Below are 128,926 nucleotides of genomic sequence, written 5' to 3'. Positions count from 1 at the left end.
GTGCATTGGAGTAACACGTGTGTCATTTTAAGATACAGGACAAGGAACCCCATACTACCAAAGGTTTATGCCTTCACTAAGCAGCAACTATGAATTCTGCTGGATTTTTGGGCCCTGAGGAATCAACTGAACTATGTGCCTGTCTTTTTGCATCACTGTTCCATCAACTCTTTGTTCAGTATCACACTCTATATGCCTAGGGTATATACTGTATAAGACATGGAATCAGAGTAGCAACACATGGAACCCTTCTACCTAGTTGCATAATCAGATCAAATTCATTATATAAAAGACCTTATAATAAATACATTGAGAATTTTTCTTTTCTAACAATACAACACAGGGAAAACATGTGAAATTGCAATCTCATCATTTTATGTTTTTGCTTTGGCAGAAGCAATATAAGAGTAAAAATACATCACAGTGGACAAGTTGCAGCTCCTAGTTTCTTATTAATATATATACAAAGTAACCCATCTTTACTTATTACAACTTTTTTTATTTGCTTATTATCTATTCTATTATTCATTGTTATAGGAATAGTAACCATATTGCCATATGTCCTATTAATAACCATTGCTTATATCAATTAATTAAAGCTCTTTAGGTTAAAAAACTTGAAAAGCTTGATTTATAGTTGAACACTAACTAACATCTAAAACTGTCCTCCAACAGCTATCACACAAACCACCAATCCCAAAGAGCAACTACACAACATCAAACAACATAATTCCTCTCAATATTAGTAACTAGCAGCTCAGTCTACATACAACCATTACCCTTATGGATGGATATATAGAACTGTCATCATCTAAAAAAAACTCACCTGGTATTACTAAAGGAACCAATTAGATTTTTCCTTTCATACCAACATACAGTAAAGGAAATTAAAAATAAAGAATCTAGATGTCATGTTTAGGAAAGAATAGTGAAGGGTGAGAAGCTGTTGATTTAGACAAAAAGAGACAAGTTTGCAACGTGTAACTAAACCAGTTAGGTAACTCATTTCCATGTGTTTAGCCTACATGGTCAGAGAATTTGTATTAAAGGTTGAAACCTTATGTGAAACAGAAATAGCTAAAAATGCCTTTGGTGATGAAGAAAAATCAGACTTAGAACAGAAAAAAATACTGTGGTTATTTTCTGTAAATCTTGTCTTTTTTTAATAACACTTTCACAATATCCCAGTCATATTCAAATCTAATTAATGCCATAGTGAATAGAAGGGTCAAGAAGATCAATTTTATTGTTAGAGCCCATGAACCATGATTTAAGATCTCAGGATGATAAATTAATCATGTTTTACAGTATCTCAAATATATACTTACCGAAGATGAATATTTAATTGGTAATGGCTTCAAAGGCATTTAAGGACTGCTGAAAGGATAATTATGAAAACCTCACATTATCTGAAAATATATGGATTTCTGATAAAAAGCCTTTTAGTTGCTATGGTGAACAAAGGCTTCATTTTCTTAACCTCTGAATGATGACATGTTGTTGACACATTTGCTGATTGGAGCTCAATGGGTTCTCTTTCTTCCCTGCCTTCTAAGATCAAACCAACAATTCTGTATTTAAAATACATCAAATATATAATAAAAATATAATATATCTATTTTCCATATGATTCTCTCGTCATGCAAAAAATGTGTGCTGCAGAAGGAACAGTCAGCTATCCCAGATCACTAATATTGTTGGTGTAAATAAAAAGCAGAAGAATCATTAGATACATTGGTTTCTTTATTATATGAAGGGTTTGGACAGAAAGAAAAGAAACAAGCATTTAACTTTACATAAATGGTTACAAGATATATATGTAAATGTTTCTGAATAACGATAATAGCTCAAGTTTTTGCATGTAAATATTTCCTGTAATAAAGATAAACTATAAACTATAAACCTGTAGATTGCAGGCTAAATGTTTATATCAAACCTTATTGATTGGAAATAGTCAACCAGTTAACATGTAGTTTATTACAAGATCAACTCATTAATTTTGTAACTTAACTTTGTTCATGTCTATAATTACACCTTGCTGTCTCTCAACATAAAAAATAGAGAGATACTCTTACTGCATGATTGAGGACAGCTTTATTTCCCTTCTTCTTACCCTCTTTGGTATGACATCACACACCAAAACAAAATTTCAAATCATTGCCGTTAAATGAAAGAATAAAATCGTTACTGTAAATGACCACATGATTTTTTAAGGACTGGCTGGTATAATTGTATTGTAGTATTTTCTGGATAATGTGATATCATTGGTCAGTGACAGTTCAGTATAGTAATACTTCTTAGTTTATACAACCATTTTAGGAAAAAATATCCATTATATTTACAAGCTGAAGAAAACCTTAATGGTAGTTTTCTTGTATTGTTAGGACTTGGCAGCACTTGCAGTTAGATGACAGCTAAGGTTTGTCTAAAGGTTATCATCAGCATGTCAACTGGGCAATATGAGATGTCAAATGCACATCTTGGCATTGCAGAAATGTCAAACAACCCCTCTCCAAATATTATATGACAAAATTATACTTTCTTCTGTATCTATATTGCCCAAAATGTATGGTTACCACCATAATAAATTGAAAAGTTAATCAGGACTCAATAATGAACAAATAAACTGTTGGTACAGGGGTCCAATATATGTATTACATTCCACAGAGAGCTTTAGATTTTTCTGCTGTGCACTACTGGTTTTGTAGCAGATTATATGTTACAAAGCAGTAGGGTTGAAGGCAGAAGATACATTTTTGGAAAGATGAAGGCTCATTAGGAGTTTTCATCATGGTAGAGTTAGGCTGGACCAGATTCCAGGTATGTATGGAGATTATATTAAAAATTTAATGATGAATCTGAGAATAATGAAAAATTATGTAGGTTCCTGGGGTTTTTATCAGCGAAAGTTAACTTTGTTCAAAATAAATTTCACATTACATTATACACACAGCCTCACGACAGAACAATGGTAACATCAAATAACCTTTTTATATTGGTACGTACATTTTATTGCTTTATGTGTTTGGCAAGTGTGCTGTACACAGTATGGATGTTTTTTTCTACCAAAACTAGCCAGAAGGCTCCTGGGATCCATGATGTAAGCATCTCGGAAGGTTCTGTACTCTCATTCTGTCTTGATAAAGGGAGAGGCTTTACCCTTTTTTTTAAACCCCCTCCCCAAGAAATTACGGATACGTTTTACCCTATATTTTTATAAGGTTGTCTACCCTTTTATGTAAGGTAAAAAAATTAAGATTAGGTCCACTTTAATTTCTTTTCTTTGAAGATGCTTTCTCTGTAATAGATTATATCAACTACATGTCATAAGCAAAATTGTAACAATAGCATATTAAATCTAAAATTAGTAATATACACATTGATGTGTGACCTGAAAAACTGTAGAAACATCATTCACTGATCTGCTTAAATATGTTAAGGCTAAGTTATGTTAACTACAGGTGACTGGGTGAATTATAAATATATCAATGACTTGTCCAACTCAGTGTGGGTCTTATAAAACAAGTGGAAGAAAAACATAATCAAATCAAAATTCATCTATATATTGATTTAAGCACAACCCAAAAGAGTTGGTGGCCATCAAAATGTTTCACTCATGTCTGTATTAAAGACAAAATGTAAAAATCCTAAATCATTTTTGAATTGTCACTTTTACACCAATGGAGCTTGAACCCACTAAATGCAAGTCAAAGGGTAACACACATGTATAATTAGTTTTATCTAGACAGGCATCAGACGGTTAATCTAGCGGAAAAGTCTATTAAATATACGTAAGGCATGCTATAAAATAACATGTAAAATGCTTTAGTTAGACAGGCACTAATGCACTGTGAGAGATGAATACATTGTAAAATATTACATATAATGGATCTACTCAGACAAAAGTCAGGCTGCTAATGTGCTTTAACCTTACATAGCGCATGGAATTCACGATGAAAAGTCTTGCAGGTAAACATGCCCAAGTGAGACAAGAACTTGAAAAGGACAGCTAGGGCAATCCAAATATGAATACTGAGAGGACTAATTTTCTCACTGTAGACTTTGTAAGAAAATTACTGCTGCTTCAATCTTATAATTTAAAGATACAAATTATATTCCATTTATTATTGCATACATTTCATATAATAAAAAGCAAATCTTCCTGCCATGCCTTACTGATAATTTAGCAATCCAAATAATAAAATACAGATAACTTACAACAACCCTTTAGTAAAGTTTGTTTTTTTCTATTATTTTTTATTTAACAAATGTGGCTCACTTTTTTTTAGTTTGGGGTTATATTGATAACATCTGTATTTTCAAAGTGAAATAAATTGAGTAATGATTTTTTTTTTAATGCTGCATATTAATAATGATAATGAACAACATTATTTTTCTTTTGTTTTGTTATTAAAAAACTATTTAAAAAACTTCAGCAAGTTGTTAACATTCTGTGATCATGTTGCTATATGTGCAACTACAAATACCAAAATTCTATGTCTTTAAAATGGATTGCTAAAAATATACTTTTTTAGGAAGGAAGAGAAAAAAAAGAATAAAAGGATATTATAATTGCAAAAAAAACCTTTAAATATTGTTGTTGTTGTTGTAAAATATTGTTTTAAATTATATTGTTGTTCAAAATAGTTACGTTTATATTTATGTTAGGTTTATATATTGGTTGTCTTTACTTTGCATATCGGACATACAGAATGATAATACAACCAATGACAAAATTAGTTTTAATTTAACTTTTTCATTATTACCAATAACAAAATAAATTGTACTATTAATTTTATTATCATCAATATTATTAATCAATATGTATTCACTACCCTGTAAAAAGTTTCTTATAAAATCACTGCACTATTCAACATTTCCCCCACCACCCCAGGGGCACATTATCAGATATATTACAAGATATGCTACTGTCAGCTTGCCTCCTGCTGTCACAACTGCCTACTCCAACCTGAAAAAATACTACAAAATCTGTATCCTTGTACTCTTTCCCTTATATTTCTTGCAGAAATAAGACATGTAGTTGTTTATGGGGGACATTTTAACCCAACAAGCAAAGTTTATCACCAGCAGGACTAGGTGCATTTACATTACCTATACCTGATACTAACAGATGCTTGTACTTGTAGCCTGAGGGCCACAGATATACAAGTGAAGCATATGACAGGTTTTTATGCATCATGTGTAATGTATGCATTTTACTGTTTACTACACAAAAATTATTATCAATTTGAATCTAGCAGAATATGTTTAGAATTATGCTAATGGTAATTATATCATGAAACCATGACCCTATTAAATAGGCAACAGCTAAATCAGTAAATGCAAAATTGACATAAATATGTCAAGGCTAAAGGCTTAAGTCACTTATAGTTGAATTCAATTTTGTTAAATTAAAAATCCATTGAATAGGCAACACTAAAAACAAAAAAAAAAAAATGCAAATAAATTGGTCCTTTGTAGAATGACATCTATGCCAGTGGAAGGCATTCTTCTTGTCATCCTCATGGGCTGCCATGGACGCCCCATTTGGAATACATCATTAGGCGTACCCGTTATCTATAGACATTAGTAAGGACTGTCCAACTACCATACCACCACTGGAGGATATGAGAAAGGGTCTCTAATATCACCAAAATGGTCAGAAGACTGCTAGATTAAAGATATGCATTTTTTGTGGAGGAAGGGGGCTTGCTTGCAGACCAAGAGATGTGAAATGAGGTGAAGAACAAGTTATTTATGTTCACGCCAATCATAAAACATAACATGAAAAAAACATTTCTTAAAATTCCTTTTCACATTGGTGCATCGATTGGATGTTTGTATTCACTTCAATTCACGAGCTTACTGCACTTCACCTGAATTTTAACTTTAGCAAATCTGGTTCCTAAAATATCTAAATAAAAAAAAATTAGACGGTTCAGGAAGTAAGTAGTAAATGCTGCTACCAATTTGGCTGCTTCACATTTTCCCCCTTTTTCTCTGTGCTTGCAGGAGGTTTTCATTTCAACATATAGAAGCTGCCTTTTGATTTAAGGTAATTAATCAACAAAATTACAGGTAATTTTGACCTTTGTGAGCCTTTGTGAGTTAGCAAGAACAGTGTTGTCATCTCAGTTCTTTCAAGTGACAAGGGGTTAATTTGATTGGCTCATAGTTGTGCATACTACATGCACTGTAAGCTGTCAAAGTATTAAGATAATTGTCAGCTGCAATCTAGCAATTAGAACTCAATTATCTGAGTTATTACTGCAGCATTATAGCTAATTTTTGTTAAACAGTGTGAACTAAATTTTACTTATTGAAAGTACCCATATTGAAAGCTTACAGTGATAAAATAATCATAAGTGTGTACCATAAGTAATTTAATATATCTTTTTTTTCTAAAGATGTAGGTTTTCAAGTATTTCTGTCACTATTAACAGGTGCAATTATGACAATTCAATATAAATTACTCTGTTAAAGGTAAGTGTGAGAGGGGGCAGGTATGACATATTACTGTATGCTAATGGAGAGCAAAATATCATTAATATGATGCCCAAAGCTAGTAAAACAGTAACGCCTTTAGACAGTACAGGATCATATGTTTTTTTAGACTGGTTGTAATTTGTGTGTGTGTATATATACCTATAATTTGTTCTCAAATCTGTCTGGCCCAGATCTAAACTGATGCCAGTGGACCAGCATTTGTGCTGCTATACAATATGGGTCAATAATGTGTCAAAGTACTATAAAAGGTAGTAGTATGATATACATAATTGTATAATAAAGGTTGAGAGGCTGTATAGGTTAAAGAGACTTTGCCATGAATTACATGTCTGTGATAGAAGTAGGATTACATTTTTGTTGGCAGATTTTATGGCAAGTCATAGGGTATACAGTAAATTACATGGTCTACTTGGGAAATGAATGTGACTTGTGCATGGAAAAGCTACTGTTGACAGAAGTAAGATGGTGGAATGGGATTGGGGGTGATACATGAGAACTTTCAATATCTCTTATGAAAGATATATATTTTCTACAAATGGGCTGTTCCTGCCACAAGTCAAAGACAGACACTAGCCATAGGAAGAGAAGTGTTGACATCAGACACATTGGATTGTGAGCCCCATTTGAGGGACAGTTAGTGATATGACAACGGATTTTTTGTCAGCACTATATAAATCCTGGCTAATAATAATAATATTAATAATAATAATAATAATGAGATGTTGTTCTCGTTTTAATGGACACCAATGAATTTACCTGTGCTGTCTCCCTGGATGGAAGTCTGGCAATGTTAGGAGTGAGATTGAAGGACAGCAGCAAAAAAACATAAAAATACTACTATGAATTACCTCTAATGAAACCTTATTACCTCTAGAAGCTTGACGAATTATGGTTCCAAATGGAATATTGCCCTTGTCCTGGTTTTGATAATGTTTTCCACCACTGTCTTCTTTTATTTACTAGTTCCCAATGGGAAAAAATCATATATATAAATATATATGTATAAAAACAATCAATGGCTAATTAGACATTTTTAATTTCATTCACCAGTTGGCAATTTGGAAGAAACCTTGAAAGAAGGGTATGCATAACCATAGGGGAGAGAAGAACTGACTGGCTAGAATATAGTTGTATAGTTTCATCAACAACTCAAACAAACAACTACTTGAACGCTACCTAGAAACATCATCTAAATGAAATGGCCGAACTGTTTTCTGTCCCGTAGAAGAGAAACTGGATTGAAGCTTTCACTGTTAGATTAATAAGAGATTTCTGTTTCTTTTTTCTTCTGGTTGACAAATGCTTGGTTCTGCTGTTCATGCTGAATTTTTTTTTCACTAAAGCATTTGTACATCTAAGGTATTCTGACATTTTATTATTACGTTGCTGCCTTCACTCCTCAGAGATATCTTGATCTCCACCAAATTACTGTCAGTGATTGTAACACCATGAACCCCTGCAGTTTGGTGGATTGGAATCAAGAGCCTGGACTGAAGTCAATTGACTCACAGTAACTACATCACACTGGAGATAATCCTGTTTAGAAGTAATAACACAACATCACAAAAAAATATTCTGTAAGGATGCTGCAAACCTATGAAGAAATCGATCTGTTTTTTAAATTTTTATTTATTTATCTATAGGCGTTTGCATGTTTTCCATCGGTAGGCAATATAAGGAAACAGAACATTCTTAAAACATATGCAGGAAAGTTTCATTAGAATGCTTTTAAACCTGAGGTCAACAAAGTCAGGCACGCATTACATTGCACCTGTCTTAAACTGTTCTGAGGTCAGAAAGAGTCAACATATAATGAGCTAAGGATCTGTTGAGCTTAGATGGAGCCTCATCAGGATTCTTTTTAACATATAAATATGGTACGTGGTATACGGAGTGATTGTACAACAAGATTGCTAACTTTAACTACGCATCTAGTCAGCAAATGAAAGAAAAATCAATTTAGCAAAGCAATTCATAGAAGCAAAGATGTATAAAATGTTGCAATCTATAGAAACGCATAAAGTATCATTTTGGCTTGATTAATAGGTATGGGTTTATGAATCTTTTTGTTATTTTAAAGTTTACCTGAACATTGGGGGATATATAGTAAACTAATGAGAATTCTTAACCATTTACACCAGAAAATGTCATGGTATAAAGGAACTATGAATATGATTGTGCTTCTGTTGTATGGCACACAAATTCTAACTTTAGGTCAGTATATGCATATTCTTTAAGTTAAATTGTAATGGCTTTCAAATTTCAATTGTTTGCTAAAAGCTCAGTTATTTTTTTAACTGAAGTTAAAACTTTTTAACTGATCTGCATTTATTACTTATGCATGTAATTTTTATTTTAAAAACAAATATTTATTAAATAAAAACAGTTCCCTATGTGCTAAGGGTATCTAAAGAAAGTGCAATGGTACTTGTAACATTATAGACTTTCTAGGGCTAAATAATTTCCTTCACTCTGAGTTAAGCTTGAGATACTGAGCTCCGTAAACAGGACTGTTCACAACAAAGGCTCAAAGAATGTATTGAAATGCAAATGAAAGGAAGCCTAAAGGTAACCTGTTGGAATAGAATAATACATAGGAATAATGAGCAATATATTTATTTTAAAATAAACATAACAAGTATGACATATAATAAATAAATTACCATAATTAAAATAGTAAAAAGTATATATCAGCCATTAGATGATCTCTATAATTATCCCTCTTCTATTCCCTATGTAATAATATTTGGGCCTGATACATATTACTAAGTGCTATATTATAGTCCTAAGTGCTGTAATAGAGGTTTTAAGGAATATTAGAGTTAAACTTGGGAAACCCATGGTGCTGACTATTGGTACATATATAGTATATCTTTGCCTAGATTTCTAGTTTGCTTAGGCTTTTGAAACAAAAAAAAATATTTTATGAAAAGCTGTGCCTTAGGAAAACAAGATAAAGCAAACCCTTCAGGTTGCAAAAATTAACCCTTTAATTTAATTTTACATTTAATTTTTATCCCAATGAGGTTTTAACTGCATAGGGACCCCTTAAGGAAGGTTTGTTAACAGTGACAAAGGGGTCCCAACACTTCCCAACGCTTTGTTGGATTGATACTGTTAAATACAATGAAGGCTTCCTGGAGTGCTGGCTTCATTGTCATTTACATGGATCTGCGATGCCTTCTCTGATATGCACCCATCTGCATTGTCTCTGGTCCCAGGGCTATTGGGGTGAGGTTGTTTTTTTTTATCAGGAAAACACAGAAACCATTGTGTATGTCTCCTAATAGATAGTTAGCATTATGCTTTTTTTTTTTTATTGCGATTTTATTCAAAAAACTAAGTAAATTTTTTTTTGCCGATGGAGGACCGAAATAATTTATAAAAGCGTCCTTATAATATCATTTTTTTTTATTTTACCAAATTGATTCTAATAGTGCCAGGACAACATGATTTGATTATCCTGAATGATATTTAATTATTTTAAATACAACCCTCATGCCCTAATGATTCAAGACATTCAGCAAATAAATTATTTTATGTACGTTAATTTATATCTTCCAGCACTCCTCCATTGAGACTTCCAATTGTTATAGGAGAGTACGGATCATATTTTTACACTGACCATCATAAATTTAGAAATAATCATTCTAGTATGACTATTTTAGCCCTTTCTGCTTATTATTACATATTTATTAGTCATAATAATAAAACTCATTCAGATCTAACATTCTCTGTACACATACTCCTTTAGCAGTAACATGAGTATGCTCTGCCCTCTGCTGGCAGAAAGGTTGTATACTACAAGCACTGCACAGCTACTCTGGGAATGAGAAATGGGAAATATAAAAGAGCAGACTGTCATTTTGATGAAATGCTTTTGAATGGATATCATTACTGCACTAAAAGATAGTAGATATAAATAATGATTTATGCTGGTTACTGCAAGTGGGCCATAGACAGAGGATTACAGAAGCTGACAGGCTTCAAATCAGCAAGGTGGAAAGAATTACAAGATAACACATCAAACATTTATAGAAAGACTAACAAGTGGCTTTTAAGGTCGTAGAGGGTAATATATAGATAGTATAAATATACATTTCAATAAGGATAGAATTTTTTTTAACACAATATTTGATTTTATGTGTAATATACTCTTACTAAAATCTAATATATAGATTTGAGTAAGAATCAGAAGTTTAAAAAGAATGAGACAGAAGTTTTAAAATGTACATATGTGTACATAGTTCTGTCAAGTTTGTGACATGTTTGTGCTGAGTATTTCAATATATAGGAAAATGTTATGGCAAAATAAGGTGGTAATACATACACTGATGCAGGTGACAATAAAGTTCAAATGATCAAGCCAGGAGATGCTTTGTCAAGGAAAGCTATTGCAAGCACTGCATCTAGAGAATTTGTAATTTGCAGTATTTTTCTCTTGATCTTAGAAACAATTTATGTTGGGTTGTATTTAGTGTGGTGGTAGAGGGACCAGAGCAAGCTGATGACATCATTTTGGATAAATACATATTCATTAGCAATAAATGTTTGCATTGAATAATTTCTTAATACTCTTATTGCAATCTATATTTAGGAAAATTCCACCTACATGGGAATCAACTTGAAATCGATTAACTTAAAAAAAAATTGCATATCCCCGTAATATGTTGACATGTTTTGCAGTAGCTTCACATAGAGAGTAAGGGCAATGGAATTTAGAACAACAAGTAAAAATGAGTAAAAAAAGTATACATGTTACCACAAAACAAATTAAACAGAGAACATGAAAACATCATACAATGAAAAACAATTATGTAAGGTCATAGTGTAAAGTCAAACACTTTGGTTCCTGGAATTCGTTGGTATTGGGGGGAATCAGTTTAAATAAATATTTGTATTTTATCTGCTTTTAATATGTTTGCAATAAACACTTTGCATTTTACCCACATTGTTTATGTATACCTTAATAGTCCCACTTGTTTTTGTTGACTTGTTGTTGTTTATATATAACCAGGGCATGGTACTAGTATTTCCTGAAGGAAACCAAATAACACCTGTTACAACTTTGGGCAAAAATGAGGCAATTATTATTAAGTGATGTGTTTTAGCTATAATTTTCTCATTTGGTGGTTTTTGATATTCTTGCCTACATTTTTAAAATCATATTTTGATGGTCGAAGCCCTCACCCTTTTAAAGTGCAAGAGCCAAAAACACAATGGTGACTCGGGGTGTAACAGGGGAGATACAATCTGCCACTTTTTGACACCTACTATACAGGTCTTTGGTTATGCACTTATCTTTTTCAGTCCCCCTCTTCTCAAGTATCGAAGAGCTTTAATAAAATATGGTAATGATGTTACTGAATGTTACTGGCCCAATATTTTACTGATAAGCAAAAAAAAAAAAGGAGAAGTGGGCTAAAAAAAGAAAACAAGTGCAGATACCACTATAAGCACTGGTAAGCTGCACTATATTACATTTTTGTTTAATAGTTTAAATACAGGTAAAGTGGAACTAAGCGGAAAACAAAAAAAATTACACTTACTTTTTATCTTGCAGGTCCCTCGATTGCGCTGGTCCTTCCAACGATCCGGTCCCATGTTGTCCGTGAATTCCTTTTTATACTGGTGCCGCCATCTTCTGCCTTCTCTTATGGTCTTCTTTCTTCATCATCTGATCCCGAAACTGTGCAGGTGTGAGATCAGGTGACATAGTCGCCATGAAGTGGAATAAAAGAAAGCCAATCGCACTGCGCATGTGTGATATCAGCATCTCTTTTCCTTAAGAGGAAAATCCCCTTCTGCACATGCCTGAGATCAGGGCATGCCCAGAAGGAGCAGCCAGAGCATTCCGGGATGCGCTCCCGCTAAGTCCTAATCGATGACTGTTGCACCTAAAAAAAAAAAAAGAGGAAACCACCAACATTTTTACTTTATATAGAAGGGTAGTCTACCCTTCTATGTAGAGTAAAAATGTTGAGTTTAGGTCCGCTTTAAATGCAGATATTACATCTGAATAAGGCAAACAAAATAGTTGTGGGTGTATGCAAGATGCGGACATGAGGACAGGGCATGTGCCAGCCCGAGGTATACACAGTACACTTGTCCATAGGGCACTTATTATAGCAGTGACACAATGGCATTGTAGACCGAATGCAGGACTGGTTGTGCAAAAAAATAAAAAGTATTGTTTTCAAATGGACAAAGCACTTATTTTTTATTGGCAGGATCTGCAGCTGATAGGGTCATCCTTTATTATATAATTATCCTTTATACATTTGTAAACAAGCAGACTGCCCACATATCAAAATTGTGTTTCTCTAAAGTACATTTTGTATTTTTCTTTTTTTAACATTTTCTATCACATTTCTTCATCAATAAAATGTATTTTACAAACACATTTTCCCTACACACATCAATGATGTTTCCACTTCACTTGCTACAATCTTCTCCACTTGTACTTAAATCAATACAAACTGCCCTATTGAAAATTATGTTAACTTATTTTCTAAGGAAAACTACAAATTGTTTCAAACACAAAGATAAGTTCCACACATACATAGTACATAGTGCTTGTCAAGAGAGAGCAATAATCAATGGTCATATGTGATGATAATAATAATAATAGTGTACAATGCATAGACAGGCTACTTATTCCTTCCTGTGATTACGTTTCTCTGGTAATGACACATGAACGGCACAACTATATATGTATTTTAGGATATATTTAAAATGTAGTCGCTGTATTGTGTGAAGCATTGCTTTGAATTTAACTCTATGGCATTTCTTTAGGTGCATTGTTTTTCAAGCTCTGTTTAGTTTTCTCTCATTATGAAAAACCACCTTTATATATTCAGATCTATCAAAAAGAAAAAACATAAACAGATAACTCAAATACAAACAGATAATTCATCTTTAATCATGACACTTGCCACGTTTGGGCCCACCGGTACTATTCACAATTGTTACATATTCTCCAGTGCTGACTTCCAGCTAGGGCAATTAAATTAATTTACTAAGTAGAATGGTAAATCAGAGCCATGAAGATGCATTTGCATGCAATGAGTAGGAAAATTTGGAAAAACTAATATTTTACCTTGGGTATTTTTGGATGATTTATATGTGCACAATATTTCACCGAACAAAGTGAATTTCCACCGTCTTGGTAACATTAGTGGTTCATGTTCTGCAGCTTTAGAGAATCAGATTAATCGACTTTTTGGCACAATCACCAGTTTTGGCAACTTGAAGCCATTGCTAGGTTATTCCTATAAAGCCCAGCTCTGCTGCAAGATGTCTTCGGTCTTCCAGGTTAAATATTGCCCAGATTTATTAAACCTGGAGGACAGAGAATATGGTTTCACTACAAACAACCTGGAATTATCCTCTAAGGCACAGCACATAAAGATGCAAAGATTGGCATTGTTTTTATTAAGGTAGTATAGCTGCCAGCATCAGTCATATACACTCATCCCTGGTGAAAATCAAGAAGGAAGAGGACTTTGCTGGTTATGTCCTTCAGTGTCCTCACTTACAATGCAGGGCTACTGACTCTGTATTTTGATGATGATTTAAGTGCCAACTAATGTGGCCCTGAGTGGCCTACAGAGGGAGCAAGGGAACGGGCACACAGAAGATGAAACCTGCTTAGCAAGGATTAAATTGCTATATATGTTATCACTAGACCTAAATGAGCTTTCAACCCTTGCAGTGCTTTAAATAGCCCCATTACAAGGCTTTTTTATAAGGTTGGCAAAGTAGAAGGGGGTGAAAACCATGGTAAGTTTTTATTGGGTTGGGTCTAAGGAGTTTTCCTAAAACAAGGTTTTTCTTGTTTTTTTCTGATCAAAATTTAAGAACTGTCATAAGAACAATTATTAAGTGACTTTACCTAACAGGGACATAAACAGCAATAAGAACCTTTGTATCCATTCTAAAATGTTACCTTTCTTTATATTATGAGCCTCAGAAGATACATTTTTTTTAAGTAGAAGTAGTAGGAGGAGCCCATCAATGATCCAAACATTTTGAAAAGAGAAAATAGAACAAAACGTTTTGTATAAAACAGGTGCAAACTTTGTGGATAATTTTTTTTAACCATTTCTGGCAGTATGGCTATTTAAGTATTTTTAAGTGTCAAAGAGGAACATTTGACACTTAAAAATACTTGTTTTGTTAAATTTCCCACTGGTTCCGCCCCCCAGCCGCCCACACGTACACATGTTGCATGCCTGCCTGGCATCTGCATCTGATTTTTATGGCCTTGCATCCCCAATGTTCACACGGTGGGGATGTGAGGCCAGGGGACACAGATGCCAGGCATTGTCAAGGGGACAGATGCCGGGGAGGATACTGCGGGCTCGTGAGACGAGGTTACCGCTTTTTGTAATGTAATTTATTCCTGAGCCACGCTCAGAATTACCGCTAGGGAGGTTAATGCTGTTAAAAAACACAGCATATCTACATATCCACCTTCCTATGTTGGTCACTTTTAGTGGATCAACATTTAGTTCTGGCAACTGCATTCTAGCCCAAGCTGCTGCTATCATTAGGACACCTTTAATACCTTTTCAGAGTCTATCTTCCCCATGCCCCTAACCTAAAATAACCTAGATTTTTCCCATCCAGCCTCTTACTTGTTTAACTGTTTTTGGATGAAATAATCTTCAGCACTGGCCGGGCTCGTGCAATGAGCTGCCCATAGACTTAAATGTAACTTTAAATTTCATCATGTTGTCTAAAGCTACAATACAATAAAGATCATTTTAATAGTTTTTTTTATAGTAAAACTGCACACAGTGAAAAAGAAAAAAAACTTTGGTTAATGGCTTCTCCTCTGTAGCAAGTAATGAGTTGGTTGCCATAGTTTTTTTATTTGCCTTGTGGCAATGTCATTTTTTACAGCCCTGCAGCCACACTTTCCCCCCTAATCTTTTTACTTTCACCCCTATTCTTGTAAAATCCAACAAGCACCATTATTATTCCCCACTAGTTTACCTGTTGACAATACCTAATGTTTACAGTGTGTGAATAAAACTTGCCACACTTCCTCTAAAAGATACACCAGAAACAGCAAGGACAGCTGTTGGAGGCTTCTATGACTTTTGCTGTTTTTCATTGTTCCCCAAGCAAGTGGGGACACAGCATTTATAATTCTCACTATATATATAAGCTCTTTAGATACAGGCTGATCATAGAGGACATAATATAGGCATCATTTAACATTGAAGACAGAGGACAGAAATATTAATATGAGGATAGGGGTCTCGCAGGCCACTACAATGAAATCTCTTGAAGGAAGTTGTTTTTTAAAGTGTAAAGGTAAAACTGTCTTTTCCTTTCTTTTCTATGATGTTACACAAAAATGCAATATTAGATTGGATGAAGGTTTATTATACTTTTGCATCTGTTTTACTGTATATTTAATGCAAAATGCAGACATAGGGATAAGCAAAACCACCTGCTCACAATTAGTTATCTAGGTTCCTTACAATATATCCAGGTGGAGCTTTAACTTGGGTGGATATATTTATTTACTTTTATTTACTTTCCAAGACCTAAGCATTGCAATTCTAGGTAATCACTGTACCAGTTCAGAAATAATTTTAAAACATACCAATGTCCATCTATCTGTCCAAAACAGTGTCTTATTACACCACTACAATATGACTTTTTAAAATAATTTTATTTAACTTTTTAAACAAGACAGCTGGCATTCAGGTGCCCTTTGACTATTACAAATCCCTGGGTGTTTGGTAATTGTGCCAGACTTGCAATCTATTCCTGCCGATTGCTTAATTCTGAACACATGCAGTGAAATATTGCTGCTGTTAACAAGATACATGCTGTATTCTTCTTTTCCAAGTAGGATGTTGGCACTCCCGTTACAGACCTTAACATGTTTGACGGAGCATGTGGCTGGATAAATTCTGAGCTCTGTCACGTCTCGGGAATGAACTGGACAGCTTTCAGAAAAAAAAAAATACTAATTTAAATGGTGATACGTTACTTGTATTTATTATAAACCTGATCTGATTTGCTACTCAACTGACTTTCTTTCTTTAATTTTTGTTAAGCTGTTGTAGCCAAAATATAGTAATTTGGTTTGATATAAATATTATATAAGTTATATAGTATATATTATTATATAAAAAGGTATGTACTACACCCCTGATATATTGTATATTGTCCCCCAAAAGAGTGTATGAATCTCTTTGGGTTCTTTCTTCTATAGGGGTAAAAAAAAAAAAAACACTCAGACTTAGAAAGACAGGAGAAAGGATTGAGGTGCAGGATTTCTGGATAGACATCTTACAACATAAAAATTCACACATCCAAATGTAGTCAAAATTCACCCCCATTTTTCCTTTTTAATTGACTGAATCCTCGGATAACCAGACTCAAATTTTCCTGCTTAGATAGGACAGCCCATTCTCTGACAGTCCTGAATATTAGGGCACTTGCAAGATCCTGTCTTCTTAATCCAAACAACTAATCAAACTCTTTTTTTTTTCTGGACAGTCAGCTACACTAGTCTTCAAGCAATTGGTCCCATAGTTGGCTAGGCTTAAATCTTGGCTGGGCTAAGCCCTAAACCCGGGCTTAGGCATCACTGGTTTCATAATGAAAGTAGTGAGGCTATACCAACAATTATGACATTTCCAGGTTGATCCTTTTTAAATAATATGCAGCATTCTCCTTGCAAGGTAAAATACCTGAGCTGCCTATGATATACTGAGCATACCAATTATTTGCTGTTGACTGGTCCTTGACCAGGTCTGGGCAACCTAGATAATTTGGATTTTGGTACATCAAGCCTTTGACATATTGTAGGTACAATATGATTGGTTCTGTGCTGGGTCTCTGGTATTTTTATTCATTGAGAAAGTCTTGATCTCTGTTGTGTCCCTGCACCTCTAAGGAGGAATGGACTACCTATAGACCCTCAATGTATCATTGTCCCAAGCAGAAAGGCCATTGGTCAAGCAATGTGACTTTACATATATTTGCAAACATATGCAACAAAAAATTGCATTGCTAAAACAATTTAGACATTTTTTATGTTTTTAGATTTTTTTGCTGACAAGCTAGTAAGTGTGTTAAGGAATAAATTATATTGTACTGTTCTGAAAACTGCCCTTCTCAGTTGCCTCATTATTTATCTTGTTATTTTAATTCTCATAGTTTTTCTATAAATCTACTTGCAAACCCATAATGCAATTTTAGATTAGATCTGTTAAATAAACAATAAACATGAGCACCTACCTGACTGCAAATACTTTGAATGGATTGCTTATGTAACCTTGTACTGTAGTGTTTGAAAATCTTACATACCGGTATATTGTGCAATCATTTTGCATACATGGGCATTTGCAATTTATCAGTTTTCTTAACTCAGCTTGTGTGGGAGGCATGGTAGCATTCCCTCCATTGAAGCACTAGGTCACAGGTTCAAATCTTGTCCAGGATTGAAAGGGTGAAGGCTGATTTCAATTTACTTTTAAATTAAAAAAAATGCACACTACGACTTATATATATATATTATACTAATTATCATATATTTAGCATAACATTTTTTTATGTTTTCTGTGTTCACTATTGTTTTTACTGTCAGTGTATTTTTTAAACCATATTCTAAAGGACTTCTTTACATTGCATGTTCACTAGATTGAGAAGTACAGGTGGTCAGTTTAGGTAAATTGACCGTAGATTCCCTACTCTAAGGATTTACACTTAGATTTACTTCTGGGCACACCATGGAAGCCCCCACATGTATTTTATTTGTTCTTGCAGATGTTTTTGGTTCAGATACATAAAGTACGTTTTTTTTTCTCTTTCCTCCTCCTCTGAGCGGGATGGCTCCTAATGATACAAAAATAGATTTCCACATTTAATGGTGATTGCTTTTGACAATTTTGGTATAGTTGTCTGTGTCTTCTATCCCATTTCTTGTATGACACAGGTACAAGGTCCTCTAAGTAGAGTCACAGATAAAAAACAATACCTGACCGAAAAGTATAACAGATACCTATTCTACCTGCAATAAAAACAAAAGCAAATATAATTCATTTTTATGAATTATAATATATTATAAACACTATGTGCATTTTATTTGCAATAAATACAATTATTACATTTATGTGACTTTCTAAAAAAGGTGTCCCCAACTACAGGGTCACAGACAAGTCCAGGGTGTTGGTCTGTGTTGAATCAGGGGTGGTAGCAGTCGTGTTAACTGTCACGTCAACAAATCCTGTCCACTTATCCTGTCCACTTATCACGTAACCCGGCTTCTGTGATTTGCTGAATGAAATGACAGGAGGGAGGAGCCGGCTTACATGATTGGCTGAGTGAAATGAGTGGGCACAGATCTTTCCAATCACAGTGAAGACTGCAGCCAACAAGGATAGACACTCCATGTATTATATGTTATAAAATGTGTTTAAATCCCTCCCAGTGGTCTGTGGAAAACTTGTGTTGCATGAAGCCCAGTCCATGGTGCAAAAGAGGTTGGGAAACACTGATCTTTAAGAGCCCCTTTATCTGCATCAGAATGATTACCACTTAAGGTCATTTACTGTCTGTAAAACGGTTGGTGGGCCATCCAATATAATGCACAATTTGTCTAGTTGCTTTAAACTTCAGAGAATCTAATATGTATATGGCATGCATCTGTCTTATGTGAAGTACAGTACATTTACAAAACTGCTTTTAATATATAAATCTACAGATTCTGGCTATTTTTATCAGTCGTCCCTTCCAAAGAAAAATCTTAAGACCCATTAACTTCATCTTCTTTTTTTGTGTAAATGTAATGCTTTTTTTAATGTGCACAATTTATTAGATAAGCTACCCATTAGAAGCTTAAACTTCTACGTTATTGACTTAATGTAGCACCTTCATTCCCTTAATGGGATTCTGAAACTACTATAGATGGAAAAGTCACACTTAAAGAGAGTAGTCACATATTTTACACAGGAAGTTTTCATCTGAAATTTCTGCTGTCTTGAAAGTGGTTTTCTATATTTAATGCAATAAGATTGCCTTCATGAACATGTGTTTTCTTTCAGATTATGTATAAAGTAAATTTAAGAAATTCATTATGTTTACAGTCATGCCAAAAGAAAATAGCTGGTTTGGTGGTTATTTCTAAATAGTATTTTAAATAATTTTAAGGGCACCTACATGTAAATTAGACCAGTTATTAAAACGCTCAAATTGATAGTTACAGAAAAGGCTTAACAAATCATAGTATTTTAAGGATTTTTCCCCTTTTGTATAGAAAACTGAAAATGATATATATACCAAACAAATATACAAAAACAAATATAGAGAAGGGTGCTATATTTTGTCACCTTCCTATGGTAATCCAAATTCCATAGGACATTTTATGGATAGGGTGGGGGGAGGAAGCTCACTGCCCCCATATCCTTTCCAAGAAGGTTCCTTTCTTATGAAGGTCTAAAGGCAGCAGGGTTAACTTTTGACTAGGAATATTGTTAATATTTGCTTATTGTTATGCAGGTTGTCTGCATAAACTTTACAATGAACCTGGTAATATGATCTTTCAGTCAGATGACAAGTTACCTCCTTCTTTTACTATTTTCCCTATGCATATTAATGATTAAGGCTTCACTTCCCCCCCCCACAATTATGAAACATGGCCATTCAATAGGCTCAGTACCTTCCTGGATTAGAAATGGGGCAGCAAACAGGTGTGCCCTCTCTCCTACCCATAAGAGGACCTCTGGTACCTGGTTTTCCCAAAAAGTCTTTAGTTACTGTTACCTTCCTTTTTGAAAAAACTAGAACCTGCCTGCCACAATTGGTGGCAAGGGCTATTGTTGGGAGAGAGGGCCTCATTCACACAACATGAGCCTTTTGTTGATGGGGTCTGCAGGCGGGGGGCTTAATTGGAATCATGGTAGTGCCCAGATATCCCAGTTCAAGATGACATAAACTCTATCATCATTGTTTGTACTTGTTAAGCCAATCAGGAAAGATGGCACATGAACACAAATATTCCTGGACAAAAGAATATGACAGGAGAGAGCTCCGGGCAGAAAGACTGCAGCAGATTGGGGGCATGCAGCTTTGTTGGAAAAGTCAGAACAGCTCATCACTGAATAGAAACATCGTCATAGAAGATTTTTCATTGGACATCAGACAACAATCTTAGGATAAATTGATCAGTGTGGAACATGACATGACTATGGATAGATTAACCAACAACAATAGGTTGTAAAAAGTAAGTATTAGTAAAAAAAAAAGAACAGTGTGGTGTCCCTATTTAAAGGTAATATTTAAATCCTTGTACCATTTAGTCATTCCTCAGGATGAGGGGGTGGATAGCTGGGGTCCCCTTAAAAAGACAAAGGGACAATTGAAGGGTCTAGTTTTAATATTGTAGAGCGGAGCTAATCTTTTTTTTAATGAAAGAAAACCTTTAAGACTAAATTATTATGCTCATCAGACAATGACAGCTGTCACAGCGTGTTGAGTTAGCTGAGCTGTGCTATACTGTCAATGAAAGGTATAACATATGGCTCTATACAGAATCTAACCACTAAACATCAGAAATGTTCAGATTTGTTTGTTCCAGGTCAAATGACTGTGAACCTGAAGATCAATACTACTCTTTAGGTTTGCAGGACAATGGAAGCTAGGCTTGAGATACCATGGACTCCTTTTTCTGATAGTTTTAGAGGAAAGTTTACACTTCTAAAAGAGGAACCAGAAGTCAATTCTTCTACAGGCATTTAAATTTTCTTTTTAAAGCAAGTTAATTTATAGTAACTAATCACACATATGTGAGAGAATCAGAGTAAAATAGCATACCAAATATGCACGTGAATATATCAGCAATATGTTTAGAATATATACACATCATTGGTTCAAAAGACATTTTCAGGGTCTTGAAATCCCTAGTGGAATACATTTATATATTTATAGGATGGTCGCTATTAAGATCTAAATGTGTTCAGTTGTAAGGTGAATTATAAAGCGGGTGTAAACATACTGGAAACAATTTCTCCTCCTTCTTTCTGCCAATCTAATGAAAACATACTGAAAAGATATATTTTATGGCTGCTTGAAGGAAGTATTTAAAGGTTTCAGTGGTATGAAAAACCAATTACCTGAAAGCAAAAAGAATGATGATATGTAATATTCAAAAACCTTATAGGAAATAGCAGAAAACCCATTTGAGCTACTTGTGCAAAGTCAATAAGCTATTACATTTCAAATGGTATTTGTAAATAGCAGATGCAACAAGATATGATAATCAGAAAGCTCCAGAGCTTGGGGTAAGTGAATGTGGATAATGAAAATAAAGGCTAGGTTACAACTATAGTTGATTGATACAGGTTTGTACTTCGAAATAGATCTGATTTCTTACCAAATCAAACATTTACATCATGTATATACAGCCATGTATAGGGTGGTTGCTTATCCATTTACTGATGATCCTACTACCCAATGATCTCCCTTCCATCTAACATGGGTATTCAATTTAAACATCCCAGAAGCTACAAATACCTTACTGAGAGCTAGGTGGGCAGGGCTTTGCTTCGTTTAAATTTGTTTATTGTTTTTATTTGCTGAAACATTTATTTAAAATAAGGGGGTAGTATAGGAAGTCGACTGTATTATAAAGCAAGGGGTGCTTGGTAGGCCTCCGAATGGGCAACATAAAAAGTCAGGCAAATTATAGATGAAACCTTAAAACAGTTGCTCTGGTGGTGGCAAGAATAAAACTGATGATAGACAAGGCTGGGTACAGCAAAATGAAGAATGTTTTAAAGGAAGGAAAGGGTATGTTTAAAACAACTAATGGGGCTAATTACCATGGTACCGACACAACTGTCTTGAATTTTATAGTAAAAAAATAGCACAGCCCTTTATGTCAGGGTGCCTATGGATTCCAGTGTTTTCAGCTTACTGTTTTCTTGGTTTTCTTGCTGTTGAACATCTGTGTTTTTTTAAGTGTATTGACACTTTTTAATTACACAGATAAAAGCTCAGCTAAATCTGCTGGCAAAAAGTGTGTCCCCTTCCCCCCACAATTTTAAAACATGGCACTTCAATAGGCTCAGTACCTTTCTAGTTAGGAAATAGGGCAACAAGCATGTGTGTCCCGTTTCTTGTCCTTAAGCCCCCTTCCCTTTTGAAAAAAAAAAAAAACAGAAACCTTCTGCAAGCAACAGTGCCAATGGCCATTGTTGGGAGAAGGAGCCTCTTTCCCACAACATGAGCTTTTTGTTGTTGGAGTCTGCAAATAGGGACTTAGGATTTTGGAAGTGCTCGGATATCCCATAAACTTCATTTTTATTGCTTATGTTTGGTAAGCCCATCATGAAAAATGGCACCTGATGACAAATATTTCTTCTTCACCAAGGAATTTTACAGGTGGGAGCTGACTCGAGCAGATTGGGTGGATGCATCTTTAATGGACAAGTCAGATCAACTAATCGCTGGATAGAAGCGTTTTCCTGGGACATCTGAACATTACTGGATGGAAGATTTTTCGTTCGTTTGACATCAGGCAGCCATCTTGGGATAAATAGATCAGTGTGGAACATGGCAGGTCGCTATGGATGGATGAATCCTCCATCAGGATCGTAGGACACTACACATTGCAGCGATGGATCCTGCAATGGATGCATTTCAATGACTCAATGAGACAGTGGGCCTGATTTATAAAAGCTCTCCAAGGCTGGAGAGGATACACTTTCCACAGTGAAGCTGGGTGCTCCAGCAAACCAGGAATGGATTTCTTAAAAGTCATTTGCTATTTGTTAGTAAATGTGTTCAATCATGGACCAGATTCATTCCAGGTTTGCTGAAACACCCAACTTCACTGTTTAAAGTCTTTCCTCTCCAGTCTTGGAGAGCATTGATGAATCAGGCCCATTGTGCAGGGTAGGACATAGGAAAGTTTGGCTTCAGGGAGACCACAGAAAATACTGTGAATGGTCTTTTCTTCTTGTTAAGTTTGACTTGTTGTCACACAAGATGGCAAACACTTGTCAAGGTCAGAATTGCCTAAAAAATGCCATTGTTGGCACAAACACCAGCCTGAAATGGCCCGTAGCTGTAATTTGTAATACAAACTTTGTATCTTGTTCTTTGATCATGTAATAACATATGTAATGCAATAATACATATACAAACAAAGACAAACTTAAAAAGATACAATGTTTAGTAAAAAAAAAAACAACAAAAAATAATGAAATTTAGGTAGCTCTGGCTTTTAACATTGTTACAAATGATCAGTGAGGAACAAAAGTTGCTGAACTGCATGTAATGTTCCTCATTTTGGCATTATTTTCTTCAGTAATACAAACACAAAACTGATTAAGTGAGTTCTCTACATCCCCTCTTCTATTTTCTTGTCATGTTGACTCATTTCCTTTTTCTTATTATTCTGAACAAGTCAGAACTCAATTTGACATAGCATTTTTCTTTTCACTGTGTGCCAAGGAAGAATAAGCACTGAAGGCCAATCCTGATATATTTCGCTGCCGGACTGGTAAGGCAATGACAAAAACAGAACATTCTTTAGATCCTTATATATTAATTCCAATATAAGATTGTTTATCTTACAACATTCATCAAAGTAAGGTATTTCAATGAACATGTTCTGGTTCCTATTCTTTCACTTTCACATGAGCCATAAATGACAGTTGTGGTTAGTAAACAGCCTGAGCGAGGATGTCTCTATTTATTTCTGGGCCCTGAATGGACTGCTATTTGATATCTTTGTAAAAAAAAAGATAACTTAATAATTACCCTGCAATTAGATTTAGGGTTGTGTCTGTTAGCACTGGCTATTTTTTTTAAACACATATAAAGCTTTTATTTGGTAAACTGTTTTAAACATGATTTTTAGGGTGTTGTTAGGAACCCAACAAACTTCAGGGAACAAAATTTTAATGGCATTTGCAGCATACTGTGACAAAAAATGATGTCTTTTACAACTTAAAATTCCCTTATGTGGCTGGAGTTGTCTTTTCATGTTAGTATTATGGTGCCACACTATCCTCTAAGCAAACTTTAAAACCATTGACACTCCCTCTACCAATAGTCTGGTTATAGCCCTGCTAGAAGGTCATGCCATTACCTATTACAGGTACAACCTACCGTACCGTACTAAAGCTTTATTCCAGCCGGCTAAAAAATCCACTTTTTATTCTCATCAACAGGTAGTGAAATTCTAATGCTTCTATAATCAAGTGGTGTAAGATTCAGTAAGATTCACTTACCTTGTTTCTTGTTCCAGCAGTTCTCTCTCCCCCCTACACAACAAAGCAACATCCCTTTACTAGTGGTGTGGCTGCCCCCTTTGCCATGTCATCATGCACATTGCAGGACGCGTGGTCTTGCATTGTACATGAGAAGGTTGAGGGCCCAACACCTGGGTTTGGTGCAGGATTAGAGAAGATAACTGGCTACTGGTCCAGAAAGTAATAGGATAGACTTTCCCTTTTAATCTCCCTAAAAAATATAAAGGCCAGGGAAAGGAAGTGATTTGAGTTGACTTTGTATGCTAAGTTTTTCTTTAAATGTTTTGTTTTAAAACAAAAACTGTAGGGGGTGTGGCTAGCCAAAGGCATCGTGAGCAATGCTTTCTAGGAGCTCCGATGCTGCCCTGCCTAATTTTTTCAGTCATCCAACCCCATCGCTGCCTTGCACCCCATGCCTAAACAAAAGAAGTCCAAGGGAGCGAGTAAGACACCCAGCAAATTGGGTTTGCTTAAGTTCTTCCCAACCGATTGCAACGAGACCACGGGACAGGCCTCAAGATGGTGCCCACATGTGCTTCAACCTCGCAGACAGACACTGCTGATCTTGCACTGGAAGACACTTCTTGCTCCTACCTAGGCTCTGGGGGACACTCACCTGCTTCATCATTTCCGGCCTCGCCTTGGTTACTGTCTGCAGCTAGATTTCCTGCGGGCTCTTCTTCCTTGCACCAGGCTCAGCACAACATCCGGAATCTTCTCCTCTTCATGCCGACTAAAGCAGACATGCAGGCCCTGGCTACTTGCATAGAAGACACCAAGAGGAGGGAGATGGAAACCCTCCAGCAACATATTACTGAGACTGACCGCAAAGTGTCGACTCTGGAGACGTCCTCCACACTGGCTGCTTTTCGCATTGACGCCTTAGAGGCCTCACAAATACAAGTAAGATCTTTACTTACCTTCAAAGCCCTGGGGGTGGATGACCAAGAGAACAGGGGATACCTTAATAACGTCAGAATTAGAGGCATACTAGAGGCCTCAACAAACCTAGATCTCAGGGCCACAACACAGCAATCTTAAATCTGGCACTGGATAGACCAGTTAGTGATCATATAGAGTTAGATTGTGTACATAGAGTTAGTCCAAGAAGGAGAAACACTAGTGACCATCCACAGGATGTCCTGTGTCAAGTTCACTACTACGAAGTAAAGGAACAAATCCTGTGCAAAGCTTGGCAGAAAGACCATATTGATTTTGATGAAGCACAGGCTCAGCTATTCCCAAATGTGTCAACCCAGAGCCTGCGTATGAGAAGGGTGCTGCGGCCTCTGCTGGATCTCATCCCTGCCCATGCAGCCAGTTGTCAATAGGATCACCCATTCCACTTGATCGTATCAGCATGCAATACTACCTTTGCTTTCTATAACCCGGATCAGTTGCCAGCCCTTTGTGAATTCCTTGGAGCCAATCCCATTCTGATACCGAATTGGCTGGAATGTTTGGGTGATCCAATGAATATTCCTTTTCGACCTGGAGTGTCCAGCGCTGTTAGGAGTCAAATGAGACCTGCCTCCTTACCAGCTGTCAGAGCTTCCAACTCCATGGCCTCAAATGTTATGAGCTCCTTGATTGAAAACCGGTAGCTTCTTCATTTTTCTCATTTTTTGCATCTTTTTCCTTTTGGATGCTGATCTTGCCATCTTGCAAATTTTTACGAACTGTTTGAACCACCTACAAAAAGTTTTACACATTTTACTCTGCCCTCCATCTGGTACCAAGCCCAACACTGGGCCTTACTGGCTGCAAGATCCGGCTAACCCCCAGAGATGGTGATATATAATTATACATCTCTTGTTTTTATCTTGCTGAGTTATACGAGGTGCACTTTTCTATAAATAAGTATTGACATTTACCGGATAGGTCACTGTTACTATGTATGTGCTATGTATGTGCCACTGTTAGATGTTACTCAGTTTTTTGAGATGTTTTACCTTTTTCTATCCCTAGATGACATCTGACAGGCACATTTTGTGACACAATGGCTTAGTTTATATTATGGCTTAGTTTTATGAGGTACGATTTCTCCTTTAGCTTATTAATACTCTAAGACCAAGCTGGTATTTTGTTATTTTGCATGTGTTCAATCCCCCATATAACCAGACTACATATTGCTCAGTTTCATAAGGGAATTTTATCTGCTCTCTATATGTGCCAAATTTTTGTTGGGCTTATATTTAACTGTATTAGGTATTTTGTTTACACTACTTCCATGGCTGGTATTGTTCAGTTTTATTAAGTACAGTTTTATGAATGGTCAAAAATGATCAAAATTTGTTTGTATACATGCGAGATCAGTACACTGCTCAATTTTCTCAGTTCTATGAGATGTGCTTCTTTACCTTTTCTACTGTCATCATTATGTTAGGCCGCCACTCATCTGTTTGTATAAACACTATGGTCACGACACTATGGTCACTACGGTATAGTATTTCTAATGCTATACCGTCCTAAATGATGTGTTAACATTTCTGAGAAGGGTATTACTCTAATAGGTATGCCCTGTCAATTGATACACAGGTTTATGTTCAGTTACAGGAGGTACGCTTATTTGCCCCTATTTTTGGCACCCTTGGGACTGGGCAGCTCTCAAATGCATTTACATGTGATATCTTCTTATCCATAACACTTTAAATATTACTCAGTTTTATGAGGTGCGATCCCTTACCGTGGCTACCGATAATTTTATGTTCGGCCAATACTAAATTATATTTATGAATACTACAGTTATACTTTGTTTATTACGGCTCAGTTATATGATGTGCCTCTTTTCTTGTCCCACTTTTTAATTTATTCCCATTGGGTCGTTAATCTCCATATCTTTTATTATATTGTTATGGCCATGCTCCTAAGGGATGTCACATGTGCCCTTGCTGCATTTTGCAATCCCCTTGTCTTCAGGCCCTCCCTTGTTCCTACTAGTTTCTAGGATGCCTGGGTGGCCCCGGTTAGGCCTCTTGTTAGGTAAGAAATTACAAATTTTTTTACAAGAGCACTAGTTGGTTGACGTCTGGCCCATCCAGCCTCTAACGCCCATGACTACTCTTTCTACTCCCCGAGTGCATAAAACATACTCAAGAATTGATTCTTTCTAATTTCACACAGTGCCATCCCTCTAGTGCAAAAGTCAGACTTGACATGGAGTGATTTCCTTTTCAGCTCACGTCCCTGTCTCACTGTAGGTCACCTCCACTAAGACAGTGAACTGGAGGTTAAATGAATTGTTGCTGGATGTTCTGGGTGTTTCCACTATGATTGAACAGGAGCTCCAGGAATTTTTTATACAAAACACCACTTCAACTGTTAACCCTTTCTCTATGTGGGAGGCCCATAAATGCTATATTGGGGGCCTTTTTATCCAACAGAGTAGTAGGCTTAGGAAAGACCAGGCGTGAGCAACTTGTAAGCTTATTGCTGAACTACATCTCCTGGAAACTGGACACAAACAACAGCAATTGCTAGATATTGAAACATACTAAACATCTAGAGAAATATAAGCAAATCAATGCATTGAGCCGTGATAAGGCCAAATCACAGTTACTTAAATGTAGGCGATATTACTATAAACGCCAACCACTGTGGCAAGGCATTAGCATGCACCTTCAATGCCAAGCAAGCTTCAATGTAGATACTGAGTATAAAGAACGATGGAGGCATTGCGGTACACACTAACTCTCATATAGCAAGATCTTATCATAAGTTTTATAGCCACCTTTATATTATTTCTCTCTGACTCCAACGTCATGAGCTTAGATTCCAAGAAGACCAAAATTGTAGAATATTTCCACGAAGCTGGTCTTCCCAGCATCTCACCTGAAGTATTTGCACTGCTAGATAAATACATTACTTTGGAAGAACTGCAATTGGCAGTCTCAAGGGCAGTGTCTGGTAAAGCCCCCTGGCCCTGATGGGCTCACTTTAGCGTATTAAAAAAAATACTTGGGTATTCTTGGACCTCACATAGTAGATATCCTTAATGAAATTAAATTGTGCAGGGCCATCAATCCTCCCCGGATACCCTTTCAGAACACATTTCTGTAATTCTGAAATTAAAGACCCGCAATCATGTTCCAGTTATCAGCAATTTTCGCTCCTTAATTGTGATTTGAAATTATTTGCTGGCATTTTGGCTCACAGACTAGCTCTCATCCTGAATAGCATTATTCATCCAGATCAAAGTGGATTTCTCCCTACTCTTGAGGCAATACCATACGTACCATCTTGATAATACCATACGTACACTAAACTTATTAGACTATGCTCAGTCTCATAACATCAAACGGATGCTCCTTTCCACGGATGTGAAGAAGGCATTTGACAGGTTCGACTGGTCATTTTTGCACCTGACGGTATAGCATCTTGGTCTTCCACTGCATCATTTGTGGTGGATCCAGGCATTGTACTCTACCCCAACGGCACAAGTCAGGGTTAATGGAGAGCTATCACAGCCCTTTCAGATAATGAATGGAACGAGACAGGAATGTCCTATTTCTCGCTTACTTTTTCTTCTCACAATTGAGCCCCTTTTGCAGCACATACGTGCAAATGTAAATATTCAGAGTGTTTGCACAGGAGAGACCGAACACAAAATTGCTGCCTATGCTGACAACCTGCTCTTCTATGTCTCCTCTCCTACGACAACACTCCCAAACCTTTTAGAGGAACTCCAAACATACAAAAACCTGTCTAATTATAAAATTAATCTGCAGAAATCAGAGGCTTTAAATGTTACACTTCCTCGTATGGTGCAGAACTCAGTGTCACCAAGTCTTTCTTTTAAGTAGGCCACCTCCTCGATTAAATATTAGGGCACTCAAATTCCAGCACAACTCTCTCGAGTGATGGAATATAATTTTCTTCCCCTACTCAATATTATTCGGAAAGATCTCCAGAAATGGAGACAGAAAACAATTACTTGGTTTGGGAGATGTAACATTTTAAAGATGAACATTATACCAAGAATGTTCTATCTCTTGCAGGCCTTACCTGACCAGATCCCGTCCAACATTTTGTCCACTTTCCAGTCAGAATTTACAAAATTTATCTGGCACCCAGGTAACCCACAGCTGAGTGTCAGAGTGTTGAGACTTCCCAAGGCTTCTGGTGGGATAGCGTTTCCAGACCAAGTGCTTTACCATCAAGCGGTACATATTAGCAGGCTTATTGATTGGTGCACTAATCGCAACTCAAAGCTATGGGTGAACTTAGAGGATGACATGGTAGATTTCCCTATTGATACCTTATTTTGGGCACCTAATACTGCCAAGTCAAATGCATTTAAACATTCCCTGATTGGCCCCACTCTCACTGAACTTATAAAATGATTCAAGTCTAGTGGGGTTTAACCTTATCCCTCCCCGCTCTTTCAGATCATAGGTCACCCTGACTTTGCTACTAGTGTTAGTGACCCTGTTTTTAAGACCTGGCTTCAGAATGGTATTTCTTGTGGTAGAAATTTTATTAAGGATGGGTCTTGGATCTCCCTGCTAGTCTTGCAAGCTGATAATGGTCTACCAGTTTTAATTGCCTGTTGTCACATACAGCTCTTATATTTTCTTCTTTTGCCTCTTTTGGAATTGTTGTGTGCTTTTCAGTCGGCTACACGGTGTATGCTATCATTCACATATCTATGTCTACTTTCAGAGCAAGCCTCTGCTGCACCCGTCCCTTTGTACCCAAGTGGGAAGCAGATCAAGAGTTTCAGTTCACTGAGGCTCAACGTCATTAGATGTTGTTTTTCGGCCACAAAGCTTCCATCAGCAATAAATACCAAGAGATTAACCACAAGGTAATTTTGAGATGGTATAGAACTCTTAACAAAGTTAGCCAAAATGTTACCTCACACTGACGATTGGTGCTGGAGGTGTAAAGCAAAAATGGGTTCTCTACTGCATATATTCTGGGAGTGCCCGAAACTGTCTTCCTTTTGGCCACCTTTACCTACCCACTCACCTCATAAGATATCAAGGGTAGGTTGGAGTTGGTGTTGCTTCATGTCTCGGGCAATATAAATGATCCCTCCTTCGGCATATTTTGAATGCCACAAAGGCCTGCATAGCGTCCTGTTGGAAGGATCACAACCCTCCCACAGCAGCCCAATGGTTGAATAGAGTAGCTGATATCTACAAAATGGAAGATTTGATATCTGCTGGCTCTGATAATCTTGAAAAGTTTACTCAGACCTGGTTTTACTGGATCCAGTTCAGTACTACCCTGGAATACATAACTTTGACAAGCTGCCATGTAAATAGCCAGAATGGCTAACTTGTATGCCTCGTGTTTCTTGCAGCTCTTCCCTTTGTCTCCCAAACATTTGACTGGAGTGTAGCGTCTGTGGACTTACCCCCCCACCTTTTCCATTCCCATTACTTCTTTCTCCCCCCCTTTCTTCCTAGATCAGGGTGGGTTTTGTATTTGTTTTATTGTTCTTATGTTCTCCCTCAATGCTAAATATTTTGAAAATGTTTGAGGTACCGCTGGCTTTCATTGTTTTAACCAGTTTACGCTGTTTGACACTGTTGTGTAAGGAACTCAGCTTTCTAGTGAGCCCGCGGCATCCATGGGGATCACAGCAGCAGAGGGAGACGCTCGCAGCGTGTCCCTACCTGCAGGCGGAGGAATCCGTTTTAGGCGAACTACTGTTCGGTCAGGCGGCATCCCCAGGATCCCTATGGATGTAAACAGAGAAATTCTTGTTCTCAGCACTCCTGTGGATGTGCAAAGTAGGGCACGTCCCAGGGGTGCTGTGGGAAGAGGTGCGCGCGCTACCATGTGCACTCGGGTGGCTCGCCGCCGGGCGGGACATAGTTAGTTTGAATTTCCTGTGGCCAGTCAGCCGCAGGGGATACAGTTATCCTCCAATCAAATGGCGCCAGGTGGCGCAGGGTCATTGGGCACTCTGGCCATTTAAGGAGAACCTGTCCTGAACTCCATTGCCCGCTATAAGCCTCTGTGAGTACAGTGGGCCTGGGTGCGTTCTCTGTGTTGGTTCATATTAACCTGTTGTGTCGTTACCAATAACAAGCCAGTCTGATACCTGATTCTGCCTGAACTCCTTCTGCCCTGACTTTGGATTGTTTGTGACTACTCTCACCAGCTGCCTGCCCTGACGTCGGATTTTTCCTGACCTGCCTTTGCCTTACCCTTCTGTACCACGCCTATAGGACTGATCATCTGTGATTAACCCTTGCCTTGTTTTATGAGTACAAATAAAGCTTGACAAAAGGATTCTTGGAGTTGGCTGTGGTTTGTGTGCCCAGGCGCATTACAGTTGTATTTATGTTCTTTTAACCTTGACTTGATGTATTTTTGTATTATTTGTATGATGCTGGTTGCGTCTCAATAAAAAATGTAATTTGAAAAAACAAAAACTGTATAGATCTACAAAAAGATATATATATATATATATGTATTCAACCAAATAAATCAATTATGTGCAACCAATTAACTTAAAGTATAGACAGATATCTGAAATGCCCTTGACCCTTACAATTCACAGTTCTTTTAATTGAGGCAGACATTGAACTTGCAGTGCTAATTCAATGAATACTGCTGAGTATTTACCAGTAATTGAATTGACTGAAGTGGAAGGTGCCAGATTTATGGATGTGATTTGCTTCACAGACAATCATTTAAATGTTTATCTCTGCTTTAACTAGAAAATAAATTTGAAAGACAATTTTAAAGAAAAGCATTGCATGAACTTATATTTCATGGGAGATTATATTAGCTGTCAGGAAAAATTCAGAAAAATATTTGTACTATGATTTGGCTGTATGTCAGTTCTGGAATGTATTTATTCTTTTTTAAGTTTTGTATATAGAAACATTCAATGACCTAAACATACAGAAATATGATGGCAATTAAAGTTGCCAACAATGTTTTTTCCATGCCAAACTGTAAAAATGAAATTGAAAAAAATCTAAGATTAAGGTGAAAAGCAGGAAATGACTACTATCTTTAGGGTTATATATTTTAGACATAAATTCTAATTTAAGCAATGTCTATGGCAACAGGTAGATGCTTTTAGCTAAAAATTTTTGGGGGGGGGGGGGGTGATGGTGGCAAAAAATAATTAGCTAAGAAGAAAATTCCTATTATTCTCCAAGAAATGCAGTGCCAACAGCACATGCCTGCTCTGTTTTTATCTCCTTTCTTTCCAGAATTTAGGGTGACCCTGATAAACTGAACCATAAAGGATTTACACCTAGGATAGAATGTGAATAGTTTCCTTGTTTGCTGTGCCACTTCTTGGGAAAGAAATCAACAGCTTTACATTTTTCAGAAACCAAAACTACTTTCAGAAGTGTTGAATTCCTATTTCTTCACATAACTCTGAATACCAAACCCAGCCAGTTTACCACTATGTTTCTCCAAGCAACCCGATACTAGGACATATTCAATTTATTGGTAGGTAGAGATGGGAAGCTAAATCCCTAAGAATGACAGTGAGATTTCTATACAACTTTAAATAAGGAACATTGGTAAGTGAATAGCATAATCTCCTTCAGTAATTCAACCTCAATCTGTCAGCCTCATCTCTGAATCCAGTCTCATTACCTTGTTTCTATATCATCCACACATAGAAATATTGGAGGACTTTGGAGTATTAGTTATTATTTAGATATTTCATAATGCAGGGACTAAAAGCACTTTTCTGTATCTTGTGATTCCCAACAAGGTACCAGTGAACACCTCTGTAACATGTTCTATAAACTTGCACAGTTTGTTGGAAATAGTGAAAATGGTGGACAACTTCCAAAGGAATCAACATTCCTTTTGTCCTTGAAGGCAGATATAATTTTGTTACCTTTACTTTACAGTGATTTAAAGTATAGGCATCTAGAGACAAAAGTAATCAGACTGCTAAATATAAAAACATACTAAGATGTAACTGAATGAAACAGGAATATTATGGTAATGCTAATTGGAGTAAATAACAGTGATCACATTTATAGTGGCATAATCCCTCAATTATTTTGACTTTCAAAATTTAGATCAAATTACCTCATTAAAATTATTTTGTCCCATTAGCCTATTTAATATCTAAAATCTTGGAAGATTGCCAGTGCTTAAACCTTAAATTATCTGACCAGATTAGCATAAGCAAACGATGTAATTGACCTTTCTGTAGAGAAAATAGTTGTTTACATCTTAAGGAATAGAAACAGATTCAGAAAAAAATTGCAGTTTGCTACCTCCTGTATACTTATGTAAGGCAAACTGTGCATTGTGAAACTATAGTTTCAAACCTAAAAATTACAAACAGGTAGAATTTTTATTGAAGAAGGTACAAGAGATGTTGCTTCTGCAATAAAACATATTTACCTACTTATTTGCAATCTTGTGGCCGGCTCAGTTTAGGATCCCAGAGCATGACAAGTATCCCAGGAACCATGGGGTCAGGAGAAGGACCCCACTGGGGAGGGGGGGGGGGTTCACGGGCCAGAGCTGCGGACCATGTCTCCTGTATGGAATTGCAGGCTCATGACAGTGGATGGGTTGTCACTCTGAACACAATACGCCCACTCCTATCACAGGCTCAGACCTGCGATGGGAGAGTGGGCAGGTTCTGGTATCATTAGGTCACTCTGGGGGTAGTTTCTTCCCCTTTGAGTGACACATAGACAAGGGGGATAGTGGGGCAGGCACGTACCATGCCCCCGCTTATTTTTTTGCGACTACACCCCGGACGTTTAATATATGTACCATTTTACAAGTTTACAATTTTCAACAATTATGCAACAATTTACAAAAAATCTAATGTCCCAAAAGGGATTATGTTCATTTGAGTAATGTAATTCTTTTTACTGTCTTATATTAAGCAATTCTCCAATTATCCAGTTTAATTACTTTCTAATTGATATGTTGAATTTTGATAGAATTAGTGCCTAAAGTGTATTTAAACCAAAAACAAAGGGAAATACTAAGAGTCTGATTTATTAAAGCTCTTCAAGGCTGGTGAAGATAGACTGGGAGAACCTGGGTGCTCCAGCAAACATGGAATGGATCTGGTCCAGGATTGAAAACATTAACCAACTAATGGAAAATTATTTCTAAGCAATCTATTTAAGGTTTGTTGGATTGCCCAGGTTCTCTCATGATAGTCTATATTCACCAGTCTTGGAAAACTTTAATAAATCAGGCCCCAATGCTCAAACAACTTCTAATGTACTGAATTTTCATTTCCCCCAAAAATTGTTATTTATCATCATTGCCAAAAATCTATAATGTCCCTCAATGTTCTTACAATTGATAGCAGCACTGAAGATTTCTACTGTTTTTGTGATCTTCTTTTTATACTCTAGAACACACTGAGAAGGATACACTTTTAGCAGTGAAGCTGGGAGATCCAGCAAACCCTAAACAGATTTGGTCCAGGATTGAAAACATTTGCTCACAAAAAGCAAATCCATTCCAGGTTTGCTGGATCATCCAGCTTTACTGATGAAAGTGTATTCTCTCCAGCCTTGGGTCAGGGCCTAAGTAGGTAGCTTTAACGACTTGTAAGCTGCAAAATGGTAATTTTTTTGTTCTTGGGTTTGGTTATAAAGCAAACCTGAGTTCACTTAGGATTTACTTGCTGCCATATCTTATCACTTGCTGGAAATACCAAGAGGAAAGTGTCTCTCTACCCTATATCTCATGATGCAGTGCTAGATGCCTAAGCGGTCACTTAGGCTCATGTGTTGCCACTAGGGACATGAAGACCCAGCCATAGACCCAAACTAATTTGGGATTAAACACAAGGCCTTTTCTGAAAAAACAAAAAAAACAAGATGCTATGGGGATTTACTTTGAAAGCTCTATGAATACTGATTATCAACTTGTCCAGATCTAAAAAATGTGGTGGTAAGAAGTTATTTGAAAAGGACAGTTGTATTCAACATAACAATTTAATAAATTATATTATGTTATAATATACTGACAGTGTATTGCTCTTTATTTAAGATATTTGTGGTTATAAGTGTGACAGTCATAGATATTCTGCTTTGCCTTTCAAATGATCCAGCTCTTCAGATTCATCTTTTGTAAGTAAAATGAAATAGCCATGTGTCTCATTTCATTATACAGTCTGTATTCACAGTATTCCCAATTCTAGATGCAAATTGTCCAGCATTTATCTCTAATGAAATACCCAGTGAAGGAAATTATTGAGACTTTCCGATCCCGTAAGAGGTTATATCACTTTTCTCTGACTCTACTGATCCACTCCATCAGTTCTAACCTAATTCATACAAAGGACATTTAGAGAACAGTAAAGATGTTTTTTTTTGTGCTAGAAATGTTCTTCAGACATCGATGCAATTTGAAACCTGTGACACTGCGCTGATGTATAAAAATAGTTTTATAAAAGGATGTTCATATCACTGTAAAACAGAGCTAATTGACCTTTCTGCGGAAATGTTGCTCCACTGAACAAATGAATAATTATACTTTGCATTAGCTGATGTTTTGAGTGACATTTGGAAGGTTGTTTTTAATTCATTAATTTGAGGGCCATGTTGATTGAATGTTTTAATAATGCATTGTGGGCATCTTTTGATCTATATGTGAGCAATTAGGGAAAAAGCAGAGAATAAATGTTTTATTTCATTTTGAAGATGATGCTGTGTAAATAAGAGGAGGAAATTAGCGGACCTGTTAATAAAACCTGGGCCCTTCGGTGATGCCAGGACCTATCATCTCTGTATTCTTGCACAGCACCATCTTTGCCGCCAGATCCATGGTGGACGCCCATTAGAATGGTGATCCTCTTCTGTCATTGGATTGCCACTGATGATGTAACTACATGATACATGAAGGAGTTTTTCTACACTTGTACGTATTTTTTACAATGTCCAATATGCCAGCCCTAGATAAGATGGAAGAAACAAAAGATGGCCTTTCTTGGCATACCAATACGATTTACTTAAAACAAAAGTTTGCTAGTAAAAAGGTATCAAAACTAAACTAAGCAATACAAAAGAAATGTGATTTAGGCCAACATGCTACAAATGTGCTTGTAGGACCATGCTTTTCTTCTGCAGTGAAACTACTGCTTTGTCACTTTTCTTCTGCAGAAGCTGCTTAGATTTTGTCATGATGTATAGCATTATCAGTGAAAAGCTTCATCTTTATGTCTTTAGATGCACAATTTATTAATTGATATATAAAACTTCTCCAAGGCTGGAGAGGATAAACTTTCATCAATGAAGTTGGGTGGTCCAGCAAACCTGGAATAGATTTATTCAAAGTAATTTGCTATTTGCTAGCAAATGTTTTGAATCCTGGACCAGATCCATTCCAGGTTTGCTGGATCACCCAGCTTTACTAATGAAAGTGTATCCTCTCCAGCTTTGGAAAGCTTTAATAAATCAGGCCTATTGCTTGATTATTTAAAAGCCCCCATTTATCCATGCCATTATATATCTGGTAGCAGTCAGTCACATTTGACTGGACTTATTCTTGTAATGTTGAAGACATTCCACAAGTTTGCAAAAGCTCCAAAATGTCTTCGGCATTACAAGAATACGTCCAGACAAATGGGACTAACTACTACTAGATATATACTGAACCATTTAGCCAAGTGAATGAAAAATCAAAGCTTTCCAAGTGTATTTTCCTACTTAACAACTATATAAAATACATGTATTTTTAGACATTTAACCCACAAGTATTCCAAATAAACTATAGGTTTTAAATGGTCTGTTTTTAGAGGAGTTACTAAATTATATCCATGGAGACCATAGCCTAATGAACAGACCAAATACCAAATAAGCAAAATGTTGAAAAGTTTGGCTCAGAGTGGCTGCTATAGTATTGGCATTAGGGTAAAGAATAGAGGGATGATGACATGTTGCATCAGAGTGGCACATGTGCTAGAAGGAAAGTTTGTGCCTACACTTTGCCAACATCTGGTCAATTCTTTCTTTCTTTTATATAGCATAAATACAATGTGTGTACACGTAAAGAAATGCACCATCTACATTACAGCAGATCAATATTTTCTATATTATAAGTGCAATGCAGCACACAATGCATACATTGCTGTGGTGTCTTGGGGTACTATGTAAAATAATTGGCAATGCTACCACCACAGTAAATGTGTTGCCAATGCAATGAAAATGCATAGGTGTAAAAAAAGAGCTAACCATGCAACATTTTAGGTTACTCAATCTAAACAATCATGCAGCTAGAAAGTCAGATATTTTATTTATTTTTAAGATGAGTTTTTCAGAAAGTATTAAATCATTTGAAGCAGAGATTAGCAATGGTAGTTTAATCTCCTTTCCTAAATGAACCATAGTCAAGACTCAAATTTCAGTGTGTTGAGCAAAATTCTATGCATTCCCAAAAGTAGCCACCAGGCGGCTATCATCCTTACACCTGCAGCATTTACATCCTGGCACCATCAAGTGATTCTAATGTGTCTTCATGCAGATTAATTTAGCAAATCATGTGCTCATTTTCTCCATTCAGAAGACACTTGCACATAATGCAACACTGATCTTGCCATTTCAATCAATGCCACATTTTGTGTTAATGTCTTTCAAAGATACACAAGAACTTATTTCCTGTAGTAATTAGCATAGTCTTCGAAAAGACTGTAGCTCGCTAGGAGCCTTTATGGCCTTGGAAAATAATGCCTCTGTTTGTGCAAAGCATAACATGTGAATGCATTTTGGTATGCATTTAATTAGATTGTGTTATTTTATGCTGATGATACAACAAATGATACAACAAATATATGACACTTATAAAAATGTTAAAATTTTCTTTGAGTAAAAAGCAATAAAAATCTCAATTCAGTTCAATTTGATGGTTGTAGCTGTGTGATGATTCTATAAGTAGGTGGCACAGTTTTGTTGTAGTTATTGACATTATCTTAAGTAACCCCTTATCTTTGCCAGAATCCTCACCCAAACAATGATTTAATCAAATATTTATTACATAATAGGTAAATAAATACTTTACTGAGATCAAATAATTTCCCCATCAGGTGTTCTTTACCTCGTGAAAAATAGATAAGCAAACTAATTCCTGTGGCAGTCATTTGTCTCTGTTCTCGCCATTTAGTCAGCAGACAGGGGCAGAGATGGGGGCAATAGTTTTGAAGTTGACTTTTGAGTAAAAGTTAAAACTTCAATTAGAATTAAGGCAGTACAGGTTGCATGTTCTGGGGGAAAGACAACCTACTACATACCTTAATGTTAACATGCTTGCGAATGGGAAAGGATCACTGGTCACTTTTGGGCTTATGCAGAATCTTGGATATTCATATATAACTATGTGCAATTACTTATGAAAGATTAATGCTTGCATGCTACTTTGATTTAGACACTGCAGTTCAACCAACAATCTAATGTTAGGCATTGAGCGAGTGGCTGTCCATGCCCCCCTTCCTCCCATAGTAGTAAAAAATGTGTAAAATTAATGGTGGGTTAGAAATGGGAGTGTCCAGATCCACCATTAATTTTACATCATGTTGCAACCAAGCAATTATACAGGGAAACCTACTAATGCAATCAAACTCATGGTACCGACAAAAGATGAAGGACTTTCAAGAATTTTATTTCTTCATTTATTCATCAGATCACTAGTCTTCCAATAACCAGGCACTGAGCACCAACTCTGATGTGAGAACGTAAATCCCTATTCTTTTACCAAGTTGGCAACTGACACAGAGCGTGCCAATGCTTCAGAATGAACAAAAAGAACAAAAACATTCTAAAAAGGACACGTAACATACTTAGCAGTGCAGTACCCTGTAGTATGTATGTTGAGGTGCCATTTGGAATCAATGTATTTTCTAGTATTTTTAGTCCTAGTGTAATCAGGACCAATAGAATCAAACTTTTTTGGAAAATTTTGGTATATCTAGACCAGTCTTACCTAGTTTGTTTACTACATTTGAACCTTTAAAATACCCAAGAGGTTACTGGGAACCCAAGCTAAATTCAATTTATTGGGAGTAAAAGTGAAATAACATCTTAAATTGGAGGTGATTGCTAAGAATTACTGTGGCGATCAAAATTCCATCCCTGAAAACTTCATTAGTGTCATGCAGTTTGCTCTGCAACTATGCAGGCACCATCAAATGGGAGGTTAATTATCCACAACTTGAAGAACCCTTAACCTCTAGGGGAACCCTAGAATGTGTTCTCTCTAAAGAGATTCACCCTCTATGTTAGTGCTAGCACTTATTTTCAACAGGACAGGGAGAAATTCAGAAAATTTAGATTTTGACAGCTGTCACTGGAATAAAAATATTTAGAAAATATTCTAGTAGGAATATCTGTTTTAATGAAACGGTCCACTATCTACGAAGAATTGCAATCAAAGAAAAAAATGCATCAACTAAGTTTCTGCATAGACAAAAATAAAACAGACTGGGTTCTAACTTCCCCCTACCCCATCCTAAACAACACAACGTTTGACTGTAAATACTTTACCATGTCAATGAGGCATTTTTAATATTACAATCCCAAATATGCAATCATGTAGACACCTGTGAGAATTCCTATGGTAAATGGGGTACCGAGGCATCATGAAGGATAAACAAATTAGGTCTTTAGTCATTTGACAAACTCTTTCCAAATAAATCAACTCTGTTGTAGTAAATAATACGATTTCATGCTAACCCTTTGATTGCGGCTTACATTTACTACCAAATCACACGCTGTGAGAATTACTTCCAAAGTAACTTTCAAACTTTTAAACACAACACTGCTTCATTCTGCTCTCATAAATTATATGTAATGACTGGAGACAAATTAAACTTCATTATTCAAATTACTGAAATGGAGAGCACTAATGATACTGATACATCTTGGGAAGAATGATGCCTTAGTCATATTTATGGTATGTTATATTGATGTACTGTATCTGCAATCTAATTATGCTCCGGATATATTGTACGTTAAATGACAGTACTTATTTTTGGACATCTGGACCTGATGTAAAAATACACATTTGCAAAGTTTACTTTGCATAAAGAAGAGCACGTATGTTGAAGTTTTATCAAGCCAATTAACATCATTTAGGAAGTGCATAGTGAAATGAATACTAATTACAAGCACAAAAAGTGTACAGGCAAATTAGTAGTACAGCATTCTAAGACATGTGCAATGCACTTACAAGTATGCATTTATCATTTCTCCAAGGAGTTTAATATGCTAATGACATTCTACTAGAAAATGCAAAGAAATTATCATGTAAACATAAACTTTTGTAAAACATAATTTACATTTTCTTTACTACTTTCTTATACAGCAAGTTAGAATACTGTTTAGAGCGAAATAGGAAAAATCTACTCCAAAGATTTTAGAAAGCAGTGAGTGGAATAGTACTTATCTTAAAAACATTTCTTTTTACACTTTTGCTCACCTATTGACTGAATTACACTGAGGTTTGATACTGCTACCAATATATTTATGTATGCATGTAGACTGGTTACTTCTACATTACTTCAATATATATATATATATATCACTTCTATATAGAAACCAGTATTAGGCATGAAAACAGATTAAAAGTCACAAAGTATAAGGTACATTTGAAAAGAAAGAAGCTGTGTTTATGGAAATGGTTGGACTGCTACTATGCAAATAAATCAATGGTCGCCAACCGAAAATTTTGGTGGTCTGTGGCTCTTGACGGTGCACCACCGAGTGGGGTCAGGCGCACTGGCCAGAGCCATAGACCACGTCGCCAGTACAGTTCCCAGGCTCGGGGAAGTGGGCGGGCTGTGTCACTGGACACAAACCGACCACTCTCCCATTGCAGGCTCAGATCTGCGATGTTAGAGTGGGATGGGTTATGTCATAATGATGTCACGCTGGTGGAGGTTCCCCCCTTTAAATGACACCCAGGTCCCCGTGTATGCACGGTCGGGAGCTGGTGATTTTAGGTTTTTGCTGCTGCAAGTGTCATTGCTGGCGCCCAGCATAGGATTGTCGGCTCGATAAGCATTTCCTTAAACACTACATAAATGTTACTCTGATGATCAAAACTTCATTAGTATCATGCAGTTGGCTCTGCAACTTTGCAGACATCATCAAAAGGGAGGTCAGTCATCCACAGAATGGCTCGAGGAACCCATAACCACTGGGGGAACCCCATAACATGTTTGGACATGAGGAATTGACTTTTTCTGTTTGTGCTAGTAACTATTTTCATCAGTACAGGGAGAGATGCAGAAAATCCAGAATTTAATAGTTGTTACTGGAACAGAAATATTCAGGAAATTGTCTAGTAGAGACATACATTCCAATGACACTATTTACTATCGATGAAGAGTTTCCAAGAGATTTTCCTATACTTCCAGTACCTCTAAAACAGGAAGTAAGGCCAATGTTACCAATGGGACACAGATAAACAAAATTGGGTTCTACTTCTAACCATCCCTACACTCATCACAAAAACAAAACACAAAACTGATAAATTTTACAATGAAAGAGTCTATAGGCTATACTTTGTAAGGGTATTGTTAAAGATCCCACTAGTCAGTTAGCTTGTGTTAACAAAATGATCATATCAAGTCACATAGTAACTCACATAAACAATCTAATATGTAACTTGCATGCATGGTTATGTTACATGGTAACGTAACACATATGACAAAATAAATGTAATAAAATTTAGAAATTATTTACACTGGCATATCAGACAATGACTGAAAATAGGACCATTTACTGTTATTATGGGTTACAAACATACATACATTTTACTCCATACTCATTTCTTTTAAAAACCAGATCTCAGAGCACATTATATGTCCCTATATAAACTCTATAACTCTTAGAAGAAGTGTCAAGATTCTCTGTCATATCTGTTGTGGGAATTTTGTAATTGGATGTCAAAAATAATACCGCACATACTCAGTTGTTGACTATAATGCTACCCCCTGGAGTTCCCTTTCACAGCTTGGGCAAAAGGATCACATATCACTTTCAACCATTATCTGTGACATTTATGACAAAGGAAAAGGTTACACTGATAGATTATTTCTGCACAGGATTATCTAAAGGCATCAAAGCTATTTACTCTACGATCAGGCTGAGCAATGCTACTTTCTCTTTTACTGTGAAAGCATTTTCAGGTAAATAGATATTCTGAAGTTATGTGTATTTGCAGAAGAATAAAACAAGGTCTGAATTGGATTGACAATTGTAGTTTAACTGGTCGCAAACTTTGCAAGTTCACATAAAAGGGTAAAGGAAACCAGAATCAAAGAGTAGATGCAAAGTAACATAGTATAATAGAAGACAAACATTGCGCTAAAAATATATCTCAACAGCATGTCTCTTAAAGGATGGTCCAAAACCAGCATGAAAAAAGTTTCTGTATATTGTATTATATACTATTATGGTTTCAAAGCTATACAGAAGGCAGCGTGCCAGCATATTTATAAAAGTGGTGGTATTGGGGATTTTGCAGGTTATGAAAAGATTTCAGGTGGTAATGGTTCTGAACTGATCCGTGCATTTATCTGTTGATTACGTACTTTTTTGAGACAGCAGTAATTTTTTTGCTCATCTCAAGGGAATATCCAGCTGCCTATTGTTTTACAGATATATCTAGCTAGATTGACTGTGTTTAACTGTATACCTGTTCCATAAATGTGCATTCGAAGGATTTTGGCAGTTGGACAAGTGAGAAATCTGTTTTATGCATCGCTTATATGGAAATAGGTGTGTAGGAAATCTTGAGGGTCACAGTGGAATCTAGAGATTAGAAGCTGGGTTCAAATGTATTTCTAGACAAGTTGAACGCATGTGTAAGTCCAACACCACTTTACAAATTTTTTTAAAGCTTTACCTTACTGTTGGGAGAAATAAAATTGTACCGTATTACTCACTCTCACTATGCTCTGCCATTCACATCCTCCTCCACCACTGTTAACCAATCCTCTTCTTGCCTTAATGACACGATTCAATACATTTTATGTGAATCTAAGATGTTGATGAACCTACTTGGGGAATCTATTATCATGCAACCTGGACTCATGGTATAATATAGTTATGTACATCTCTCGAACTTCACAACGTCAATGACTTTTCTTGAAGCATTAAGCACCATGAACGCCTGGTAAAAAGGAGAAGCTAAATGAAGAGAACTCGCAAGAGTTCTCTTCAAATGAAGGAATACTTTAATGCGCGGAAAGGGAACATTGGAAAGGGTGATAGGCTTTGGGTAGCTAAAAAGCCACAAATGGCCTTTAGGAATGTGGTTACTTGATAACACAACTGTTTCAGCTTTTACAGAATTTATTTAATAGGATTCATAATAGCACATTTTTTAGCTGTTTTAATAATCTTGAAACAAAATGTAACTAGGTGATACAAGGCATTTGACCATATTTGGTGCATATAACATACTAATATACTGTATTATATGGAAACCTGCCTAGAACCAACTTTAGGAACCTCTTAAAATGACAAACCTGTTTACTGTCCATTATATTTTTGTAACCACTTTGCCATAATGCTGTCTTCACCTACTGTGTATCATCTTGTACGGGATAACTCATGTTGTAAAGATCAATACATATGATCATTATGACATGGCATATGATTATTTGGGATGTGATCTCTTTTAACACAAATGAAAACTGCAAGGAGCTCCGGAATAGCAGGGTAATAAACAATTAATAAAAACTATCAGCAACTTTTGCTTATTAAGTAAAACTATTCTGATTTCTCAGTATGGGCTTGTGAACTTTGCCGTTGATGTGGTAAATCATTGTTTCATTGTTGTCTACTTAATGTAATGTAGAGAAAATAAAATTGTAAAGAATAAGAATACCCAACACTCCCACACTTTCCTCTTCCTCACTAAAGCACAGGCTCCTCTCTCCTGCACATGTGGGCCTTTCTAACCCTGGGCGTACCTGCTCTTCAAAGTTTTAACAGTTTTGCCCATGCCACCCCCCAATCAGGAAATAGCCTCTTAATCATCCATGGCTAGTTAGCTAGCTCAGACACAGCACTCAGAGTCTGTGCAATGTGTCCCACTAGTGCCGAGCCTTTAGATTTGCTGAGCTAGTTCCCGTACACCTGTTAATTAATTCAGTGTTTCCTCTGTCCAGCTCCTGTGTTGTTTCCCAGCCATTTACCTTGTGCTGTTCCAGTGTTCCCCTCTGTCTGTGGATATTACTGCGTCACCTGTGCCTCCTGATGCTTCCAATGTCTCCTGTGTTCCCTGTGTCTGCAGTGGCCCCTGGTGTCTATTTCCTGGATCCCTGGTATTTGACCCCTGGTTCGTGACCTAACCTCTTTTGCTTACTGCATGCCTTCACCCCAGACTTCCTTGGCAATTCTTCTGCTTTGTGATTTGGTACCATGTATCCTCCTGCCCACCCTGGTGTGCCCATGGACCGCAACCTTGAGGTAACCAGCAGTGCAACATCCTCACTACTAGAGGCTCTGGAGAAGACTTGGTTACTGCTTAGACTGTACGCCTTGGCCCTTCTCAGGGCTCACACCAATTTTGTGCAAGCCGTAGCACCACTACTGAAATTTTTGGGAAAAAACATACAGGTCCTTAATACTGTGTTCTCTGAAATATTAGTATTCATGCAAATAAAGCATTGTAATATCCCATGTTAAGAATGCCGTTGCAGGGTCAATGAGATCCAATGTATGAAGGACTTGACTTCCTCCATCTGGGGGACAAATAGGAAATTCTTTAAAACATGGTTTTACTAGTCTCAATTCACTGAGTATGGCTGCTGTACGGACTAGATATGTCCTGTTACTTTTGATACTCAGACATGTGGCTATACTTTTAATATGGTATTAAGCACTGCCCTGAGCCAGAAACCATGCACACTCCCTGTCCTACCCCCAACTAGTAGCCAAGCCCTCCTTGACTTAACACCAAACTCACATCATTCATAATCTCATAGATCTATGATGCAATCCATTAGGATCGCAGTTCTGTAATTACACAGCTCCATGGTATTAGCGGGGTCACTTTTACCTAATGTTCCCACATTTTATACAAGGATTGTAATTGTTTTTATGCTGATGTTGTTCATGGTTATAATATGTTATTTACTGGTTGTAACTTGTAAACATATGTGTACCTAACCGGATGACCCCTGATGTTTGTAACCCTTATTCCCTCTTTCCTCTTTGGTTTATGTATAACAGGAAAACTTCATTGTACCCTCCCCGCCCAGACTCTTTCTCTCTTATACCCCTTTCCCTGTTAATGAAATCTATAAATAAAAAATTGAAAAAGAATGTCTTTACATTTTGCATGTGCAATATTTATTTCTCCACTTAATGGTGCCTGTCCGATGGAAGACATCATATTGGTATTGAAGGTTTTCCCCTGACCTTTTTTACAATTTAAAGCTGTGATCATAAACAGTTCAGTAGAAGTAAGTCAGTGGAATGTAAATCTGCTCAGGAGCATAGCTAAACTACTAGTAATGTCAACTGTGACAACCGGTGCCACTGCTCTGGATTCCCAACCCAAGGACAGGAAGCAAAGGAGCTCTAAGCATAGCAAGTACATTTGAAGTAATGCTATGAATAGACGTTCAATGGGAAGATTACTAGTCTTTTTCAACAATAAACTGAAGTATGGAAAGTGAATGGGAGCTGTGGCTATTGATGTATCTCAAGACTTCTCCTGTGTTGGTGGCATCAACCGTTTATGACTGGTACCTTCATGGGGATCATGGGGAGTCGGCATTAAATAAAACCTTCCAAACCGTTTATAACACAATAGTATACAATAGTGAGTTTGTGTTATTTTTACATGCACACAGGTTTATCTGTTTTGCCTCAACAGTTTTTCCACCGGGACACTCCTCCCCATGTCTTTTATATGCCACTGGATTTGCCTTATTGGCTCAAATTCCAAATTCTTTTGCAATGTATTGAATAATAAATTTTCACTTCCATGGGAGGTATAGAATTTCATACATATTTGCAGACAAGGCAACGGGTAAAAAAGCCCTGTAGAAGGTGCTCCTCCAGCACTAGTGCCCTTGGCCATCTGCTTGCCATGCTTAGTGATAAATGAAGCCCTCATCTGTAAAAGATGTACCCTTCTGGAAAAGTCTATTAATCTGATGCAGGTTGGCTAGGATCTGTAGTCTTGATATTAGAGGTAATAAAACTTGTTGATCTTTAATTTAAAAAAAAAAAAAAAAAGCAGTCAGAATTATTTAGTTGACTTTAGTCATTGGTCTTCCTTTTAGTAGTATTGTTTTAGGGCTTTGTGTAATATTTTAATGTACAAATGTGCATATGTTTATTATAATATATCTCTGCTTTAATATTAAACACTGATATTTCAAAAGCAAAATAGACTTCCTAAAAATATCCAGTATGTTATATAAAAAGATATAATCAAAACTTCATTACTTTTATATCTGAGCAATGAAGAAACCACTAATACAATCCGGAAGCTACAGAGAACATCAAGATGGATGAGTGGGCAGAAAAGGTTTAATTAGATGTTAAATTATGTTAAGTAAAGGCTTAATAGCACAGTCAGTGATTAAAAATAGCTGCAAAGGGATAGATCTTCTAAAAGGCATTATAGCTTAGTCTGTAGAAATGCCTGTTTTTAACATGTTCAAAGTCTGTGGGTGGATAGGAAGAGATCTATCAAAAAAATTTTGCTTAATTGTTTTCAACCAAGTTACATAGAATTCGTACAATTATAAATATTTTACCACTATGCATTGAATGAATTACATAAATAATTTTTATGAATTAGGATCTATAAATGGGCTTTTACATCCTTCATAAATGAAGCTGAATGATAACTACCAGTACTTAGGACCAGAGAGAACACCAACCTCATCCAACAAATGCCTAGTCTATTGACAGCCGGCCCACTGGTACGCAGTGGGCAAAAATAGCTCTAGCAAGATTATCTGCACAAACGTCTTCTACAAGGTAAGTTTAGTGAAGTAAACATTTTCCAAAAGAAACATTGTGATGTTTTCAAGTCACAATAGCTCTTATCAAACCACATGATGTGTCTAGTCGCTGCAAGGTCAAAAGTGAAATTAGCAAAGATGTAAATAGTAATAAAAGCCTGTTTAGAAATTCCAAAACCAAGTTCTGTGTGGCAAAAATGAATCTAATGGCAGGCAATAGTGCCCAGTCTCTTTAAAACTTTTAAAAGGAATGCAAAAGGTGATCTTCATTTGAGACTGATTTTAAATCATTTTAAATTGTAAATAATGTTTTAAGGCCTATGATAAAGCTGTCACATATTAAAAAGCAGTGGACCTGATCAGTGTACAAGATCTGATATTTGAAACAAACATCATTTTTTTTTTGCCATAAGTTATCCTGTAGCCTTTGCTTACTGTTTACGTATGGGGTGCTAAATTTTCTGACGTACTATTCTAGTCAAATATATCCTGTCCTAACAAATGATTTTAATTTACTATAATAATATACTGCTATACTGTCTATAATGTTTTATTCTGGGTTAAATGATTCCCATGATTGTGTAATCCACTATCTTCGAGTACAGGGATTCATGAACCTGTGTCTTTGGGGGCAGCATCACTACAACCTGTCCTCACTATACAATGCAGGGAATGGTGCTGACATCATTACATCAATATCACTATCCTACTAATGCCAGTGAAAAGGAATTGGAGCCTACATGCCATGTGTTGGCCTGAAAATATCTGAAAAATTACCTAGAGTTTTCTAGTGACAAAGCTAACATATCAGAAAAAGACCATTTATTTTTAAAATTGTTTTTTTCAGAGACCAATGAGATTTGTAAAAAAAAACAGTAACAACGTTAATAAAAATATTGACCCAATTTATTAAAGCAAGAATAGAGAAGGTAGGCTCTCATGGGAGGACCACGGTAATCTAGCAAACCTGGAATGGATTTCAGTTCTGGGCCAGATCCATTCCATTGCTAGATCACCCATGTTTTTCTATAATAGTTCATCTTATTCTGTCTATATATATATGGAACCACTCCATTCACTGTCTTATAGACCTCTATTGCAATGTGGTGCAAAGTAGATTGCCTTATTGTTTACGAGCATATAGAAAGACCTGTAAGGGATAATAAACAGAGAGGCTACATGAGAAGTAGGAGGAATTGACAAAAGAATGGAGTAACTCTGGAAGTTGTCTATATAACAATTAAGGGAGTCTTACCTGAGTGACGGAAACTGGTTAGATGGTAGGCTGGAACCACAAGGGAAGGGACAAGATGCTGATTGGAAGTCATTCTAAACAGGTTGACTGGTGAGAAAAATTGTCCCACTCAAACTCTCTTATTTCGTTATTTATTATCAGGATCAAAGGGGTATATGTTACTTGTCACAATAGCTTTACATAATTGGGGATCTTTAGAGTTTATGGAACATTTTACATCTTTATAAATCCTGGCCAATCAGGTTAGGCAATTAAAATGGGTTGTTATTGGTTCTACCAGAGTCTGGATCCCTTGGTGGAAGGCAGTGGAAGATACTCACTGTTTAAATATTGACTGTTATATTATATAACATTATTATTGTGGCCAATGTCAAATCAATGTCAGGCAGTCCAAGAATATTTGGGGTAAAATTGGTGAGAAAGACATAATTAAATCCACCAGTCAAGTATGCTATGGTATGGTATGGTTAGTTGCCACACAACTAACATAATTTAGAGAATATCTAGTGGCTAGCTTTGATATTTTAGGCAGATTAGTGCTAGTTATTGAATAGTGGTCTAGATAGATCCAACTCTTGTAAACTCATGTTTCAAACATGAATTGGTATTTGTTAGTGTTGTCTATTTTAAAGTATCCTAATAAATCAAGTTATTACAAAAATAAAAATTATTACGCACTTTTAAAACTATCAAGACAGTACTAATTGTACAGTTCTGTGCAATATTGTACATGTGGCTTTCAGTGATAAACTAACAAATTAAAAAAAAAGCTTTTATGTAAATGCAATATGCTTTCTTGTAAGGAGTTCAAAGGCTAATTCACTGTCATCACTAATAAGGGAAATACAGCATACACTACATGTGTTTGTGCCTTCATTTACAGTGAGTCATTAAAGGTGCAACTTAATTCCTGCAATCATTTATTTCCATTAATTACCTATCAACCATGTATTTATTTAATTATAGAAAAGTTAAATGATTCTCAATTAGCTAGTGTGACAGACACTGTAATATGTAGAAGCTCAAAAGAGACAAACTTAATTGTTCTGTACTCCGTCCATCAAAAAATAGTCAATGATATTATTATTTGTATTATTACTAGTTATTCCTTTTTGATCATTAACATCTTTATGAGAATAACACTTCTACCAGATGTGCCCGCTATACGTTTCTGTATATACAATTTGGTATATGAATATGTTGTGGTTTTCAATACCAAATCAACACATATTTTAACACAAATTTATAAGAGATATAATGAGCCTGATTAATAAAAGCTCTCCAAGGCTGGAGAGGATAAACTTTCATCAGTGAACCTGGGTGATCCAGCAAACCTGGAACAGATTTCCTAAAGTTATTTGCTATTTGTTAGCAATTGTTTTCAATCCTGAACCAGATCCATTACGGATTTTTTTGGATCACCCAGCTTCACTGATAAAAGTGTATCCTCTCCAGCCTTGGAGAGCATTAATAAATCAGGGGCACTGTGTGTATTATGTGCACCAGAGATAAGTAAATGCCTCCACATCCAAATCAGCAATTTCCACCCAAGAAAAGCCACAACCAGGCAAAAATCCAAGCCTTTGTGGTGAACAGCTGGCAGCTTGCTATCACATTTAAATAGGAATGGCAGTTTGGTTGTTGTGTACAGGGTGTAAAATGGTTGGCACATCTGCTTGTTATCTATGGTAAATAGTTTCAAATCTGAACAAGCTTTTTTAATTTGATCTTTTATAATGTATTACTTTATAATTTATAATTTTATAAATTGATCACTGATTTTTATTTAATTTTGTATACCTATTTCAGTAACCATCATTATGTAAAATAATGAGCTTATATGGAAACCTGTTCCAACTTCATGGTCATTTAGCTCATTAATTATGTATTAAGCTTGTGTTAATGACAAGAAATTGTTAGCAGCTGCTTCTCAGAGTTTCAACAGTTGAAGTTGAAAACCAACCTAGACACATGGGCCAAATTAATTATTAGACGTGAATTACTTCCAGTTTCAGTAGCATTTCTTGCGTGTTAAATAGGGGTTGGGTCACCTCTGACATGTTTGGTGTTAAAAAGTGCATTTCCTATTTACTTTCATATTTAATTTGTTTTTGACGATTTTATATAAATATATTTTATTTAAATTTGTAATGTTCTAATATTGGCCTGTAGTAATGACATATGACTATGGCAGGGACATTCGATTGTGAGCCCCTTTGAAGGACAGTTAGTGACATGACTATGGACTTTGGAAAGCTCTGCATAATATGTTGGCACTATATATATATATATATATATATATATACACAAGTAAATAAGTAATGTATAACCTGGTATGCTTGTAATATGATTTAATTTGTTGTATTTCATACATTTCTTCACAACACATATTGAAGCATAAACATATTGCAAATTTTAGTTATTACTGGCTAACCTAACCAAAGTCATATTCCAAGAAAGTAGCTACAAGCACATTTAAAAAGATTATGTCTAATTTTTCTAGCCAGTCACTGGATTCATAATTGTGTTCAGCTAGCCTTGTGATCAAAACAGTTCTTCCAAACAGCACAACATGACCTTCATTTTCTGAAATGTAGTCATATAGATTAGCTTGATCACCACCTTTCCCAAGCATATGATTGAATAATAAGGGAGCATTCCCTAGGCTAATGAAATCATTTCTGTAATACACTCTTGTATACCCATGTTCACATGTGGACTAAGCACAAGAAGTAGAGCCTGAATTAAACTTTTGAATTAAAAAGTGTTGTGCAAAGGAATACAGGATACTGATTTTACTGACAATTCAGATATTTATACAAGCTGACAATAAAATACATTTATCTGGGAAATCTAACATGTTAAGTTGTCAGCAAAACAAGAATAAATGAGAATTCATCTGATGTCGAAACATTTTTAAGTGGCTACTTTTTAATTCAACTTTTTCTACTTCCTTCTGTGTCTACTGGAAAAGAGGTAAACAGTAAACACAGATGGAACAAATAAAAAAAAAAGATTTTCATTAATAACCAACAGTTATATTAAACAGTATATATATTATAAACAGTAATTATTGCTTATTCTTGCTTTGGTAATAAAAATAACTTTGAGTTGAAATCTAGTTAAGGGATGTATTTATAAAGTGTCACACTTACCTCTTCCTCACTAAAGCGCATGTTGGCAGTTCTGACTCTGGGTGTGCCTGCACTCCCAAGTTTTTTCAGTTTTGCCCATCCCATCGCCTAATCAGGAAATAGCCTCCTTACCATCCATGGCTATTTAGCTAGCTCAGGCACACCACTCAGCCTTCGTGCAAAGTGTCTCCACTAGTGCCAAGCCCCCTAGCTTTGCTGAGCAAGTTCCTGTACACCTGTTGGTTAATTCAGTGTTTCACTTGTCCAGCTCCTGTGTTAACCCCTTGTTGCCCAGTCTGTTGTTTCCAGCCAATTACCTTGTGCTGTCCCAGTGTTCCTCTCTGTCTGTGGATATTCCTGTGTCACCTGTGCCTCCTGTTGCTTCGAGTGTCTTCTGTGTTCCCTGTGTCTGCAGTGGCCCCTGTGTCACTGGTGTCTATTTCCTGGTGGACCCTTGGTTCATGACCTGACCTCTCTTGCTTGGTGCCTGCCTTGACCCAAGCCTTCCTTGACAATTTCTCTGCCTTGTGATTTGGTATCGTGTATCATCCTTCCCACCCTGGAGTGTCCAAGGACCGCAACCTGCTGCTTACACTCTGCCCTTCTCAGGGCTCCCACCACTTCTGTGCAAGCCTAGCACCCCCTAGTAGCCCTGTCTCCCCAAGCATGATATAAAGCAGTGAATCTGGCATTCACCAAAACATTCCCTGGTGGCCAGATTTCCAGGCCTATGTGTTTCAATGGCAGTAATTGATTCTCAACCACAGAATGATTTAGTGAATGTCAGATGTTTGCGATTCAAAATCCCACTCTCCAAAAGACAAAAACTAGCATTTTTAATTACAATCATCATATACTCCCAAACAAGAAGGTTGAATTTCTATTTTGGAGTGGTGGAGTACTAAGAAAGTTCATCAAAAGTGAACCTATCCTGTGACTATGGTAGCCTAAGCTTCTACTAGGTACTTTTAAAAACTCTGCTTCTCTGCAGAGAGCCACCATAATTTTCTGAATTTAGACTTAGACTACCAATATTACCTAGACTACCCATTCTGCCCGTAATAGCATGTAGTAGCATGCGTGACCTTTCATCTAGCCCAATGTTTTTGCTTTTAAAAATTATGCATTAGGATACATAATGCCCTTATATTTTTTAAGTGTATCTCTAGACAAAAACCCTTTTTTTACTTTTGGATGGAGTGGGAATAGGTGAGACTTTCAATTAACGTTTTTTGTTTTTTGCTTTGCAATCCACTGCTTCGTAGATTCTCAGAACAACACTAACTGCCCATTGTTTCTCTACGACACTGGGACAGGAAGTAAAGGGAAAGTAAAAATAAAATATCCTAAACCTTTTTGAAACCTTTTTGATGCTATCAACAACTGAAAAAAAGATTTTCACTCTTTACACACTTTAAATAGTAAGAACAGCCATAGAAAAACTAATATATTCACATTTCCAGTGATTTGTGGCTGCAGCCTTTACCATTCAACATTTTTGAGAAAATGTTAAACAATAATTATTAATATTATAATAAAATAGTAAAAGTAAAGAGTGGGGCTTAGGGGTCCTTGTCTTGGAAACAATTTGCTTACCAAAGTGCCTTAAGCCCCCTAGCTTTCAAATTCTGTCATTTTTTTTATGCAAAAAGTAATCCTATTTTTTTTGCATAAAAATTTTTGTTTATATTGTGGGCCTGAAATTCTTAGGATTAACTCCCGAGTATGATAATTATATTTATTTATTATATTATAATCAATAATTATTATATAATACATATTTATAAATAATAGTTTTAAAAAAATAATGAAATAGACAACAATGTAATCTTAAAAAAATATATAAAATTAAAAATGTACTTTTATTTTTTTTTTATGTTGTGTGGTGTTTTTGTACTGTAAAAACCATTTAAAAGCAGATTACATTGTAATCTGCTTTTAAATTTCCCGCCCTCACTCTGATGCGAGCAGTGGCGTGGCTGGGACCCGGGCGGTAATTAAAAGCAGGGAACTCAGTAATCTGCTTTTAAACTTTCCGCAAGGCAACGCCCCCCGATGGACCGGCACCCCGGCATCACAGCGGGACCATCCGATCGCTGCTGGAGCGCAGGGCAAAGGTAAGGGGAGCTTCCCGAGCGTGACTCGGGATTACCGCATTTGGCATGTAAAAGCCACCCTGAGTCACACTCGGGATTGCCGCTGGGGGGTTAACAATTAGGTGGAGGGGGTCTTTGGCTCTTTATGTTAAATCTGGGGTAAATAGACCAAGCACACCTATAGCTGGTGTGCATCTATATCAATAACTGCATCTATGTAAGTAATGTTGATCTAGACCCTGGATAAACTTTTGCTTGCATGTCATAAAACCCTGGGTCAGATTTAAAAAAGCTCTCCAAGAATAGAAACGATAGACCAGAGGTTCCTAACCGGGGGTATCCATACCTCTTGAGGGTATGGGAACAAAATGCTGGGGGTATGGGACTTGATCTCTGAGTACTGGTATTTATTTATTGTATTATTTTATAGTTGGGTACATTAATAAATCTGAAATCAAAGTGGAGAAATCGACTTGATGTGTCAGATAACATGCGAGTAGCTTTGTCCGTAACTGTACCCCCATTCCATGCTTTGATTACACAAAAACAACAGCAAATATCTCACTAAATTAGTAAAAGTCTGTGTTGTGTGGTCGAGATAATAATAAAAATACACATTAAGGTTTGTTTTCTTCTTTTGTGTAATATTCAACTGTAAGGAGTAAAATAATGGTTTGTAATCAGGTGATTAAAAGTTATATTGTAAAATAGTTGTGGCTGTTTGTATATTTGTCATTTTTCAATTTTGATTTTTTTAAATAAATATGATAAATATATCAATGCCTATGATTTTATTTCATGTTCTCTTCTTAGCTATCCATATCTAAGGTTCGGTAAATTCAAGCTGTTGACATATTTGAAAGTCATACTGGCAACTAACATAAGGAATGGTGATGATTATTTTGACAGTCCAGTAAAATGGGGTATGAGACCAAATTGGAAATCCATTGGGGGTCTGGAGTCATCAAAAGGTTAAAAACTCCTGCAATAGACTATCATGGGAGAATGTGGGTGATCCAAAAAACCTGGAATGGATCTTGTCTAGGATAGAAAACATGTTCCATCTAATAGCATTTGATTTTTTAAAGTCCATTCCAGGTTTGCTAGATCACCCAGGTGCTCCTATGGTATTCTATCTTCCCCAGTCTTGGAGAGCTTTGATAAATCAGGCCCATTGTGTAACATTGCCATTTTGTTTCAATGACAAATGATGATCTGTGCTGCTATTTCCTTCTTTTTCCACTAATTCCTATCAACATACTCTACTGTTAACTGCAATATATAAATCTTAATCAGCTTTCTGGTGGTGACAATGCTGAATTATCTACATGTAGCCCCTACCAGGAGTGCATGTGACAGAATGTCAGTGCAGAAAAGGTTCCTTATGGCAGGATAGCCAAGTGTTATTTTTTTTATGCCAGTTGCATTAAAAAGATGATGACTTGACCAACTGCAGGGTTTCCACTTTAACAGGAATCCATTGCTCTAGTGGCTGCAGCTACATAGATCAATGATTAAGCCCATTTACTACTTGACATGATGAAATGCATGAATACTTAAATGTCCATATCTTTAGCACAGGTTCACTTTAAATTATATTAGTAATTTAATATGTGGGCCATACACTTTTTAAAAAAATAATAATTGGATTTGCTTATAGATATTTTTGTTATTTTTATTATATACACATTGGGTAAGTTGTCTTCTCAAAGCTTTAAAGATAAAAATGTTTGTTAAAATTAAAAAAACTTATATGTTGAACAAAAAGTAATTATAATTAATCTTTTTTTTAGAAAATCACAAATGTGTAATCAAAGCATCAGCACTTGAAAAAGGTCAATGTACACCTAGATTTCTGAGTTAATTATCTTATGTATTTTCCTTTTAATTATAAACATTTTTATTTGACTATATGCTGTAATTAATAATCCACAAGAGTGCAAGCAATTGTAATTAAATAAACAAATAGGTATGATTGTGGAACTTAACTAATCATCATTTTTTTCAGCAGAAACAGCTGCCACTTGGAACATAACAAATTTCCTTCCAATGTGTCTAATCATAAACTGGTAACAAATTGCCTTGTTGTAAGGTTTTTACAAGAAAACAATTGTGCTAAAATGTAACTATTTGACTGCCAGTTGTTTCTGTCTGGTTTCATATTAGATGACCATGACAACTTTTTATTGTATTAGCTTTAGCTTAACTTGTTTAACTATTTCCAAATTGGTTAGGCTAAAATCTGGGCTAAACAAATACATTTACTGTCTATTTTTTTAGGTACGCATGTTTAACTGCACATCTTAACACAAATATCAGTCAATCACATGATAGCAACTCTATGCAATTAGACATCAAGTCATTGACAAGATGACCTGCTGAAGTTCAAACAAAGCATCAGAATAGGAAAGAAATGTGATTTAAGTGACTTTGAATGTGACTTGGTTGTTGGTGCCAGGTGGGCTGGTCTTATTTTTGAAACTGTTGATCTGTTAGTCCATACACAAAAAATCATGTGCCATTCTCTGGGAGAAAATTCCTTGTTGATGCCAGATGAGAAGGGACTGACAGGTTCGAGCTAATAAAAAGGCAACAGTAACTCAAATAACCAGTCATTACCAACAATGTATGCATATTCTAATGGCTACTTTCAGCAGGAAAACATACCATGTCACAAAGCTCATATCATCTCAAACTGTTTTTTTGAACATGACAATGAGTTTACTGTACCTAAATGGCCTCCACAGTCACCAGATTTCAAACCAAAAGAGCCCCTTTGGATGTGGTGGAATAGAATGACATTTACATCATGTATCTGCAGCTGATAAGTCTCCAAAAATTGCGTGATGCTATCATGGCAATACAAAACAAATCCCTGAGGAATGTTACCAGCACCTTGTCGAATCTATGCTATAAAGATTTACTGCAGTTCTGAAGTCAAAGGGTCGGCCAAACTGATGTTAGCAAGATGTATCTATAAAGGTGGCTAGTGATTGTAATATCATTATTGTAATAATACAAGAACCATGTTAATTTTTTTCCAGATGTTTTCATCCAGCCCAAAACAATTCTTGCACTTTGCATGCACTTAGTTTATTACAATTAGGACTAGTGCTGCTCTATTTGCTGGGTTTCTGATAAAGTATTATGCAAAATACCAATACAGGTAGTCCCAGAGTTAAGGACACCCGACATACGGAGGACTCCTGGATACGAATGGGCTTCCCTGCTTGAAGGGAGGGGGCGGTTTGCATGACTTGCAAATTAAATCTTTTGCTAAACACAGCTGAGGTTGTGGGTGATCTCTTCTGCAAGCTCTTGTAACTCTCTAATGACCAAAACAAACTCTGTGTTAGCCCTACAGGTTGTGCCGGTGCCGCTACTCCTAATTGCAGGCATGGGCACCGGGTCCTATCTTTCAGGTAGAGTAACCCCAGTACATGTGTTTCATGCCAAAGTTTCCTTCCTGCTGGAGACTTGCACTGGTGTTTGAGCTGGCGTGGGTGTGTCTCTCTTCATCCATGAGGCAACACATACACGCCCTCTGTTCCTACAGCCTATGGCTGGAGCCCTGCTAGTATTTAAAGGCACTTCCCACTACAGGATGTTGGCTGAGCAATCTCATGGTCTTAGCTAGTCTAACTCCAAGTGCAAAGGTGCTTCTTCTGTCTGCCTTCCTGTGTACCGGACCTTGCTTATCAAACCCTTGGACTTTGCCTGTTTGCCACCTGACCCTGACCTAGGATTTTTGTGTATGGACTTCTGCCTGATTGCCGCCTGACTTTGACCTCGTATCTTGTTCACAGACTTTGTTTAATTACTACCTCTCCTATACCTTCTTGGCCACGCAAGCCCCACTTGCACCGAGTACCCTGACTCCTGTGGTCAGCTGCCACTGACCGGGGGATTGCTCTGGAGTGGCACCTGGCAACTACCCCGCAGCCCAAGCCTATCCTCACCATCAGAGGCTCTAGTGAAGACCTGGTAGCGGCTTAGTTACGCCCATCTGGAGCATACCCAGTCACTGGCACAGTGGGTCCACACCCGCTTGCATTACACTCTGCAGTTTCTTTTTGCATATCAAAGCACAGCTTGCACCAGGTTGACATCTTAAGAAATATGCCAAAATCCACATGACTATACCTTATTAGGCATAAATAATCATACTGACTATAAATCCAATAGTCACAGAGTGACTTTAGATCCAACTGGAGAATGAACTAACTCAGAAAAGAATCAGGAACATAATTCACAACTCCTGTTTTTGAAGTTCCCAACTTCACAAAATGTGTTTATACATAATAGAAAAACATACAAGGGACCACAAAACCATTTCAACGGTGCAAAACCATTTATTGAAAATAACTAATAATGGACAGATGCAAACCATTATCTTCCCCGGCGGTATTCCCAAGTATGGCTTGTGGATAATTTTCAGTACCAAAAGCGGTGACACTGAGTCACACTCAAGATTGAAATGTAAATGGCTTACCTGGTCCTGACCAGCCCGCGGTGTCCTCTGGTGATGCCCGCCCGGCGTCTGTATAGGTGGATCCTGGGCGGGCATGAAACGTGTTAGCGTGTGGCAGCGGTGTGGTGGGGGGTGGAACCTGGTGGGAAATTTGAAATAAGTATATTTTAATGTCAAATGTACCACTTTGATGTTTAAAAATACAGATAAAATTAGACCACCAGAGAAGTTAAAGGACAGCAGTAACCACAGGAATCTCTGCCCAGTTGTATCTTCTATATAATTTTATTATATAGAAAAAATTATGGGAAACAAAAACCTAAAAAAAATAAATTGGTAAATCTAGTTTAATAAACTGCAAATTGGCCCATATGAAGTTGGATCTTAAATTTGACAGGTATAGTTAAAGCATTAACCAAGAGTCAATACACTAAATTGTAAAAAACAAATTTAAGGCCTTTATTAGCATAATATTCATTAACATGTAAGTGGGATAGTTAATGGGTTGGTTGGTGAAGAAAGGGAGGAAGGCAGCTATATGCAGCTGGTGAAGCCAGCATTAAAATGGAATTGTTGCTTTGCCCCAAATGGACAATCAAATACCTAAAAATGTTTTTGTATCTCTCTTAAAAAAGTAAAATCTCAAAAACAAATACAGTGCAGACTTTTCAAACCAGACACAGATGTCCTGGACACAACTCATTTGACTGAGATTGAAGTTTCATTATTTCTGCTCCTGTAATCCATTTTCACAAAGTTTCCAAAAACACCACACCAGCCTTACATTCTCATAGCTTGGCAAAAACTGATATTTTTATTTGACTCCCCAACATTCTCAAATGAGAGTTGTTGGGATCATTTAACTACTGATTAAGAAGTGTTCTGTGCTTTAGGCATTCAAAGGATAATTTGACCAATGAATCATTATCTAATGACCAGACATCATCTCAAACCCTTATACATTCCTTACCACCTTCTTTATCAATTCATTAGTCACATCTAAACTCAATGGTTCACTAGTAACGTGTGTTCAGTTCAATGTCTTGGCAATAAGTTGTTCTAAGCTTTTAAAAATGATGAAAGCTACAATAAACACTGTATATATATTTTATATATCTGTAGTATTAAACATTATAAAAGTACATCATTTCTACAAATATTTAAATCTTACATGAGCTGGAAACAAATCTTGGACAAGCAGTTCATTTTCTTTTATAAAATAAAAAAAAACTGCCCTAACAAGAATGCAGCAGGGTGAAAAGATCACAGGCACTTTACACACATTGTGCTAATTACTGCAAGTATTTAAAGTTGTAATTAGCTTATTATGCTGCAGAGAACCTAACATGGCATGTCTTTTAAAAGAATTTCTCTCCAGATCATTAGTGGGAAAGCTAACAACATCTGCTTCAAATAAAATCAACCAATTAGCACCGGCAACTTCATATAGTTTGCAATCAGAGAATTATATTGTGCCAAGTGCTAATTTGAATGTGAACACTATCTTCTTTTCACATCCCACGCTTATCTGCCAGTACAGCTGGTATTTAATACGACCAACTTTAGTACAGCCTCCAAAAACTTATGTTAATTTGAAATAACCTCTGTAATCAGAAGTGTACAATACAGGCTGGGTTGTTCTTGTCTTAATTAAAAGTGGCCTTGTTATCCTTTTTTTATGAAAAGCTCCATTATCTCACCATTTAGTGCACAAATACAGTAAATATTCACACTGCAAGAAAATAAAACATACAGTCCGGTGTTAATGTTTAATAATGACAGTGATAAAGTAAGTAGATGTTACATAACAACAATGCTTTATGTAATTCCAATCACCAGGTTGATCAATGTGGGCCTGCTAAGATGAAAAGGGATCATGATCTTGAAGTGTGAAAACATATTTGTATATTTTGTTGAAGAGGGTGATTTAAATGATCTTGACATTGCTTGAATGTCAGAAGAGCTATGTTTGCACTAACCTAATTTAGAAACACAATCAATAGCGCATAACAATTCTGATTTACATTAGAACTTAAATGAAATCATTTTCATTTTTATTTATATTTTCCGTTTAGAACAAAAAATATTTATTTAGGCAGGAAATATGAAATGCTGTAAAAAAGTGCATGGTTTTATCCAGCCAGTAGAGTTCTGTCCCTTTTCACATGTTTACCATCCTCGGGTTAATCTTGAATGCTTTTCTTAACTAAAAAAATAAATAATGCTTAGCATTTCAAACCTTCCTTCTCCTATTATTCATGACAGCACTAAATAAAAATATGAAGGAATTATCTACTGTGGTTGTCCAAATAATTGGTTTACCCCTTATTAAATGTTTTTGGATTGAATGATTTTATCTACATAGTGCAACCTTTTAAAACTAATAAACCTAAAGAAATGTTCTTGTGTATCACATCACTAGCAAAAAATTGCAACCTATCCAGTTGAGGTTTTATAGTCTTAGTATGTACATGTGGTATTTTAGCTTTCTGCTGGTCACAGGATGTACTAACAGTTCTGACTAGCTCCTGGTTTATTCTCAACGGTCTGACACACCTTAGTCAATGCCCTGTTAATGATATTTGTCATATTTAACTAATGTTTTCCACCCTGCTGACAATCTTTACTTGCTTGACCATTCTGATTGCCAGCTCCCTGTCGGGACCTCTGCCTTCCAGACCATTGTGCCTTTCTTCAATACCACACCGTACGGTCTCACCCTCCAGCCCCTTACCTATTTTCCCTGTCTGTGCATCTTTTGGGGGCAGAATTTAGTTCAGTCCATTGATGTAGCCAATTGGCGACAGGAAGGGGATACAGAAGTATAACTCCTGCCATTGATCTCCAATGATGCATACCATTTACATACAAGAATTGGTTTCAGGATAATATAAATATAGTGAAAATGTTCACCATATTGTGGTAAATATCAGGTAGGAGGTTTCACACACTAGTATAGTGGTCTGATACACCTAATCGTCAGTCAACCTGTGTACAGTGGTGATGAAACCCCCTTCTGTGCATCTTTAGGGGACAGAATTTAGTTCAGACCATCAATATAGCCAATTGGCGATAGGAAGAGGACACAGTATAGCTCCTGCCAGGGGCTGCTCAATCCTTCACTTAAAGTCTTTGGTCCCCTAAGATTCAGAACATTTACATACAAATATTGGTTCCAGGATCAGATAAATACGGTGAAAATATCCACCATGTTGTGGTGAATATCAGGTAGGAGGTTTCACACACTAGTATGGTGGTCTGATACACTTAAGTGTCAGTCGACCCGTGTACAGTGGTGATATAACTGTTTCCTCTAGAGTCCTAAATTGGTCTCATGGGAGATAGGATCTGTTCGCTGACTTCCTGCCCCATAGGTTCAGATCTCTAACAATCTTCTGCTATCTCTAACAGATGATTCTGCTATATTTCAGAAATGAGCAAAAGGGACGTGCACATTAGATTTGGGGCTTCTATTTAGTTTTTACGTTTGAAAAGTGGTCTTTTGTCATCCTGCCATATGGACTACCTTTGTAGCCTACAGGTGGCGACTGTATGAATACACATTATACAGGTATGTTTCACTGGTAACCTGTCCTGGGAATCGTAATGCGGCCATTGTTGAATTACATACATGAAGACATTTGGCTGTAGGCGACTATTGGCACTAAAATAAAGCAAAAAATAAAAAAAGTGAAAACAAGAATTTTAAACAATAATGTCTCATACCCTTCATCAAAAAGTTTTGGATTAGGTTTCTTTTTATATAAGTTGTCAAACCTTATTAAAAAATCAAAAGAATAATTCAGATCAGGCATAGTGTATTAAATTTATTTCTGTGCATTTATAAGACAAATTACAGTGCATAATTACTGTATTATTTACAATAACAACTAATTCTAAACAGAGCTTTCAATGAGTGTTTCTGTAGTTACATGTGCACTGTATGGAGATTCTTATTACAGGGTATTTTACTAATTTGGCTGCCTGCATTAAAAACAAGGCATCTGACACTTTTGCTATTTTAACCTGCACCGCTTAGTATTAATTTGCATACACACACTTCATTATGCAGGTTGTGCTAATAAAACTCATTTCAGTTTGATGTTTTTTTTCCCTCAAATTATAAATGTAAAAATGCTTCCTAAGCTAACCATTATTACAAGTATTGGTATGCCAGATGGAAAAAAGAAACACATTAAACTAGTGCCTGGAAAAACTGCTCTTTATTTACTAATATAAATTAGTATATTGACATTAAGAGGGTTTATTTTCCTATTTGTTATTTTAAGATAATTATATTTTAATAAACGCATTCATGTGTGATATGACTTTGTCTAACTCAATCTCTGAGGGTCACATTACTGCTGTGGCATTTTAGTTAAGGCTGTGTTCAAATAGCCCTAAGTAATACATTTTTATGTGCATAAATCAATTCTGCTAATTAAATGCATGCCTATTAAATATAATTACTTTCGGTAAAATTGTGCAATTTCATTACAAAGCAAGTTCAAAAACAAGCCTATAAAAAGGTCTTTTGAATAAAACTACCAACGCAATACACATGAAAGAAGACTAATGTGATGACATCTACTGTGCATTGACTGAAATTGTGAACATGGGTATTTTAAAGCCAACATGCTGAATTTATAGTATTTACAAGGTAGATTTTTGTAATGTTAATCAACTGTAATTTTCATTCAAGTGCCTTAATGTCGCAAGCTACACATTAGTGCAGAGCGCCTGCTGCTAATCACCAGTGTTTGCTCTATGATTTTGCACCACCACACTTTTATTATTACATGGTGGGTATTTGAACATATATCTCCCATCTTTCTATCCAGTGTTCTTTGTGCCCATTTTTTTTTTTTTGGAAACTAGCAAAGTGCCAAACGGGCCTCTGAACCATGTCAGTCTAGTGTTTACCTCTTTACATGTCATCTTTTATTATCCTATTTACATTTTATTAGTATACAATGCCTTTACATAAAAATCTATATATCTCAAAATACCTGAAAAAAGAGATAAAAAGCTCTGGAAGCTTTGTTTGGGTGTGTTTGGGTGAACGCTAAGATAATAAACTAGGTAAAAACAGAAAAGAGAGCCACAATTCAAACAAAAATTTAGCTTTTTACATATATTATTAAAAAAGAATTGGTAAGTATAAGCAAGTGGTAAAATACCTCTATTCATCTGCAAAGTGCACTAATTAAGAATATTTACAGGAGTAAGCAAACACAAGAATGAAAGAGATATCCATTAGCTATTTCCTGGGAAAGTAAAAAGAAGGGGTCAGCTGTGTGGTAAGGGGATTCAAGGGTGACAAATTTAGAGGTTAAAATACCATCATTTAGGATCATCTGAAAGAGAACCCTTACTTCAAAAAAGGGATGGGGGCTTCTGTATTTACTGCTGTAGTGGCAGTAGAATCTTTTGCTGTGTTAGCCATTGATGACTGCAAATGTTTATAGTTAAAGGGATACATTTTCTTGGCATTTTTGGCAAAACACAAGCTTTTGGGATTTGCTAAGATCCCTTCTTTAGGCTTTACATTGTTGTAAAATGGTTTTGAAGTTTAAATATGCCAAATAGGCTTGCTCTACAAATTTGCTAATGTTCGCAGTTTGACTGGGAATGGTGAAACTGCCACAGAGATAAGAAAATGAATCAGGGTTGTTTAGGCACTTACGACGAGAAACAGCAGAGCCAGACATGATCTGAAAGAAAGGAAATATGTGTGTAAGTAGAAAAATACATTTTGCTTATTCACTATGTAGAGCAGCGCACAACCTCTGACCACACTGTCTTGCGTGTAAAAGAATAGCCTATACAAATCCACGATACAGTAATCGCAATAATATAAGCGGTAGAGAAAAAAAACTGACATGACAGAAGAAATCTAACTGCACTTTCAGAATCAGCATACCTATTTTACTGTAAATAATCCTTATGTAAAGTGTTACAAATAGCTTGTGTTTTATTCAATTGTACTTTTAGAGATGAAAAATCTTGGTTTATACTCAAGTACATGTAGTACATACTCAAAAAAACAATTAGTTTTTTTTTGACACACTTGAAGCTATTGTAAAGGGCAAGAGATCTCCATTACCCCAATAACACTTCTCTGATCTCTGTACAGCCTTGCCCTTTACAAGACAATATTCCGCACTTTGGAATGTTGGAACTGTGTTTGCAGGTACTATACAAAAACAATTTTGAAGCTTATAGGATTATTAATAAAGACATATAAGGATGATTATACAGCTCAATGCATAAAGATGCAGCCTGTATCTTCATATAAAAAAATACTCAGATTCTGGAGGGAGAAGTCTCTCACTGATCTCCTTCCTGATAATAATAATTGCCAGATAGTTATGGCATCCCACTGGCTTCATAAGCTGTTAAGTTACTGATCTCAAGCACATATGTTAATGAGGAAAAGTTGGAACGCTATATGTTGGACGTTCTGAGGTGGTGCTGATGACAAGGTGACCTATTAAAATATGTCCCAAATACAAAAAATCGATTAAAAAACATTTTCCCTGTAAGTTGAAGGATTTAATTTGTACATAACATACTCCTGACCCCTGTACTATGTACATTACATACATCTGACCCCTGCACTATATTGCATACAATTGATTTCTGCACTAAGTCTCTCTTACACAATTTGGCCAAGGAAATTCCATGTTTTAAAGAGGTTATTGTAATAGAATGGTGAAACCTAATGCAATAAAAGTTTTATGTCTAGGGTCTCCGTTGATAAACACCCACCCCTCTTCAATAGAAGACTGGCCTTAAGCCTAAGTCACCTGTGCAACTGGGGCAGGTCAGGACCTAGGCTAATCTAATTTCTAAATGTTCCCTGGGCATTCCCAGCAAATATAGCGTAAATACTACGTTCAGGGGCTTTGCAATTACCTTGTATTTTAAGAGGAAACTTTTGTGTCAATTAATTTATCAACTTCACTCATCACCCCTCTACATCTACATATTTGTTTGAGTAGGGAACATAAAATAGCAAGCAAAAAAGCAAGAAAATCAGCACTGCTGCTGTCAACTAACATTTTCAGAAGAAGAGGTCATTATTGATAGTCCCTTGCATATCTCCTATAACAGGTTTCCATTAAAACAGGTGAGTTAATAACTGATAGAGTACCCACCAAACCTGTAATATGTAAATGTGTCTTTAAAAAAAGGGTTGAATCGGCAACCTTAATACATGATAGAACTGGTCCGGAAAGACACACCTTTTTTGAAGCGGTGGAATACATATTTAATATTCTGCAGTGGAGCCATTAAATGTATACTAGTAAAATGGGTAAAAACCTGATTATGGATGCAGAATATGAATCTTTCTAAGGAACAAAGTGAGGGCAAGAGTTGTAAATGAGTCTTTTATAAGCCATCTAAATGTGTTTATACTAGTGGCTTTAATGATAGACTAGGTTAATTTGATGCATGGTTGGGTAGCTTTGAATGAAAGATCCATTATTAACAGTCATAAGGTCACCAAGTTTAAAATTAAGAACACTGAAATAATGCAATCTGTTAGGTTAGCAAGGAGATATGGTTTAAATTGGGCAAAGAGAAAAGAATTGTTATTGCTCATATTCAGAATAAAATATGAAATCATGAGGAAAGAAAGAGCAGTGTTGAGTCACCCGCTGTGGAAATTCTAAAGCTGATTGCAACTGAATGGCTCATTATAAACAAGGACATTGTAAGTAACATTAAAGGAGTACATATCCTTTACAGGAGAATTTCCATTAAATTACTTTTATTGAAGCAAAGCTATTTGATTGGTTTTGAGTATGAGTTTATAAAATATATAATCACTGGGCCAATTTCAAAGAGATAGGATTAATGTATTCATGTTGTAAAAGTTCCTTAACTACTCATTTTGCCTCAACTCTGGTTCTACTAATACTCAAGATGTTGTACAGTCAGTGACCTAATCGCCAATCAATCTCCCAGCTGGTGGGAATCAGGTACAGCAACTCTCAAGAGAGTTTTGCCGGAAATTTCAAATTTAATCATGCAACATATAAATTAACATTATTTTATGATTATTCTCAAACTTACCACTTTGTGGCCTTGGAACTTTTGTAATATTATAAAACTCTTAAAGAAAATTTAGCCAGAAAACAAGTTTAGCTACTCGTGCATGCATTTTATCATATCACTGTGGAGTTAGAAATGCCTGTGTTCTTAAGATCATTAATCGGCTGCTGTTTATGGCTAATTAAAGATATTACCTTATATGTGACCTTAACAAGCATAAACAAACTAACAAATATGGTTCAAAAGTTAGTGCAAATTAGTCAGATAAATAATTTTAGCTATAGAAGTTCAGGTAGATGCCATTTTCACACACATATAGTTTTTCCTTTTAATTTAAAAAAAATGTGTACAAATTTGAGTGACAGTATCAATGAATTGAATAGAAATACCTATTCAAGGCCAAAGCATGGGGATACGTATAAGCTAAAATCCAATGCAATTTTACCCTCACGGTGTTTGAAATGCAATTTTTCAATTAATCTGCTACATTTGAGTAGACTATTTATTGGAGTTTTGAAGCACTGAAGTACCAGCTAGTAGTTGTTTCCAGTTAGCCTTGAAAATATTCAGAAAAACTAATAAATTAATCTAAAAAAAAAAAAAAAAAATATGTTTTTTGTAGTATAGTGTTCTATTTTCAGCTTTTGTATTCTGAGGTTCAGTGAGCTTTTGATGTTTATCTAATATGGCCTTCAGTTTACTGGGGAGAGCTATTGAGGAGATCCACTCAGTCACATAATGTGAATGTGCTTAAGCTATGTTTAAGCTGGTAAGCCACCCTGTGTTAAGCAAATTACAGTAATGACCAACAAAACCTCTCTTCCACCATGGATCATGCTCACAGCCTATAAAATGTGCAAGCATATGTATAATAGTATTCTGCAATCACAACACAAGACCACTTTGAGCAAAGTACAAAAAGGAAATTTGCCGTAGGTGTGCCTTGTAAGACTAGAGTAAGGGATCCTGGAAAGCATGCATCTAAAAGTATATGTATTTAGGTAATTGAGGTGAAGATAACAACAATGCCATTTATTTAGAGCAGAATGCAGGAAATGGGTCCCTAATGCCTGCAATCATTCCAAAACAATAGGAGTAATCGGGCCTACAGGTAACATTATGGCAGAGATCAATTCCTTTTTGGCCTACCAGCCCACATATCTGCAATGGTTAACTGGAAACTGGGTTTTGGATGAGCTCTAATAAATGTAAAAAGTAATACAAATGTAATATAAATGGTTATGTATGTATAAAGGACCTAATGGTACATGGTACTTCCCAAGTCCAAAGTCATGTTACTAACTATCTCTCAGTGGAGCTCACATGCTAATGTCCTTAACATAGTCCAATGCTAAGTGTACATGGTACTTCCCAAGTCCAAAGTCATGTTACTAACTATCTCTCAGTGGAGCTCACATGCTAATGTCCTTAACATAGTCCAATGCTAAGTTTTTAAAGGGAAGACTACAGGTATGTTTTTTAAAATAAACCCACAAAAACAAGGTGAAAACACAAAAACTTTATGTAGAAATTCAAATACAGTTTCTCAGGGCTGGAATGCACGATTGATAATCACTGAGCCACTATTTCATTTACTGTTTACTACTATTTCATTTAGTTTAATTCAAATGTTATGTTATTATTTAAAAAGTAATTACTTTTTTAAAACCAAGAGCAAAATGTATCATACCACAGAATTTTTTTAGGCTTAAGACTTTTAGGAAGTTGTTTAGAATATAGAAACAAGTAGTAAACATTAATTTAATAGTAAAGATTTGCAAATGTTTTTAGGCAAGGGTTTAGTTCTTTTTATGTTATTCAAAAAACTTTTCAAATGTGTGTTCATGACATACGACTACAGAAGGATTCTGGAACTGTGGCATTTATTATTTACACAATAAACCATAAATCAAATGTGACAAATATCACAACCAATTTTTAGATGGCCTGTAGCCTGGGTTCTCCAATACCTTAATGTGACCTTTATTGATGATTTCTTATGGAATTCTGAACACATAATCCAGTAGTCATACATATCTGGATAAGTGTTTCTAACAGCCCAGATTTTTTTTTTAATTACACATTGTCTTTTAATGTTTTATTCGGTGTTGTGGATACTTTTGGCAAAGCAATGATACCGATTTTTTTCTTGTAGTCTAAGAAACTTTTTTGACACTGAGGTGTCTGGTTTTCAAACAAACACATTTATGATAGTTAACTATACAATTTTATGTGAGAATCAGCTAAGCATATTTCCATTTAGTGCAGTGTTTGCTGACGTTCCTAACATGGGGGAACCCCTTGAAGTAATTTTAAGTCTTTAGGGAACTCCTGCTATAATTGCTATATCCACAGCTCACAGTACACAGGCCTATTGATCATTGGGAATAAAAGGCCTCCTATATTGTTGGACAGTGGAAAGACTGGCATTTGACCTGAAAGTCACAAACTCTCATTGATCATGGAACCCTTGACAAGCCCTAGAGGAACCTTTGGGTTCCAGTGAACCCTGGTTGAGAAACAATGATTTAGTGTAACTTTCACCACTGATGCTGGGTAAATCTGAAATATTCTTTATTTTTCTGTTGTTGATCCATATTGAGTTGAAGGACTCTCACAATGTTCTTAAGAAGATCCTTAACAACTCTTTATTTATAACATTTGCTTTCTAACCGCATGTGATATCAGTGATAAATGAGTTTATCTTTTACAAATCAGCATCAAAATGATAAGTAAAAGCAACCAAGAATTACAATTTAACCTTTTAACTGTAGCAGAGTATTCACTATCACTACAGATCAGTTATTTTCTGTCAAGGTCATACACGCCAATTTGCAATCCAGAGATCCACTGAAATAAACAAGTCATCTCATTAGTAGTGGAGAAGATGTAATAGAGATGTTCTGTGTGAACTACAATTAGCTTGTCATCATTAAAATAAATGGTGCAATTTCTGTGCATGCTCTTGTTTACGTACATTAGGAAGCATTCAAGTCATTATTCTGAAAAATCCTTAAACACTTGTATTTTCTCTGTCATAGACTTTGTTCACAGGAAATCTGCTTCATGAGTAATTATTAGGGGGAGCCATTTAATTTCATGGTAAAAACAATACCATATAAATAACAGTCAATTTGTTCCAATTCTTTCTGTTTGGAAATGTTTAGTTAGGCGTGAAGCGCAAGAAACTAGTTTGACAGGGCAGCACATTTTCCAAATCTGTTAAAAATTAGGATGCAGTTTTCTGATTGAGATACAATTGCATGTTTTATATTATCTAAATTGCTGGGTTAATTTGCATGCTGCATGAATTTCTGTTAAAAGCAAAAGATAAACGGGTTGGTTTTATTCAATCAGTAAAATGAAATATAGCCAAAATCCAAATAATAAGCACAAATTAATAACAAGTAAATCTATTTAATCACCTTGAGAATTATATATATATGGTTTAGCTATAATTCACAATTTATGCATTCACATGTGTAAAATATGCCAGAAATTTTTTCAGATCACTATATACCGTAGTTTCTGGCGTATAAGACGACTGGGCGTATAAGACGACCCCCAACTTTGTGCGAGATCTGAGAGGCAGAAGGAACAGTACAGTACTGGTAATTGGAGGAGGGATACAGGAGGAGGTAACAGCCTACACTGCTCCACACTCCTCTAAGGTGCAGCCCTCCAAGTCAATGGGCGGGTTCTGCTGGAAAGCCAATCCAGGCTCACGTTCTCCTGTGCAGGCTGGCGTTCTCCTGTGCAGCTTGCTTCCCCTTTGCTTCATACTCCCCGCACAGAGCGGGTTCTGCTGGAGAGCCAATCCAGGCTCACGTTCTCCTGTGCAGGCTCGCGTTCTCCTGTGCAGCTTGCTTCCCCTTTGCTTCATACCCCCCGCATAGAGCGGGTTCTGCTGGAGAGCCAATCCAGGCTCACGTTCTCCTGTGCAGCTTGCTTCCCCTTTGCTTCATACTCCCCACACAGAGCAGGGACTCGACCGCGCTGGACATATGATGCAAGGGGAAGCAAGCTGCAGGTAAGTACCCAGGCGTATAAGAAGATCCCCGACTTTGGCACAGATTTTTCGGGGTTAAAAAGTCATCTTATACGCCGGAAAATACGGTACATTTATTGATTTATTTAAGGAAGTTAATAAGAGTCAAATACGAGAAGTTTATTGTTGGGCTTTACGTACACTTTATTAGGTGCTCACAGTTTTATCAAATCTGTGAACCTTGCACTAATTGAAATGGTAATAACACACACATTATTCCTTGTGAATAAAGTCTCACATTCCAAATGCATAGAATAACTTGCATCTAGGGAATAATGCGAATCTCTTTGCTAATTCCTTTGGGTAATTAAAAGTAAATGTTAAAGGTAGTCCCCGGGTTACATACGAGATAGGGACTGTAGGTTTGTTCTTAAGTTGAATTTGTATGTAAAGTCAGAACATGTACATTATTTCACTAAATGCAATTAGGACAGATGTTTGTCTCAACATAATATTAGGCAACGTGGTGTCAGTTACTGTATAAAATCTTCACTGTGAGCTAATAAAAAACAAAGCAAAAAAAAAAACTTTATGGAACTTAGACATTCATCAACTTCTGGAGCAAGCTATGCTTTGATATGCAAAAAGTTCATATGTTGGATGTCTTTAACAAGGGACTACCTGTATTTGGAAACAGCAACATGTCATGCACAGTAATACACATACTTAAAATGTTATGCTTTTGTGAGTTAGCTGATGTCTTTGTTGTTGAATATTTGGGTGAGACTAAGGTTAGGTGTGACTGTGGTAACAGGTCTAATAAGCATCAAGTCCGAGCTGGGCAAATAATTTAGTAAGGTTACGTTACCTTAAAAAAGCTTCACTGTATCCATACCTAAACGTAATCTGGAACAATGAAAACAAGGTAATTTTGCAATACAATAATTTAAATTTTTTATACACATATTTATTCTTACTTCATCTGATATTGTTCTTATCGTTGCTTCTTTTAAAAACAAAACATGGGCTCTATCAAATTTTTTATGAATACCTGGCAAGGTCATTTGTTATAATATGGGTGACTAATCAGACCATGCTTAGAACATATCTAAATGCAAAAACCAAAATGTATTTTTTTGCAACACATCAGTCCTTAGATGAGATCTACATTTGTTTTCTTCTTTTAGTCTGTTTTCTGTTCATTATCAACTGTGAAGCTACTGCAAACAGCATGAAATTCCTGGCTGGCTATGTTCACTCTTTTACTGTGTAATACTTTGTTCTACTGTATAGGAGACCATGGCCGCCCCTGGACATGAAATATGTCTGTCCTTGTTCCTCCCAGTACACAAGGGGAGCTGGGAGAATGGGATTAGTACTTTACAAAAGAAATATAACTTTATTATTGCTTCTAGTTCATCCAACAGTAAGTGACAAGCACCCCACATTCATGGCAAAATTAACAGGTATTTTATGCTACAAATGTTATAACCTGATAACACAACTCAACAAAAATTTTTATTTTCACTTGCCAAAGATTTTCAATATATTTAGTGTATTTCAGGTCTGCTGAATCCAGAAATGACATCAGTTTCATTGAATTAGTTTTTGTATTAATTTTACCAACGACAAATGCTAACACAGCATATTATTGAGAATCATTATTTACACTGATGTTTTGCATTTTATTAATTAAATGTAGCATTATTTTCATGAAACTTTCTTTTGCCTTCTTTTTATTCATACATTTTTTTTTTGTTTACAGAAATATGAGTTCTTCAGGAAGAAGTTGTTTAAATGACCCTAGTGTATCTTGCTACATTTGAAGAAACAGAAACAAAAGAAACATTATAGAATTTGTGAAACAAGCATATCTTGCATATTTTGGTATTAAACTGGGGGACCAAGGTAAGTTATCGACTCCCCATATGGTATGCAAAACTTGTGTAGAGTGTCTACGTCAGTTGAAAAATCGAAAACTGAAAAGTTTGAAATTTGGTGTACCTATGGTATGGCGAGAGCCCAAAAATCATCATCATAATGATTGTTATTTTTGAGCTGTGAATGTAATAGGTTTCAATTGTTACATGTAAAACAAGTGAGAGTACCCTGATTTGGAATCAGCAAGTCGACCTGTGCCGCATGGTGCTGATGTTCCCATACCAGTGTTCAGTACACTCCCTGATATTCCTGTATCCATCATGGAGGATATACAGGGGTTGGAGTGTAATCCAAGAGTTGGCATTAGAAGTGAATATGAAGGAAGTTTTTCAACAATCCAGCAGTTCTCTCAAGAAGAGCTCAATGATTTATTATGTGACATAAGTCTGACAAAACAAGCATCTGAACATTTAGCATCCAGGCTAAAAGAAAAGAACTGTCTGAGAGCAGAAGTTAAAATATCGGTTTATAGGACCAGAGATCTGACACTTCTACCATATTTCAGTGAAGATGGAGACTTTGTGTACTGTTGTAACATCCCTGGACTACTAGCCCATATGGGAGTACCAGGATACCGAGCAGAAGACAGGCCGCTTTTCATAGACAGTTCCACTCGAAGTTTGAAATCTGTTTTACTGCATAATGGCAACTGCTATGCATCAATTGCAATTGGTCAGTCAACAAAAGAAGAATATGAAAATATCAAAATGGTCTTCCAAAATCTTTCCTATCATGAACACCAATGGCCCATATGTGTTGATTTAAAAATTGTGAACCTCCTACTTGGACAGTAAAGTGGATACACAAAGTACCGATGTTTTATCTGCTTGTGGTATAGTAGAGCAAAGCAGGATCGCTGGGAAAAAGTGACATGGCCTCCAAGGGAAAATATAAAAAAAAGGTGCAGCGAACATCATTAACGAGCCAATCCTTGACAAAGAAAAAATCATTTTCCCTCCACCACACATAAATTTGGGAGTAATGAAGCAATTTGTTAGAGCTCTGAACAAGGATGGTGATTGCTTCAAATACATTTGTAGATTCTTCCCTGGATTGAGTAATGAAAAATTAAAAGCAGGAATCTTTGATGGACCCCATCAGAAACTGACAAATGATTCAAATTTCACAAGTTACATGACTGATACTGAAGCTTCTGCCTGGCACAGCTATGTCATGGTTGTCAGGAACTTCTTGGGTAACCATAAAGCACAAACTTATGAAGAAATGTTATAAAACTTGCTCCTAAACTTTAAAAATTTGGGTGCTACTATCAGCAAAAGGGTATACTATCTCTATAGCCATTTGCAATAATTTCCCGAAAACCTTGGCGATTTCAGTGAGGAACAAGGGGAGAGGTTCCATCAAGATATAAAGGTGATGGAATAAAAAAGTTATCAGGGCAGATGGGATAGACACATGATGGCAAGACTACTGCTGGAGCCTTCAACGTGATTCTCCTGATCATCACCATAAAGCATCTTTGTGATTAGTTCTGTCAATGTACTGAATATAGGATATATTGACATTAAGTATTTCAAAATTATATTTTGTATACGTAGGTATATCTAGTTTAATTTTGCTTAATTTTCAAGTTTCATTAGTTTTCTATGAGGTTATAATTGAGGTCATTATTTCAAAAACTAGAGGCCATCTAGCAAAACCAATACAATACTTGGATCTGTGCATCAAACGTAACCTAAAATGACTTTAATCTGTTTGGTAAGAAACTGTTGACCAGAGTAACTTACAGAAATATGTCCGAACAAGGGCCTAGTAGATATCCAGAATATAATAAAGTTTGAAACACACAATCATGTAAAAAAAAATAAATTTTAATAATAAAATTAAAAAAAAAAAACACAAAAATCAGCTTAAACAAGAATGCATAAATACATAAAAAATACTGAAAATGCAATAATTCGGTATACTGTAGAGTAATATATTTTTCTAAAACACCTCCCTAGTTTAAGGACTGGTAACCAACATTATTTATATTGTTTAGGATTAGTTATACTTAAGATTATTGACAGCAGAAAACATATTACAAGTATGCTATGGGTTCTTTTTATAAAGCAGTGAATTTGACATCAAAATATTCTCTGGTGGAGGATCTTCCAAGCCCATGTGTTTGTAAAGGCAAATATTTATTCTTTACCAGGGAATGTTTTAGTAAATGTCAAATTCACTGCTTTATATATAGACCCCTATCAAGGGGCTATCTTTCAGATGTACATTGCCAGGAAGGCGAGAAGAAAAATGCGGGAAAATAACTTTACCTTAAGTTTGCAGCTAAGTACTACTTGTCAGATGTTTTTTTTCATCAACTGAACTTTTAAGGACTATGAGATCTCAGAATTTTGCTGTGAACTGTTACCATTACTATCATTATGAGATTATTACTGAGAAGGAGCACTTTCCTTGCGCCCATCAAGTTAGAGGCTCACCACCAGACTCTTTGAGTTCCTTTGCCTGTATTTGTGGCCAGTGCAGTATGTTTAACACTTATGTAGTTAGACAAAGGTGGATTTGGGAGGAGGGGTTCTGCAGTGCCATTTTGCAATGCAAAGTTCTTCTGTCAATCACTTTAATTGGCACAGAGGGAGAGGAGGGTTGGGTGCTCTTATTTTAGCACATAATATAGCCTACCCATGCAGTTTCTTTCATAATCTCACCATTTCATTAAATGCTCATGCTGCCACATGCAATGTGCTGAAAGAGGTGACCTTGTAATCCTTAGGTAAACATTAATATAGGTATATTGGGCCTGATTTAATTCAGCTCTACAATGCTGGAGAGGATACACTTTCATCAGTTAAGCTGGGTGATCCAGCAATCCTGGAATGGATCAGGTCAAGGATTGAAAGCATTTGCCAGCAAATACTAAATGACTTTTAAGAAATCAATTCCAAGTTTTCTGGATCATCCAGCTTCACTGATGATAGTATATACTCTCCAGCCTTGGGGAGCTTTATTAAATCAGGGCCAAATGTATTGAATACCCGAAATACACCTTGTCAACACACTACAGTGCATTGCGATGCACTGCACTTTTGATAGAGCAAAATGCTTGTTGTTTGTGCAAAGTTTAAATGAATAGAATGCCGCAATGCACATATGTTGCCCTAGCGGGAACAGTTTCTAAATTGTGGTTACATCTATGCTTTCCCTCAATTTTACATATCTCTGACCAGCAGCCTCTTGGTTTTGACCCTCATCTATCATTTTATGTCTTCAGTTATAAGAAATATGTTGGCATAAAACTAAACCCTACTGTGGAAGTATATAAACACATTTTGTTAGTGCCAATATATCTACATCAGGTTTAAATTCTTTAGTGTTCTACTGCTACTCAATGATTTGTTCTTAAAATGACATGAAACTGTAATGCATTTTCTATTTTTTTTTTTATTTAGACAATGCTTTTTGTACAAAGAATAGATGAATTAGATAAGGGATGGAAACCATTCAGCATCCCAGCTGTCTTATAACAATAGCTCCTCTAATGCTCTGCAGCCTACTTACTCACTCATCATCAACAGCTGAAGTACTAATATTTGCCAGTCCATGCATTACACGGAAATGAAGAAATGTTCACAAATAGGCAATTTTGTATTGGTAAAATATCTTCATAAGTAAATTACCTTGAAAAAGAAATTCTCACATTTAAAATGTGAGTAATATAATTTGCAAAGTTAGGACTGTTCACTTCCTGAACATAAAGTTATGGGAAAAATAAAGCGCACTTTAAATAGGTAAATAAAACCTCATTCTAGAAAGAAAAAACCCTAGGGGGAGCATGAAAGGGTGTTATTCAAAATGTTTCTTAGGATCTAATTTCTCATTAGAATCACATGTAACATACAAACCTCCCAAGAGATGTTAGCTGGAAGAGTATATTTTAAAAATCACATTTTAATAAATACAATCTTTAGAAAGACAAGATATCATTTTAATTATAATCAGAACATTGTTACATGCACACATATATTTACATGTGATCCACTTTGGAAAGTGATTATATATGGTAAGATACCCAAAAAAGTGCACCGTTCAACATTAAACTTTTAAAACCTTGGTAAAAAAATTGTTTTATATTTGTCAAATAGGTAAATATGTTTTCTGTGTCATGGGGTTCGTGGCATCCAAAGTCTATGGTCATTTCTTTATACTCCATGGTCACCAAATTTATGTACCATTAGTGCCGCCTCATATCAAATATTGGGAGAATAACCTAAAAACAACATAAATCTGTGCAGAAACCTATGAAAATATGTAAAAAACAAACTATATCTTCAAACATTTTCCAAAATACTTACAAATAAAATACCACATGCTAGGAGTTGCAAAGGGTGGTATTGTCTAAGCAGGCTAAAATGTCAGTAAATCAAAAGACAGCACATGTGCTATACAAAAACCATGAAAGAAAAACAGCAACCTGAGTCACTCATATATCGGGCATATCAACCCCAACCCAATGAGTTGATTGAATAAAGAATCCCACTATTTACATACAAGTAGAGGATGTTCCACCAGTTAGTCCTTCCAGGAGGGTGTTCCTTTTGCTTGTGAACCAATACTGCAGCTTGAAGTCATGGCAAAATGCCCACCAGACAGCTGTATCAAACAGACTGTCTGGTGAACTGATATGTTACTGAGCTCGGCCATGGGCGTGTCTACAAGGGTTGCATTTCCATCGGGGGCAAAATATATTTTCTTTCTCGTCGTTCTTTCCAAAAGTCAAAAAAGGAATTAATATTATTATTAGAAGGAGCATGGAGGCAGGAGGCATGGAGCAGGATATATGCCAGTTGCCAGGTACAAAATAATTTTGCTCATTTATAATAATTTGTAACAGCCAAAATTATACCCTACCCTACATGATAGGTCAACCATTGTCAAATCACAATGTTTTTTTATTACTCAAATTGGATAACTGCACAAAAACCTACCATTATACACCATTCCAAAAATGGATGTAAGTAACTTATTCTTTATGGCTATCCGTAAAAATTTTCTTATAGTGGTTACACAATAATGATGTTTGTGCTGTCTAATTTAGGAAAGAGTACTTTTAAATGTATATAGACTATAGACAAAGAGCATTTTGAGGAAACAAAAAAAAAGCCCAATTGGGTTCACAAAAATAGTTATGCAATGCGATAGACATTGTATAAAAAATCTTGCCCCCAATTTACATTAGTTTTTCAGGGATTATAAATATGACTGTGCAGTGTAACAGGCACCAGAATTAAGTGCACTTAAACAAAACCTTGCAGTCCATCAAAAAAGAGATATAAAAACAAATATATAGTCAATAGATAAAACAAAAAAAATCAGAAGCAAACCCACATACCTTTGACCTTGGCTTCCAGTTCGTTCATCTAGGCCAGGGTGTCCTTTTTCGGGGTCCCTGTAAACCTGAATGAAATGTCCTCCAGCACAGTACAAATACTGCTCATGTGCACTATTGCTGGTATAATAAGAACAACACAAAGTACTAAGTTAAACATATTCGGGAAAAAAAGATAAAGAATAGTAAAATGGGTGGTAGGTGATTGTCATCACAGAATGTTGGAAATATGAGAGGACCGTCCACTGCACAAATCCTCCAGCAGGCCCCTGAAAAGACACTAAGCAAATTTTGTGCACATTTCAGAGCCTCCATCTGCCTTCAAATCCTCCGGCCTAATCTATCACTTGTACTGTCCCCAGTCCCTCAACACTACCCTCCATCCCCCTGCAAAATTCTGAGGCATTTTTTACTTCCACTTTATTGAAGACACAAGTAAAAAAAATAAGAAAGTCATAGTTTGAGTACTTGTTTTTTAGGGTGCTCGAGGCTTTTGTGCTACACAGATTTGCCCCCCCCCACTCCCCATTTCCTTGTCCATTTTCTCTCTTCTTCCTCACTCTCTCTTTTCTCTTTTACCCTTCCTTGCTTCTTACCTGAAGCCAATATGTACTTGCAGGTCTGCAGGGCTCCTATGATGTGCAGTCCTTAGCAAACCGGGGTCCATGCAACAGCTCACATGGTCTTTGCTTTCATGGTAGTTGCCTGCAAGGTGACCCCTAATTGACAGCTCTCGGCTTGGGCTGTTTCTGGATTTAACACCCAAATCATCAGTGGGTTTCACTTTTTCCTCCATTCTACCCTCCACCATGTTCTTTCTTAATTTCATGATTTTTGGAGCAGTAAATGTTTTCATTGTGCTGTACATACTGAAAAAATCCTATGCATTGGATGAGTACGGGGTGAACGGTGTTTTGTGCTTGCTTGTACATGAGCCATCGTCTTGGATGCCCTACAGAGAGAAACCCAGGTATGAGCATGCGCTGGAACTGAAAGCCTTGCTACCTAACTGGAACAAGCCATACTCCTTGCCTTATTTGCATTTTTTCAAATGTGTTGCTGTAAAATTCCACCACTATGGTCCAGATAGGTGCAAAATTATGCAAGTTCTTTTATTTTTAAACCACATGGAAAAGAATTACAAATGAGTGTGTTGTATGCATATGATTATTGCAAAGCCTATTCATTCGGCCTGATTTATCTCAGCTCTCAAAGGCTGAGGATAGGATATATATATAAATATGGGATGGAGGCAAGGATACACTTTTCGACAGTGAAGCTGGGTGATCCAACAAACCTGGAATGAATCTGTTCCAGGATTTAAAACATTTGGTAGCAAATAAAAAAAGTCACTTTGAAGAAATACATTCCAGGTTTGCTGGATCACGCAGCATCACTGATAAAAGTGTATGCGCTCCAGCCTTGGAGAACTTTTATAAATCACGCCCATTAAGTCTGGCATAAATCATTTCTTGCCCTTACACAGCACTGTCTGTAAAAGTTTTAGGATGACAAATAAAATCTACACTGGGACTATTTTAATAACATGTGGGCACTAGATGGTGCTACATCTACACAAATGTAACACTGGAAATTGTGCTAATACTAAAACTACACATAACACTCGATTGCTTCTGCATGAGCTTGTTAGATATAAATTAATTATTGCAGCACTAAAGAAATTATGTGTCTCTAAGAGAAAGAATAGCCTAATTTACAAATCACTTTGCTAAGCTGAGTGATTATGTTTATTGTATTTCTCTCCAATTTTACTGTAGCACTCAGCTCTGGTAATCATCATATTTCGAATTACCTCTTTATAGTTTGCCTCTGTTCATTCTAGTATTTGGAGCTTCTTAGCATAAATGCTACAATGTTCATGTGCATCATTCAGCACTTTAGGAAAGAATATTCAGTGATCAAGACTGTTCATGAAATAGCCATACAGCAACTGGTTCTGGCAAATAACTGAACATCTGCTTAGTGGGTTGAAATCTTAAGGAAGAACCTTGTACTTTGAAAGCATTTGTTTTGTTATGATTTTTAATCTACATTTAAAATAATCTCATACTAAAAAGGAAAACAGATAAATTTGTCAAGTATAAAGAGAACCTGTCAGGCCCCTAAATAATTCAAGCCATCAAGTGCAGGCAAGCTGAGAGCTCTGCTTAGAGTCTGTGTGTCCTAAAGATCTTATATTGTACTGTAACTCCGTTAAATTCTTAAAGCAGACTTATTATCACATTTAAATAGGTGGATACCCCTTTTATTATATAAGGGAAAAAATGTTTTTGAATTTTTGAATTTTTTTGCATTTGAAACCATAAAGACTGAATGGGAAACCCAGTGCCTCCTTGGATACATATGTCAGGTATGCTAGGAGGCTGCAATTAGCCATGAGCAAAAGGGGGATTCCTCTAACGTAAATTAAAAATGAGATAACCACATTTTTTTCTTTACATTTTCCAGAAGTCATATTACCTGACCTCGTACCTGCGCAGAGTGCGATCGAGGGACGTAGAAAATAAAACCAGGACGAAAAGGACGGAGATGGTGGGGCCGGTGTCCAGTAACAAAGGGAGAAGATGGCACAACGCGTCACCGACTGGACTAGGATCATGGTGGGATCAACAGCTTTCCACCTGCAAAGGTAAGTGTTATTTTTTTTTTTTACTGATAGTTACGCTTTAAATGAAATTTGTTGTTCAAATTTTGCACAGAAATCTTTTATTATTAAAATTTGGTCAAACTCATAAATACAATTTTGTATAGAACACCACAAAACTCAATTTAGGTAGCAGTGGAAAATGCTACCAGAAGTAGCCATCATATACCATTACCAAAGCTCACCAAGGCTGGAGAGTTTACACTTTCATCAGTGAAGCTGGGTAATCCAACAATCCTGAAATGAATCTGGTCCAGGATTGAAAGCATTTACTAACAAATAGCAAATTACTTTAAAGAAATCTATTCCGGGTTTGCTGGATCACCCAGCTTCACTGATGAAAGTGTATCCTCTCCAGCCTTGGAGAACTTTAATAAATAAGGCCCAAAGAATCATGGGTTGCCTACTTCATCCCAACAATCAGTGTTGGAAAAATTGCTGGTTTCTTACTGTAAAAGAATCTAGAACCTAGGTAAACTAAAAAAGTATTAGGACCATTTCAAACTACAATGAACGACAAGTGAATAGGGTTGGTTGGGAACCATTTACTTCACGGATCTGCGATGGAACGCGGCACTGTTCCAGAAAGTCAGAAGTTAGTTTTGGCATCATGTTTGAACTGTATCGCTTCCACCACTACATCGGCCAGCATGGTCATCTTTGGTGCGGTTTGCCACTTGTGGGCACAACAATGTGCAACTGCATTGCAAGAATCGAAGGGGTCTTACTAAGAATTAGGATGAGGTACACTTTTACCAGTTTAAATTCCTCTTGCCGTGTTAGTTAGTTAGCTACTAGATACAATAAAAACCTTCAGCTCTTTTAGTACTAGAAACAAATAAACAATGTGATTATCAAAAAACTGGAAACTGTATACAACAATCCAGTTACTATTTTTGGGGGGTAAATTTACCAAATGAATTTAAGCTGTTCATTTAGAAAAAGTGAATTTTCAACTTACAGATGAATTTTTACTTAACATAGTGTTGAAATTCACTTTACAAGTAAAAACTAATCACCTGCAAAATTCAAAAAAACAAAAACAATAAAAAATACACACAATTTTTGTTTGCATATTAGTTGGTTAAAGTAAGGAAAGCTTAACTTCATTCACTAAGCTAAGTAAAAAAGCCCTTAAAAAGATGTTAATTCTTTTATCAAAGTACATAAAAGCCTTATTTTACCTTAGTAAATCAAGCCTATAAATGGGCAGCCTGGTTCAACTTGGCCACAGACTTTATTGTCATTTATAATAAACTAAACTATATATATATTTATATAAACTATATATAAATATATATACTGAATAATATCATGCACAAACTATAAGAACTTAGCCGCCACAGCTCAAGCTCATAGAACACATGACCTCCCAAGTTCCTGTTGTGAACCACACTTCCTGTCAATATGAAAACTGGCAACCTATTCAGCTGTGTTAAGAAACAGCGACATCTTGTGGTTGAAATGCAAAACGTCAGTAGTCTTATATTTAATTACAACCATTAAACAGTGAATGCTATCTTCTCAATCTCACAAGTGAATAAGAGAAGACCTACCAAATGGCAAAAGACCAATTGATTTTTATAAAAAAATTTTTTATATCTCCCTGATGCTCTGCATGTTAAAGTAAATATAATGCCATACAAAGGGTTATTGAGCTTCTCCTACTACTCCTCAGTACCTGTTATTATATCACATGTATTTGGCCCAAAAAAATGGAAATACCAAAAAAGAGAACAACATTGTTTTGACAATTTACCAAAGTATAGTTCCATTTTATTCTTCAAAGTCTGATATTGCCTGATAATACCATTGCAGATTAGTTCAGGTGAGTTAAACAATACAATACAAAAGTGCATACCTGATTGACTTTGACATATTTGCAACTTCATGAACTTATCTACTAAGATTACTTCCATCTTGTCCGCATAAATAAAATGTTCTTGCTCTTGCACAAATTTGCAATGAATCATTCATAACGCATTAATATTTCATTGGTGCATTCAACATATCTATCGTTCAGCTACTCGTAAAGTGACGGACAGTGTCAGAATCAAGACTCAATAAACAGAGTGACAAGAAAGGAAAATCCCCATGTGCCTTGTTGTCACTGAGGATAAATCAAGTAAGTATAACAGTGGCTAGGTACATATACTTCCAAATACCTGTATTTCTGAAGTTGTATTATCTGAAGTTAAATATAAATTAATAGAAACTGAAAAGCAATAGACAGTTTATTTTTTTCCTATCCACCATGGGATTTCCCATGCTGCTAAAACAGCTTTGCCCGATATAAAAGATGGAGATAAGAACATGGCAGCATATACAACCTGGCCATTTTGTTAGTTAATGTTCTTTTCTCCGGATAGTTATTTCTCTGCATTCACCATAGAAGGATCAACAGGAAGCTAAATTCTCTTCCATTGACAAGCAAATGGAGACTACATTAAAACCTGGAAGCCTTATTGACAGAAAGCAGAGTGTAGTGAATGTGGAGAGAACAGATAGAACACACAAAAGTGATCTAATTTCTGCTTCACATTACAAGATTAATTTCACTATCACTGTCATACTTGAAATTAGAAATGGTTTTGATAGGTATGTGCACCATTCTATGCTTGTTAATGTTACCATATTTTATCCAAAGTAAAGAGTTGTGAGCTTTTGGAAATATTTTCTAAACTTTTGGTAATCAATCAAGTTCTGGTATTTCAAACAACAATCCCTCCCCCAAAACAAAGCAAAAAGTAGAAAAGATTAAATGGTGATTTGGGATTGGTTTTTCTTACATGTGCTAGTGATAAAATATAACCAAAACTGTGCCCATAACAGTTTTTGGTAATATACTTAATATACTGTAATATACAGCACTCATAGCCAAGTACCAGCCACACCACTCAAAAAAGTATCTCTAAACAGACTTTTATTAACTTTTTTGCTGCTGCAGCAATAGTTTTTCATGTATGTTAGGCTTAAAGAATAAAGTTATCTATATTCAATTGCAAATTTTGGGAGGACTGAAATTTATGACAGCCCCCAGCCTAGGGGGCTGAAAAGCCCTATATGTGATAGTATAGCGCAGGTCACAGGATTTCTTTAGGAAGACACGATGGGTCTTTTAACACAAAGTGTTATCTACCCCAGCCAAAGCAGACCATTTTGTTGTGTTCATTTTTTTTACACTGAACAGAAGTTTGCTACTGTCATGATTCTCTCTATTCTGACACCCACCATAGAGGTTCCAGACCAACCTAGAGTGAGAGGTAAACCCAGGACACATAGGGTGGCATTTTTGTCTTGCTGATAGAAATGATCAGGTCTAATTATGTATACCACAAAATGTCAAAGAAACATAATTCATTTTATCTATAAAAAGTATCTTTTTTAGTAAAAACAAAACTATAGCATTACTAAAGCATTTGATTGCAAAATGGCACAAGTTTACAACAAGATTTTAAATATTATAATTTGCCTATGAAAACATTAAACTCAACGCGTTTAGGTAGGTGCTTCATAAAATATTTAAACAAATAAGTTTAAATAGTTTAACATGTGTTTAAACATCCATTAAGAAACCATACATTATTAGAATTTTTAATTTAAATCCATACAATATTAGACTTTTTAACCTAAATCTATTTTTTTATTTACTATGAATGTTCTTGTTAGGGTGTAGTATCTTATAAAATAAATTTACAGCTATGTGACTCATATGAGTTTTTTTTTTTAATCTTTATATGTCTAACGGAGATCTGAAAGTCTATAATTAAAAGTAGACAAACTACCAGCCAGTATAGAGGCAAGAAGCGTGTTTATATGCTGCTGCTGCCTTAAGGTTCATGGCAATGGTAGTAAAAAGGTTAAAGTGGAAGAAAAGAGCATGTGTAACTGGTTTTGTAACTGATGATCGAGAGCATAGGGTCTTACACTGATACCCACTACAAACTACAGATTCCTAATAAAAAATGAAACAGAAAAATGACAAAGCTATGAAATATTTGGGTGGTTAAAACAATACCAATGACCAGAAATCTATTCTAGGAATTACATTAAGCTTTCAGTACATTCTTAGCACCTAACATATCTTGTCCTTTCACATTTGAAGTACTGAATGTACTTGTATGGTTTGTGTAATCCATCTGTGGAATATATTTCTTGCATGCACTGATTCTCTCCTGTTGCGAGCTTCAGGGTCATATATTGTGGTCAAGAAGAGTCACACAGAGAAGTGAACAGCCGTGAAGGCAGACAACATATATTTTAATAAAACTGAGAAACTAAAGAACACATCACAGCCATAATATAGGTACAGCATGTACTTTAGGACTAATTGAAATTAAACTAATTAGTTAAAAATTGAACAGTTTTGAAGATGTTTTAAATGCTAAAATAATAATTGCTTTTTTATTAAAGCAAAGTGTATAATTGCTTAACAGTCCAGAATTTACCAGTGAAGCAGAGACTATTGTCTTTACACATTAAATGTTCATTTAGTTGAAAATGTAAAGCTATGTTCATTTCAATCATCCAATACTGGGAAAAAGTTCCAACATTTTCATTGAGGTCACACCTAATCGAAAATTAAATTGACCCTACAAAGTCCAGATTGGGTGTACAATTTTTTTAAGTTTATATAAACATACATGTGCTATATGTATGGAATCTATGTGACTAGGCCAGACTGCAACATAAAGATACATTTGGCTTTTTAGGGGTCAGTAGACAGACTTGAGTTTCAATAGGAAAGGAGTAGATCTGCTGTTAGGTTTTATTGTGAATAAACACTGATAGTTGTTTAAATGCAGTTTCTTTTTGATGCATCTAATACACTACAATGATTATAGCAAATGTGACAATTAGAGTCTTCCTAGATGCTGAAGTGGAGTACATACATTCTAAATGTCATTCAAAGGCAATTTTAACATGGAATAACTCCAGGTAGCAGATCACATCAGCATACATTTGTACATTTCTATTCCCTGCTGCTTCTCTTCAACAGGCTCATTAAACTCCTCAACATTTAATAATTGTTGTCACATTGCAAGAAATTGGAATTATAACATGTGCTATCTCTTGGTATACACTTGAAGACAACATGAATCAGTCAACAACAACATCAATTTCTCATTATCAATTGTGACCAGGCATCTAAAGTACCTCCAGAAGGAAATTCATGTTTTCTTTTTAACACATAATGCTTTAAGGGCTAGTGTCACTTAATGACTATAGCTTAACAAATATAGGTTCTTAACAGTATTAAAGCTATTTCCTCGCATCCTTGGATGGAAGGGAATACGTTTCTGTTGTGATAAGCTACGTGCAGTCATACCATGTTACATTTTTTTTCTAGGAAGTATTTCAAGCAGTGTTTATACCTGGGGGGAAACCTTTAAAAAACTTTCAGGTCTTATAATTACTATATATACAACTCACAGTACATTAGCTTTTTAAATGATAGCCCAGTAGAAACAATGTCATCTCCTACAGACAGTCAAAAAAATCACCAGTGTAACTTGAAGAACTAAACTGAAAGAAAAAATTACATCCTTATTTTGGCAGATCCCTTGATCTTGAGAAGTTCTCAATCAGGTCCGGTGTCCTCCTGGGACTCTCCTTCATCCTGGCGCCCTTCTTGCTCTGTCTTCTTCCCTTTTCTGGCTTTGTCACTGGATCTTGCACTGCATAGGCATGAGATTGGGTGACGTAGCCTGCTGTATATAGGAAAAAACAGTGCCAATCCCACTGTGCATGCGTGAGATCAGCATTTCTTACCCCTCAGTGTAGGAAAATGCCCCTTCTGCACATCATTGAGATTGGGCATGTGCAGAAAGAGCAGCCAGGAGCCTCCTGGGATGCATGACATAGATATCCCTGGAGGCTCTGCGCTCCCATTTAGTCATAATTGCTGTGGCGATCAAGACAGAAGAGGAGGGGACTTTTTACTTTACATAAAACCTTTGTCTCCCCCTATTTAAAGTAAATATTTTAGTTTCGGTCCGCTTTAAATTGAGCTGAGGAGCACAAACTGCTCATTGCTCAAGGAACCCCAATCAATCCCTGAAAGATACATAGGATTCCACAAAATATTGGTTGAGAAAGACTGATTTAAAGCTTTTTAACATTGGCAGTTACCTTAGGAAGTTAAAAAAACAAAATATATGGTATTTTACAGGTGGGTGACAATGAACACTTTGTTTGAATTCAAACCTATGATCTATTAACCTCTAAACCTCTTGTAGTCCTCAAATAGGTTTCACATCTACTTGATACAAGTCCACCAGCCATCCCTTAAATCCACATTTATGAAAACACTGATACAGCGTACAGAATTGTTCGGTACTGTAAAGGAATTACGGTATGTAAAAAATGACTAAGGTATTATAAAATAAATTGAATACAGAATGATGAAGAGTCCTCAAAACCTACAGGAATATGTTGCAGACTACTGTGCAATTTATACAATATACACACTTCATTGCAATCCACCAATCTGCACTTTTTTGACCTATTACCACTGGAATATTTTAATTCAGTTAGAAACAGAAATCATTGGTCTCTCTGCATTTTTTCTATTATGAAATAAAAGTATTGCAAAGAACACAATATATCAGAGTACATATTTTTCACAACATTTTGTATGTTAGTTCTTGTACTTCTGGTATCTATGACAACAATCAATGTCTTTTGGTGAAGAATGTTATATAAATTAAGCTAAGCAAGCGTTTTGACCTTCTTGACTGAATGTGTTCAATAGATAAAACTTGATCCTGTCAATGTGGTCATTTTTTCAAACAAAAATCCCTTAATTATCTTTCTATGTGAGCATTTGAAGTTATTTCTAACTGCCATCAGTTTTTATTTTTTACAGTTCACATGATATTGGCTTTGGTTTTTACGTGACGCTGAACCTTTTACATTATCACTTTCAGCACAATTTTGATTCTTAATCATCAATGCATCAAGTTAATTATATATTACTTTACTATAGCATTAGTGTCGATAAAAGAGCTAGGAACTTTTATTATAAAACATGTCACAAACATCCAAGCTAGCTAATTTACAGAAAAATAGTTACAAAAGTTTAAAAGTCAATAAGTCACTTTTTTATGTTTTTCATGGAACATTAAGTCCTTCAGGTAGACCTACATTAGAGCTTCTTTCATGAATAAAAGCAGATTATGTTGCTATGACAAATGTAAAAAAAACTTTAAATATTCAAACATACACTTGAATATACTTACCTAAATCGGCAGGAAACACCTTTGATTTGAGTAAAAAACCTAGGGCACCAAATGAGGCCTTCACTGCTAATTCAAAACAAGTAATGAAGAGAAATGTTATTAAAATTACATTAATACATGTATCAACCATGTGGAATTTTTAAACATTTATTTAAAAGGGGACAAAATCACTTGGACACAGTCAGTGTATTTTCCCCCCTTTTCTAGAGGTTATAATATTTTGTACTTTCAATTGGTCACTTGGTCTTAAATGATCATTTGTGCAATATTGTTGGCCACCAGGAGATGTCCCTGTGTTGTCATGTAAAGTGTGTAACAAACTCATGTCTCTAGTTTCAGACAGCAAGTTTGCAACACACTTTAGCGGTCGCCAACCGGTGGTCTGCGAGAAAATTTTGGTGGTCCACGGCTCTGGCAGGCGCACCTCTTAGCAGGGTCAGGAGAAGGACCCCGCTTGGGGGGCCGCACCGACCAGAGCCTCAGACCACATCCCCAGTACAGTTCCCAGGCTTGGGAAGGTGGGCGGGTTGTGTCCAGGGATCAATATCCCTATGCAGACTCAAATCTGCGATGGGAGAGTGGGCAGGGTTATGTCATAATGACCTCACTATGGGGGAGGTTTCTCCCCCTTTGAGTGACACACGGCTCTCTGTGCATGCGCGGTCGGGAGCCGGTGATTTTAGTGGTCCGCGGGACAGAAAAGGTTGGTGACCACAGCTTTAAATGACAATATAGTGCCATCTACTAGAGTGACTGGTATAGATTATTTTTCCAATGGCAGTTAGCGGAAAATCTGGTTTATCTCCGAAATATACAGGATAAGACCAGTGGTGTTTTTTTTATGTTTCCATCTACTAAAAGTACAACATAGAAGACAATAAACTGCAGCTGACATGATACACCTGAAATAATAATTGTAGAAATATTACCTTCAAAATGTATTGTTAAAACTCAGGAGAATGCAGTAGATCTTCAACCTCTACAAAAGTAATGTCACCTCTAAATTATGGTTTGTAAATTTAGGTAGACGGCATTATAAAATATGTAAATAGCTTTTTAGTAAAAACATAAGGATTAAAAAAACAAAAACAAAATAGCAAATAGAAATATCAAACTATAGTAGTAAGATCATCAAAAACATTGCAGAATAAAACAAGACCCCCTACTCAGGCTTTAGACGTACAGTAAAAATGAAAAAAAAAAATCTGTAACAAATCTTTTTTTCTTCTAGATACTTTTTTATTAAGATAATATAGATTTCTGGAAAACATATTTATTTCTTGTTTCTATTTTTATTATCTGGATAAAGTGTGGTGTACTGTACCTGCCATAAAAGGCATTGGTATTATTCATTAATTGGGGTTAAAAAAAGGAGTACTGTTCAAATATTTTAACGTCTTTCCTAAAATATGGATCGAAATTCGGCTGATCAGTTAAAAATGTAAATCTAATATTCAATTTTTCGGTGTTTTGAATGGTTCTTTGTGAGACAGAAATGTTTATTTAAATTTTCAAAAGTCTAAATTCAGCACCCTCAAAGTAAAACTTTTGAAATGCCACAACAAACTGGGGCCTGATAAGATATTTTATGTATACTATATTTGATTTAGAATGTAGTTTCTGCTTTAAGCCAACACTTAAAATGCTTCTAAACCCAAATTCAAAAATCACTTTAACAGTCCTTAGATGTGGCGGATGCATTCGTTTATTCGTTTATTTTCATCTGTGAGCCTGCAAGTAATACATTTCTTGGTTACAAAGCCTCATTCTCTGCAATGCAATAAAAACCTGTTTTCTATCAATCCTAGGACTACACTTCTCTTCTTTTACCACTAGATGGTGTTGTGCTGTACAAATTGCAGGAATAACAATGCATCAGCAGCAGAAGACATTGTAACATATATGCTAGTGATGTAATAATATACATAAATTATTCTAATAAGGAACTGTTGTAAGACTTCTTCATTGATCACCTTAATGCAATTGATATGTTCACTAGTAAAGTAATTTGCATATTCTGAACAGTTCTAAGCAGACACAATACTTAATGTTGACATATTTACAGTATGTTCATGTCAATGTATACATCAGTTTTCTCTTTAAAGGGATAGCATTTAATTCCGATTTAACACAGATCATGCATTATATATATATATATATATATATATATATATATATATGGTAAAAATACCCTCTTACCTTGAATTTCATCAAAGGATGTTTACACTCTATGGGTTATACCCATACTGGCCTTTTTGTAAAAGTTTGTAGAGAAAATGTTCTAAAATTTTTAAGGTCATGTTTATAAAAGCAGTTCATTCATTATTCAGTAATGCTGCTTCTGAACAACCTACTGATGTTCCAATTCTATTTCTACATGCAAAGCCATTTGTTAATATGGGATACCTTATGTCTGGTCACAGATTGAAATCATTTTCACCTAAATTTTTCATTCCCCCTCCTTGTTTTTAGTTAATATGTATTTATGTACAACATGTTCTACTTTAGGACATCTGCTATTTAAAAATTAAGATGAACAGTATGCAGAAAAAAAAAATTTGGGGGAGAATTGTATTTCCGTATTTCTACCACGAGAGGTCAGTATTCGCAAAGCTTTTGTTGCTGGATGTCAATCTGATGAGACAAATACAATTTAGCATTTCATGGTTAGGAAAACGATTAGTACCCATCAAGTCATTTCTTTCTGCACAGAAGGACAGGTATACAGATAAATAATTGTAATTTGTGGGCAGGGTAAACCTGCCAGGGAATAAAAGACTCAATCAATTTCTTCAATGTATTCAACAAACACAGTAAATGCTTTGCTTCTTGAATTTGCAGCATCTTATAGAACTGATTTTTGTATGTGTGGGTGGTATTATCGCTTATTCTTTGCTCTTCTTTTCTCAAAAGAGCTCTCACTTTAAAATGCTAACTGTCTTTCCATGCTGTAGCTGACAAGAAATAAATGATTTTGCCTAATCTTGTTGTTAGCTTCTTTTAATGCCTTGTGATATGTATTTGATTTTTTTTTATTACTGACTCTGGGGCCTTATGGAAGAAAAGGCAAGTAATGGGTTTTACAGGGCAAAAGAGATTATTTAAAAAACCTAGATAATTATGTTGTTTAACAACCTACAACCAAGGCGATTTTTATATTCTGCTGTTTATAATGACAAGAGGTACAAAGAGTATCTAGAATTTGATTGATTGACACAATGCTGGGATAGTTTGCTATTATTACTGAAGCCACAACGTCATAGGGTTGGTCTACTAAAGGAGTGGAGGCTGTTTACTTTAAATACTCAACCATATGAAAAGGTAATGGAAAAAGACACAAAGTGTGCAAGCAGATCAGTAATAAAAGAAAAGACCTGATTTAATAAAGCTCCCCAAGGCTGGAGAAGGTGATTTTTGGTGATATCATTACCGTGCTGTCACCTGGCTGAAACAAGAAGAGTACCAGAACTGAAAAGTAAGACCCAAAAACAAGAATGGAAAAACAAAAATAAGTAGTAGTATCAAAAAATAATAAAGAAGGACAGGGGGTAGGAATTAATTGGGGTTAATTAAAGTAACAAAAGATAAATAGCTTTTATTTAACAAAACTATGTCTCAATACACTAAACAGAAAAAAAAGATGGTGACAAGAACATAAAAAGCTGACATTTGATGATTGATGATGAAAAACTCCAATAAGCTTTAGTCACCTCATATGAAATTTGCAGATTTCCTCTTCCAATATCTTTAAAACAATTGATAGATGATCTGATTGTGTGAATCTGTACTCAGAAGGATAAAGGTTGTAATAAAGGAACGTGGTGGTTCTGTATTAAGCATGCCACTCTCTTGTTATTGGTTCTTTACAGCCTTGTTTGTGTTTGCCATACTTTTTTACAATTCAATTTTTTCAAAGTTGATATCAAGCCTGAATTAGCATTATCTACAGTGTTTGTGTGCATGTGGGCATGTGTGTATATATACATATATATAAGTATCTATATATCAGTTTTGGATAGTGTAGGGAAGCATTAGGAACCATCTCTTTTTTTGTTCTGCCTATGTCCTTGTTACATACACATACACTGCATGTGTCTTGTGTACCATTGAAACTCAAACAGAAAATACCAAATTACCCCAGTTGAAGGGTTTGCTAAAATTGTGGGTGCTCGCAATTAGAAAGGTATTGGCATGAACAGAGTTGGAATAGAGTGCTTGAAAGGCATTGGCATGAACAGAGTTGGAATAGAGTGCTTTGAACTTTCTAAGTGGGTATGTATATTTAAATATTTAGCAATCGATAAATATAAAGCTTATAGTTGGACAGCCTTCATAAACTTGTGGACATTGGCAACCATGATCACGTCAAGGCAGGTCTAGCCCTATTTTTCTACAATACTATGTTTAAGGAGGACTAACCTTATGAAAAAAATCACACTTACCTTTACTTCTGCAGATCTCTTGATTCCTCTGAAGTTGTCTGTGATTGGGTCCTGCACCATCCTGAAATACTCCTTGGTCCTGGTGCAGGGGAAGCAGAAAGCACTGCCATCCTCATTTGTCTTCCTTCTTCGTCACCCGATCTTGTACTGCGCAGGTGCGAGATTGGGTGAAGTAGTCTGCTGTAAATAGGTAAAAAAGAGTGACAATTTCACTGCATGTTTGTGAGATTGGCATTTTTTTAAACTAATATAGGAAAAAGTCCTGTCTGCCCATGCTCGAGATAAGGCAGCCAGCCGTGGCAGTAAAAACAGAAGGGGAAGGGTTACACTTTTTTTTTCTTTTTTAATAATATTATTATTATTATTTATAAACAGGATTTATAAAGCTCAAACATATTACGCAGCGCTGTACATTAAACAGGGGTTGCAATTGACAGACGAATACAGACAGTGATACAGGAGTAGAGGACCCTGCCCCAAGGAGCTTACAATCTACTAGGTGGGGGGAAAAAAAAAATCTCTGTTTGCCATTATGGCCCACTGCATATCATTGCCTTGTCTAGCCATCTCTAAATTGACAAAAATGCAATTTTTGTATATATCTTATGAATAGTTACAGGTTTACAACCTAACACTATAGAAGATGTAAAGCGCTTAAGAACCCTGCACAATACAATTTACATTTGAATTCTCTGTTCACTATAAAATGATATGACCAAACTATATTTAATTTATATTTATTAAGTGCACATACAGTATACCACCAAGAGCAATTTTGGAAACTGCTTGCCTGCGAATTACACATCACACTAAAACAAGTTCTCCTAAACCTTTTATTATAAGGAACAGTAATGAACAAAATAGTAATTAAAAAAAAGAATTTTGCTGAAAATTCAACTTAACTATTTTACCTGATCTGGTATTGGCACCAAAATTTCTGTCCCAAGTTTTCCTGTAAATCCAAGGTAAGGTGTAACCAGGACAACATGATTTTCTATACAAATATGTCACCTTGAAAAAAAGTATTTAGTTTTTTCATAAATAAAAAAAACATATAGCCAGAAAAAGATAATTTAAAAAGCCCCCTGCTAAGTTAATTGCAAATTGCAATTTCCATTACAGAAACATCTGAATATGGATGAAAATATAAAAGGTATAGCACAAAACTGACCTGATTTATTAAAGTTCTTCAAGGTTTGAGAAGATACACTTTTATCAGTGAACCAGGTTGATCCATCAAACCTGGAATGGATTTCTAAAAAGACATGCCAGGATTTCTTAAAACACAGAGTCATGCCAAGTTTGCTAGATCACCCAGCTTTACTGATGAAAGTGTATCTTCTCCAGCCTTGGAGAGCTTTATTAAATCAGACACAATGACACTACAGACAGTAGCCTAATGTCATTCTTACTGCCAACAGACAGCCAAAAAATAAGCCACTTCACCCATGCAGTAACACCTGAATACACTCCTAACATGGAAGAGCATGGACTTTGTGGATCATGTGATTATTGATTTGGGTAAATAAAGGGACTTTTAGATTTTGTTTTTACCTAACATAGCATTTCGAAAATATGGTGGAAAAGTCAAGTGTATTCATTGGTTCAGACACTTATTACTCCAAGTTAATTGGATTAAAACATGGCTAACAAGACAGCTAAGAGTCCTATAAAGGTGACTATGTTTGATCTGGCTTTGGGCCCTAAATACTATTTATTTTTACTTACAAGTATTTTACTTACTAACTGCTTGCTTATTTATATGTTGAATTTTGTTTGCAAAGGCTGCTTTATAAAACCCTGCTTCTTCTTTTTGTTAATGCAGCATTATCTCATGACTACATAGTATTTCCATTTTCATAATGTTATATGCAAAACATGGGTCCCAATCAAGATCTACCGGTGTTATCTGTCCTTAAAGACATTCTTCGTATCTGGGTCAAAATGTCTTCCTGTAGACTCTGTAAACAAAAAAGGGAAAAGAATGTAATGAGACGTCAACAAATGCCCTGAAGTGAATCTTCTGCACGTGTTTTATATTAGGCATTGACTGTCCATGGAGACAGCTGGATAAAAAATAACAATGGATGAGGCTTTAAAGAATAATGATGCCTGACAGTGACATTCTGTCATTGCAATATGGATGAAATAGCCCTTGCAGCCCAATTAGGCAGTCAGATCAGTCTACAACCCCTATAAGCATACATTCTATAAGGAAAAGGAAGATGTAAAACTTTGCTTGTGAAATGCAGCTTGACTTTGTATTTAGGCTATTTATGTTTACCTATTAGTAAAAAAGAAGAAAAAGCATGACTATATTTTGAATGAACTTAAAACTATTTTGTGTATAAATATATTCTAACTAGCCAATAGGATTAGTTTGTAGCTACCAGCTACATAATTAGTGTTACACAAGAGCCCTGCACACATAAACAGAACAGAAAAATAGAAACACTCATATGCCATGCTTCAGATTACATCAACCCTCTAAGCAAAACATACCAGAATCCGAATTTATTACTCTGATTAGTTCTGTCCTCCATTATTTCTGTTTCTAGAGGCATTACAAACACAGTATATACAGCAATAGCACACTTAACACAAATAATTAGTTGTAAAAGTATTTGTTCATCTGCTTTTCTACTTTGTAGCTATCATTTAATTTGTTTTTAATGGTGACACATGAATTGTGCTTTTTGCATTGCTTGAAAACATGGTATTACTATTTTTCTATTTTTGTGTATCGAGTTGCTAGTTAGGCTTGTTATAAAAAAACCTGTACATAGCAGGGAGGATGGGAAACCAGTTGTGTATAAAAAGCCTGGGCTGTTGCGTGTTGTAAAAAACAGACATCATTAGTGATCCAGTTTTTTAGAGTTGGGTAGGAAACAAGAAAACATTATCCTATCCTGGCAATTTACAACCACAGTCTCTTTCTTAAGCAGGCAACTAAGTCTATATATAGGTGGTAGCTGGGAACATTCCTGATTCTAATGACATGCAATGTGCCTATTTTGAAGGGCCTTGGGTTTGCAAATAAAATTCTATTGAAAAACCTGTCCCTAGACAGGAATTTACTAATCTAGTTCCTACGCCTCTTTTAAGGGGTTATATTATATAATTTTCAGAGATGATGGAGAAGGTTTAATACCCAAACCTCATTTGGTTCCTACAGCTTCTTAGCATTAAACTCTCCCAATAGGGTTTCACTTTAGAAGCAACTTTGTACCAGGTCCTGACTGCAGCTTCGGGCAAATGAAGGGTATAGTACATGTGTTACGTTCCTCTAGCTTTAGGTTCGAACACAGGAACAGCCTAAGTTACATCCTCACAGAACAAAAAAAAAAAGCTCAGATCTCTAGTCCAAGGGTTCTAGTACAGGCTACATTCAGCTATACCAACAGCGCTAACCATGTTTAATAAAGCTTGGTCCAATCCACTGATGAAAAACATTGACAAAGCCGCCTGTAGCCTACACAACAAAGATTAGTAGATGATGTAACAAAGGAAAATTCTAAACACATATTTGTGAAAGAAAATTCTAAAGTCTTGAACGAGAGCTCAGAGAACATGTTTCTACATTAGCAAAGCCCAAACAACTAGCTTGGGAAAAATGTGAAAGGAAGCATGGAATGCCAGTTGCAGAATTAGGATGGAAACATTTTTTTCTATTTTGTTAAAATAATACAAGTTTTACAAAAGAATTACATATACAACATGGTACATAATAAAGGATAACAACAAACTGGTAAAACAACATTTTCCTGATGTAAGGGCATAAAGTGAGTTTACTGAATAAAAATGAGAACAGGAAACCATTTATAGCATTTTTGAAAAGACAGCACAAACATTTTTCTGCATTTTTATTGCCATAAAGCTTTTATGATCTGAATAAAAGAAACACAGTGTGGGGTTCCGCCTGCAACTGAAACCAAACCCTTCAATAAGCTAAATTTATTAGCTGAACAAATCTAAACATCAATTACAAAGGTAATTTCATAATTGCTTAGATGCATTCAGCCAATCACAGTACAACTGAGGACAACTGTCCCTTGCTGCCCTGGCTGAGCAAAATGACAAGTGCCCTATCCTCGTGGACAGAGTTCACGCCATCGTTTACATGCATCTAGCCAATCCAGCATGAGTGAAACTTTACTGGACTGGCTGAACACAAGGCAAAGCCTCTACCTACCTGGCTGTAGTTCCTGTCAATCCAGATAGAGAGCACCTGGCACTTAATGGGAAGCAGCCATCGCTGGATAGATGGATCATCTTGGGCTGCTTTTTGGACATCAATTCATTCTGTAACCGTAAGTATTAGCAGTACATTACATTTGTTAACATGACATTTTTTACTTGTGTTGTCTTATTTCTAGAGCTGTTTAAACCCCTTCCGGGAATAGGTAAGGGGTACTATGTACCCTTGTACCCAATCCCCAGGGTGAGGGTATGGATATCTGGGGATATCCCCCCAAAGGTAATAGAGATAAGAAACAGATTTAGAACCTCAATAGTCAAGGCTTGGGTCTTAAGGCCTTACTTGCACATGCAGCAAATGCAGAACAAATTCCAGTAAGTGCTCCTCTCTTGCAGACTGTTGAGCACCCTGTCTAAGCCAGCAGTCAGGGTCCAGGAGAATTTCATATGAGCTTTTCATAAGGAAACACCCTCCAAAAATTACCCATCTGGAAGTGGTACAATGGCCCAGGCACTAATGCTATCCCCCACAAGTAGGACCAGTAGCCATACAAGAACAGTACACCCAAAGCTTGTAGCCTGAACTGCACTTAGACAGTAGTAGATTTGTCTGTAGATCAGCTTTAAGGCCTAATCTCCATTTGCTTCAAATGGACATTTTTTGAAGCCTCTGAAATGCAACACATGGTCAATTTTGTAAACATTAATGCTCATAGACACTTTACCTTCATTTTACTCTCGTTCTTTCTCTGGGTTATGGGAGTAAATGGGTGATTTAAATGCCCTCTCTATTGATTTTACAATATTGGAACAAAGCTTTAAAAATTCACACATTTTCATATGGTTTTTGACAGATGCATGTCCCTGACCTGCTGTTGTTGTGAGTTGTAAAACTCTATTGTGTGCCAATGCCTATTGTAAATTATAACCTTGAAGTAGATACATTATTGTTAAATATATAGGCATATACAAATAATAAGCCTTACCTTCTTTTCCCTCATAGCACTGAAACACATAGCACATCTACAGCATACATTACATGTTCAGTTTTACAGTAAACATATTTCTGTAACAGAAAGCAATTTATTTCATTATATGTATGTGACATTTACTATCCTTGAATGAAGAAATGTTCTTCTGTTGTGGTGCCCATGCTACTTGTTCATTGGCAAAGCGCCAGGAGAAGCACATATCCTGGGAAAAGTGCACTTGATGAGAAGAAAGCATTAAAGAAAGCATAAGTATTCTGTAGTGTGGTTTATAGGAGAAATGTTGAAAGCTGATAAAAGGTGCAGTACAGCTGTACTCTCTCATATGTTTACTGGACAAGGTGTACCATTTTAGATTTTATAAATAATAACAATGGACCATAATGTGTGGCCATCATCATCAGTTTTCCATCATCAATGTTTTGGACCTTGATTTCACTGTTTTATGTATAGCACATTGTATTAATGATATCTTAGATATTAGTTTATATATATTTTGTTTACATATTTAGTTCTGTAATAATTTTTACTTTTTGTTGTTCTCTTTATCACAAACCCAAGTAGCTGGGCATGTAGTAGCTGTACACTCAGCAGCACCCTAGACCGGCTGGGAGACAGAGAACACCCCTCCTGATAAGTCACTGGGCCTGATTTATTAAAGCTTTTCAAGGCTGGAGAGAATACACTTTCATCAGTGAAGCTAGGTGATCAAGCAAACCTGGAATGGATTTCTTCAATGTCATTTGCTATTTGCTAGCAAATGCTTTGAATCCTGGACCAGATCCATTCCAGGTTTGTTGGATCACCCAGCTTCACAGGTAAAAGTATATTCTCTCCAGTCTTGGAGAGCTTTAATAAATTAGGGCCACTGTGTACAACCATGGTCACTGAAAGCAAAGGTATACAGGTGTAATTACAGGTGAGCTATTTAAACATTTACCCTTCTGCTGGATGTTCACAGTTTTTCTTGTTCTTGTGCTTTTGACTCTACTTTACCATACCTTTGCTCGACCTATGCTCCCATCTGTTCCCTGGTATTTTGGTTTGACATATTGCCTTCTGCTCGCTCATAATTACACTGATTACACCTCTACCTACTTCCCAGTGCTTTGTCTTAGTGAATTGTCTTAGTGAATTGATTCCTTGACTCATAATTATCTATTACTTCAGTGGTACCCATTGTCTTGAGGTCTGCAACCTGGCACATGTCTGCAGTGTACTCACTTTCAGAGTCTCTGGTGAAGACCTGATAGAAACTTAGAGCCTGCACCCTAATATGTCAGGTGCCAATCGACAGGCTATGGTGGAGATAGAATATTTCTGACAGGGGTAACTAAAACCCCCTAAAGCGTTGTAATGATCTAATGCTTTCCAAAATAGTAACCTAGAATAGATAAACAAAACAGTAATTCGTGATCAGTAGAATCATGAAGTAAGAATTCTAAATCTGCATACGTGCATACTAACACCTTTAGATCGTTGTATAAAAAAAAGGAAAATTACTTAAAAAGAAAAAAAACAAATGATTAAAATTATTAAAATACAAATCCTTAAAATCAGTAAAACAAGAGACAAGCAAGAATTCTAGACCTGAATACTTTCATACTAATACCTCTGAACTCTGCTCTCTAGATCCTTGCTTAGGGAATTTATGTTATACAGTAACAACCATCACTCAGGTGTGCTCAACTGGCACATGTGCACCAGATTACAAGTGGTTGTGCTGTAGAACATTACATAGGTACAGTCACTATCTAGAGACCTGTATAGAAAATGTAGAATACAGTGGATTCATTGCTTGAGACTGTGTCTTAAAGAAGCATAATACAATCAGTTGCACTATAATGCAACAATGTATTAAAAAAGAATGAATATAGTATTTATATGTCTCCTTCTTATCCTTCCCTGCTACACAGAACTGCTAAGCAGTTTATCTGAACAGCCATGGCTAAAATGTCACCTATAGCAATCACAAATGATCGTTAATGTTTATCAGTTAGGGTTCAAACCTACTTTATGGCTTTATCATTTGGTTTAGCTTTGTTTCTGTTTTTTAGTTTTAATGCCAATATATGAGCTTGATTGCTGAATAGTTAAAAAAATAAGCCAACATGTTTATCACTTTATTTTATAATCAAAAGGATTATATTGTCCTTTATGATAAGGAATGCATAATAGAATAATGCATAAATTCAAAAAAGGTTTATAGCATTGTGTGTGTTTTATCTCATGAAAAGTGCAAATATCTTGTTTAGATCAGTATACAAATTTGGCCCTCAAACAACTTTGTTGCAATACTTTTCTGTGTGATGTAAAAGATAATTATTCTCATATTAGCAGAGTACAAAAAGCCACAACATTCAAAGAGGGGTAATCTACTCAAGCATGCAAGGAAATTACTTTATCTTCCTCTTCTAGAATGTTACTGCAAAGTGACAATTGTTATATCATGACTGCTTTGCTACAAAACTACATGGCACAATTGTATTCATAAGACAATGTGATTCCCATAACATAATCAATCTTATCTGAATATCAGAAAAAGTAATCAAATGTTGAGATTGTTTCAGGAAAAAAAGGAATAGCATTGCAAACACATTTCCAGCAAAGTAAAAGAACTGTGATGGTTATTGTTCTGTAAAATGTGCACATTTTCATATTAGGTCATAAAAATTTTAATGTAAATGGGTGAGTTGATTGAATCTATCACGGTTCATATCAGATGCATATAGCTTTGTTTTTAGATATAAAATCATTTTATGCGTTCTGATTTCTACAGGAGGATGTTGAAAAGCCACACTTGGGAATTACATCTCTGGGTGACACTTTATAGTGTAAAACATTTTATTTTGTATCTCCTTCAGTTATATATTTTAAAGAAAAACCCACTCAGTTTGCTTTAAAGTGCAAGTTTAGGTGAAGCAATAACTACACTATAGAGATTCATATGTGTGAAATGAAGTACCTGAAAAAAATGTAGCTGTGTTCAGCTGCTGGAATACAGAACCTGCCAGACTCATGACATGTTCTGGATTATCCCACACTTCTCCTGAAAGATAGAGGGCAAAAAGGTTGGTAAAACCTTCAGGTTAATTTGCCTACCAAAATATTTTTTTAAAGATATGAAAGGAATTAATCTAGCAGACCTTTTTATTAAAATACTTGTTTATTATGTATTATAGACACGCACACAAATGTATAAAAAAATGTAATTATTTTCCCTTTTTTTAAATATTCTATTATTTGTTTGAAGTTAGTCCTTAGTAACCTGCTTTTCAAAAAAGGCATGTTAATAGTTTAATTGCAGTAGGTCTCTTTAAAAAAAGAAAATGTTTTTTTTACAATACTTAACCTAACCATGTACTAAGTAAACTGTTGAATACAAGTATGGAAGGTATATCATTTTATTTTTTTTATTTTTAGGTAAAGATTTAAATGTATCAAAAATAAGTAATTACTTTACTTTGGGATGTGTACCTTAGGTTAGGCCTAAATGGACAGTTTGAAAAATGCATGTAAAAACGTTCCTACTGCGTTTTTATATATTTTTATGCACTTTTACTAGTGTTTTATGATTTACTAACGTCTATGCTGGTAGAAATGTGGGAAATGCCCCCATTGAAATCAATAGACCCGTTTACCCGTGTTTTACTGCATTTTCCCACACTTAACCATGCGTTTTAATTTTTAAAATGTTGCTGAAAGCATTATCTTAAACGCCCAAAATCGTGCCTCAAGGAAACGCCCTAGTGTAGATTAACCCATTGGAATGCATAGGAATTTCGAACGTGGGCTTTTAAAGCCTCAGGTTAAATGCTGGGGAAAACATTTGTGTAGACTAAACCTAAATTTTGATAACAAAAATGTTGTTAAAAAGTACTAACTGAGGCGTGACCATGGAGCTGGAAGACTGGGACCAAAAATGGGTCATGATGGCCCACTGCATTATCAACGATTCAGAAATATTGCAAACTATAAGTTGCTGATGCACTGGTACATGGTGCCAGCTTGTTTAGCTAAGATAAAACCCGATCATCAGAAACACCTGTTTCCCAGCCTGCAGTGTGCCTGGCACCCTGTACCATTATTGGTGGGAATGCCCTAAAATACTGGACACACATATACCAAATTGCGTAAACATTGGTCAGCCGCTCTTTCCCTAAACACCCAGTAGAGGCTTTTTTTACCTTGAAACCAGAGGTTTGCACCTCAGTCCAGTTCCGATTACTTACTCACCTGTTCATAGCTGCCAAGATGGTGCTATTGAAGGCCTGATGGTCCGCCACCCCTACTATAGCTCAGGTTAAACTGTGTGTGTGCTATACTTACTGAATCAATTACCCGTTTTCAGAGAATGTGGTCACCTCACATTTTATACCCCTTGCCTTGAAATGTGATTGTTTAAAAGTTGGAATGTAAACCTTTTTTCTTTGTAAAATTTTAATAAAAACTTATTGAAACCAAAAAATACTAACAGAAAAATCATTAAAGGACATGCATCAGAAAGATCATTTTAATGATGCTTTTGTAAATAAAAGTATAATACTAACAATACTGACAATAGTGATAAAACAAATGGAACTACTTTTGGAAAAAATATAGTTATATTTGTTTGGAATCTGGAAACTCCTTATGCAAAAAATTCAAAAGAAAACAAGGGAATAATTAGCTCTGCCAAAGTCCTGAAGGAGCAAGACCCCATAGATATTGTTATTGTTTTTAACAAACAAACATTACTTTTTCACACAGTGGCTACAAACAAAAGTGATATACTTGACTACAACACAAGAAACATTTGCTTTTTTAATTATTTATTCAACTAAAATATAAAACATGTAATACTGTACTATAGCTGGAATTGCAGAAATTATTTATTGTACATATCTTTTATAAATGCTTACTGGCAGATGAACTTTTGACCACTCCCATATGCCAATTTCCTTTAGTTTCAGGATGTTTGTGGGTTTAATTGCATGAATTGCTCATTTTAAACCTACTCACAGTATTTGAATTTGGCTAGGCCTCACTATAACCCCTTTTCTGTTCTTTTTGAACAATTCTAGGCATTGCTAGTTTGCTTTCAAGCAATATCATATTGTAAGAAACATTTCCTGATCTTCAACTTTCAGCCAGACAGCCTCACTTTTTCATAAAAAAACATTTTTATGATGCAGAATTCATCCATAGAGCCCCGGCCCAGAAGCAGCAAAGCAACCACAAACCATAACATTGCCAGAACTCAGCAACTTGTATGGATTTTGTCTCCTGAAATGCTTTGTTTAATTTTCACCATATAAAACAGTGAATCATGTAAGGAAGAACAAATGATAAAACAGATCAAATTTTTGCTAAATGATAACAAAAATTAGGTGTGATCACCTAAAAGAACCTAAATAACAAACAAGGTGGTAATAAAAAAAAATGGTTTTATTGTATACAAATTTAGAATTTGTCCAACTTTAGAAGCAATCTTATACTGGAAGTGTAAATTATCAGACCCAATGAGAAAGAAGGTTTTGTTTTTCCTCTTTTTCTTATTACCCTGTAGAAAAATATATTCTATATGTGTAATGAAACTTTGTAATGAAAAGCCCGCTCCATTTCATGTCTACCCATGCTTTTTTCCTTACTCCCTTACCTGTTTTGTTTTTCTTTTTGTGTTTTTGGTATTGTTTCCTTATTGTTTTGCTGTCAGATTATATATTTTATTTGTCCAATTTGTGATTATATGCCAGTATTATCCTTTGTGTGTGCACTGATTTATGTGTGTTTTATACTCAACTAAAAACCTAAATAAAAAATGTTAAAAATAAATAAATTAATAGGTTAGGCATGATAACAAAGGGAAAAAGAACAATAAACAAAGGGGTAATAGAAAGTTAAAGGGTGAAAGTTACAGGTATCTGTTTACAAAACAGAACAACTATAAGTAAAAACAAGCATCATCAACCTATATAATTGTGATGTTTCAACCAATCAGACTACAGGTAGTCCCTGGGTTAAGGATATCCAACACACGGACGCCTCCTAGATACGAACAGGGTTTCCCTGCTGGCTTGTGTGCAAGACGGAGGCTGAATGGAGGGGCGGTTTGCATGACTAGCAGAAGAAATCTTTTGCTAAACACAGCTGAGGTTGTGGGTGATCTTAGGATGTGAGATCATTTTGTAGCCTCTTGTAACTCTTTAAGGACAAAGACAAACTCTGCAGTTTCTTTTTGCATATCAAAGCACAGCTTTCTCCAGAAGTTAATGAATATCTAGGCTCCATGATGTTTTTATTCTTTTATTTTTTTGCTTTGTTTGTGAATAACTCACAGTGAGGATTTTTTACAGTACCTGACACCACGCTGCCTAATAATATGTTGAGACAAACATCTGTCCTAATTGCATTTATTAAAGTAATGTACCTGTTCCGACTTACATACAAATTCAAGTTAAGAACAAACCTACAGCCCCTATCTCGTATGTAACCAGGGGACTACTTGTACTAAGTCTTGAACAAAGGGATAGAATCATTTATTAAAACTATTGCTTTTCATAAGAACATATTGGGGTCATTATAACTGTAAAACAACAGGGTGATTGTGTATTTCTCCATAATCGAGGAATATTAGGTTTAGCTGCAAGAAGTATATGAGCAACAATCATCCTAAATGTATTGCAACAATTAGAGCAACAATAGTTCTAATTTGAGATCTAAAAGCAAATGGTGTATACAGCTAGTCCAGAAGGGACAACAACAATTTCGCTTAATTTAAGGCTTAAAGATTTGGTTCCAAAATTACCAAATTGATTTATAATTCCACAATAAATATAGGGGAGGACCTGTGGAACCACATCCTCTCCAACAATTGGGTGACTGATCTGCATAAAATTTCTACCAAACACGTCAACTGTTACTGGTGCCAGCAAATGTTTTCTTTAATTGCTTGGTCCAAAGCTAGTGGTTCTATAAGGCTAAGTTGTTACATATATTTTCAAGCTGCAGGCTTGCTCTTTGTTTTTTGGACAGCAAAGACTTTTTTTTTAAAGGCCTGCCTCTAACACAGATTAAATTGTTTTGACCTTGGCATGATAACACCACATACATCTAAGCAAAGATTTCCTGGATTCAAATAAGGCACGATACATGCTACATCATATTCCCTTAAGAGGGCCTAATCATTGGGACGTAATCTGGAACATCTAATTCTAGATCATGAATTTGAAGTGGTGGTAAGTGACAAAACTACTGTCTAAATGAAGAATCAATGTTTACCTGTTCAACAATGGTAACACAATCAACAATTTCCATGGGGTGCATACATTCAGTCATATGAATATTTCATGTTCACATAACTGAATATGAAACAACGTAATCTAACACAGCAGATTTGATTACATATGTATACCATTGTAAAATCTACACATACACAATCTTACATCCAATATAGGACATTTATATAAGTCAGGTTGACCATTTAGGAAAATATGATTGAAAGGGGATGAAGTAGGGAGAAGAGCATGGAGGGAACAATACATTTGTGGTTTATGTGAGAGGCTGGTATATAATGCATTTATGGAACTTGCTTTTAATAGAAAATGGTATGCTAATTTCTTTAAATCCATCTCAAGTTTTGTAAAAAAATATATTTCCATAGCATTTTCCCTTATAAATTCTAAACCAGGGGACACATGAGGCTGCTCTCACATAATTATGTGGATCTTCTCTCTGTAGTATTTAGGACCCATCCACTGCTTGTAACAGAGGGGAAGGCAGAGGACCAGGGGCACCACATGACCCACCAAAAAATTATAAATATAAATATGGGTGCTTTAAAAGTAGGGCAGCTGGGCTCTAAAAGAGTCTTTCCATTCAAACCAATGATGATGTGTTATGCGCAGCAACGCCAACAACCTAAAATTGGTTAGGTAACTCTAGAAGGCTTAGCTGAATACTTATATTCTAATTCTGCTCACTGAATATTCTAAAACTAAACAATATTTGATTTTAATTAATATATGAAATTAATGTAAATGACATTGGTGAAATGCAGTGTCATTCATTACCAATGGTACCCCAGTGTATCTTTCCAATGCACTTGAGTTGTTGAATATGTCAAAGCACTATTGTGCATTGTGCAAAAATAGACTGGGTCCAATTTTTGATATTTTAGGAAGCCCAAAAAGCCTATTTAGGTATTTGCATTGCAGTGTGCTGCAACTCATGGCAAAGAAGTAAGAAGGCACATAATCATATCCAGCTATGACACATCTGATGTAGGAAGAGCCATTTACATTTCTTACACACAGGTGGTAGGCAAAGAATAACTGTAGTTACAATGAACATACAGTTATTATTTAATTACTTCTCAAAGACTTTACTTTAAATTTATTTTCATAAACATTTTCAGATACACCCAATTTTAGCATTATTGCATTTTTATTTTAGTAAAATATTCCTACTTGTTAAAATTAGCTTAATTAGTCTCATGAAGCAGATTTCTTTATTTTTCCAAAATGGGAAAGGGAGCTAGTGGAAGTTATGTTCAACATTTCTTTGGTTGTTGCAGACATTATTAAATTGGCAAGGATAATGTCACATTTTTCATGTGGCAGAAGAGTTATCTGTCTCCACACACCTGTCTTTTCTGTGAAAGATTTTGCTGACGTGATGTCTGACAGCGTTTTCTTGAAGTTTAACAATGCTGTTCTAAGTATAGATCCTGAGAAGTTGCTATATTATTTTTCAAGATTCTCAACAGCTGTATAGCAGTTAAGTAGCTAACACTTCACACGTTAGCATTAAAAAGTGATTCTTGAAACATTATAAAATTGCCTAAAACGGCTATTTTTTATATATAAATATAGATATGTGTAGTGTAACTTAAAGCAATCAGAATTCAGGTTAGAACAGTGAAAGAAAATGCTGATTAATTAGATTTATTTCTGTACACAAAATATGATGGGAATTATGTTGGCATGATAAGTAAACTTCTATTCTATTATGCACATTTTTGCATATGCCTATTTTTTTCTTAACTGCATATTTTCAAAAGGTTAAATCTATGTTCGGCAATATCCCTGTTGTACTCAAAAAGAGAAAGTTTGTATGTTTATAAGTTTTAGGCAATATTTGAAAGTTTTAATTATAGCTAGCACAATTGTTTGGATTTTCTACTGAATTTTGTTTTTAGTAACTTCCTAAGTTGGAAAAGAGGGATGCGTTATAACATAAAGTATGTTGACAAGGACATAGCTCCATTAATGAAAACAATAGGGAGTATCATGCAAAAACCTATATGTAAAACAAAGATGTAAAACATCTTTGAAAGTTAATAAATAAATTATTTTTAGACAAAGACCAAAAGAGGGACAACTGAGAAAAACAGAGGCAGAGTGATTTATTATCAATAAAAAAAAGGAGAGTCTCTCGAAATGACTTACAGTTGAGAGGTATAGCCACAGCTTTCAGTTCTGTTTATATTTGAAAACCATATGAGAGCGACAGATGTGTATCAGGTGTAGCCCCCTGTTAATAACAGAAAGGTCTACTAAGCTGTTTTACAGTTTACCAAAGCACTATTATTATTCTGGAGCAATATGGTAAAAGGCCAGTAGATGTCCCTCTCCAGGATTGTTTGTTTCTATTGTACACTATGCATGTATGGTAATTACCTGTTATGGAGTTCACATAGCATTTCCTGTCTCTGCTAGTTGGGTGAGAAACCCCAGACTGGAGGACTATGAGTGATATATAAGGGTGACTCCAGGAAGTACTGTCAGAATGGAGCACATGGCCACCTATACAGAAGTGCTGGCTGCTGGAGGACTTTATGGGATCTCCCAGACAAGAGGAAGAAACTAACAGGCAAGTGTGCCATATTCCTTTAGGGGATTATTGGTGTCCATGTCTTCTGTGTTCCTATTACTTCTGGTTTGGAGTTATGTCTGCCCCCTTTGTTAGTGTTATCTGCACAGTGCTGAGCAGATACAGATCTGTGTAATTGTGTGCATGTAAAATGATTCACCTTGTAAGTATACTATTAGGTGAATCTATCTGTATTAGAGTTTACATACAGCTATCAGTACTGTAAAAAGCTGTAGGCCCCTCTTTGTCTTTGAGCTTACCAAGTTAGAATTAATGCAGAGCTCCTTAAACAGAATAGGCTTTAGCTCACGGAAGTCCAAACATTGCCTAAGAGTTCCATCCTTCTTCTTAACAAAGAAAAACCCTGCAGCTACTGGAGATTTGGTTGGTCTGATATGACCAAACTCTAGGTGATATATTCCCGCATGGCCGCCCTTTCGGGTTCGGAAAGACTATACAACCGAGACTTAGGCAACCTAGCTCCAGGAATAGGGTTGATGGGGCAATCATACTCCCGATGTGGAGGTAACTCCGGGATTCCACCTTCCGAGAATACCTCAGAAAAATCAGAAATAAACAACGGTAAAACCTTAGTGGTTGCCACAGAAAGCGATGTGTTAAGACAGTTGTCCATGCAATAATCACTCCACTCAAGGATCTGTCTCGTTTGCCAATCAATGGTAGGATTATGTTTACTTAACCATGGTAAACCTAGTATCAACGGAGCAGGCAGACCCTCGAGCACAAAATACGAGATGGATTCTTGATGAAAATCACCTACTTTTAAAAGGATGTCCTGCACCATTTGTGACAAACATTTCTGTGTGAGTGGAGCAGAATCAATTGCAAACACCAAGATATTTTTGTATAATGTACTTGTTGTCAACCCATGCATACGGACGAACTCACCATCAACTAAGTTAACCCCTGCCCCAGTGTCACTAAACACTTCAATTCCCACCGTTTTGGAGTCTAGCATCACCTCGGCAGACAGGAGAAATCGGGTACTACCGGTAAATGACAAAAGTAAATTCTCTGTTTCCCCATCCAGACCACCAACAGGGAAATGAGAGTTAAACACATTTTTTTTTCTTTTGTTTTCACCTTGGTGTTGAACATAAATGTCCCTGTTTTCCACAGAAAAAGCAGAGTCCCTTCTTAAGCCTAAAGTTCTTATCCAATATCCCTGTTGTACTCAAAAAGAGAAAGTTTGTATGTTTATAAGTTTTAGGCAATATTTGAAAGTTTTAATTATAGCTAGCACAATTGTTTGGATTTTCTACTGAATTTTGTTTTTAGTAACTTCCTAAGTTGGAAAAGAGGGATGCGTTATAACATAAAGTATGTTGACAAGGACATAGCTCCATTAATGAAAACAATAGGGAGTATCATGCAAAAACCTATATGTAAAACAAAGATGTAAAACATCTTTGAAAGTTAATAAATAAATTATTTTTAGACAAAGACCAAAAGAGGGACAACTGAGAAAAACAGAGGCAGAGTGATTTATTATCAACAAAAAAAAGGAGAGTCTCTCGAAATGACTTACAGTTGAGAGGTATAGCCACAGCTTTCAGTTCTGTTTATATTTGAAAACCATATGAGAGCGACAGATGTGTATCAGGTGTAGCCCCCTGTTAATAACAGAAAGGTCTACTAAGCTGTTTTACAGTTTACCAAAGCACTATTATTATTCTGGAGCATTATGGTAAAAGGCCAGTAGATGTCCCTCTCCAGGATTGTTTGTTTCTATTGTACACTATGCATGTATGGTAATTACCTGTTATGGAGTTCACATAGCATTTCCTGTCTCTGCTAGTTGGGTGAGAAACCCCAGACTGGAGGACTATGAGTGATATATAAGGGTGACTCCAGGAAGTACTGTCAGAATGGAGCACATGGCCACCTATACAGAAGTGCTGGCTGCTGGAGGACTTTATGGGATCTCCCAGACAAGAGGAAGAAACTAACAGGCAAGTGTGCCATATTCCTTTAGGGGATTATTGGTGTCCATGTCTTCTGTGTTCCTATTACTTCTGGTTTGGAGTTATGTCTGCCCCCTTTGTTAGTGTTATCTGCACAGTGCTGAGCAGATACAGATCTGTGTAATTGTGTGCATGTAAAATGATTCACCTTGTAAGTATACTATTAGGTGAATCTATCTGTATTAGAGTTTACATACAGCTATCAGTACTGTAAAAAGCTGTAGTCCCCTCTTTGTCTTTGAGCTTACCAAGTTAGAATTAATGCAGAGCTCCTTAAACAGAATAGGCTTTAGCTCACGGAAGTCCAAACATTGCCTAAGAGTTCCATCCTTCTTCTTAACAAAGAAAAACCCTGCAGCTACTGGAGATTTGGTTGGTCTGATATGACCAAACTCTAGGTGATATATTCCCGCATGGCCGCCCTTTCGGGTTCGGAAAGACTATACAACCGAGACTTAGGCAACCTAGCTCCAGGAATAGGGTTGATGGGGCAATCATACTCCCGATGTGGAGGTAACTCCGGGATTCCACCTTCCGAGAATACCTCAGAAAAATCAGAAATAAACAACGGTAAAACCTTAGTGGTTGCCACAGAAAGCGATGTGTTAAGACAGTTGTCCATGCAATAATCACTCCACTCAAGGATCTGTCTCGTTTGCCAATCAATGGTAGGATTATGTTTACTTAACCATGGTAAACCTAGTATCAACGGAGCAGGCAGACCCTCCAGCACAAAATACGAGATGGATTCTTGATGAAAATCACCTACTTTTAAAAGGATGTCCTGCACCATTTGTGACAAACATTTCTGTGTGAGTGGAGCAGAATCAATTGCAAACACCAAGATATTTTTGTATAATGTACTTGTTGTCAACCCATGCATACGGACGAACTCACCATCAACTAAGTTAACCCCTGCCCCAGTGTCATTAAACACTTCAATTCCCACCGTTTTGGAGTCTAGCATCACCTCTGCAGACAGGAGAAATCGGGTACTACCGGTAAATGACAAAAGTAAATTCTCTGTTTCCCCATCCAGACCACCAACAGGGAAATGAGAGTTAAACACATTTTTTTTCTTTTGTTTTCACCTTGGTGTTGAACATAAATGTCCCTGTTTTCCACAGAAAAAGCAGAGTCCCTTCTTAAGCCTAAAGTTCTTATCCCCAGATCCAGGGGTAGCTCCCCCCAACTGCATAGGTTCGTCACGAGACATGTACTCAAGCCCCTCTCCACCCAAAGTGTCAGAGGAGGCTGACATCTTATATGATAGAACGTCCTGAGATTGAGGAACCTTAGATCTCTCCCTCAGGCGTCTATAGCAAGGGACATAGCCGCTTCTAATGACTCAGGGTGTTCGTGAAACGCCAACGTGTCCTTCAGATTCTCGGATAACCCTTGACAGAATTGACTACGGAGAGCTGGATCGTTCCATTCTGTATCCCATCTCTTAAATTCAGAGCAATAGGTCTCCGCAGAACGCTCTCCCTGCCGTAAGCCACGTAACTTGGTCTCGGCCAGGGAGATCCGATCTGGGTCATCATAGATAAGGCCGAGAGCTCTGAAAAATTTGTCTACCGACCGGAGGGACTGAGATCCGGTCGGCAAATGCCAAAAAGCCCAAGACTGAGCGTCACCTTTAAGCAAAGAAATGATTATACCCACACTTTGACTCTCGTCCCCAGAAGAGTGTGGACGTAGTTTAAAATATAATTTGCAAGAAGGGTAACAACAAAATACAAAGAGAAGTAAACTTATCTTCAATAAAAAATGGATAAGCAGGAACTCAGGAGAGGACCACACACAGGCTCTTCCGCCTCCAAGCAGAGAATATTAACCGCTTGACCTGGTGTAAGGCCAGGCTAAATAGAGGAATAGTAATGATAACAAGCTGCAGCTGAGACCAGAGGTGCGGTCATTACCAACAACAACACTGAAACAAGTGAAAGCAAAGAGACTGTAAGATAACCTCACGTGCAGCCAGTCTCTCAGATCTTCTAACCTCAGTCACGGGAGGGACCTTGACAATAGCACAATCTGACCTTGGGGTGGATTTGCTAAGACATCTACTCATGGAAAGATTGACAATGTCTCCTATGTTTTCCACTTGTAAATATTTATATAATGGACTTCAAAGTATTTGTAAATGGGGTTATAATTATTCCCAGATTATTGGGCAGTAACAATATCCCCTCTGATATTGATCTCCTCAATATCCTCTGCTGATGTATTTTCCACTTGGCATTGTGTTACACACCTGAATGCTCCAGACAGGAAAACTGCCAAAACTTCTGTTTTTTTTTTTATAGAGGTGCTCACACTTGCTCATGATCAAGTAATCCAATGCATTTAACATGCTGATACTTACCCCCTTATTTTCTATGGATGTGTTAAAGGTGCACTTAACTTTTTACACACTGCATCCAAATTGTGACATGTAGTCATCTCGTATGGGTTACATTTAATACTGTAACTAAGTGCAATTCAACAATGCAAGAAACGGTTGATTCTACCTAACCCTTTTATTAGAAACAGTTATTTAAGGATGTACAAAAAGAATATAATTAAAACTTGTTTCTTTAGTTGCAGCACATTTTCAGAAACAGAAGTTCTCTATTCATCCTGGTAACTAGTAAAACAGTTATTGTGAAAAAATGTTAGCAAGAACATTTGAGATTATTGCTATAGGAACAAAAGAATATACAACTATAAGGGACAGACTCTTCTAAATGTTAATATGAACTAAAGAAAACCATTTCAGTATGATGTCAGTCAGTTTACATGAAAAAATGAATATATTGTATTTATATAGTACCTACACTGGTATTTTTTAGCTATATATATATTAGATATATAAATATATACCATGGAATGTTGAACAAATTGGCATTACTACTGCCACACAAAGAAGTGAGTAAGAGGCTGTATAACTTCTTAAAGTCAGTATAAACCATTTCAATGCCATGATGCTTGGTACACGTTTTGAATTGTCACCAAAGAAAAAAAAAGAACTGGCACAACTATTTACATACTTTGTTCCCCGCAACAAGAGGTTAAATGGGGACGTCACCCCATTCAAAACCTCTAGTGCTAATTGAGAGAGCACACTAAAACTAAAAATTGGAATCAGCCCTGATCACTACACTAGTCTAAATTTTCATATTGGATCTTTTGGGTTTCAGGGCTCCTGTGATCATCTAAAGGACATGTAACACTTATAATAAATACTTCCATTGTATGGTGATAATTTAAAAGGTGTGAAATTGAAATCTAGGCACATGGTATGTAGATGCAAGACCAAGCTCAATTGCAAAATTCTCTTCTTTACTGTGGTCAGGCCTGATGCCTAATTTTTTCTTCAGCAGACAAGCCACTAACTGCCAGTAATTCAGATTACACATTAACATAATCAAATTAGTGATGCTTGAAGTATGAGTAAAAGTCTGCATGCCTAGTTTCACCCCAGTCCTTTACCGTCATTTGCTGTACCTGTCTATCTCACTACACAGACAAAGATCATGCGGGTCTTTTTGCCAAGCTGCTGGATACCATGATAACAATTTGAGGCATTAATTTACATGGAGAAGTGTAGGCATTGGAAAAGTTTGTTATACATTGTATCTAGACAATACAGACAGAGATCATCATAGGAAGAAAATTCCTTCTAAAAGTGGTTGCTGAAGCCTTTAAAAGTATAACCAAAATTTAAAGCAATCTTGTTTCACCAATGAAACTATGAAGTATGTATGCACACCAACCAATAGTTAATATTTTCTGCTTTCACAAATGCTAATAAAAGGTAGAGGGGAGGCAAATTTAACAGAATTAAATAAATAATAAATAATAATTAAATAATAATAATAATAATAATTAAATTAAATAATAAATAATTAAATAAATAAATAATAATAAATAAATAAATACAATTAAATTTAACAGGTTTGTCTTGTCGTCTAAATAGGAATTTACTATATAAAAGTTGTTAAGAGAAACAAAGGAAGCAGAGAGTCCACATTGTACACATCATACTGCAGGAGCTGCTAAGATATGAAACAGGTTATTGGATCAGATCATTTTGTTACTGGTACATGTTTTTAAAAGTAAGCAAACATGAATCAGAGGTTGTTGTGTCAGCACTGTCAGAGTGTATGCACCCTCACGAAATTTAGTGATGACAGGGGAGTTCTCTGCTCCTCTGTCATTGTGTACACACACCGGATTCTTAACATCCTGCCAACGCGTTTTGGGTGAGAGCACTTGGATGATGTAGTAATGCCGACAAATCTATACCATTTGGAAGATGAAGTAAGGTGCCCTTCAAAGCCTTATTCCCAGCTGTCACTACAGCCAGGCTTTGATAGCTCTTTTAATGATAAAATTTAAAGGGTTAAGAGGAAGAATGTATTGTTGCAAAAAAAATCTTGCTGGGGCACCCTTTACTAAAGGGAAGGCCATTATCATTTCATACATTTTGCCTTCAGTGACCTGTAAATTTGGACATGTAAAAAGATAATATAGGGTGGGTTTGGAGCATGGTTGAATTATTTTTCAGTGATAATACAGAATACAGATACAAAATCCCTCACTTTTATATGGATGCTTTCCTTGAGCTACCAGCATGCAGAGAACTTTGTGTTTGCGTTGTATCAGGTAGTAAAAAGAGTATTCAATTGGAAAAATCATTAAGGATACCGAAATAACTACTATGCAATAGTGTTTACTTTGCCTACATACAAAAAAGGAGGTTAGTTTTGAAAAAAAAAACTCAAACATCCTTTTGAAATGATTGGAGTTTCTGAAAACCACTTGAGATGTATGGAGATATTTTCCACTTGTTCCCCAAAGAGAAAAAATCTATTGTGTTATTAATGTGGTTAAAATGTTTCTAAAAGTGGAGAACAAATAAATGGATGTGGAAAATTTATCATGTTCTCCATATTTTTTATAAACTAATTCTGCATTATAAACCAAAAACTTACAACAGCAGATATTTATAATTATGTTTATCTGCATTTATTTAAAGAATGTCAGCTTAGTTCTTATTAATTTAAACACAACTCAATAAAATTATTTTAGTAGTGCTGACATTGGAATTCTAGAAACATTTCCCCTCACTGACAAATTGTTAAAAATTACAATTACTAAAAAAATGTATTTGAAGGGCAGACATGCTGAGGAAGTTAAAAGGAAATGCTCTTTAAAAATTAAATTTCATACATATCAGATCATAGTGTATATGAATTATAAATACAAGGTAATATTGATATATTTCTTGAAATTTAACTTCAACATTTCTAACACTGATTGTATTAAATGTTAAATTTGAAGCTTTGTCTTCATGACAAATTAAGCATAGTGTAATTTGTTACTTTTCAGATTCTAGAAGTAAATCTTTCTGCTTTAATCATTCCTTTTTCACGTTTTCATTTTGTTAAAATTATGTTACTACTGTCATACATTTTCGTATGATTTCTATAAGAACACTGTTTCAATATATATATATATATATATAAATAAGTAAATAAATAAATAAATATATATATATATATATATATATATACTCTACATAGTCAAGTTAACTGACCAATTTTAAAGTATATCTCTGGCTATTTTTTTGTTTTTTCTTTAAAAAGATTGGGAAATAGGTAAAAGCTCCATTGGTTTTCTTACATCCTTTTGGTATCCTTTTGAGGGGATTTCCCATCATTTCCTTAAAATGAAAGGAAAGGTCTCCAAAACTAAAAGGACATTTCCTATGACACATTTTTTACCAGAACATTTAATATTCCCTAATCTTCTGTTACAGTACCAACTATATAACATTTACTATAAATTTTTTACTCCGACTATAATGGTTGTCAGGGCAAATGGAGATGAAAAATCTTAGTAGAACGCAGACAGCTGTAAAATTGAAATCCTTCCCCAATCTAATCAAAAGGAAAAAAGCTTAAGCTAGACAAACACTTTACCCATTTACTGCAAGTGATGTATAAGTTGCAGCAGAGCAGAACTGCTTGCAATGGGCCAGCTCAGTAACTTTTACATTGAGTTTTCTAGGGCTGTAAGAACAAGGTGGCTATAGCGACCATAACCTACATCCAAGTGGTGGCCAACACTTTGTTCTTATGTGAAATTATGCAATAAGTGGCTAACAGGCAGCTTCTGTAAAAGCTATGTGGATGGGATCAGACAACCCGTATACATTCCACACCTATTAAAATAGACCCATTACATATGACCTTTCATATTAGCTTAGGAAAAATTTCAGGTTACATTCACACTTTTGCACTGCGTTGTGGTGAATTACTACACACTTCAACTTACATTCATTTTTTTTAAATGCAGTGTACAACAACAAGGTATTTTTATTGTGTTTGTTGCGGTACAAGTTTAATACTCTCTAGGGTATCAAAGTATTACTGCACTGATACACAGGTGTGAAAATGAATGACTCTTCAATGTACCACTGTACACACACTGCTGTTTGTTGTAGTAATACACAGTGAGAACATGTCTTTTACTGCCTACTACCACACCACAAAAGTGTGATTTGGCCCTTAGATGCTTTATATTAGTGAAATAGGAAACACTAAAGAGGAGAGAAGCGCATTGTGTCACTGCATACATGTTAAGGATGTTGTCACACCCATTTAGTGCAAAGTGACATAGTCAATGAAAAGGCCATCACATCCTGGAACCCCTTACACTCACTTCTCTAGTGATCCTCCAATGCTGTTGCCTCTAGTTTAACTTGGCCAATATAGACAGTGTAGTCAGGGTAGCATATAGTGGTGTTGGGATTAGTGGCCAATCAGCCAGAGCAATGAGTACTGTTATATGATGGAGGAGGTGACGCTTCTATTTCCTCTGGAACCTAACAATAAATAACACCTGGTATTTTAGTGTCAGCTGTGATGAAGGAAAGAGCAGTGGTGAATTATTACAATTTTTTTAGTCGGTAGACCCTTTATATTTTATAGATGCTCTCATGTATGTAAAGCCAGCTGGAACTTTTGATGTTGGAAAATGGTAGCAGATCTTAATTAGAGGTGAACATTTCATTTCATAATGCCAATCATTATTAACACACATCTGCGTATTACGTTCCAAATTATTACTGCTATTTACATTCTGTTTCATTAAACAATATTGTGCAGTAACCAATAGTAACCAATCAGAAATCAGTTTTTGGTAGAGACAGATTAATGAGAAGTCCACTCTTAGACGCTTTACATTAATGTATATCATCTTGGAATGGCATTGTTAAAACAGATCCCCCAGGCAAACTGATAAATACATACAAATGTAAACAAAAATATTTAATTCTCAAAATATCATATTAAAAGCATGTAGGTTTATACTTCGGTTATACCAGTATTTGCTGCTGTGTCCTCATGTAAAATGTGCAGCAAACTCGTGCCATCAGGGACAAGAGGGATGTTTTTTATGAGGACACAGCACCATCTACTGGTGGTGAACAATAATGCACTAAATACTAAGGGCAAGTGACCATTCAGACATTATTATGATATAGACTCCCCTGATAGTGTCCACAGCCAGGCTGATGCCCTAATTTTTCCACCACATTAAAACCATTGTGTTCACCTGTTGATTAGTAGGCATGACCAAGCGAGTTTTTAAAACTCGATCTCACGGCGAATTTGGCTGCATTCATTGATCAGCTCAGTGTGCGATCCCCAGCATTAGAGGTAAATGGGGACAAGTCTTCCCATTAAAAACCTCTAGTGCTCTCTGATTGGCTGAGGAAAGCTTTCCTCAGCCAATCAGAAAGCACTAGAGGTTTTGTATAGGGAGACTTGTCTCCATTTAACCTCTAGTGCCAGGAAGCACAAGCAGGATTCCCAGGGCTGCATGAACGATTGCAGCCCTGAGAATCCACTGCGATCCCGGGGCATTAGAGGTTAATTAGCCCTAGTGCCCAGGGATCACAAATGGGAGGATTCCCATGGTTGCATGAACGATTGCAGCCCTGAGAATCCACTGTGATCCTGGGGCACTAGAGGTTAATTAACCTCCAATGCCGGGGATCGCAAACAGGAGGAGTCCCAGGGCTGCATGAATGATTGCAGCCCTGAGAATCCACTGCGATCCCGGGGCACTAGAGGTTAATTAACCTCTAGTGCCGGGGATCACAAACAGGAGGATTCCTAGGGCTGCATGAACGATTGCAGCCCTGAGAATATACTTCAATCTCTGGGCACTAGAGGTCAGCCCGGTTACTGTGGGAACTGAACTGCAGATGAACTATCAATGGAGAAACTCCATTGAAAGTTCATCTGCAGTTTCACTGAGATCCTCGGGCACTAGAGGTTAATTAACTTCTAGTGCCTGGGGATCGTAATGATTTCCTTGATCTTCCGATGGTTTTGCAGAATTGGTTTGCCAAAATTTTGCGGACCCATCAGAAATTCGAGGAAATTTTCGCAAGAATGCCAGAGGTATTCTCGCTCATCCCTATTGATTAGCAATCAAGGCAAAGTGAACCATTTTAGTCATTTTATTTTCCTCTCCACATCTCTTTCTAGCATATTTTGGAAGGGAGGCTAAAATAGCAAAGCAGTAATATCTAATTGACTCAAAGGGCTGACCTCCATTCTCCATTCTAAATTCTACTTTTCACAGTATTACAGCAGGCTGATTACCAAGACAGATCAGGTACTTACTGTATGACTATTTTATGCGACAATATGTTTAATGTTTTTTTAATGAATGGATAACTGGATGAAATGATGTTTTTGTATCTGTCAAGAGTTTGATAATAAATAAGCCTAGAGGAAAAGCTAATAATATGCCAAAACAGAATCCTGCAATGTGCTTAAAAGGCTAATAAAACATATGCAAAATGAAAGAGGTTATGACAAAGTTGATGCATTAATTCACTGAAACTAAAGAATATATACAACTGTTTCAAACAATATAAACTGCAGGCACATTATACTAGGGGCTGTTAAGGCTGCACACCACAATACAAACAATCAACATGAATTAATGTCATTGTTTAACATTCATTTCAAACTGTCTTCTCAATGGTGCATTCTGTACTTTAAACCAGTCTTTACAGCAAATCACTGACAGTTGAAATATGTGACCTTAATTGTTTTTGCAAAACAGATGTAATATTTATAAAGTTGTTTAGGCTTTCCTTTTTTATGCTTTTTCTGTTCGCTGTCACTTGCAGTTGCCACATCTGTCTTGGAGCTCAGAAAACTGGTCCGTGCTTCAAAGTTTTTAAATTACAAAACAGAGACTGCTTCTTAAATCTCTCTTTATAGCTGAAATAAAATATGGGCTTAAATCACTGGAATTCCTAACCCCGACTGCCGGGAAATAGTGCAGTTGAACACTTCTCTGGAAGTGTTTTATTTAAAAAGGTAGGTAAATCAAGGCAATTGCATATTAAAGTGTAAATATGCAGCAACATGAAGCTGTCATTCTGTCAGGCCAGGTATATGACACCATTAAAAAAATGTCATTTATTTAGTTTGTTTTTTTCTATTTTGGTCAGTCTTGGAAGGCACTTGTTCCACTGCAGTCATTATTATGCAGAATGGTGTATGTGCGTATATTTTCTCCAAATCCCTTTTTTAACCAATCTCTTTGTGTCAAAAGCACAGTGGTAAGTCTACTTCTCTGTGTGAAGGAAATTGTTTTCTTCTAACTGATGACCCCAGTTTAACAGTGTTGTTTCTAGTGCATCAAAGCTCACAGTCAGAGTAGCAGCACAAAGGCACTATGCAGTGGCTAGATGACATAAAGAAACTCAAGTTGACATTCACACCATGAAGTCAGATTGTTTATAAGTGGCTGATACATTTTGTGTCAAACACACGATGCTCAAACTGGTCTTTCAAGATTGATATATATTAGAAAGTATTCAAACCTTGGCAAAGTCTGCTTCATCTAGGGATGCCATTTTGTTCTGTTGATTAAATAAATGCTAAAAGAAAAATAGGTTTGGATATTTATTACATAAGATACGAATATGCACAATTATACAACAAATTGTATTGTATTACAGGTAGCCATGTTTTAAATGAAACATAAAGTTACAGTTAAAATTACCTTAATAAGAGAATAAATATCTCCATCAATAAACAATTAAATAATAATCCATATTGCAGTTTTTGTTCCCTAAAATCCTTCCTTTAGATTTACCTTTGTCCTTTAGGTCCTTTGTAGGTCAATGTCATATACCGAAACACTTTGTAGCAAGCATTTGCACTACCTTGAATAGTTGATCCAGGCAACACCTCATGGAATCAGGAAGGAATTTTTTCCCTGTTGGAACAAATTGTACAAGGGTTTTTTTGCCTTCCTCTGGATCAACTATGTCCATGAAGTTTTATATCTGGGATGTTTATTTCCCCAGTGGTTGAACTTGATGGTCTTTTTTCAACCTGACTTACAATGTAAACACCACTAACGAGTGAAAATAATCTGATATGGGCAAAGTGACAAATGGATTGATTTACTTAGGGAGGAACTCTTATGACTCTTTCCAACTTTACCCGGTTCACTTTGTTTATGTTCTATGAGGTCTTTCCCTTCTATATTCAGAATCTCTCCCTCTGTGAGAGGGATGGGGCATCTGTGTTATTCTTCACTGGCTTTTTTGAAACCGACTTTTCGTCTGAATTTTGAAAGCCTTAAGGAACACGTGTGGAAATTATACATGTGTACTTGTTTTGTGATTTACTATGATGATAACATATTTCTGGCTAATTCCAAATTCAGATTTTTGTTACCACTTTTTGATTGTTATTACCATCCCGATCTGATGAAGTAGACCCTGAAATGCGAAAAATAGGGCAACAGATCAATGAGTTAGCACATATGTAAAATAATTTTTTACAATAGTACGTGGAAATGTTTTACTATTTTGTAGAACCCTCACCTTAAACAAGGTGCTTACAAGCTTGCTATTGTCATGGATTTCCCACAAGTATGGGGAAGTGGTGCAATCTGCACCTTTGACGGAGGAATGAGCTGAGGCACAGAGTCTATAAAACTGCCCAGTGTTCACCAGAGCACCCTGCAAGGAGTGATGGACTTTGCTGCAAGCGGCGCACACGTTGCAGCCCTCAGACATACCCGTGCAGACGGCAGCTGACTGCAGATGGAGCCAAGGCGTAGTACCAAATTGATAGGCAATCTTGAAAACCAGAGCAGGACCAGGTCAGAACCAGGGAATCAGCACTTAGAAACAGACACGAACTGGAGCCTCAGGTAAAAACACCTATTGCAAAGACAGGGAGTGTCAGTCTGAATACAACTTATAACGTAAGGCTAACAGGCAGGCAGGGTGGGGACTGAATGAGCAGGTGCAAGTAAATCAGCTGCTAAAACTGCAGGGACGCATTTACCTCCAAGGCCTGGACAGAGCAGGTGGCTTCGCCAACCAGTAGGTTATACAATAAAGAAGAAGATAAGGTTAAAGAAAAGAGGTTTGCGGCTCACAGAAATGCTTAATGAAATTGTTTGTATATTTGTAGAAAACATATTCATACACAATACAAGTACAGATTTAACATTTGTACAAAAATGCCTGTTACAATACTCACAGGGTTCAGGAATATTTTACATATACATACATTGACTCAATATTCATATAAGGCAAAGTAAGGATAACCGCATATTGTCATACGATAGCCAACGCGTTTTGCCATGAAGGGCTTCCTGAGGGATAGATAATTGTAGGGGTGTAACGGGCTAAACACATATATTCCAAGAATCAATATACATATAAAAGATAATCAACATACTATTTACATGTAGAGTGCATTACAAGGAGTGCATTAAATTCATAGTTCATAATTATATTCAACAGTAAATATTATCAAGTATCAAAAATTACTCTCTCAGAAATGTATTTTTATCCTTCATGTCAATATCAAAGGGGTACTAAACCCATATTTAACAGTCAAACGTCAAAACATATAAGGTATGTTGTAACCAAGTATCATACTATGGTATATATAGGGAAAATCTATGTAATAAAGGTTTTCATCTGATGAGCCGTGTCAGTACATGCCGACACCTCTGGTCCAAATAGTAATAAGAATGGAGTAATCCTGTGACCATAGAATATTAAGGGCTTTCACATGAACATTACACTGTCTGTTTGAGGGAATAAAATGCCATGTGGAGCGTAAGGAACTTGAAAAAAGCATGAGTCTCTGTGACATCTATAGAAGCATAATCTCAGCATGAGCTGATGGCTTTCCGTAGTTCAAAGAGATAGTGCAGCTGTCTCCTGGGCAGGATGGATGCAGCTGAGCGGGCTGTGTATCTTCCTATCATGTGTTTGTGGAGTGCAGGTGCATCCCTGCGGGCACACGCCTGCAACCGCTCCCACCTCTGATGTTGATTTCCCCTGACGCCAGTGGGGCATCTGCTCGGAAACAGAGAGAGCCGACAGGCAGCTGTCATCTTCTCTGGCCACGAGCTTATGATCCACCCATTAGGGGCGCTTCATACGGGGGAGAGGAGGCGGCCCTGGCATAGGAATGCCTGTGAGCCATCAGATCTCTGTAAAGCGGCCTCCTGTCCCCTGCAAGTCCCATTGAAGCAACAGGGGGATTCAAAAAGAAAATGAATTGATGCTGTTTATTATATATGGAGAGAGCTTTTGTATGTGTGATAAGGACCTTATAGGACCTATATAATGTATATACAACATGTATGCATACATAGTATCTACATAATGTTTCCCATCATACAATGAGTTTTCAAGAAAATATACATCTAAGTACATAGCAAAAGGGGAAGGAGGGAAAGAGGGAAGTGGGGGGGATATTTAAGTATGTGTCTTATGTGCTACTATGCTAGTGTTCTAAACAGCTTACTGTGCTTTAAAAATCTGTTTTCGCATTTGAGCTTGTATGTGGGTATAATTGCTTATAAGAATGATATGAAACTCAACGTGTCGTTTAAACCCGGTGGTGATGTTGCTCTTAAATTCACAATCCATTTAGTTTCAGTTTGTAGCAAACGTTTGTCGAGGTCACCCCCCTCGTTGGTTTGGGGATAAGTGTTCTAACCCATAAAATTGAAAGACCTTGGGGTCATACTTATGCTTCGTGCTCACATGGTGGCATATGGGTGTTATAATTTTCCCAATTTCTATAGAATATATATGTTCATAAATTCTTTGTTTGAATTGTCCTTTTTCCGATATAAAAGGAGCCACATACACATAGAATCATGTATATGACACCTTCCGTTTTGCAATTGATGTGAGCATTTGGTCTATAGTTTATACCATTGGGTAATGTAATCATGAGAGCTTCCTTGATCCATTGACACTGATTACAGCAACCACATCCCACGGACCTAAGGGATTCTTGTTTCCCTGAAAGTGACTTGATACCAAGTGGTCTTTTAGTGATCGTGATTTTCTGAAAGTAATTTGAGGTTTCTTCCCAATGAATTTACTAATCCTGGGGTCTTAGGTTAGGATATGCCAATTGTGGCTTAGAATAATATATATAAAGTCATGATCGTCATTGTATCTAGTGATTAATCTTACAGGGGTGATAGTGTCCTTAATTTTCATTAGCTGTTTTAACAATGAGTTCTTCTCTACTTTTATTGTTTGCTTTGGTAAATGCTTTGCGAAGACGTTTCTTGGAGTAACCTCTTTCAAGTAGTCCCTCTTGGAGGAGCTTTCAAGTAGTCTCTCTTGGACTAGCTTCTTTCTTGAAATTTGACTTATTTGTACAATTTCTTTTGAGTCTGAGATATTGACTGTAAGATATACTATTGACGAGGGATTTAGGGTGAGCGCTTCTGGCGTGGAGGATCGTGTTCCCAGCCGTACTTTTTCTAAAATGTGTGGTTGTAAATATGAAATCCTGAATAATCCTAACAAAAAACTTGATTGGTGAGGGGGTTTGAGAACAAGTCTTCCTCCCACTTCTTTAATCATTTTAGACAGTCCTAGCTGGAACTGAGAACAGACTGGAGCCTCAGGTCCGTTGGGCGGGGACTGAATGAGCAGGTGCAGATAAATCAGCTGGAAAACTCCGGCGAAGACTCTACCTCCAAGGCCTGGACAGAGCAGCCTGAAGGAGACAAACTGCTGCTGATCTGACATATCTCTGGTGAACAACAAGTACCAGATCAGCTGTGCTGCTGATCTGTGACAGCTTTACATAACAAAATTGTTTTCTAATATTAAATCATATGTATTGTATGTAATACTTTTATTATCTTATATTTTATTTTTTAAATAAAGGTTTTCTTATTTTACCACTGGCTTGAAGTGCTATAGAAAGTAAAAGTCTAACTACATTGGTGCCATATTGTAATATATTATTTTCTAGGGGTGATTTACGATACACAGGGGTGATTTTCCTATGTCCCAGGCACCTGTTTACTATACAACTTTTTTGGCAGTTTAGCTGTTTATTCAAATTTTGCCATAAATACAATGATATATCAAATGTTTGTACAAAAATAAATAAAAATGACAAAAAGTCTAATTTTTTTAATTTTGAGTGTACACAAATTGTATGGCCACAATATGTGTATACACATTAAGTGGTGTTTGATTTTAGGTGTATACCTAAGCTTTTTGGTTCTATGTACTTGCTGCCACATGCCGTGTATTTGCATGTCTGATGTAAAAGAAAACTAAATGTAGTCTATACTGATACTGAAGTCTAAAGGTTCCTATATGACATTCTAAACAAGCCTTACATCCTGTTATTGGGCCTGACTTAATAAGTTCTCCAAGGCTGGACAGCATACACTTTCATCAGTTAAGCTGGGTGATCCAGCAATCTTGGAAATTATTTCTTAAAAGTCATTGCTTTTTGTTAGCAAATGTTTTCAATCCTGGACCAGATCCATTTCAGATTTACTGGATCACCCAGCTTCACTGATGAAAGTGTATCCTTTCACTTAGCTATAGCCTTGGAGATCTTTATTAAATCAGGCCCAATATGTGGTTGTTCATTTTATTTCCTTTATACCCCCTTCATTAGTGTTTCCTATGCTGCGCCACAGAGACAGTATGGTCATTTCAGAAAGCAGTGGACAGGACTAGGTATATACAGGTACTGAATGACAAGTTGCAGGCAGTAACTATGATGCTAGCCACAGTCTTTTAGCATTGTTTCATCCAAGGTACAACAAATGAATAATATTCTTATTATTACAGAGCTGATTTTTTTTTAGCTTCCTGCCTTCCAGTACCAGTTTTGTCAGAAAGATAAGTTGGTCCTTAAATGTTGTTTATTTAGTAGAAAATGTTCTTCAAAACTTGTATGGAAAAAATACTTAGATGTTTTTCAACCGTAATCTCCAACTGATAATTGTACCCTTTACCATGTGTGACTTTTTGCTTACTAAATGTAAAAACAAATTTAAGTACTCAATTAATTAATAAAACCATGCAGTTAACCTAAGAGCAATAAAAGGTATCATACTTTTTTCATCAACCACATACAGGCCATTTTAGCAAAGTCCATTAGCTTTATTACTATTGTGACTTCCTATCGTCTAAAAGACCATTTAGTTTAGCTGATCTGAGATCTAATGCCAATAGACTCAATATCTGCACTTAGGAAGCTCTAAAAATGTTATTCCATTAAATAAAAAGTAGTGCTGCTCACAGTTAAAGAGCAAAGACGTCTCTCTGTGAAGACCCAGCTTGCCTGTTCTGTCGTACAAGAAAAGATCAATTTAAACACATTAAACTAGCTTTCAGGTAAAGTATAGTAATCAATAGACGTTTGTGAAAGAATGCATGGCATTATATATCTTTAATTAATAACTAAGTTAAAGATAAAGATACCTCTATTCACATAAAGATTTTTTTCAAGTTAATTATATTAACCAGATTTAAATAATTACAGCTCTGAAACCTAGTGATCAGAATTCTTTTTTAAAGGAAAACCTAATTTAAAGTGGGCAAACTAGACAATGAGATCTGAATATCACAATGTTAGAAATAAGCAGGTAATAATTAGGCATCAAACTTCAATGGAAACCTGTGTACATTATTTGCATACTTAATTATTTCCATTGCCAAGGAAAGCGGTAAGGACATTATATAGCAAACCCTCACTAACCTATGTAGCTGAAAATATTGTGGGGAAATTGGTTATAATTCACAACAGAAACAAGTTTTTTTTCTATTACTTTCTATTGCGTTTTGGCAAGCTTTCAGGCATTATACAAGAGGTAAGTGTAATCTGTACTCTACATACAGATTTTTGTACTTTAGGGGTCCTTTGAATGTAATTACATGACATTACAAACAGTTCGAAAGGCTAGGGATGATTAGATTTAAAGCGTAAGTAAATTGAGCCATATATGTGTAGTTTCTGGGAACCCCACATTTTGTTCTAGTGATTCTCTTTCTCTTTATAATAATTTTCACTGGGACAAAATGTGAGTGTGAATCTCCCAATGGGCAGCAACCCAAACAAGTCTAAATCTTTCCAACTCTGTTCAATACTAAAACATGAAAATATTTATATAGGTCTCAAATAATAATGTATCTTCTAAAAATTCTAGCACTGTTTATTCCTAGTCCCTACTCAGTGGTGTTATATATCTTGAAATTGCTGCCTGTTGCTGTTTCAAATGTATGCACGGAGTGTGAATTACTAGGCGAACATAATTTGTGTATTGGTTGTAGTGTTTATTGCTTATTTGAAAAACAAAACAAGCATACAAACAGGGGACAATAGGGTTGATATACTATAAGATTTAATGCTGTTCACACAGAAAAGTGAATTTTCTCTTTTGCCAGACGTAATTCACTTGAATTAGATGAAGCTCTGCTAACCATCCAACTATGTGCAAGAAAAATCCTGCTGTTTTAAACTTCCATGCAAGTGACTGGGTATTCATTGCAAAATTAATTTTCAACACATGAATTAGCTAAGTAATACATTCCTTATAGCAGTGGCCCCCAACGTTCTGGAGCTCATGGACCACTACATGCACAGACTCCAAACCGCGCATGCAGAGGGGAAAAGGGGAAGGGGAAGAAAGGGGAGTGACGTCATGATGCCAGAACCCACCCACTCTTAGCCTGCGATCAGAAAGTGGGCAGGTTGTGTCCAAAGACTCAGCCCACCCACAGCCCCAAGCCTGCATTCAGTATGGGAGACATGGTCCTTGGCTCTGGCCGGTGTGCCCCTCAATCTGGGTGCTTCTCCTGACCCCGCTGGGGGGTGCACTGGCCAGAATGGCAGCCCACCAGTCAGAGGGTGGGGGTCCCCTGCCTTATAGGACAATAATTCACTTTGCTAAAAGAACAGCCTATAGTAAATGAACCCCAATGTCTTAGTATCGTTTGTTACTAATAGAGTACACGGGTACCATGGAAGTAACTGTAAATAAGGATGGTTATATTTTCTTGCAGTGTTTACTTAAAAGTTGTTTTCAATGTTGTTGAAAAGACATTAGAGGGTTGCAGGAAAAAGTGAAAATTGATCCAAATTTATCTATATGATTGTGACCTTTTCACAAATGTACTTACTCACCAACTGAATCAGTTATCTGGCTGGTGGGGCAAGTAATAGGCTCTGCTCCACTAAAGCAGTGCTAGATCATGTTATTGTTGGTTTGTCTTCACTATTTGGACGGAATTTCTGCACAATCATTTGGAAGTTTTTTTTTTATAAATAATCCATAGACAGGAAAGATGCCCAGTTGTAGACAAAAAGATTCATCTTTTTGTCAAAAAAATACATGTGTTTTTATTTATGATGCCCCTCAAAAAAAGTATACTGTATAAAATACAAAAATACTGTAAATATATGTCACATTATTTTTCAAGGGTATATCATATATTTACTTTGCATTAATAGATTGTGGCTTTTAGGAAAATGTTGATTCCATGTTGTGATACTTTCACGCTCTGTCAACAAGTCTTCTTTTAAGCAAACATTTCTTTATACTACCTATCAGTTGCGACTGATGGTAGCCCTCCTAGGTTGGAAATCCATCTTGTCAAAAAAAAAATTGTTATCATGAAAAAAACAGACATTTTAGTGTTGTTTATCCTAATAGGCATTTTTTTCTCTGTAGTATTTTTATTTGAATACCTTTAGAGATGTTCAGAATAACAAATAATAGAAACACATACAAAAAGTCAATAGAAGTATTTTTTCTTGATTTTGAGATAAATAAAAATATAAACATCCAAAATAGAGATAATTGGGCAAAATAACGATAGGTTGATAGATCATATTTGAATATGTTGCTTGACTTTACTTCAAAATAATCCTTATCGCTTCATAATGCATTTTCTGGGATAACATGCTGTCTCTGACCAGCTTTTATACCCTCATGCTGGCCATACAAATGGAAATAATCTGGTAATTTTAAATACAATAAACTTGTAAGTGAGTTAGTTTTAAATGAAATATATTTCTATCCTAACATATTACACTGAATGTAAAAGTAATCAGTATAGAAGAGAATGTGTGAGGATATAAAAAATCAAAATTACACAAAAAACGATCTTAATTACCACAAAAAAGTAAAAAATGAAGTAAAGTACAATGTTTCAACTGTATTTTTGTTTTAATTGGAAGGCCAAACAGAGACAGCTCACTGTGATAGATCAAGTTGTGGACAAATTTTCAAATAACTTTAAAGTAAAAAAAATGAATTTCTGTTGCACAGGTTTAAACAGCTAAACTCAGCAGAACCTCACCTTTTTCACTAACCTCATTCACAATGTGCAATTTCAATCACTGTGAAAAGTGAAAAGACAAAATTCCTTTATTAAATCAACCCCATTATTCAGGGCAGCACAGTGGTTCAGAGGTTAGCACTCTGGCCTTTGCAGCACTAAGTACCATGTTCGAATCTTGGCCAGGACACGCTCCATGGAGTTTGCAGCTTCTTCCTGTTTGCATGGGTTTCCTCTGGATAATCTGGTTTCCTGCCACATTCCAAAAACATGCATCTTGGTAACCTGGCTTCCTCCCATATTGGCATTAGACTGTATCAAAGACAAATGACTATGGTATGGACATTAGATTGTAAGCCCTTTTAAGGGACAGCTAGTAACATGACTGTTGTAAAGTGCTGCATAATATGTTGGCACTATATAAATACTGAATATCAATAATTCTACAAAATAAAAATATTTTTAGGGGCAGCAACAATACACATATATTCATTTGAAATGTAAAGCACATACACTGTATATTGGGAAAAAAACACAAGCTGTATTTCACACAACAGAGTGTAATCACAAGCTTTCCCTGAATCAAAGTATTAATAAAAAACATTCCGCCAGAGCCATGGTTTTTTAAGGTACCATTTTGCTTAGGAGTGTGCAAGGTTGGTAAAAGGGCCACATTTTCAAAGCTCCATTTGAGGTCCCATCTCTGTACCATCTTTGTTCATTGGTTGACTAATTCATGGAAGGCTTTGAATACATGGATATTAACAAAATGTCATATATGTTTTGTTTTTGTTGCTGTAAATTACTAATAAAAACATTTTACTTTGATAAAAATCAGTCCAAGCAAATAAATATTAATAATAATAATACAAAAAAATTA

The 128,926-nt window shown here is 36.1% G+C and overlaps 1 long non-coding RNA gene across 1 annotated transcript; it reads left to right on the top strand.

Annotated features, from left to right (window-relative positions):
- Positions 1–23,943: 23,943 nt before the first annotated feature.
- LOC140322644 (uncharacterized) lies at positions 23,944–80,641 on the top strand. Its single transcript, XR_011919214.1, has 3 exons — positions 23,944–24,040; positions 72,471–72,613; positions 80,466–80,641. It is a non-coding gene; the product is annotated as an uncharacterized lncRNA (long non-coding RNA).
- Positions 80,642–128,926: the final 48,285 nt, after the last annotated feature.

Source organism: Pyxicephalus adspersus, chromosome 1 (genome assembly GCF_032062135.1).
Source record: "Pyxicephalus adspersus chromosome 1, UCB_Pads_2.0, whole genome shotgun sequence".
Lineage (NCBI taxonomy): Eukaryota > Metazoa > Chordata > Amphibia > Anura > Pyxicephalidae > Pyxicephalus > Pyxicephalus adspersus.
Note: the sequence above shows the minus strand (reverse complement) of the source record. Positions and strands in the feature narration are given on the sequence as shown.